Source organism: Watersipora subatra, chromosome 4 (assembly GCF_963576615.1).
Source record: "Watersipora subatra chromosome 4, tzWatSuba1.1, whole genome shotgun sequence".
In the NCBI taxonomy this organism is placed as follows: domain Eukaryota; kingdom Metazoa; phylum Bryozoa; class Gymnolaemata; order Cheilostomatida; family Watersiporidae; genus Watersipora; species Watersipora subatra.
This window is the reverse complement of record NC_088711.1, coordinates 480910-596219: the sequence shown is the minus strand read 5'-3', so window position 1 is coordinate 596219 and position 115310 is coordinate 480910. Positions and strand designations below refer to the sequence as shown.

The following is a 115310-nucleotide window of genomic DNA, read 5'->3' as shown; positions in this document are numbered from 1 at the left end:
GTATGACTTGCTGCTATTTTTTATTGAATATTTACCTCGTTATCATTTTTGTAATGGTTGTAAGTACGAGATTTTTTATTATTATTGCTTTGGCATTATTTTGAGTTGATCACAGATCACTTGTGGTTTTCGCTACAAAAAATCTTATTTTCTGTAATAATGTGTGACAATCATGACTTTTTCTTACCTATGAATGTACTAACGCTAATTAGGAATGATAGCGTTGGGATGCAAAAAATATCATGAAAAATTATCAGGCAGCCAATATGTGAAAATTTTACGGAAAGATACCGTAAGCTCAACTTTCTATAAAAAATTTATGTGAAGTTTTTGCTTCGTATTATGTAAGAATGTCTACATGACTTGTAGCGTCTAATCGGTACAAGTTCTCAAATTCGATTTGCATAATGATAGTCCCATAGTTAGCCTTAAAAATGTTGTTTTCTCTTGCTATTGGGAGATAAAATAATGTATAGAAAACATTCTTTTATATTTCTATTACACATATACCCTTTACTACTACCCTTGCAGTCTGGTGTGCAATGAGAGATGGTCAAGTGTGCTGATAAAGTGCAGAGAGAATAAGTAACTACATAATTATTCAGAAATACCTAAAGGCAGTCGATTGGTACACGATATGTCACGAGTTGGAGTCTCATTGAAAGCAATCTTTTTATTCTAAAATATCTATGACTTTGGACAAACGGACAGACAGATACCACCCTTACTATAGTAAATGTATATTTTTGTTGTACCCTTTTTAGACATGCAGTAGTTTTTCTTTGGAGTCTTTTCTTTGTTGTGGAAAAAAATTGAAAATGAACCTAATGAAAGTAATAATAAGTAAGTAAGTAATAAGAAAAGAGAGGAAAGTTGTCAATACAAACCAATAATAGTGAAGGCGGTTTTGTGATAGCGGCGATTAACTGTTCGTTTTTGAGCTTTTAAGAGCTTTTAATCACATTTTCACATATTTTGTACCTACAACACAACAGAGTAAGACATGGTGAATCTTTTGATACTAAATAACTGTAATGTGAATTTTGTTGCAAGTAAACCTTCAAGTTTTTACCTTTTTGAAAAGTCGAAAGGGGTGAATTTGGGATGATCTTTTAACTAATTAGGCAATTTACATATATTTTATGGTTCATATAACGTAGAATTCCTATAAGTAAATGTTCTCGGAATGGATTATTTACCATTTATTTGCCTATTTACGCATTACTAATATACTTGATCATCATCTCAAAAACATTTTTTAATGAATCGAATTGAAATTGTCTTTACTTTTTTGGTTTCTAGCCTGTCAACGATGATTGCTAGCGCTACCACACCACCCCAGGGTGATAACATGCTTGATCAGGTAACTCCGGATTCTATCTGGCGGACAAGTCAACGTCGTCAAATATTTGACCCTGACTTTCCTCTCGATAGTCCAATACCAGTCATTGAATCTACAAGATAGTGAGTGTTAATGGAGTCAACTAAAGTTCAATTAAAGTTTGTGATAACCATGTAGGATAATCTTTTGAGCGCTTGGAGCATATGTTTGAAGGTTCATTGAAACCAACCAAATGTATGGTATTCCTTTCAGTGAGGTCATCAAACCAGCAGAGTCGGAAGCTACTCACCAGTTTGATCCCGTTTCCTCCAGTGTTCTTGACCTAGATGGTTAGTGATTCACCAGTTAACACAGTTAACATGTCTCAAGTTCTATTCAGCTGAGCGTTTGAATTTTTGTCTGAACAAGTAATTTCTTGTGCATTACAGATGTGAATCTGTCACAGTTTGATTCCAAGTTACGGAGAAAAGAACCCTTGCCTGTGGCTTTATCACCGACTGCATTATTACCCGCTGCCTTGTCGCCAATCTGTCCGGCAAGTTCTATCACCTCGTCTGCAACATCTTCCTGCATATCAACATCCTCTGGGACGCTTACGCATTCCTGTCTTACTCACAGCTCTTCTATTAGAAGTAAGTGCAATAATTTAGCTCCTTGCTAGATGGGAGGTAAGTGTTCGGTAACACTATATGTTGTGGATGTGCAGTAATATCAAATAGGGTAAGTGTTCAATAACATGTGATCTAGATTGTGAGTGTTAAATCTATATTGGCCTATATATTTCTAAGTGTTGGTGTGTGCGTCCAGCTATAGATATAGCTATAGCGCACGCTGATTATTTTACCGATGCGGCCACGCGTTACGACGCCCCTGTTAAGAAATATTTTTTGTAGGGTTCAATTACTATATCTGGGGTCAAGGCCAATTCTTCCCGCGCGGACAATTACATTGGTTCCGCGGGAAGAGTGTCCGTAGAGTAGGAGTGTCTCTGTATTCAAAGTTTTGATGGATAGCTTCTGGTGGCACAGTAACCTTTGTTATACACACACTTCTATGCAAGAATTGTTAATATTGATTCTACATATTCAGGATTTTTATTTTGTTTTTTCAGTTTGTATTAATTGTATCATTATCGTAGCAAAACTGACTTAATTTAACTATTACTTGCTAACTATTTCACATTTACATCTAAACCTTTTTATAGTTGTTTTACTTTTTTAGTTTGTTTGACTTGCAGGAAACATTTTCCTCGTGATAGGAAGAAATATGAGTTCAAAAGTTGTTTTGATAAAGTTTGAAAACCTTTATGGTTGTTTTTATTTTCTATTAAGTTATTTCAACTAACACTTTTCTCATGATATTTAGTTTGTAAGTTAGAATGGCAATAGTTGTTATATGTTAAATACAAATCAATTTTTTGAGCTAAGACTTTTTATTACCCGGGCAACACCGGGTAGTACATCTAGTAATAAATAATGCATGAAATGGAGTGAGTGCTCAATAACACCACATGCTGTGAATGTTTAATTACACCATTAGGGCTAGTGCTCAATAATATCATATCAATGACTCCTTATAGTGTCAATGTTCCGTATGACCATGTGGTGTAAGTTTGGTAACATTATATACCATGTGAAGTGAGTGTTCATTGACACTGTATGGTGTGAATGTTTAATAATAACATGTGGTGTTTGTGCATGTGTTTCTATCTGATCCTACAGGTGATGCTGTGACTAATATCGGTAACACCACACCGAAAGCGGTTGGGACTAATATCGGTAACACCACACCGAGAGCGGCTGTTGATGTTAAACACTCGGAAAAGCCGAGTGGCATTCCTAGGCTTACCAAGCTCTCTAAAAAACAGATTAAGGAGCCTCCAATTGTCAGCTCTTCCAGTGTTGTTTCTTCCGATGTTGTCTCCTCCGATGTTGTCTCCTCTGATGTTACATACTGTGCCAAAACTAATTTTGAAACATCCTCATCAGAAGAGGTATCTGCATCCAATGCCACTTATGTCAAAGACCATATTCATATGGAGGTCGAAGATGCGAATACAGACTCGAGTCTGGCTGAATATTTGAAGCCTGTAGATATATCGCCATTGTCAAATGGATCAATTTCTACTGTCATGTCAGACGGTACAACTCTCAATTTCGATGCTTTCAGCTCAGCTTGCCAACTTAACCTTCAGACAGCTAGTGTGTCTGAGACCTGGTCAAGTGGCCCCAACACAACTCTCACCCCGGCACTCTCTCTCACCCCAACACTTTCTCTCACCCCGACGCTTTCTCCCACCCCGGCACTTTCTCTCACACCCGCACTTTCTCTCACCCCGGCACTTTCTCTCACACCGGCACTTCCTCTCACTCCGACACTTTCTCCAGCTAACACACCGACTCCTGTCTCAAGTATCAACTTGATAGAGTTTAGTGCTTCTCACAGTAAACTTACCCCAGATCCTTTAAAAAACAGCACGCATAGTTCTCTGACTTCAACAACGCAATCTGTTAGCCCATACCAGGTGGCTGTATCAGTTTCAGGTGAATGTAATATTGGTTCACCAACAACGGAGGCGAGTCGTGGCAGTGTGACTCCGATCACAAATGAGCGAATGGCTATACATGTCTTACCACGGCATAGCAGTCTAAAAGCACCAGCAGAAAACTGCGCTGATATGATTTTACCAATTACAAAGAGTGAAAGTGCTCCAACTACAAAATCAAATTTAGGGCAGACAAGATTTGGATCATTGCTTACAGAACCTCCACTAACTGACAAGCCAATCATTGAAGCTCTACAAACTCATCGGCCAATTACAGAACTTCTGCAAATTGATAAACCAATCACAAATCTTCTGCTGACTGACCAACCAGTAAAGATGCTTGCAAAGTGTGAACAGCCAATACATATCAGTACACAAACAACAAAGCCAATTGCAGGTAATGTTAGAGTTGAGAATAAGACGCAAGAAGGTCTAAAGGAACGGACCATCAAAGACGTATGCTGCAAGACAGTATGTGATAATGTTTTAACCTCACATCCATCATCACACCCTACCATGGCCATCAAGAATGTATCGAGATCTGTATCTCCTATTGAACCACTAGACACTGAAAGGACAGGTGAGGAGGCATGATTATAACTGTCTGTTTGTCGACTTTGTGTTTTATCGCGCAAAGTTACCACTTACTATTTAATGAGTGATAGGGCATGGTAACAAGATCCAGTCGTAATGCATTCGGTAGTCATAATATTACATACAGTAGACGCTCCTACAACATAAATAATCCGCTCCAAGAACGCTTCCGTTATACGGAATTGACGTTATAAGAACAGTAAAATACATGTAAATTGCCTAATCTGTTCCAAGATCTTTCCAAACTCACCCCTTTAGCAATGCAAGAAGGAAAAACTTTATAGGGACTGCACATTTTCGACGTTCATTTACAACGATTCGCTTATTTTTTCTGAACAGCAAAGTCTATTCTGCTAAGTATGACTAATAATAAATACTTGGTACGCTACAATAAGACAAAACAACAAAATCTTTTTACTATGAAAAGCAGTTCTACCTGTTCGGCGTCTATTATTATCCAGGAGTCAAGGTTAGGATAAAGTTAAATTCCAACTCGTGACATTTACATTGGTAGACCGACGCTGTAACACCTGAACCAATTGATCGCTTTTGTATTTATCAACAATGCGCAGCTATCTTATTCGCCATTTTGTTGACACATTCAACGATCTACAACGACGAACTAGACTGTCATGTAAGTTATATATAACGGTATACAAAAGGCGTATTTTCTCTTGCGATTGCGGCTAAATAAACTAACAATCAGATCGAATTTGAAGACCCGCCCGACTCGACACTTTACGTTATATGGAATTTTTTACGCTGTAGGAAGCAAAAACGTCACAGAAAGTTTTTACGTTTTCTGGAATTTACGTTATAGGGGGTATACATTATAGGAGCGTCTACCAGGGTTGGAAAAAACCACAGTTTTTATGAAAAAACCAGGTTTTTTTGGTTTAAACGGGTTTTTATGGTTTACACCGGTTTTTATGGTTTAATCCGGTATTTATAATTTTACTAAGGTTTTTGCAATTTCAAGTCTAACTAACATCACTTACTATAGCTGCATGATTGAGTATTGAACATACATATGTAGAATCATCTGTTAAAGATGGTACTGTGGGAGTTGTTATGGGAAAAAAGAGAGCAAACATATGGAAATTTCAGAATGAGTTTTTGATCAAACGTGATCGATGAAATACAAAGCAGAAATCTTATCACATAAAGTGAATATTTTACATACAGCTCTATGTATAAGTAGGAACTTTAATCCCAGTGATTAGTCGTGTGGTAGTGTAGAGTAGAGCATAATGCAGATGCATTGCTAGTGTTTGGAGCCGTGGCAGATGACTCAACTTCTATCACCTGAATACTAGCATCACTGTCTAAATTGGTGTCTTCAGCTTGACATTTTGCTACGTGAGCTTTAAGCCTATCTGCGTGACCTCGCATTACGACAGCACACCTATTACGTTTTACCTTAAAACCTCTGCCTTTCAAAACACAACAAACTTGATAAACTGAATTCTAACAATCCAACTATTTTGGCTTGTGCCCAATAAATGAAATATTAGTTTGCAAAGGTAAAGCTTTTGCCCAAAAGGATTTTATTGTTTTAATTTCTAATTATAAGTAATCCTTTCTCACTGGCCAGACTTGTGAAAGTATTCATTCATTATTAGAGACGATGATTGGATTAGTATATTTCACATGGTTTTTATATTTCATCAGTAAAGAGATCATCATATCACTTGATAAAACCAATTGAAAATGAAATCCACTAATTCATTGTTGTGCTAGGATTTCATGTAGTGTCAACTTGAGCTCTGCCATCAATTTACTACTGTGTCCTAAATAAACTTCCACAGCTGATAATTACATGTAATTGCATTTCTACCGCACATGAACCGCTAGGAGCTTAAAATATTATGTTTTTCACAAAAAATAATGAAAAAACCATAAAAACCAGTTTTTCGAGCTGGTTTAAACCACTCGGTCTAAACCATTGGTTTAAACCAAGCCAACCTGGCGTCTACTGTGTTAATAATTGTCAATACTTGCTTTTAAATAATATGATTGGTTGCTAGAATCACTATTTAAGTTAAATTTTACCTAATATGTGTCAAATTTAGAATTTAACTTTTGAATCGACTAGAAGATTTACATTTGGATAAAAAAAATTGATAATTATAGATGAACCTGAAGGTATTACGATACGCTGTGGCAAATGCAGTGTGTATAAAACTGCTCCAAAAGTAGAACATAGTATAAATGAAATTTATGTACGTTTTTATACATATGGTTTCTCATCATACGGTTGGATTAGAGATTGTAGTAGAGTCGCCGAAGCAATGTCTAACAATCTATATGCAGTATATAATTTAGTTTGTCGTAATAGCCTCTGCTCCCACCATGTAGTCAGCCTCAGCCAGATTTATCATAAATATAGATATTCAGCTTCACACGTTTGCAAGCCTAAATGGGGTTCTGACAATTGTCATCAAATGCTACAGTGCGACTGCAGCACAATGGCAGCCTGCAATGAAAACAGTCCATTTGTATTTGTCTATACGCTAAGTATAATTGTTGAGGCTAATGCTGCTTGATTAGGCGTCATGTTAGCGTCACTTTGGTAGTGCCTAGGGGTGGATGAAGGTTAATCCAAGAGGGCTTGCTTGGCTCATGTCACCTCATAACCTCTTAGTACCATGCAATAAATACAGCAAATCGTAAATTTTTGTTGAACATTTGCTCTAATAACTTGTTTAACCCCGTCTGTCAAGGTTTGTGTTGGATTCATCTGTACCTAGACTTATTCCTCTAAATATTAATTTAAATCCACTCCCAACTGCCCAGTAGCTCTCTGTGGTCTGACACACTGCCCCACTGCACTGTTGAGACCTGTTTCACGATGTTGGGCTTTCTTTCCATTTTAACAGATGAGTTGGACTCGTACAGCGAGTCTGGCTGGTCAGTGACGAGTGAACTCAGTGAAGCGTCTAAGCCAGTTTATTCGGAGTCTGACCTGAAGGTTCTTATATCTGGAGACTCGCGTCGTATACTACAGCATCTCCCTCGGTTGGTATTTCTCTCTACCAGGCAATCGAAAGTAGGATAGCGATAATCTGAAAAATAAAAGTCTTTTTCTGACGCAGTTTTTCTGATCAGATAGTCAAACTTTGATTGACTATCATGTCTGACTCATTTTTTGTCATGAAATGTAAAATTTGTGCAAGTATTTCTCTTGACATAGGGGGAATTTCTGACATGATATCCGTAATTTCTTGAAGATTTCGCCAGTGAAAAAGGTGATGAAATTTATAATAATACATATAAAAATAATACAAAAATATGTGAATTAAATTCTGCCGCACATATCTGTCACTGCTACTATCAAACCTGCGCATTGCAACAATTGCAATTTTGCTCTCGTGTCTCTAAAGGCTAATTCACACTATATCGCTGTATCTTGGCGTTGATGCCACAATACTTCGGTGATCGTCAATGATAACGATGTTCACACTATCACAAACCCATCCCGTTTGCATCAGAAAATACTCCGTGATATATTGTTATCAATTCTCTTTTTAAATTTTCACAAAGAAACCTCTTTGTTTTCGCGTGTTGGAATAAAAAACTAGTCCCGCAGCGACTATCATGGATGGATATGAATGAATCTCCATCCGCGAAATACCATCGCCGAAATGGTTCACATTTGAAAGGCGGTCATCGATGCTCGGCGAAATATCTGGAAAGTTTGACAGCTGCAAACTTTCCCAATGTGTCCGCGATACTTTGTCGATGCCATCGGTTTAAGGGTCACATAATCGACGATACATTATAGTTACAGATATAGCTGCTGTAGCAAACAACTCTTATTTGAGGTTTTGCGAGTTTTGAGTATGTAGTGTTGTTCCTTCATTTCCATATTTAGTTGATCTTCAATCAAGTTGTTTAAAATTCTAGTTACCCGACTGCCAGAATGCAAAATTAGCGATATAAACATCAGTTTCATCTTCTTCCAATTAAAGGTAGTGCATTTCTTTGAACTAATTCAATAGAATTAACTAATATAAGGAATCAATAACAAGGCAACACCTTTGGATGTATGTTGATCAACTGTTATACTTGGAAAGTATTGAGCATATTTTTGAAAGCTATTTGGTAGAGAGCAAATCCATGAATGTCTTCAACCATCATCTTAAGCGGGGTTTTTATATTGGCCGCAAATATCTACACTCTGAGTGCCCTGGCTAACTTCTGGGGGCCGACGCAAGAGTTGAGCACTGACATCCTTTTGCAGACAAAATCTTCCAAAAATGCAGTGTGAAAGGTAAAGACTGGCACTTATTCTGCACGAGGTTGTTATTGTTCAATGTATGCACCGACTTTGACATTGCCCAAACTGCAAACACAACACACGATATTCCTCCCCCAATAGTTTAACTCTACATGGACTGTGGTGTTGCAGCTAAAGTGCTCTACTACATTAAACACACAAACTTACCATTTTTCATAAATTACTTTCCTCTCTGAGACAGGAGGCAACCATTGTCAGCTCGGCTTTAACTATAGAATAGCTGCCTCATATATAACAGCAGCCTTAACATTACGGGCATCTATCTTGTTTCAGTGTGTTCATAAGATTACCACAGGCCCTACAGTCTGTTATTGCAATTATAAATTTACCCGCTAGATGAGTGACAACGACCTGCTAGTACGTGACTTGCTAGTATGTGACTTGCTAGTACGTGACTCGCTAATACGTGACTCGCTAATACGTGACTCGCTAGTACGTGACTCGCTAGTACGTGACTCGCTAGCACGTGACTCGCTAGTACGTGACTCGCTAGCACGTGACTCGCTAGTACGTGACTCGCTAGTACGTGACTCGCTAGTACGTGACTCGCTAGTACGTGACTCGCTAGTACGTGTCTCGCTAGTACGTGACTCGCTAGTACGTGACTCGCTAATACGTGACTCGCTAGTACGTGACTCGCTAGTACGTGACTCGCTAGTACGTGACTCGATAGTACGTGACTCGCTAGTACGTGACTCGCTAGTACGTGACTTACTAGTACGTGACTTACTAGTACGTGACTCGCTAGACAACATCCACAATAGTCATATTTAAAAAATGGCAAGCAAGTTCCATAAATTTATGTTTTAAGATTTCACGCTATATTCATAATTTTACTAAGCCTCCGGAAAGTTAATTTTTTTGCTGGCACTGGCTGCCAGCTTCAAATACATAAAGGTACCTTGCTAAAGTTGATACATTGGACCTAACGCACCCTACAATAGACTCATCCACCCATCAAGTCAGGCAAAATAAGTTTTCAGAGAATCTACGTTTATTAGCCCTCTCCATTCAATGCAATTGGCATGGAATGATGGTAAGCACGAAAGTCTTGATGTTGAGTATTCGGTATAGAGTCTCGTTAGCTGATAATTTGGGTATCTCAAATTGACAGGAAGACTTCTGGACAGCCGTCTGAGTCACCCGCAGAGGTTGTATTTAGAGCTAACATGGATCTGATAAGCTCTAAACACCAAAAGACTTCTGTAACTTCAGGTCTGTCCATATGCTGTCTTCTTTGGTGGGTTCTCTCCTTCTCACCTGGCGTATAGTCTGACACTTCTTTACGAGTGTGGTAACTCTTATCCGTTCATTGTACGCACAATCTAACACCGCGTCACAAGTGTCTCAGCTCTTATTCTACCTATTTTTCATTTTAGCCAGTGATAGCAAGACTGTAAATTCTTCAGTTGACACACCAAATCTTATTGATTCGTTTTTTGGTGGAGACCAGAGCAATCTTCGTAGTTGCTTTATCACCTCTCAGGTAGGTCTTTTATTTTCATTGGGAAGCTCTCTAAGGTCACTAATACTCATACCAAGGTCGTAGCTATATATACCAAGGTTGTAGCTGTATATACTAAGGCCGTAGCTGTATATACTAAGGTCATAGCTGTATGTACCAAGGTCGTAGCTGTATATACCAAGGTCATAGCTGTATATACCAATGTCATAGCTGTATATACCAAGGTCATAGCTGTATATACCAATGTCGTAGCTGTATATACCAAGGTCGTAGCTGTATATACCAAGGTCGTAGCTGTATATACCAAGGTCGTAGCTGTATATACCAAGGTCGTAGCTGTATATACCAAGGTCGTAGCTGTATATACCAAGGTCGTAGCTGTATATACCAAGGTCATAGCTGTATATACCAAGGTCATAGCTGTATATACTAAGGTCATAGCTGTATATACCAAGGCCGTAGCTGTATATACTAAGGTCGTAGCTGTATATATACCAAGGTCGTAGCTGTATATATACCAAGGTCGTAGCTGTATATATACCAAGGTCGTAGCTGTATATACCAAGGTCGTAGCTGTATATACCAATGTCGTAGCTGTATATACTAAGGTCGTAGCTGTATATATACCAAGGTCGTAGCTGTATATATACCAAGGTCGTAGCTGTATATACCAAGGTCATAGCTGTATATACCAAGGTCGTAGCTGTATATACCGAGGTTATAGCTGTATATACCAATGTCGTAGCTGTATATACTAAGGTCGTAGCTGTATATATACCAAGGTCGTAGCTGTATATATACCAAGGTCGTAGCTGTATATATACCAAGGTCGTAGCTGTATATATACCAAGGTCGTAGCTGTATATACCAAGGTCATAGCTGTATATACCAAGGTCGTAGCTGTATATACCAAGGTCATAGCTGTATATACCAATGTCGTAGCTGTATATACTAAGGTCGTAGCTGTATATATACCAAGGTCGTTGCTGTATATACCAAGGTCATAGTGACAACTAATGACAACTTGGTTATCATTCTCACTTCAACTGCTTTTATCACAGACATAGTCTTTTGATGACTAGGTACGATCTCCTAACAAGAGAACCACACAAATTCTCTAACTCAAGCTCATTCATCAGAAATAGGATTTCGAAGAGTACTTTTGACACCCGCGTTAAAGATGTGGTTGCGTCAAGTTTGAGTTAATTTTAAAAGAAAGTATTTTTTTGTCTATCAGTTGATATGTTGTTTGTGGTGTGAGGAAATCTCATTGTCAAAATATTTGAAGCTTAAAATCGAAAAAAAAATTCGCGGTAAAAATGCTCAGGCCAAAAAATCGTGCCCAGAGCCCCAGACTTGCCCAAAATGATGTAATGCGTGATACAACCTGTCTCTATCTCTCGTATTCACATCGGCTAATGCGATTAAAGTCCAGTCCTACGCGGCTCTATTGGCATATATTTTATTTTGTATTTGCTCATGTTGGCTAGAATAAAATTTTAAATCCAGCTACAGATACATTATTATGAATGTTTCAAACGCCTCAAGTAAGGAAAATTATAAACTTGTCATATTAACTTCCTCTAAATGCTGTGTAAACATTTGAGTACCGACTACCAATTCTACCGGTCTACGGTAATTAGGGCGTCGAGTTAGCTTATTTCATCACGGCCTCTGTATCAGCTAAGTTCTCAGTTGCTACACGCACACCGGAAACTAGCTACTAAATAAAATAGGCCGTCGCCATCTTTGGAAATAATATGTTCGAATATATGGCAAAACCAACTGCATCCCAAAAAGTCACGTATAGTCAATGTTATTTAATCATTATTAGTATCAATTTGTTGAAAATTTTACTGGTCCATTCGATTAGTTAATTCAAGTACAAAACCAATGGTATGAGTTGACCGAAATAGTAAACGCAAAGCAACGTCAAGTACGTTGAAATCAATTAACCCACCGATTCTGCCAAAGGATTACTAAAGCCATTTTTGCACTTGGTTGGCGGTTTGTGGACACGGCTGTTTTCACTTATTAGGGTGGAGCATAACACTTTTTGAACTTAATATTTGGTTCGTTGGAATTGAGTCGAGCTATTCAAAAGTACCTGTCAATACAGCTCAATTACACTTCATAAATCCATCTATCAGAGAAGATTTCAGCACAGATGATAACAGGGCTATAATGTATTCAATATGTTCTGCAAATCATGTTTTGCATTGTCTTCAACAATATTATTTTATTATATAATTTTTACAAGCAAAAAAATTTTCATCTCAACATAAAGCGTTTATTAAAAATATCCATCCAAGTCGTGACCACTCACATAGTTTCAACTCGTACAATAAGAAAAATTCATCTACTGCAGCAAACTCAAACAAAACATGGTTTATGCAGCACACATTCAAGTCTCTTTTTCCCATTTATGGCAGTTTTCACACTGACAAAGCTGCTTCGCCAGCGGGACCACATAAACATCCTGTAATCAGTAAAACAAATGCAATAAATATATGTCATTCATAGAAATGTCATTCTAACGCGTATCTACTGATAGCTTTCAAATTGGGAGTTAGATAAATTGCGAGTGTAATTTTAAAAATGAATCAATGTTTAACAAAAGCATAAGTACACCAAGCCAACGATTTGAAGCTTTGGTTCTGGAAATTAAAGATGTGCATTGATCAATCGATTTTCCTCACTTTCTACAAGTGAGAAGTGAACATCTAAATTCTAATCATAAATCTAATTTACTAGCTAAAACTACCAAAGAAACTTTGAAGCAAATATAGCAAAATCATAAAACGATGATTGGTGATCGCAAAAAGTTATTCTACTAATTAGTAAATGTATTCTTGAGTACTAAATCTATTACCTTTAGTATATTCATCAATCTAGGCCATTGTATTGCTAGATGCTTTAGATTAAAAAGAAGCCGTCAAGAGCTCACTGTGCATCCGTATCTCGCACGTGCGCACAGGAAATTACATTGTAGCCTCAAACAGGGAAATATAATCTGAATGTAAACACAACAGTATATCTACAGGAGGCTCAAAGTAAAAGATAAATTTACCTCCATTCTCTTATCTTCCTCTGTAGCATAACGCAGTTGATGCCTGTCAGTTCTAACTATAAGCTGTTTGCCACAAATGTTGAACACTTGATGCTCAGAAAACTCAGAGTCACCTTCGCAGGAACTGGAAGCATTTTTACAATTCTGTTGTTCGTCAATAAAATGTGTCGATCGAGTAATTCATTAAAGTAACGATGTTAATTAATTTAGTAAATGTCGATACGATCTAATAATAGAGTAAAATCCCTAAATTTGAGATCACAGACAACGCGTTTCACGAGTGATAACATTTATTATGACCTATATAAAAATTTCGTGCTGATGATTGGCTAATAAAGCGATCTTATAATTATCACTCGACTCTTTTCAGATGTATCACTCGTTACGTCACGAATGACGCACCGCTGAAGTCTGAGCTTTTTAAAAGATGGTCTCATTCAAACGCATATATCTCTGGACAGGGTTAGTCTACAAAGACAAAAATGACATCAAATTGTAGCTGATGTTTTAGCCTTTTATTGGTCTTAATTTCATTAAATCGACCTTTTTAACGCAACCACATTTTTAAAAGAGTATGTCTGAGACCCGTGTTAAAAGAGTACGTCTGACACACGCTTTAAGCCATCTGATAAAGCAGCAATAAGTTTTTAAACTTGGAAATTGCTGAATTAAATTTCGATTCAACTTTTTATAGGCGAGACTATTTCTGAAAATTTTCACTCGTTAATCTTAAGTACAAAATCGGCTTTAGTTCTGAGCTATATTTCTACAATTGTGCGTCTCCTAGCTGATGTGTTATAATAATCAACCTGCGATTTACAGATATTTGTCAGGCAACCAACAAATATTTCCTTTGTAAATTCTCGAAGTAAAGTTTTAGCGAGTACAGCAAACTGGAATTATGGTAGAAGTTTGTAACAGAAAGAAATAAATGCTACTAATTAGCTAAAAGTTCAAATTTTAATACAAACGTCAAATAACAAGTGGCACTAACGGGGTAACAAATCGCACTTGTGGAAGTTTCCAGCAGTCAATCTATGCTTGGTTGACTAATTACAGATTGTTTGGATTCAACATTATATTTACTATATTAAAACTAGTATAGTAATTCCATGTATTTAATTTATTTACTTTGTTCACCCTTAACTAAATGCCGGTCTACACAAGTATGTGCCACAATTACAGACGGTTCCCTACTTACGAACATTCGAGTTACGAACAACGGTACATACGAACGCATGTAAGTTGTTCGTAACTCGATTAACTTTCGAGTCATTTGTTTGAACTTTGTTTGAACTTTACATACGTATTGTAAAGAGATTTGCCGGCCTTTACTTGGCAAGATCTCTACTAATAAATAAATATAAGAGAGTGCCTGTAGTTTCATTCAGCTTTTAATTAGCGAAGGAAATTTCACCAGCCGAGGAGCATACGGCTATCTGCTCTGCTCAACTAATAAATGAGCGCACTCATTTATATACCTACAATAATATCAACCGTTCCGGCTAACGGCAAATGGTAAGAACACCGGCTAACAAGGTGAATGAATAGGACCGCTAGCGCGTTGGTATGACAACAATCTAAGTGACGATAAGTGATAGTGTTATGACGGTATATCAGATATAACAATAGCATAACGAGTGAAACAACGATATAATAAACGGACAACACATACAAAAAATAAGACAACAACGATAAGTGATAGCATAACGATTAAAACAACAATATAATAGAAAGGACAAGATATACAATAAATAAGAAATGCAGTGTCATGGCCCGGCGTCCACCAAAGTATTATTTCCATTTTATTAAATATTTTTTCAGTACAAACCAATACAGGTTAATTATACAAGCCTTAAACATATTTATATAAACCTTCAATATACTTATATAGGCCTTAAACATAAATTATAATACAAAATATAGCACTGAAGCAACTTACGAACAAATTCACCTTACGAACAATCGTTTGGAACGTAACTCGTTCGTAGGTTGGGAACCGTCTGTATAGGACAATCAAGGGTGAGTGGCTCCCAAAGTTGTAAGGAAATGCAGGTATTATTCTTGCTAAATACTTTTATACTGTTCATTGCTTTAATGACACATGTTTTCACACAAGTCAAAAAGGTCCTTCAAAATTAGTGAATAGATAGACAAGCAAAGTGCTGCATGTAATGTACTGTGGGCTCGAGTTTGACGGATGTGCTGATGTTTATTGATGTTTGATGTGCTGCGTTATTAGGCAGTTCATTGCAATTGCTTGATTCACTATTATTAACATAATGTATTTTGGATGACTTTAGATGATTTCAGATGCAGTTTGCAGTTCCTAAGATAACAGATGAGATATTTTGCAGGTGGAGATGGAAGGACCTGAACTCACATGCCATCCAAGTACCCTGTTCAACGATGCAGCCGGTCAGTCAATTGCATCACTACAGGATCTTTCGAGTGAAGCCTCTGATTATCGTAGAGCAATTGCGGAAACAGTAACAAACCAACTCTTTGGAGCAACATGCGACAATACTACTGAGGTCACCCTGATTGCATCTCCGCAGAGATGCTCACACAATACCTCTGCTCACTCGGATAGGACAAGTGGTAACGAATCTACAGATGTCTCTGCACCAGCAGTTTCTGTTGAAACAATTGACTCCAGTCATGAAACTTCTTGTGGAAGTTCTCTGAGCATCAATAGACTCTCTGGTGTGTTTGACGGAGGGCCAAACCGTCACTTGTCACGTAATTCAAATGAGGCTGTTGCCCTACAAAAGGATTCTCTCATAGACACGTCCCTGAACAGCATGCATACGCTAAAACACCACACCTCTACCTTCAACGATGACAAGTCAACATTCAAGCAAGACGAATCAACGCTAAGGCATGATACATCCACCTTAAAGGCAGATGATGTGACATTAAGGAGTGCTACCTTGACCTTGCAGCAATATGAATCAACACTTGAAGATGGAAAGTCGATCCTCAAGCAAGACGATCTAACGCTAAGGAATGACAAGTTGATATTTGGGCAAGATGATTTGACACTGGGAACTGGCAGGTCTACGTTGAAGCAAGATGATTTGACTCTGGGAACTGGCAGGTCTACGTTGAAGCAAGATGATTTGACACTGGGAACTGGCAGGTCTGCGTTGAAGCAAGATGATTTGACACTGGGAACTGGCAGGACCAAGTTGAAGCAAGATGTTTTGACACGGAGCACTGGCAGGTCGACATTGACGCAAGATGCTTCGACACTGGGAATTGACAGGTCCACATTGAAACAAAATGATTCGACACTGAAAGACAAGTTGACAACGAGGCATGATAGCGTGACAGACTTTACAAAAATGTCAAGGTTTAAGCCCGATGGACTGGCAGTAGAAAGTGGCAAGTTTGAATTTGATGTTGCTTCTCACTCATTAAATGCTAGCAGGTCAGACAGGAGATGTGCTGATGCAGTCTCTCTCTCAGAACCAAGTACTAAATATCTCCCCATCACCAACAAGAGGGAAAAGCCTAGTTTAGCTAAGCATAGGTAAAACCTAAAGACTTCACCTCTAGTTTGGTGTCATTGAAGTCGTTATAATCATTGTGTTCAGTTTTTGTATTATTATTACACGGAGGTGGATAGTTTTATTATTATTGAATTTTTATATAAAAATATTAGGGCCCAGCAAGATAAACAATGGAATGCTTTCATCAATGCAAATTTTCTTGGCTGTGCCAAAATTCTTTGATTTTAATGACAGTAGTTCCTTAAAGTTAAAGCTCCTTGCCAGCTACTTTGTTTCACATTACGAAATTTTAACCAAACAATCAGAACAAATAAAACAATTCAAAATGAACGAAGAACAGCTTCAAAAATGATGAGTTCTGACAATACCCTAGCCAATGTTTACTTTTAACATGAAAATTTAAAATGCTTTAACTTGTTTGATGTTTTTTTTTTCTGAACAGTTTGAGAAGTTCTGAACCACACTAATATTTGTCAGCTTTTGGGTTTAAATGTGGAAAATGTTAGATTGAATATTATTGCAGTGCAAACCAACTGGGGCCAGCTATATGGGAGGCTATAAATGGCAAAGACTTGATAGAAGAAAAAGGGGTGAGGTCATGTCGGGTTCAGGACTGGCTGGCTACTGGATGTGGTAAGTGTTCAGCATTGGTTGGCTACCAAATTTTTCGTCAACATTTTTCTGGCTTAGTTTATGTTGTTTTCGATCATTGTTGGAGTGGCACAGGGTAGTTATGTTCACAGAGAGATATGAGATGACAAATAATGATGATTACACCCTTCACATGTAAGAAAAAGAAATGGCCATGCTTGGATATCAAACCAAATCTTTCATGCTATATGAGCAGTGCTTCAAAAGGTAACATCATACAGGCAGTACTTCAAAGGGTCATGTTACACGAAGCATATTGCTTGGATTATGAGTTGAAGTGATGATAAATATTGAAAATTGGTTGAAGCTCTGATATGATTTATCTAATAGTTGATTACCCGGTAGTTTACGCCTAGCTCAAGTTTCATGGTTGGTTCTTATTTGGTCGCCGGCCGCGTACATCGATGGTTGTGTGATTGTTATTAGTGTGAACACACTGGAATATTGTAGATCCTCAAACTTTGACTGTTGCTGAAGTGACCAGAAACGAAAACCTTGAAGATACAACTAACATGGAGACCATCCTCCCTGTGGATGAGGAAACCACAATGCATGCCGGAGAAACATCCCTGTGCAAGATTTTGGGTAGTCCAGAAAAGAGAAATGTGCAAAGGCAGGCAATTCAAGCACCCAAAACTCTTGTGGTGCCAGGAGTTTGCTGCACCCGTACAAACACTAGTATCCAGCTGCCTTTGACTAACTCATCTGACAGGCTAGTATTTTGGAGCACTCGCTCTTCATATGCTAGATCATATAATAAATTGAATGAGCTGATCAGGCACCCTGTATGGCACCCTGTAACCATTAAAGAATAGAGAAAGCATAATATTATTATGCTTTATTATTTATCTTGAGGTGTTGACTGATGTTCTAAAAAAAGAATCAAGGAGATTGACCCACCAGAAGCTGAGATATAGCCAGCCAAACACAGGTCTACCTAATAACGAATCAGAGGAAATACTCTTCGAAAATTCTGAAAATTGTGACATATGAAATCGACTTATTGGACTTGTGCCGGAGTTGCGCACCTTTACCGCCATTACGTATACTGATTGTTTTAGGCTACGAGATATGAAACGCTTCTCGCGATAGTAAAGAATTTACAGACTAGCTCTGGTTTCTCAGGAAAACCAAGCAAACATTGTGTGGTAAAGGCATTTGCCCACAACCCCTTGCCATGATTTTTCAAAACAGAAGAGCAGATTTTCACTATTGTGCCTCAAATTTTAACTCGATCTTCAAGGATATGCCCCGAAGATCCTCTGTTCAACGAACGGCGCGTGTATAGTCTATATTATGCGATATCCGCGATTTGCAGTTTGTTTAGAATAAGAAATGGGAATGTGATTTTTTGTTTATGCATCATCTTTCTACTGTGTACCTACTGCAGCATTCAGTTGATTTGCATGATTATCGTCACTATTAACAGACTGTAAGTTCACTACAGCCATAATTTTAAAAAAAATAACTTGACCGTGCTGCTCTTGCTGTAAGAATAGAAAACGATAACTTTTGATTTGATTCTTCTATTTATCTATTATCTTATCTATGATTATTTTTTATGATTAATATAATAATCATAATGCATATTATACAAAATAATAATATAACTGTGTATAGAATAAAAGATGTACCTAATATAATTTGTAGAAAATTCCAAATGATAACCGAGATTGATTGATTTAATTGATTCTATTTATTAGCTATAGATGAAAAAAATCTGAACAGCGCTAAAGATGAGCCTGAATAGGGCAGCTAAGTGGGAGAACAACAAAACTGAGCTGAACTAGCAAGATAGCGAAATAATAGATGCGTGTAATTATTTCATGCTAAAACTAATCTACACGTCAGAGGGACTGGTTCGGAATTCTCAGAGCAATGATTGTTAGGCCCAATTTGATTGTTCTATACTTCCAGGGATTAAATCAATTAAAACGCCGTGATTGTTATAGGAGAGCGCATTAGTTGGCTTCATTGACCAATGGCACACAAGTCGATTTCATACATCATATATTGATGCTAATATGAGGATTACCAAAACAATTGTCTTTTGGTAGACCTGTGTTTGGCTGGCTATATCTCAGCTTCTGGTTGGTCAATCTCTTTGATTCTTTTTTTAGAACATCAGTCAACACCTCAAGATAAATAATAAAGCATAATAATATTATGCTTTCTCTATTCTTTAAGGTCCAAACACACTAGACAATTTTATCGCAAGCGTTATGAGGGCGGAAATATCGCTAGCGTGTGCCTAAACACACTTGAGCGATTGACTAGCAAACGATATAATGGCACGCTCACAAACTGCCAATAAATTTCCGTATCATTAGTTTCTTAGAAGTTGTCATTTAGGTAAGTCAATATGGCGCCATCTAGGCAACAACGTAAACAACTTCCGCTTTCGTTATTAAACCTATCTCACTTTCTCGGATTTTACACTGCCTATACTACCTATCTCTCAACAAGTCTTCTATATGAGACAACTCAATATCTCTTTGCAAGTCTTCTATATGAGACAACTCAATATCTCTTTACAAGTCTTTTATATGAGACAACTCAATATCTCTTTACAAGTCTTCTATATGAAACTACTCAATATCTCTTTACGAGTCTTCTATATGAGACTACTCAATATCTCTTTACAAGTCTTCTATATGAGACTACTCAATATCTCTTTACAAGTCTTCTATATGAGACAACTCAATATCTCTTTACAAGTCTTCTATATGAGACTACTCAATATCTCTTTATAAGTCTTCTATATGAGACAACTCAATATCTCTTTACAAGTCTTCTATATGAGACTACTCAATATCTCTTTACAAGTCTTCTATATGAGACAACTCAATATCTCTTTACAAGTCTTCTATATGAGACTACTCAATATCTCTTTACAAGTCTTCTATATGAGACAACTCAATATCTCTTTACAAGTCTTCTATATCAGACTACCCAAGAATGGTACAGTAGAAGCAAACTTTGCTACAGTATATAATCTCTAATGCTATGTTGTAGGTGGCTGCAGGTGCTTGCATCTGTTGATGGGCATAAAATCAATGGCAAGACATCAAAAACTGAGGTTATCTTTTTCAAACAAGCGGATAGTTTGATAAAACCTCTTAGGAGTGACACTATTCCTGTGAGTAGAGCATCTATCTTTTGCCGATAGCGTATCTTTTCATCTATTGCAAACTTATAACTTACCTTTTATAACATACTGCTTCTTTTGTCTTTCTCTCTCTGTAACACACCTCATCCCCTTGTGGTTTTTCTTCTCTCAACTCCTTTACTATAGGACTAAACTCATGTTAGCTCGTAGTTGACTTTTACACGCTCTAGATACTGGTACATACGAGCTGCTCGTAGAGTCAAGGTTTGTTTTTTTATCTTTTCAAGGTTTGGATATGTACAGCCATTGCAGGTACTCATGAGCTCTCACTCACTCTCCATGTTAAAGGAGATGAATTTGAATCTGTGCGCATGCTCATCTCTGTCGATTTTGCTGAGCCAGTTATAGAGGTATGTTTGGAATCCCTTATTTCTCTGCATAGTGACCTGATGACCAAGGAAATGTTAATTTGCTTCCTTGAGTAACTAACCCTGCATAGGGACTAATGACTAAGGAACTGTGACCTTGTCTCCTTGAATAACCAATTCTGCATAGGGACTAATGAACAAGGAACTGTGAACTTGTTTCTCTGAATAACTAACTCTGCATAATCACTAGTGACCAAGAGATTGTGAACTTGTTACCTTGAATAACTAACTCTGCATAGGGACTATGGACCAAGGAAATGCTAACTTGTTTTGATGCTTCTTTCTTGTATTATTTTTAGACTTGGCCTGGTAAACTGCTTTTACTAATTATTTTTTGCAGAGCACTTTTTGTTTTTAAAATCTAATAAAAATGCTCAGTCTATGAAAGGTTCTAATAAGTTTCATAATGCTTCAAGTCCCATAATTTTGTGTTTTTAATAGGCTAACAGTTTCATGAAACAGCCGCGAGTGAGTCAATTGAATGAGTGAGTGAATCGAGTGAGTGAATCGAGTGAGTGAATCGAGTGAGTGAATCGAGTGAGTGAATCGAGTGAGTGAATCGAGTGAGTGAATGAAGAACCTATTTTAGACACATTCTTTGGTTGAAGCTGATTTAAGTCCTTGAAGCTTGACATTTGATCACCTGATCACCTTGATATCCTGTGCCATACAGTGATCACCTTGATACCCTGTGCCATACAGTGATCCTTGATACCCTGTGCCATACAGTGATCACCTTGATACCCTGTGCCATACAGTGATCCTTGATACCCTGTGCCATACAGTGATCACCTTGATACCCTGTGCCATACAGTGATCACCTTGATATCCTGTGCCATACAGTGATTGTCTGTCAAAACCACGCTGACAGATGTGTGCCTTTGTGTACACACACAGTTGCATGCCTTGTCCATGCCGATGACTGTGTACTTTGGCCTGTGTGGATGATTGTATACCCTGCCTTATGCTGATGATTGTATACCCCAGACAACACAGCTATTGTATGCCCTGATTCATGCTGATGGTTTTATGCCGCAGCTCATGTGGAGGTTTTTCAGGGCAGGTAACACTAAAATAGGATATTTTTTATAATCAGACAGTTTCTACTCAACGAAAAAGAACATGATTTATAAATAGAGTTAGTCAAAGGCTATCATGAATATACTAGCAACCATTGCTAAGTTCACAGATATATTATGATATTACCACGGATATATTTCTTCTTTAGATTCTAGACAATGTGGATAACGTCCTTGACTTTGGAGTCGTACCCTATGGATCTACTTATAACATGACATTCAGCCTGATTAACAGATCCCCAGTCACTGCGTCTCTGCTGCTGAAAGTCACACAGGTATACCTTCAGTTAACTTGCTTTTCCTGCCTTTTGAACTTTGAACTTCCTGCCTATCACTTCCACTCCTGAATTGTTACTATTCTACACTCTAACCCTGTACCCTACTTACTATTATACACTCTAACTCTGTACTCTCTTTACTATTATACACTCTAACCCTGTACGCTACTTACTACTATACACTCTAACCCTGTACTCTACTTACTATTATACACTCTAACTCTCTACTCTACTTACTATTATACACTCTAACTCTGTACTCTACTTACTACTATACACTCTAACTCTGTACTCTACTTACTATTATACACTCTAACTCCGTACTCTACTTATTATTATACACTCTAACCCTGTACTCTCCTTACTATTATACACTCTAACCCTGTACTCTACTTACTATTATACACTCTAACCCTGTACTCTCCTTACTACTATACACTCTAACCCTGTACTCTACTTACTATTATACACTCTAACCCTGTACTCTACTTACTATTATACACTCTAACTCTGTACTCTACTTACTACTATACACTCTAACCCTGTACTCTACTTACTATTATACACTCTAACCCTGTACTCTACTTACTATTATACACTCTAACTCTGTACTCTACTTGCTATTATACACTCTAACCCTGTACTCTACTTACTATTATACACTCTAACCCTGTACTCTACTTACTATTATACACTCTAACCCTGTACTCTACTTACTATTATACACTCTAACCTTGTACTCTCCTTACTACTATACACTCTAACCCTGTACTCTACTTACTATTATACACTCTAACCCTGTACTCTACTTACTATTATACACTCTAACCTTGTACTCTCCTTACTATTATACACTCTAACCCTGTACTCTCCTTACTACTATACACTCTAACCCTGTACTCCACTTACTATTATACACTCTAACCCTGTACTCTACTTACTACTATACACTCTAACCCTGTACTCTACTTACTATTATACATTCTCACCCTGTACTCTACTTACTATTATACACTGTAACTCCGTACTCTACTTATTATTATACACTCTAACTCTGTACTCTACTTACTATTATACACTCTAACTCTGTACTCTACTTACTACTATACACTCTAACCCTGTACTCTACTTACTATTATACATTCTAACTCTGTACTCTACTTACTATTATACACTCTAACTCTGTACTCTACTTATTATTATACACTCTAACTCTGTACTCTACTTACTATTATACACTCTAACCCTGTACTCTACTTACTATTATACACTCTAACCCTGTACTCTACTTACTATTATACACTCTAACTCTGTACTCTTCTTACTATTATACACTCTAACTCTGTACTCTACTTACTATTATACACTCTAACTCTGTACTCTACTTGCTATTATACACTCTAACCCTGCACTCTACTTACTATTATACACTCTAACCCTGTACTCTACTTACTATTATACACTCTAACCCTGTACTCTACTTACTACTATACACTGTAACCCTGTACTCTACTTACTATTATACACTCTAACCCTGTACTCTACTTACTATTATACACTCTAACCCTGTACTCTACTTACTATTATACACTCTAACCTTGTACTCTCCTTACTACTATACACTCTAACCCTGTACTCTACTTACTATTATACACTCTAACCATGTACTCTACTTACTATTATACACCCTAACCTTGTACTCTCCTTACTATTATACACTCTAACCCTGTACTCTCCTTACTACTATACACTCTAACCCTGTACTCTACTTACTATTATACACTCTAACTCTGTACTATCCTTACTACTGTCCACTCTAACTCTGTACTTTACTTACTACTATACAATTTACTTCTGTACTCCCATTACTACTATACACTCTGTGATACACATATAATGTCCTTATATTCAGGATAGTGATGGACGAGCTGATCTTACGCTTGATACGGAGCGACTGTCTGACCATGCAACTGTTGCACAGGCACCGAGTAACCCAAGTAGCCTGCGGGTGTCATTGTCTAGTTCTGGATCATTGGATCACCGTGACAGTCAGACTCTGTTTTTATCTTTTAAGGCTCCAACCCGACATGGTCAAGGTTAGTCTAGAGACATATATCTTATTAGTGGTCTTTAAGGTTTGCCTATATACATATCTCTTATCAATGGTCTTCAATTCTTGCTCTATCGCTTCTTAAACCTACTTGCTCACCTTTTTCCTCCACTCACCCACCGTTTATTCACCTTCCACCGAACTTTGCTCAGGTTTAGTCATATATAGTCATGATGGCAGAGAGGCAAGCTCTTGGCACTTATATAGCTAGGATGCGTATGCGCTGTACTCTAACTTTTATCATCTCTTGCAATTGGAGTCAATCAATAAAACTGAATAATATCGAGGATTTCATCGTTAAACCTTTAAATAAATCTAGATTGATTCTATGTACTCCTTCACGCGCAGTTTCAAGCACATGAAGCTATATTGCTTTAAAGTCTAATGAAAGTTGCTATGAGTTGGTGAACTACATTCTTCTAGAAGCATTCAAAGCTATAAAAAGCTTTGTTTAATTCATCTACTGGCACAAATGATCCTTGAACCTAACTCTGCTGGAGTATTCTATAAACAACTTAACTCTGCTGAATTATCCTATAAACAACCTAACTCTGCTGAAGTATCCTATAACCAACCTAACTCTGCTGGAGTATTCTATAAACAACCTAACTCTGCTGGAGTATTCTATAAACAACCTAACTCTGCTGGAGTATTCTATGAACAACCTAACTCTACTGAAGTATTCTATAAACAACCTAACTCTGCTGGAGTATTCTATAAACAACCTAACTCTGCTGAGGTATCCTATAAACAACCTAACTGCTGGAGTATTCTATAAACTACCTAACTCTACTGGAGTATTCTATAAACAACCTAACTCTGCTGGAGTATTCTATAAACAACTTAACTCTGCTGGAGTATTCTATCAACAACTTAACTCTGCTGCATTATCCTATAAACAACCTACTGTAACTCTGCTGGAGTATTCTATAAACAACCTAACTCTGTTGGAGTATTCTATAAACAACCTAACTCTGCAGAAGTATCCTATAAACAACCTAACTCTGCTGGAGTATTCTATAAACAACCTAACTCTGCTGATTTATCCTATAAACAACCTAACTCTGCTGGAGTATTCTATAAACTACCTAACTCTGCTGAAGTGTTCTATAAACAGAACCATTAGTTATTTACTTTCTTTTGTTAAAGTGGAGTGAACTCTTTGAAGCCTGATACCTGATCACCTTGATACCCTGTACCTTTCGTTGATTGTCTGCTCAGAATCATGCTACCAGATGCGTGCCCTGGCGGTTGCATACTTTGTCCTTGTTGATGACTGTGCACTCGGGGCTGTGGAGATGATTGTATACCCTGCCTTATGCTGGTGGTTGTGTACCCCAGGCAATGCAGCTATTGTATGCCCTGATTCAATGCTGACGTTAACAGTGCATTTGTTAACCTGGTCCACAAAAGACGATTCTATACTTTGGTTCAGGGGACCATAGTAGTTTAAAAAGTGCCACCAAATGTTGCACTTTTTAAAACTACGTTTTCATTGTGTAAATATTCCATCTCTGTCATCTTCCTTGATTTTATCCGCTGCATTTAAAATTGGCTAATTTTACATAACTTCCAAATTTTATTACACTCTTACACAATTGCAAATGTAAGCAGACCCTGGAGTCTTGACCCCTGACCCTGACTGCTGGCTGCTTTAGAACAGCAATGCTTCAAGCCTGGTTCCCATATACGTCGCAAAGCACCGGCGACAGCACCGCAGGCTATTAGCGGTGAAATGGAACCTACGCGCTGAGGACCGCCGGTAGTTGCCGGCGGCAACGCTATAATTTTGCGCTGTTCAAATTTCGTGAAAGGCCGCAGGCAAAATCTTCTCGAAATGCACTGTACAAGTGAAAGTCACCATTATAGAAACGGCATGGCGAGTAGAGGTGGAACGAGACACGAGACGTCTCGAGTATCGACCTGTCTCGTATCGGTCTCGTCTCGACTTAACTATTGCCAAACTCGAGACAGGAAATAGAACTAAAGTGCCTGCGCACGGTTGTTAAAACATGGCTTCTTGCGGTAGCAACAACTCCATATATTGTAATGGATTGCGGGCAACTGCCTTTAAAGTTATACCCGGTCCGTTACTACCTGTTGCTACTTATTATGTTGGCCACTGAGTCTAATCATGTAGTCCGGACAACGGCCCTGTTATTTTTTAGTTCGGTTCTGTGTCCTTAAAACAGATACCGGGTCGTATCTAATTACTCTTCGGATAATCCAATTTAATAAATAACACTTTTGCGGGTAAATTGTCTGTATTTTATCGTATCGTGTCTAAACACCAACTGCCATTCATAAAATTCGGGCCTCTTTTACGTATATACTACCAATCGCGGGTAAAACTTGCCCGGACACGGAGAAACGAACGAAAGGCCGTGTCGACCATAGTCCGTGTTCGGTTAACAATGACGTTTTGTTAGCTCAATATAAGAATATACATGTGCATGTATACAGTAATTAATATAATTTATGAGTAAAATTTAAATATAATTCACATACTACAGCTAATACACAAACAAAACTTAACATTAATGAAACGATAAGAATGAAAGTGTTATCGTGTGTTCTTTTAGTTGCGGTATTTCTTTGTAGAGCGACGGCTATCGGTTTCATTACACATTACATTAAAAAGTAAGAACTATTCAATAGATGGTAAAATATACATGTACAAAGCAATATGTTTATAATAATTATGATCAATCAAGCTCAAAATTCTTAGAATATATAACTTCGGTATTTTAGAGCTGTTTGTGTCACTTTTGTTTACAAAAACTACATGCATATCACTATTAAAATGTTGTATTTAAATCGTTTACACCAGGTGAAAATTCAATTTAAAAAGAGTTTTATTAATTTTATATATACCAAGTAGCTAGTACTTGTGTTGTGAAATCATCACCAAATGCTCATTATTTTACTGTCTCGTGTCTCGAGTCTCGAATTTTTACAAGACAGTGTCTCGAGTCTCGTCTCGAGCTTAAAAAACCTGTCTCGTTCCACCTCTAATGGCGAGCGAGAATTTTATTTGATTACGCGATTATGTTTAGCGATGCAGCTTTATATGTGAACAAATGCCGCCGAGCGTCGTAAGCATTTTGCTGCGCAAGCTACCGCCGGAGTCTCGCAATCGATATGGAAACCAGGCTTTAGTTGCTATGAGCAGATCACGTGTGTCGATGTCTATATTGACATCATCTTTCGAGAAACAAACTGCGCAATACAATTATACATTCAAGGTCACTCACTATCATTCAAGGTCACTCACTATCATTCAAGGTCACTCACTATCATTCAAGGTCACTCACTATCATTCAAGGTCACACACTATCATTCAAGGTCACTCACTATCATTTAGACTTTTCTGCATTTATGGCTCTCAAAATAATCCAAATGATGGATGCATCATTTTTAGTAACGTAAATAGACTATTTAAATGCATTACCATAAGTCTAAACATGTGTCAATTCTCCCTCTGTTAAACGACATGACATGTAGTTGCTTGCAGCTAAATTGTATCCTACAGTGATCTGGAATGTCTTACCTGTTCACAACTGTTTGGTGTAGGTCTTTTGGTGTGACAATTGACACGTGCCTTCCACTTTTTTACACATATTTTACACCCGTCTTGCATCCGTCTAACACTGGTGATGACCAACGTGCCAGATACAAAAAGATTCAAAAACCTTAGTAAGCAAAAATACTCAAGTTTTTATTCCTGATCGACTTATAAGTTCTTCATAAATCTCTTGATAAATCTTCTAATAGCCAAAGGAAGAACTTGCGAGCTAAAGGAAGTGAGCACAACTGGCTCTGGGCTAACAGAGGGCGCATTCTGATCGAGTGATTTTATTTATAACCGTTAAAGTTTATTTAGATGTAGTGATGAAATTTGTTTGGTTGAATTATAGTTTTTCGCAAGTAAAATGTTGATTCAACTTCCTTTGGTATTCTGTCAAATAGATGTGTCAGACTTGAAACAAGCGTTTTTGTGGGATGTAAGAATAGTTCTGTTTTCCGACGCAAGTTTGTGTTTGATGTCTCTGATGAAGACGCTCAAACTCTGATTGGTAGACGGATCTCCAGAGATGGTGAAAGGAAAAATTTCTGTTTACCAATCGTCTGCCATGACTGGAGATGCTTTGTTGTCAATAGACACTGTGTGCAGGTGTGGATATGGCAGTGTTCAGATTCCTTCAAAATACCATGTACGTATGTAACAAACATTGCTTTGGTTTAGATGCTGTTCTAGCGAGTTGACAAACGGTACGATATTGCTGTAAAACATCCTCTTAAACCACAAGGTGTGTTGCAGGCCTTCTCCATGCGTTGTGGCCTTCACAGTGAAGCTAGCACACAGATCCCTGTGCGTAATGGAGGTGACGTGCCTATCCAGGTTAGCCTGTCACTCAGTAACCCGGAGCATTTCAGTGTCTCTTCTAACCTCCTCTTTCTCAAGCCTGGCCAGCTTTCCACTTGTCAACTAACCTTCGCCTCTCACAAAGTCAAGGACTTCACTGCAAGCTCCACCTGGTCAGTATCACACGCCTTTACCTGAAATAAAGAACCATATTTGGCATGCAATTATTCGCACTGATGAACATTTCATTAGGCCTTGGTATAGCCTATAGCCTTCGGTATAGCCCTGACTCGGACATGCTCACAGTCTTTTCAAAAATGGTCAAAAAAGTGTTCGTTCTCATTCTGCAACATATTTGGGGTATTTTTCATGGTATCAGCCATAGAACTATTAACTATACTATTAACTATTATACTATTAACTATTAAAGTATAGTTAATAGGTCTATGGTATCATGGTATCAGGTTTTCATGGTATCAGCTAATGTAAAATCTTTTGATGATTAATTTGTAGTCAAAATATTTTTTATTGACTGGTTCAAAAGTTATGATAATTTATATGCGCCCCAGACAAATATTAAGTTTTATTGTATACGTAATTGTGTCTCAGTAAAGAAATTAATTTGGTAGCGAAAGAGGTAATTAAATGCATATTGGTAACTCATGACGATCTCTCACATTGCCAAGGGACTGCGCCGAGGGTGCTAGTCAATATATCGTATTTCCTTGTCATAACTCATGACGATCTCTCACATTGCCATGGGACTGTGCCGAATGTGCTAGTCAATAATATGGTAATTCCTTGTCATAACTCATGACGATCTCTCACGGTGCCAAGGGACTGTGCCGAGGGTGCTAGTCAATAATATGGTAATTCCTTGTCATAATTCATGATGATCTCTCACGGTGCCAAGGGACTGTGTCGAGAGTCAATAATAAGGTAATTCCTTGTTATAACTCATGATGATCTCACGGTGCCAAGGGACTGTGTCGAGAGTCAATAATAAGGTACTTCCTTGTCATAACTCGTGTTGTCAACTTCCTTGTCATGGCCTCATGTTCGCGATACCTTTTGTAAAAATGAGATTTTCAGCTGTTGTTGCAGCAAGGTCGAGACTATCATTAAACCGGATGGAAAGCGGTTTTCTATAGACGTTGAAGGAATTGTTGATGCTCCTTCTGCCCTTCCACCGCACATGGCCACAACATCAAACAGCACTCGCACCCCTCCATTTGTTGAAGATGGTAAGATGAAGCTTAAGTCTTCGCTGCAGGTTATCAAGTTTGCAGCGGTGGAGCTCAATGAGACGAGGTTGGTGTTTAGCTCATGACCATCAGTTGGATAAATTCTATCTTCTCCTTTTTATACATTTTAACATTTCTCTGCTTCCTCGCAGTGTTATAGAGTCCGGCAGATAAGTTCCAGTGTTATAGAGTTCAGATAAGTCAAAATGCAAAATAATAATTATTAGTACCGCAACAGCATTTAAGGTTGACTTGCAACAAAATTCACATTACAATTATTTAGTATCAAAAGGTTCAGCATGTCTTATTCTGCTGTGTTGTAGGTTCAAAATATGTGAAAATGTGATTACAAGCTCTTAAAAGCTCAAAAACGAACAGTTAATCTTAGCCATCACGAAAACGCCGTAAATTGGAATCCCTTTCCAAAACGGCTCAAATGGGATGTAGCTGAACAGAATGGCTTCCGTTTACACTTTCATGCAACCTCATTCGTCTACATATTTTCACAAATATACTTCGCGCATTCAATAAAACCATGTCTATTGTTCTTACGCGTTTATTTCATCATCATTGTAATGCTGTCACTTTGAGCCCTGATATCTCAAAATCTACTGTGAAAATTCATTTAATTTTTTAACCTCAACTCGAAGGAGTGCATATCATCCTCTGATAAACATGACGAGCCTGTTGGTCACATGTGATAGTCACAAAATGCTGCAGAAGTAGTTTGCGCTATTTGGCAGGAAGCATGGGTCACATAATCAGATTACGACTAGATGATTAGACCAAGCCGAAACAAAACTGTAACGTAGTGAGCATCTATATTTGATACGGGATTTTCGGTAGAACCTGAAGTGTTTGTCATAAACTAGTACTATGAGACGTTTTAAATTGAGCCTTTTATTGGCCTTTAATTTCACGTGATCAAAAACAATAACCGCCATATTTGAGTACGTCGTCGAAATAAAGAAATTCCGATCTACGGCGTTTTTGTGATGGCTGCGATTAACTGTTAGTTTCTGAGCTTTTAAGAGCTTGTAATCACATTTCCACATATTTTAAACCTACAACACAGCAGAATAAGACATGGTGAATCTTTTGATACCAAATAACTGTAATGTAAATTTTGTTGCAAGTCAACGTTTAAAACTGATCAAATACAATATTAGTCATACTAGTATTTCTACTCACACATGTGTAAAGACTGCTATGTTTTTATCATTATTATGTTCTTATCATTATTATGTTCTCATCATTATTATGTTTTTATTACTATTATGTTCCCATGCCTCTACTTGAAACTCTGTACTCTCTTCACTCCAATGTACCTTTCTCTTCGCGCAGCTTGGCCGAGACGGAGAAATAAAAAGCTTTTACTCCCACTATATTAACTCAAATACAATACAAGTACAATACAAGTACAATACAAGTACAATACAAGTACAATACAAGTACAATACAAGTACAATACAAGTACAATACAAGTACAATACCTGTACAATACAAGTACAATACAAGTACAATACCTATCTACTCTGTCTGGTATTTTCATAGCATTGGTCATCACTAAATTTTGCTTGATAACCATTTGCAAGTTGAACTTGTACGACTGAAATAAAAATTCTACCAAAACACTTCACTTTTTATTTTTCATGAAAATTACTTATAATTATCGTTTCATACTTTTAAAATGCCACTTAATGAATTTAAATCTTTTAACAGCAATAATTTACACATTCAATTTAATAATATAACACAAGTGCCAGATGTTACCAAAAATGATTACACTTTAGGTGCTGTTTGATTCGATGCCAGAAAGGTTAATAATACATGTTCTTTCTATTGTTTGCACTTACGTGTACAGTAACTCAGACACATTTCTCAGTATTTTATTGGTTTCCCCTTATCTTAGGCTGTTGCTGACACAAGATTATAAACTTATAACGAGCTTGCGGTTTATTTTTTCCTTTGCCATTCTAATTGTAAGAGAACTTAAACAGCCTTTTCTGCCTATTACTCACCGGTTTTATTGTCCCTCGTTAATTAAAACATCATTGTGTCTGGGGTCGAAGGAGCCACGAGAGTCATTTCGATGTGTGGTGCATTCAGTTGACTGGTGGTGGTTCAGCCAAGGAGGATCGGACTGTCTTTGGTGCCATGAATAATGCGTGTCAACATGTTTTTACTTTTGGTATTTATACATCCAAGCTTGGCAGGACGGCTTTTGAATTCCAACGGGCAACACACAGCTGAGGATTAATAGACAATTTCTCTGATCAGAATATTTTGACATTTATCCTGTTAATTGGTTTGGTTGGAATATTTGACTAAGCTCTGAGTGTTTTTAAACACGGTCAAAATATCTGCTGTGTCAGTAATTTTTCATAAAATAGTTATTTTTTGTATTGCAGTGGAAGCAATTGTTATGAATCAGCTGGTCAATTGTAGATTCTACGGGTTCGGTGTAGATGCTACGAGGCTTTCCAGACTACCGTCTAATGCTGTAGGTAGATCCCTATACTTCTGTCACTTCTGCTATTGATCTTCATGTGCATTATCACTCTTTTTAGCTATGTAACTATGAAGATGCTCAACTACTATGAGACACCTGTGAAACTCGAGATGAACATTGACAAAGCGGAATTTCAAATAGCCACCCTTATAGATGGTGTTGAGCGGAGACACTCGACAAAAGAAGTTATCATGCCTGTTAGCGAGTCTGAAAGAGACAGATTTCATATTCGGATTGCTTTTGAGCCACGAAAAGTTGGCCTTGTGCGGGCTAGGCTCAAGATGAAATGCTCAGCCAAGGGCATCACATTCAGAGTGAGTTTATTATTGATAGTAGTTACTATAGAGTAGGTCTATTGATAGTAGTTACTATAGAGTAGATCTATTGATAGTAGTTACTATAGAGTAGGTCTATTGATAGTAGTTACTATAGAGTAGATCTATTGATAGTAGTTACTATAGAGTAGGTCTATTAATAGTAGTTATTATAGAGTAGGTCTATTGATAGTAGTTACTATAGAGTAGGTCTATTGATAGTAGTTACTATAGAGTAGGTCTATTGATATTAGTTACTATAGAGTAGGTCTATTGATAGTAGTTACTATAGAGTAGGTCTATTAATAGTAGTTATTATAGAGTAGATCTATTGATAGTAGTTACTATAGAGTAGATCTATTGATAGTAGTTACTATAAAGTAGATCTATTGATAGTAGTTACTATAGAGTAGGTCTATTGATAGTAGTTATTATAGAGTAGGTCTATTGATAGTAGTTATTATAGAGTAGGTCTATTGATAGTAGTTACTATAGAGTATGTCTATTGATAGTATATATTATAGAGTAGGTCTATTGATAGTAGTTACTATAAAGTAGATCTATTGATAGTAGTTACTATAGAGTAAATCTATTGATAGTAGTTACTATAGAGTAGGTCTATTGATAGTAGTTACTATAGAGTAGGTCTATTGATAGTAGTTATTATAGAGTAGGTCTATTGATAGTAGTTACTATAGAGTAGGTCTATTGATAGTAGTTACTATAGAGTAGGTCTATTGATAGTAGTTACTATAGAGTAGGTCTATTGATAGTAGTTACTATAGAGTAGATCTATTGATAGTAGTTACTATAGAGTAGGTCTATTAATAGTAGTTATTATAGAGTAGATCTATTGATAGTAGTTACTATAGAGTAGATCTATTGATAGTAGTTACTATAGAGTAGATCTATTGATAGTAGTTACTATAGAGTAGGTCTATTAATAGTAGTTATTATAGAGTAGGTCTATTGATAGTAGTTACTATAAAGTAGATCTATTGATAGTAGTTACTATAGAGTAAATCTATTGATAGTAGTTACTATAGAGTAGGTCTATTGATAGTAGTTACTATAGAGTAGATCTATTGATAGTAGTTATTATAGAGTAGGTCTATTGATAGTAGTTATTATAGAGTAGATCTATTGATAGTAGTTATTATAGAGTATGTCTATTGATAGTAGTTATTATAGAGTAGGTCTATTGATAGTAGTTACTATAGAGTAGATCTATTGATAGTAGTTATTATAGAGTATGTCTATTGATAGTAGTTATTATAGAGTAGGTCTATTGATAGTAGTTACTATAGAGTAGGTCTATTGATAGTAGTTACTATAGAGTAGGTCTATTGATAGTAGTTACTATAGAGTAGATCTATTGATAGTAGTTACTATAGAGTAGGTCTATTAATAGTAGTTATTATAGAGTAGATCTATTGATAGTAGTTACTATAGAGTAGATCTATTGATAGTAGTTATTATAGAGTAGGTCTATTGATAGTAGTTATTATAGAGTAGGTCTATTGATAGTATATATTATAGAGTAGGTCTATTGATAGTAGTTACTATAAAGTAGATCTATTGATAGTAGTTACTATAGAGTAAATCTATTGATAGTAGTTACTATAGAGTAGGTCTATTGATAGTAGTTACTATAGAGTAGATCTATTGATAGTAGTTATTATAGAGTAGGTCTATTGATAGTAGTTATTATAGAGTAGATCTATTGATAGTAGTTATTATAGAGTATGTCTATTGATAGTAGTTATTATAGAGTAGGTCTATTGATAGTAGTTACTATAGAGTAGATCTATTGATAGTAGTTATTATAGAGTATGTCTATTGATAGTAGTTATTATAGAGTAGATCTATTGATAGTAGTTATTATAGAGTATGTCTATTGATAGTAGTTATTATAGAGTAGGTCTATTGATAGTAGTTACTATAGAGTAGATCTATTGATAGTAGTTATTATAGAGTATGTCTATTGATAGTAGTTATTATAGAGTAGATCTATTGATAGTAGTTATTATAGAGTAGGTCTATTGATAGTAGTTACTATAGAGTAGATCTATTGATAGTAGTTATTATAGAGTATGTCTATTGATAGTAGTTATTATAGAGTAGGTCTATTGATAGTAGTTACTATAGAGTAGATCTATTGATAGTAGTTACTATAGAGTAGGTCTATTGATAGTAGTTACTATAGAGTAGATCTATTGATAGTAGTTATTATAGAGTATGTCTATTGATAGTAGTTATTATAGAGTAGGTCTATTGATAGTAGTTATTATAGAGTAGGTCTATTGATAGTAGTTACTATAGAGTAGATCTATTGATAGTAGTTACTATAGAGTAGATCTATTGATAGTAGTTACTATAGAGTAGGTCTATTGATAGTAGTTATTATAGAGTAGGTCTATTGATAGTAGTTATTATAGAGTAGGTCTATTGATAGTAGTTACTATAGAGTAGATCTATTGATAGTAGTTACTATAGAGTAGGTCTATTGATAGTAGTTACTATAGAGTAGGTCTATTGATAGTAGTTACTATAGAGTAGATCTATTGATAGTAGTTATTATAGAGTAGGTCTATTGATAGTAGTTACTATAGAGTAGGTCTATTGATAGTAGTTACTATAGAGTAGATCTATTGATAGTAGTTACTATAGAGTAGGTCTATTGATAGTAGTTACTATAGAGTAGGTCTATTGATAGTAGTTATTATAGAGTAGGTCTATTGATAGTAGTTACTATAGAGTAGGTCTATTGATAGTAGTTACTATAGAGTAGGTCTATTGATAGTAGTTATTATAGAGTAGGTCTATTGATAGTAGTTACTATAGAGTAGATCTATTGATAGTAGTTACTATAGAGTAGGTCTATTGATAGTAGTTACTATAGAGTAGGTCTATTGATAGTAGTTATTATAGAGTAGGTCTATTGATAGTAGTTACTATAGAGTAGGTCTATTGATAGTAGTTACTATAAAGCAGGTCTGTTCATTTAGATTCCTATATATGGCTACGGGGGCCCGTGCTTGATTGAGCCTTCTCTCGACGGTTCAAGCACACCAGGCATCTACTCTATTTCTGCTCCTGATATACACACTGGTCACTCTTGCCAGATGAATTTTTTTTTAAGGAACATTGGCTATAGGACAGGATGTGTTGTCGCTCAGTGCTACAGTGGTGAGTCCTTCATTTGCCAATTTTGCTTGTGAAAGCAACCAAGTTAAAATTGACCTGTAGTGCTTTGAGAGCCGCATGCAGAAATTTTAGGATGTTTATTTTGTGAATACAGTTGAAGTAGCCATTTTTCTAGTGTAGTCTATATCATTATACACAGTAATAGTTGATAAGCTGGCAATATTAAAGCAGTGTGAGTCCAGTGTGAGTCGACTCCAGTACTATTACTCCAGATGTTCTAACCCAGCCCCATCAACACAATCAGGTGATGGTGATTGTAATATGCAGGATATGCCTAAGACAAAGCCTGTTGAGCTTACACCAGAATTCAAAAGCTTAAACAGTTAATGAGAACATTACTTTATCAGTGAACATCTCATGATTCAAATGTGACTGTTACCCTATTGATTGGTTGCCCTTAGATACTCAACCTGTTCATCTCTTACTATGCCATACTCCAGCATACCTTTTGCTTGTGAGTTTATTGTGGAATATATACATAATAATAGGAACTTCTGTAGTCTCTTTAGAATCGTTAAATTATTGCAAAATACTCGGTTCACCTTACAAAGTAATTTAATTTTTAGTGGTTATCAGTGAGTGGCAAACTCAAAGAAACACATGCTTCGGTATTTTGTTGTAGATTTTTATAAACCGTAGAACACATTTTACTGAAGTCGTGTTAACCTTTCTCCTAAGATGTATCCATAGCAGCTGCATTTCGTCTCACTCGCTGCAGCTGCTAGTAGGTTTATCGCCGATCTTTGCTCCATAAATATCATGACATGGCATTGCTATTGCATTTGCTGAATTGTTTTTCCCTGGCATGCTTTAGGGCCTTCTTGTACTGAGCTGTTGGAAACATCTCGGATACAAGTGCTTCCTTCAACTCTTTTAATTGCTGCTGCAGACGCCCAGGTTAGTTATACTTGCCTATTTCTGTGCACAAGTTGACTCGCTGCACAATAAAACTGTGTACTGTGCTCTCTGGTCTAAGTACATATTTGTTATGTTGTCTCTCTCTCTCCCCCTCTCTCCCTCCCTCTCTCTCCCTCTCTCCATTAGGTATGTAGTGTAACATTAATAAATGCATAGGTGAATTTGAACACTCCAAATAGAACCTTTTTTAACTAGTCGAGTAAATTCAGCACCTGACATAGTTCTAAAATGCTTTGAATTGGGTGGAAACGAATATTGACAGAACTTGTCTTCTGTGTTTTCTCATTTAGAAACTAACGGTACAGATGCAGATAACTGAGCGGGAGAAAGTACTTTGTGAAGAAGGCAGACAGATCATTGCTTCCCTTAAGATCTCATACGTAGATCATATACTCAACCAGCTTCTACAAAGGTACACATTATTCCTGCGCTACCACTACTAATAGTACTACCAGTGGTGGTAGTACTATCAGTAGTGGTAGTACTATAAATAGTTGGTAGTACTATCAGTAGTAGTAGTACTCTAATTAGTTGGTAGTACTACCAGTAGTGGTAGTACTACCAATAGTGGTAGTACACCAATAGTGGTAGTACTCTAAATAGTTGGTAGTACTACCAATAGTGTGGCATGAACTATCAGCGCTATCTGTTCTTTGTAGACAACTTGCTTTAAAGCCAGCATTGGCTGACAGCGTACTCAACCCTTTCCTTGTCCCTTCCCTAGAAGGCACTGCAGAGTTGGGTATGTCATCTATATGATAGTCATGGGTGCATTACAAATGGTTAGCAGCTGTTTCTTCCCTTCATTACTCTAGGATATGAAAGGGGGAATTTTACAGCGATGGAATTTAAAACAGGGAGGTTTCTTGTTGCAAGACATCTGAATGATACTGATAGCCTTTCTGTCTCAGACTGGGTCTTTTTCATCAGTAGCTTCACGGATGTATAGTTGATGCTCTCCAAAAAATAAACTCTGCAATGCGATCGTGCTATATTTTTGTTTGCATTGTTTACAGAGATGGATATTCCCATGGATGCTGGCAACGTAACTTTATTCAAGCGCAACCTCAAGTCACTTCTTATCAATATTTACGCCGACCCTAAGAAACCCTCAGCAGTCATTTCCACTACGCAATTGCATACTCCTGTGAGAGGAGTATCTCATGCCCTTCCTGGACCTACTGCCAGGTTTGTCCTTGTTCTCGAGCTAGTCAAGAAGCAAAACGTCTTCAGGAGTGCTTGTGCGAGACAATTCAGAGAAGTAATTGCTTTTCGCTAGATCACCGAAAATTGCTATGCAAATGGTCACGCAATTCATTAATGTAATGAGATGTTTGTTTCACCTTTGGACTTGATTATCGAAATTCATTACATAACAGCCAATAAGAATAATTGATGCTTTGAACATAAATGGAAATGGAAATGATTGAAAAAATATTTGCTGCTGACCTTTTTACTGTGTCAAATCACTTCAATCCTGAATAGATAGATTGCTAGTACATTGCACTATTCACTGTTCCAAGTTTTAGTAGCGCATTTGAGATACCTTAAAGGGCGCATTAGTCATTTGTTGAGAAACTGCATTTGTTTGGACGGTTGCTATAAGTTTATCAAGTAAAACCAATCTATTGCTTCACTCTCTGATCTTCAACGTCTAATATAAGTTCTATGTTTTACTTCATGTACAGGTTTATGGTGACTGATTGGTTTTTATTGTTTACATGTGTCACGCTGATACAGACACACTGATGTGTTAAAACATGCCATTGATGGCATGGGCTTTATGCTCATCATTTTGTCGTGCGTTTAGGTTGATTTGTATCTCATTGGCTAATTATATTAGTACAGACACAGTTTTTGCAATCGGGAAAGTTACATGTACCAAAATCAGTAAAGCTGCCATCGCGAACATTCCTTTCACTTCAAGCAGATACGAAATGAAAAAGGATCGTCGAAAATGGCCATCGGTATTATACCATGTGTATCGGTATTAGCCGATACACAATCACTTAATTATTGCAAAATGGTGACATCGTCCCAATGATTGTAAAATAATGTCGATGGGAGAATTTGTAGTAGTCAGTCACTCGTGATGACGTTACTAGCCTTGGTGTGAGTACCAGCATAATGAAACATGCCATTGTTACTAGCCTTGGTGTGAACACCAGCAAAATGAAACAAGCCATTGTAACTAGTCTTGGTGTGAGCACCAGCAGAATGAAACATGCCATTGTAACTAGTCTTGGTGTGAGCACCAGCATAATGAAACAGGCCATTGTTACTAGCCTTGGTGTGAACACCAACAGAATGAAACAGGCCATTGTTACTAGCCTTGGTGTGAGCACCAGCAGAATGAAACAAGCCATGGTTACTAGTCTTGGTGTGAGCACCAGCAGAATGAAACAAGCCATTGTAACTAGTCTTGGTGTGAGCACCAGCATAATGAAACAGGCCAATGTTACTAGCTTTGGTGTGAACACCAACAGAATGAAACAAGCCATGGTTACTAGCCTCGGTGTCAGCACCAGCAGAATGAAACAAGCCATTGTAACTAGTCTTGGTGTGAGCACCAGCATAATGAAACAGGCCATTGTTACTAGCCTTGGTGTGAACACCAACAGAATGAAACAGGCCATTGTTACTAGCCTTGGTGTGAGCACCAGCAGAATGAAACAAGCCATGGTTACTAGTCTTGGTGTGAGCACCAGCAGAATGAAACAAGCCATTGTAACTAGTCTTGGTGTGAGCACCAACAGAATGAAACAGGCCATTGTTACTAGCCTCGGTGTGAGCATCCGCAGAATGAAACAGGCCATTGTTACTTGCCTTGGTGTGAGCACCAGCAGAATGAAACAAGCCATTGTAACTAGCCTGATGTGAACACCAGCAGAATGAAACAGGCCATTGTTACTAGTCTTGGTGTGGGCACCAACAGAATGAAACAGGCCATTGTTACTTGCCTTGGTGTGAGCACCAGCAGAATGAAACAGGCCATTGTTACTAGTCTTGGTGTGAGCACCAGCAGAATGAAACAAGCCATTGTTACTAGTCTTGGTGTGAGCACCAACAGAATGAAACAAGCCATTGTAACTAGCCTGATGTGAGCACCAGCAAAATGAAACAGGCCATTGTTACTAGCCTGATGTGAGCACCAGCAGAATGAAACAAGCCATTGTTACTAGTCTTGGTGTGAGCTAAAAGCGTATAATTGCCAACTATAAGCTTGTTCTTTTCGATGCAAAAAATAGAGGCATCAGTAATTTGAGAAATCTTTTTGATCTTGTAGTGATGTCAACATTTCAGTGTATTTGTTTTTCCCTAGATGATTCGTTTATTTATATAAATGCATGATTAATTATGTAGGTGGCTTTAATATCGTGGTTTGCCTGCACATTTTCAATACAACTTTATCAGCCAAACAAGTGTTTAACATTTTGCTGGCTTGTAGGTACCTGCTTAGTTTTCACACTTATTGAGTAATACAGAGAGTTTTACACTATTCAAATAGTTACTGCTAACTGACAGATAAAATAAGCTTTCTGACACAGTTTGATGGTTTCCTGATATAGTTGTCCATTAAAATGTTAAATGAGCGGAGAGCTGTGTTTCGTACTACTAGTAAATTTAATTTATAACTACAAACGGATGATTTGGGGGGTTATGTTAATGGCAGTAGCTAAAGCTTGTGGTGCAAGGCTCACCAAAATGATTGGTTTACTATTTTAAAGCCAAAACTAGTTTTAGCTTTAAATGCTATTATGGTATGTAAAGTCCAAAATGGCAAATCGTGGTCGTCAAATAGAAGTGGCGTTCAAATAGAAGAGGCGTTCATTTAAAGGGTGGCCCTCTATTTTTCAACCCTTGTCCCATAGTGGCGCTCAAATGAAGGTGACGTTCAAACACAGGTTTTACGGTAGCGTTATTTTATGCGTCATAGTTTGAATAAGTCCAATTCAGATCTACTGTTATTATCAGATCCTTGACTCTTCTAATTTTCTTTCAATTCTTCTTGAGGATCTCTAAAAATTCTAGTTTAGAAATACATCATTTCTAAGTTCCCGAAAGTTTTCTGCTTGGTTTGTGATCATTTTGAATTCTTGAATCATAAGCCAGAGATGTGAAAGTCGCATTTTTTAGCAATTTTACCCAACCCTGAGGTTTACAATCTTTGCATGATTTCCCAGACTGATTATTCTGCATCATGTAGTTATTTCTATTTCAGCCTCATTGTCTCTACCCGATCTCTCACATTTCTAACCAGTACACCAGGTGAGGTCCAGGAACTGACCATTAGTCTCAGAAATGTCTCATCGACTGATATAGAGGTTGGTGCTAAAATGTTTTGTCAAGAACTAGGTCTCTATTTCACAAAGCCCGGTTCACTTTTAAAAAAGCAAATTTTAAAATCGCGAATGACCGCGGTTGTGTGCAGAGAGCTAGCTTCCTTTATGCGACTAGTAATGTTACATTCAAGTAATTTTATAATTAATCAACAGTCCCACATGGACACCAAGTTGCAGTGTTGTCGATATCCGATGCTTTTATAGACTGTTTTTAGATTTCTAAACATCAGTTAAATAGTTGCCTTCTTATTCTAGTACAATTTTAGGTGCTTTAATATTAAACAATAAAGCCTCACACTCAAGAACTCTATTGGTCTTTATGTCATTATTGCGGGTTGCGCAACTTTCAACATTTCGTCACTAAGGTTATTTTTGATTTGAACTCAAACTAGTCAATGCGCTTTCGTTACTCCTATAAATGCTTTCAACAAAAGCTTAGCTTACGTAGACCCGTCTTTATGTGAATTTTATTTTGTAGGTGAAATTTCCTCGACTTCACACTCCATTTAGATGTAAATCAAGGAATACTTTGTTAAGGTAGGGGTATATAGCTATTGAAACATACAGTCAATAGTTGTTGCAGTCACTGTCATCTCTGACTAACCATCTGACAAGAACCCTTTGCTTTACAGGTCTAAGCATAGAGGTATGGTAAAGGTGCAATTCCGAGGAGATTGCTGGGGTCATTGGGAAGAAACTCTGGTTATAACATCTCCAGATAGTGTAGTCTCTGTTATACTTATCGGAAAGTGTGTAGCTGGTTAACTGTTTCTGTGCAGATAAATATTTTTTTCTCGTAGTCTTTCCCCAAATTTATAGTAATTTATTTTCAAGCTTTTTTTATTTAATGCTATACTTTGTTGGCAATATATCCAGTGCCTAAAGGGCTTGCACTTCTTCCTGCCTGTGTTTTATTTTGTCCTTAATCTTTGTGCGTGTCGCATTTGAAAGTTTATAGGAATCGAACAGCACAACCTCTTCCTTGCGGAATGGTATTGGTAAGAGCAGATCTAAACCTGATTACATTTAATGAAATGAACAACAGACAACAAATAGTACAACAAAACAAATACAAAAATAGAAACTACCGATTAAATTAAATTCATAGTAAGTTGTGATAATTGGGACCTATTCATAAATAAGGTAGGCATGTGAGGATATCACAGGGGATATCTTTAGTAGCTTCGTGGAGTTCTGGATTTCTCTTCTTGAATGCAAGACACATCTTGTCCATCTAGAAGGTGACAAATACAATTTACAAATATGTGTGTGTGGATAGTGAAGTCAAGATGCGTGTAGTGATTCAGATAAGCCTACATTTTGCAAGTATTCCAATAAATAGAAATTATTTTGTAAAAACAGCGTAATAGTTGTGTTAAACATTAGGATTGACAATGATAGCTGCCTGTAATTAATTTTACTTCCTACATTATACAAATATACGTATATTGAAAGCTTTGCCACTTGCGGCTACATGCAAAACTTACTTGGCGCTGTATATGCTCTGGGTATTTCAGAGGTTTTATTTTCGCCTTGTTCCTGTTCTAAAACAAAAAGTTAGAGACAATTGAAAGGATGAAGTCTAACGCTATCTGCGCGGTAACTTTGACTAGCAGCTCACTACAGATTTTTTCATAAATAGTTATTATAACCAACAATATCTCACTGCCAAATCAACTCCGTCGTCTCACTGCTACCAATCATAACAAGGATCACAACTAACGTTATCACACTATTACCGTTACAGTGACAATGATCCAGAACTCACTTGGTTGATGGAATAACTGTGAGAAGCGAAACTGTTAGGATGGTCAGTTGGTAAAACACAATCGGTTAAGGGTACTGGTAAGGGGATATCTGTAAGGCTGTCCTGCTCGGTGACAGAGTCACTGCTGATATCGTCCTCAAGTTTATCATTAACGTCAAGTAGAATAGGTGATCTAGATGAAAATGAAGTCCTTGGCTCCAACCCTCGAATACTGATAGGTTTGGTATAAACCCGGTGAGGAGAAATTGGTGAGTTGGGAGGCAGCAACAAAGCTGGAGAGCTTGTTGTATATCTTCTCCGACTTCCTATCGATTTAAGTCATGCTCATTTATACCAGAGACTATAATACACTCAGTAGTAATAGTCATAGCATTTGATTACTCAAGTTAGCATTAGCTGAAAAAGCACTTTGTTCACATTTAGTAACTGGTGGTGGGTGTACTGGTACAGTGATGTAACACCTTTCTGAAAGTGTAGCTTCTTTTAAATGATTCAAACTGTTTTTAATGGTGCTAGTTTAGCCACTTGTACCTACATGAGGCTTAGCTTAGTGCTAGCTTAGCCACTTGTACCTACATGCAGCATAGCTTAGTGCTAGCTTAGCCACTTGTACCTACATTCAGCATAGCTTAGTGCTAGCTTAGCCACTTGTACCTACATGCAGCTTAGCTTAGTGCTAGCTTAGCCACTTGTACCTACATGCAGCTTAGCTTAGTGCTAGCTTAGCCACTTGTACCTACATGCAGCTTAGCTTAGTGCTAGCTTAGCCACTTGTACCCACATGCAGCATAGCTTAGTGCTAGCTTAGCCACTTGTACCTACATGCAGCATAGCTTAGCTTAGTGCTAGCTTAGCCACTTGTACCTACATGCAGCTTAGCTTAGTGCTAGCTTAGCCACTTGTACCTACATGCAGCATAGCTTAGTGCTAGCTTAGCCACTTGTACCTACATGCAGCTTAGCTTAGTGCTAGCTTAGCCACTTGTACCTACATGCAGCATAGCTTAGTGCTAGCTTAGCCACTTGTACCTACATGCAGCATAGCTTAGCGCTAGCTTAGCCACTTGTGCCTACATGCAGCATAGCTTAGTGCTAGCTTAGCCACTTGTACCTACATGCAGCATAGCATCGATTTGAATGGTGTTAAAATGAGGATGTATTTTCTGTGTAGGCATTGTAAAACAAAAACTATCAGTATGCCACTTATGATTTTTCACCCAGCTGCAATAGCTAAAAGCCTCATACGTACTTCCGCCTATAAAAGAGTAATATATGCGACTTACCAAATGTCCGTAGAGGTTTAGAAGAATGTGGCGGAGAGGCTCGTTCAGGGGTGGGCAGCCTGTAAAGTAAAAAGTTCAGCTGCTCTAATGGTTTCCTTCCTCACAGAAGTAACTGAGGATAAAAAGATTTGATAAGCAACTACAAAGAATTCATCTAGCATCTAATAGCCATATATAGCCCTATTGACCTTTTATGAGTGCCTGCTGAGTCAGCAGAATAGAGGAGTTTCTTCTGCCTTACCACTCGGTCATTTACTGGCCTCTGTTGGGTACTTGGCGATCTTTGTTCGTGTTCTCCAGTCTGAATGAACATAAAATGACGTGAGCTCTTCACACAGCTAGACATGGTCCATAGATGTACATGTAATGAGAGAAAAAGTAATTGGTGAGCTAAGAATTCAATGGCCTCAAACCCATTTGGAACAGAGAAGAATATGTTATTATACAATAGATGAGAAAGATTACTGTTTTGAACGAATTGTTAGATAGGAAGCATGCAAAGGTAGAGGCCGGTGGAGGTGTGACATCAACAAAGTCTACACATTGCGTAAAAATGATTCTGAGTTTCACATCTATCTGTAAATCAGGAGTAATTATTTAGTGGAACAACTTATCATCAGGTGAGTGAGAAACGTGAATTAATATTAATATAGCCGTGTAGCCAACTACTATAAAAAACCTTTATTTGAATGTCACCTTTATTAGAATGTCACCTCTAATAGAACGCCATTATAGGACAAGGGTTGAAAAATAGACACTACGTTTTAATTGAGCGTCACATATATTTGACATTCTCTGATCTTTACAAACCCATAATAAAAAGTGATGAAGTAGAAAAGTGTCTACAAAATAGTGCTAATAATGACTCGGTTACATCAATAACAATTAATTCTTTTGTTGTTTCTGTTCGTACCAAAGTCCGTTTTCTAACTCCAAAGCTTTATGGTTTTGTCATTATAACATTGAAATAATTAATATTTGTATCAGGCCAATTACAGTGCCTTGTTTACCATGGTCTTGATACTTCGACTTACAGTATGTGATAATCGGTTTAGCAATTACAATGGAATCTGTACTACTAAAACTTCTGCTTAGCATGCATGTGCAATATAATAACTAGCAACATGTAAAAGTTTTGCTCTGCTAAAGAAATGTTTGGACGCTGATACCCACTAGTTCAGCAGTGCAGAAGCAGAGTTGAGGTGTGGACATGCAGAGAAGAGTGTAAGGTATTGAACAAACAGAAAAAAATGAAATAGTTCCAAACAAAAGCAACAATCGGAACGCAACTGGCCGAGCAAATGATGCAAATATTTTTGTTTAAAAAATGGTAATTTTTTTGTTTCTACATGTCTTATAAATATGATTTGTTTATGTCACTTGTTTTTTAATATATACTTGCATCATTCAATAGATTGTTATTATATAACTTATAAAGTTGACAGCATCACTGCAGTTATCTAAACTCGGCTTACGATAGCTTAAAAATCCTCATCTATTGCACATCAAAAGCCAGTTTCAGCTGCAAACTGGAGCAAACATATCACTGAATGCAATGAGCTTTTATGCAACACTGCTAAATATAGTAATAAAATCAAAATATGCCTTCAACTTTGGAATAAAATAAAAAAATTGAAAGCTCCAACAAATTGCAACGCAGGCTATAAGATCATCGCAGGTTACTGGCAAAGCAATAGATATCAATTGGTAGAGATTTCTCAGCTTCCCAATGCATATTTATTTAGAAATCTGTCAAGCTGGAGGTAAGTTACAGCAGATTTCTTGCATTCAAAATGGTTAATGTCGCTCCGCCCAAAAGAGACTGCAAAATATATGTGACATTAGCTTACCCATGTGAAAGATTTAAATTTACCTAATCTTCTAAAATTCTGACAAGCTATTTGAACAATACAACACCGCCCTTTATTTTAATGTCACCTCTAATAAAGCGCCACTATAAGGAAAGGGTTGAACGATAGAGCACCAAGCATTCAAATACAGGTTAAGGCAATTACCAATTTGGTTAAGGAAAATTGATGGTTATGATGGTTTTAGGGTTGTTTTGAAGCATTACTTGCTTTACTCTCTGGGATAGATTCGTTTTGATCTATTTTGCTGAACAATCCATGTTTGTTTTTTTATTAACAACCTCGTCTGATAACTCGGGCTCTGCGCCTCAAATAGCCATCCAATTGCGCATATGGGCCCTCATTACACCTTACTTTTTTCTTTTTTTGTGTGATGTGATTTAATGTAAAATAAAACAAACAAACAGGTTATATGGTATCTATTAAACTAATAGCGAACTCTATGATAAGAGTAATGCATTATTGCTTACTGTTTATTTTTACAAGTGCATGTAGCTTTTGTAAAACTCCGTTTAGGATATTCGTAATGTAAACAAACTATTTTACTAATATAATAATGTGCATTTTATATTGAGCCCAATGTTTAAAGTATATATTGCTGAGAAACATTACGTGTCCCTGTTGATCATTATGAGCAATCTTAAATTGTTGTTATAACATTTTGAAAACAAAAAAGTTTTTTGCAATATTATATTTATGAAACTTGTGTAATTATTATAAGATTTGCACATGTTAAATCTCTCGAATTTAACTGCACTAGGAGTATTTGCGCTGTATGTGCTTACAGGAATGAATTTTGTATGCAACAGTAAGAATGTTTAGTAGGAAGCAACTGAACATACCCTTATGAAAGGGACAAGCCGGGGAAGGCATGTCAAAATTATTCTTGTAAAGAGTTCGTAAAATTTTATGTCAAACTTCCACTAAAAGTTGGCAAAAGCAAATAATTTTTGTCTTTGTGAAGTAGCCAATAAGAGAGAAAGTCAATGCGTTATACGAGACAATTTAAAAAAGCCTACTTTAAGAAGCATTGATGGTGTTGCCGTATTCGGAGCCTTAAATTGTTCTGGTATTGTTATTAGCTCAGTCTCAACGTTCTCTTCATGATGACTACCAGTGTGATGTGAACTCACCGAGGCTCCCTCTGAACTGAAAAACGGATAAATATAGACTTGCTATTCAAATCCAGATATTTTACTAGCCAACAGATTATTCTGCTCAAAAGTACAGAGACATAAATTTTCATGAAAGAATTGATGACGTGCTCAGTAACACAAGGAACTCTTCACATGTATTACTGCGGTAATTACACCATAAATAAGATAATCAGTACCATTGACTAAACATTGTTCAAGCTTTTTAAATGCACGGATTTATCACAAGACTAGTACATAGTGCCAATTAACAGCTTCTGCGGATACTTGAATAAATATGTCACATGATCAGATTACGACTAGCCGATTAGACCAGGGTGAAACGAAACTGTAATGTAGCGAGCATCTATATTTGATACGGATGTTCCGGTAGAACCCGAAGCGTTTGCCATAAACTAGTGCTACGAGACGTCTTATATTCAGCCTTTTATTGGTTTTTAATTTCAAACCAATAACCACAATGTTCGAGTACGCCATCGAAATAAAGAGATTCCAAACTACATGTACAGTGTTTTCGTGATGGCTGTGATTAACTGTTCATTTTTGAGCTGTTAAGAGCTTTTAATCACATTTCCACATATTTTGCACCTACAACACAGCAGAGTGAGACATTGGTGAACCTTTTTATACCAAATAAATGTGATGTGAATTTTGTTGCAAGTAAACCGTTAAAGGATGTTTGGACTTGCCCGCCCGACCCGCACTTCTATACAATCGGTATGAAAAAGTTGATTAGTACTGCTATTTACCCAAAAAATATTATTACAAAATACCTTGCATTACATGCCTCAGTTTTTTTTGTTTTTTCATCTGGCACCTCACGATCTCCATGGCTGCCGGTCGCTTCGAAAGGCATAGATGCTGAGTCACCTATCTCATCAAACATGCTCAGTGTATACTGCGTTAAACTTCGTGGTGCCAGCTCTACACTGTTTTCAACTCTTTCAATGCATTCAGGAGGTGTCTGAAAAGAATGTCAGTGCCATAAGCTAGTCCCTGCGACCTTAATAGCTTTTGTGTAAAGAGAGCAGCATGAAAGAGAGAGATTTCAGGGAGAAAGGGAGAGGGAGAGTGAGATAGAGAGAAAGAGAGATAGATTAAGATAGAAAGAGGGATGGAGAAAGAGATAGATAAATAGTGAGATAGACAGAGAGATTGACAGAGAGATAAAAAGAGATAAATAGAAAGATATATAGAGATAGATAGAAAAAGCAAAAGATAGAGATACATAGAGAGAACCATAGAGAAATAGATAGAGGGTGAGAGAAAAGAGCAAGAGAAGAGAGCGAAGGAAAAGAGCGAGAGAAAAGAGCGCGAGAAGAAAGCGAGAGCAAAGAGCGAGAGAAAAGAACGAGGGAAGAGAACAATAGAAGGGAATGAAGGAAGAGAGCGAGAGAAGAGAGTGGAGAGAAGAGAGCGAGAAGAGAGAGAGCGAGGGAAGAGAGCGAGAGAAGAGAGCGAGAGAGAAGAGAGCAAGGGAAGAGAGCGAGAGAAGAGAGAGAAGAGAGCGAGGGAAGAGAGTGAGGGAAGAGCGAGAGAAGAGAGAGAGAAAAGAGAGCGAGGGACGAGAGCGAGAGAGAGAAGAGAGCGAGGGAAGAGAGCGAGAGAAGAGCGAGAGAAGAGAGAGAGAGAAGAGAGCGAGAGAGAAGAGAGCGAGACGAGAGAGTGAGAGAAAAGAGTGAGAGTAGACTGTGGCTCTGTTAGCCATAGTGAAACCCAAACAATAGTACAATATAGCTGTATATATGTGTACAGAAAAGACAAATGCATATGAAGTATCTGTATAGGTTTTGGGGTATGCTTATGGGGTATTCTCATGGGGAATGCTTATGGGGTATGCGTTTGAGTATGCATGTGGGACATACCTACAGCGTATGAGCATATAGCCTAGAGTATTCTCATGGGGTATCCTTATCGGGTTCATATATGATACATGCATATAGGGTATTGGTTTGGGGCATGTTTACTGCGTGTGTATGGAGTATTCTTAAAGTATTCGTCGGTACACATAAAAGGTGTGCCTATGGGGTATGCACATGGCGTATACATACAGGGTTCGGGGTATGCATATGGGGGTGTGTGTCGTGGGTATGTGTACAGGGTGCACGTGACAAGTAGACCAACGGGTTTTACGTACAATCTTTGGAGTTGAACACTCAAATAACTGTAGAGTTATGACAACTTTCACAATATTTGAAGGACATGAAAGAGTGCAAGCGCTGGATGACAATAGCTGTGTGTACATCTCTACAATGTAATATTAAAACTTTCATAAAATCTTTCTTTGTAGAATAAAATTTAGGATCACTCATCTGTATATAAAATACACAAACTGACCTGGATGTAGGATACACTAACTGACATGTATATAAGATGTACTAACTGACCTGTATATAAGATACACTAACTGACATGTATATAAGATGTACTAACTGACCTGTATATAAGATACACTAACTGACATGTATATAAGATGTACTAACTGACCTGTATATAAGATACACTAATTGACATGTATATAAGATATACTAACTGACCTGTATATAAGATACACTCACTGACATGTATATAGGATACACTAACTGACATGTATATAAGATACACTAACTGACCTGTATATAAGATACACTAACTGACATGTATATAAGATACACTAACTGACCTGTATATAAGATACACTCACTGACATGTATATAGGATACACTAACTGACATGTATATAAGATACACTAACTGACCTGTATATAAGATACACTAACTGACATGTATAAAAGATACACTAACTGACCTGTATATAAGATACACTAACTGACATGTATATAAGATACACTAACTGACATGTATATAAGATACACTAACTGACATGTATATAAGATACACTCACTGACCTGTATATAAGATACACTCACTGACATGTATATAAGATACACTGACTTGTAAGATACACTAACTGACCTGTATATAGGATACACTAACTGACATGTACATAGGATACACTCACTCGTCTATTTTCGTTGTTGATGTAAAACCTCAATGCAGAGGATAATGCCAAAGCTACGGGGATGCATTGGCTACTTGTCATTGCATACCTCCAAACATTGAAAATATTTTCCATGAGTAGCCAAGATGGATGTCAGGAAAAAATCTGCATTCTTGAGATTTCTTTTAAATGTTTTACACGCTTTGATAACATTCAATTATTATCTGCACATGCAAAATATTTAATCTTTATTGTTAGTCATAAACATAAATTCTGTAATAAATGGCTTTATCAAGGACATATATGAAGGACATATATGAAGGACATATGTACAATGCAACTGACCAGGCATTTACACTGGCCCACATAAACAATCATTAGAGGAGAGAATTGAATAAAAAATAATAAATTTAAAAAGAAAGCGGTATTACCTGAAAATTCTGAACAGCATCTTTGTGAAGAGGGGTGCTATACGCAATTGGTACCTAGAGTGTATGAAAACAAACTGTTTAAACAAAATGTCCAAATGATGCAATTAAAACAACTTATTTACAAGCTATTGGTTACTCACACTATTCAATCCTGTGCTGTATAGAAACCTTGGTAATTGTTCTTTAGCATAACATACTGATACCCTGGAGTATGCAAAACATACTGACACCCTGGAGTATGCAGAACATACTGACACCCTGGAGTATGCAGAACATACTGACACTTTGGAATATGCTAAACATATTGACACCCTGGAGTATGCAAAACATGCTGACACCCTGAAGTATGCAAAAGGTACTGACACCTTGTAGTATGCAAAACATACTGACACCCTGGAGTATGCAAAACATGCTGACACCCTGGAGTATGCAAAACATACTGACGCCATGGAGTATGCTAAACATATTGACACCCTGGAGTATGCAAAACATACTGACACCCTGGAGTATGCAAAACATATTGACACCCTGGAGTATGCAAAACATACTGACACCCTGGAGTATGCAAAACATATTGACACCCTAGAGTATAAAAAACATACTGACACCCTGGAGTATGCAAAACATAATGACACCATGGAGTATGCTAAACATAATGACACCCTGGAGTATGCAAAACATGCTGACACCATGGAGTATGCAAAACAAACTGACACCCTGGAGTATGCAAAACATACTGACACCCTGGAGTATGCAAAACATATTGACACCCTGGAGTATGCAAAATATACTGCCACTCATTGTATGTAAAATTCATTAACATCCAGGTTTACATTGCAACGGTAAAAAGTGCAACACTGCTTGGCAAAAGCATTCCGTGACACAGTATTAAGGAAGAAGCATGAAACATCCTGAAACTAGGTAAGAAGAAAAACAAAGCATACCTGACCAACATTTGCTGGGGAATTGTCATTCCTTACTTGCGTTTCATTTGTGCTATGATTTAGTAAAAGCTCACTCTTGTCTTCCACGTCTTTAGCTACACTCGAAAGTGCAACACATGTATTGCGTAAGATTGTTCCGAGGCAGTCTAAAGAGTTATGCAGATCTAAAGAAGATACCTCTCTGGCCGTTAAAACCTACATAAGAATGACTACAAAAGTAATAAATGTGCATTGCGGAAATAGGAGTCTATGATTGGAAGACAAGAATTTAAGCATTAAACACACAAGATACAGGTTGAAACTCACGTCTTCTTGTACTCGCTCGAGAGGCACTATATGATGCTTGTATCTGGCTATCTGTGGTAGAGGTGGTGTCCCAATATATCTTTTGGATACCTGCTCATATGTTTGCATGCGAGTCAGAAATGGTAACAAATGGTAAATAAGACTCTCTATGAAAATGGATTAAATAAGGTTTCGATACCATTTCATTTCCTCGATGGTTAAATAAAAAATGAAAAGAGCAACCACACTAATATTTGTCATATTAAACTAAAAGTGTTTTTGCTTAAAATGAGCAGGAACTAACTAGGTGGCATGTTCAAAGATGGCTATGAGTAAAGATGAACTCTTCATAAAGTGTGATAACTCTAACCTCATCATCGGCAGACTTGCTTTATTGGCAATGGTACAATAAACCATTGCCAATAAAGCATAAGTGTTCATAATATCTTACATGGAATATATATATACTGTAAATTCCGACATACAAGTCGACGCGAGGTATAATTCAAGGTCTACTAGTTTGATTTTAAAATCCTGGTTTTGACATTAACATGCCTGCCATACAAGGCGACACGACTTCTTTGGCTAAAATAGCTTGACCGAAAGTCTATTGGGCATCGGAGGAAGGTGATGCGTAGCTGAGGAATTGTCATTCAAAAGCGCCATCAGCAAAAACAACCATGTTTTTTTCTTGTGCTGACGACAATCCATACAGCAATTTACAAAAGAACGAGAGATGACAGTTCTAGCAAAAACCACTAGGCATGAAAAACAATACCTCACTATCGTATTGGCCCACCTCACCAATAGAATGAAACTACCACCTTTGATAATACATACGGTTTTAACATAAAAGCAATGGCAGAAGACAGATTTCTGCCAGATATCGGGATTCATGTGCAAGAAAAAGGTTGGACGATAGTGAATGTGTCAAATGGATTACCAAGGTGCGAGTTCATGGACATATACTACGAAAAAAATTAAATTTGAAAAAAACATTAATCCAAGAGAGAATCCTAGCGAAGACAATTTGAATGGTGAAGAATAAGACTTTGTGTTTGAACCATCTTATGTTGAGTAGGATTACTAGCATTTTACTATTTTATAAACAAATCTCTATGTCATATCATATCATTTTGATTTGTGATGGACTTTAATTTTGCTAAAGTTCTTGTCATAAAAGATGTGACCGCCGTATAAGTCGAGGATGGATTGTTAAGTTAGAAATTTGATGTCAAATTTTTAACTGATACGCGGGAATTTACAGTATATACATACACTGTATATACTCTAAAATTTATATATAAATATATATATATATATATCTGGACTATTATCCAACAATTAGTAAAACACCTGCTTTGCCATGACAAAGTCATACCTGAGCAGGAGGGAACGAGTCTTCTACGGTAACCCAAGTGTCTGCTGATGAAACTTGAGACACGTTGGCATCTGCTATAGATACCTTAGCTGTGTTAAACTCTGCAAAAGAACTTGTAAGCTAGCCAGCATTTACAAACATCATCAGACAATTTAACTCCGATAATGAATCTTTAAACGCATTGAGATTGGCAAAATGTTACAACTGACAAAAAAACATGTGAGTACATGTACAGGTAGTCCTCATTTAACGAAGCAATCATTTAATGACAACTCGAAACAATGATTTACCTTAAACTGTCCACGATTTGTTGAACCGAAATCCCTTGTAATTACAGCGGCGCAGTGGCAGCGCAGTTGTGAACGTAACTGTTTGTCATCACATAAGTACAAGTTGGCTAAGGCAAGGTAGTCACTCTCTACCCATCTCTCACTCAATATCTTTCGCCGTCAGTCGCACGCTTTCGAGAGTTTTATGTGTACGTAGTGTTCGTTTTTACACTCAATACTCTTATATTCCTCAGAATGTCGAAAAAAAAATGTACTACTCCTCAAGGGTCGATATATTTATAACTAGTTGACTACCTGGCATTGCATGGGTAATAAACAGGTTTTTGCATAGAAAAGTCATTGTTAATCAACGTACAACATTTACCATTCTAACTTCTAAATAAAGGTGTTTGTCTATTTCTGTGTGTGCGACAAGTTATATTAAGTTTATGCTATATATACATATGTTTATAGCATTTTGGGGAAGTATGGGCATGTATTTTTCTTCTAGTAGTTCAAGTGTGGTAGCTGAAGCATGCCTGGGCACACATTTTTTGCGCAATTATAGATAGGCAAGTGTAATAAGTATGACCACAATTATTTGACACTGTAGCCAGGTGGCCGCATGGTGAAGTGGATAACACTGACAGTCTGCAAAACTGGTTTCTGAGTTCAATATCATTGCCTGAAGCAGTTTTATTCGTTCCTAGATTTTAATCGCTATAACTGGACATACGATAGATAAACACTTAGACCCATGGATATGCTATAACTGGACATACGATAGATAAACACTTAGACCCATGGATATGCTATAACTGGACATACGATAGATAAACACTTAGACCCATGGATATCCTATAACTGGACATACGATAGATAAACACTTAGACCCATGGAAATCCTATAACTGGACATACGATAGATAAACACTTAGACCCATGGATATGTTATAACTGGACATACGATAGATAAACACTTAGACCCATGGATATGCTATAACTGAACATACGATAGATAAACACTTAGACCCATGGATATGTTATAACTGGACATACGATAGATAAACACTTAGACCCATGGATATGTTATAACTGGAGAGACGATAGATAAACACTTAGACCCATGGATATCCTATAACTGGACATACGATAGATAAACACTTAGACCCATGGATATGCTATAACTGGACATACGATAGATAAACACTTAGACCCATGGATATCCTATAACTGGACATACGATAGATAAACACTTAGACCCATGGATATGTTATAACTGGACATACGATGGATAAACACTTAGACCCATGGATATCCTATAACTGGACATACGATAGATAAACACTTAGACCCATGGATATGCTATAACTGGACATACGATAGATAAACACTTAGACCCATGGATATGTTATAACTGGACATACGATAGATAAACACTTAGACCCATGGATATGTTATAACTGGACATACGATAGATAAACACTTAGACCCATGGATATGTTATAACTGGAGAGACGATAGATAAACACTTAGACCCATGGATATCCTATAACTGGACATACGATAGATAAACACTTAGACCCATGGATATGCTATAACTGGACATACGATAGATAAACACTTAGACCCATGGATATCCTATAACTGGACATACGATAGATAAACACTTAGACCCATGGATATGTTATAACTGGACATACGATAGATAAACACTTACACCCATGGATATGCTATAACTGGACATACGATAGATAAACACTTACACCCATGGATATGCTATAACTGAACATACGATAGATAAACACTTAGACCCATGGATATGTTATAACTGGACATACGATAGATAAACACTTAGACCCATGGATATGTTATAACTGGAGATACGATAGATAAACACTTAGACCCATGGATATGTTATAACTGGACATACGATAGATAAACACTTAGACCCATGGATATCCTATAACTGGACATACGATAGATAAACACTTAGACCCATGGATATGCTATAACTGGACATATGATAGATAAAGATTGAGTTACATAAATTGTTAAGACATTTGCAACGTGCTGTCACACTACTCTGGTGAGCAAATCACTCTTTTATTCTTTCCTTCATTGACAGCAATCACATTTATTATTTTATCATATATTCTATGACCTTATTGGTTTTATACACTGTTCAGAAATGAAGTTTATATTCATTCAAGAATGACAAAAAATAGAAAAGATTCTGTACGCATGGTTGCGTAGTATACTACAATATATACTGCCAATAATGACAAAATGCCAAGGAATGTTCACTTCCTATATTCTAGTGTAGCCTAAATTTTGAAATTTATGACTAGAAAATTAAAAATACTGCAATATTGCCAAAACAATAAATAAGGCTTGAATGTTTAAAAGATAAGGTAAAAGATCCTATAATGCCGAATAATAATAAAAGTGGCTAACCTGTAAGTTTTTACAATCTTGAAATTTGTTTTACGACGAATTCATTAATCGACGGGGCTTATAGAACGAATTACCATCACTAAACAAGGACGACCTGTATTAAAAATCTTAGCGAATTTGTTGACAAACTTACTAGCAGGTGATACATTGGAAACATTATAACTAGGTGACGTATCTTGAACAGAAAGTTTAGAAATCTCAGTTGGACTACCAAAGGTTTTGATTGTCCTTCTTTGATTTTTGTCCTTCATAGGAATTGGAGAGCCTGCAGGACTCTGTAATATAAGAGAGAACTAGTGAGACTCTGTAATATAATAGAGAACTAGTAAGACTCTGTAGTATAATAGAGAACTAGTAAGACTCTGTAATATAATAGAGAACGAGTAAGACTCTGTAATATAATAGAGAACAAGTGAGACTCTGTAATATAATAGAGAACAAGTGAGACTGTGTAATATAATAGAGAACTAGTGAGACTCTGTAATATAATAGAGAACTAGTAAGACTCTGTAATATAATAAAGAACTAGTGAGACTCTGTAATATAATAGAGAGCTAGTGAGACTCTGTAATATAAGAGAGAACTAGTGAGACTCTGAATTGTAAGAGAGAACTAGTGAGACTCTGTAATATAATAGAGAACTAGTGAGACTCTGAATTATAATAGAGAACTAGTGAGACTCTGTAATATAATAGAGAACTAGTGAGACTCTGAATTATAAGAGAGAACTAGTGAGACTCTGTAATATAATAAAGAACTAGTAAGACTCTGTAATATAATAGAGAACAAGTGAGACACTGTAATATAATAGAGAACAAGTGAGACTCTGTAATATAATAGAGAACTAGTAAGACTCTGTAATATAATAGAGAACTAGTGAGACTCTGTAATATAATAGAGAACTAGTAAGACTCTGAATTATAAGAGAGAACTAGTGAGACTCTGTAATATAATAAAGAAGTAGTGAGAACGTCACTTTACACTTTAGTCTGTAACGCAACAGACTAAAGTACGGTTCATACTTCTGTCATATCCAGGACATTTTTGGCATATCTGGCTCCAATCAGGGTAGAGTTAACTGGCCGTTTAGGTTTAGATATTAACTTTTTGTGAGCATTTGTTACTTGTGGAGATGTTTCTAAATCTAAAATAAAACTAGAACTTTACAAACATTGAAATGAATATTTTGTCAGTAAGCTAATGTGAGCTTTTAATTAACCAATGACTCCGGGGCAGTTTTACTCGTTTTCAACATGAAGTTTATTGATTTATGTAGTTACTGCATTAGAACTCATTACTATGCATTCAATTATTGCTGTACAAGCTAGTGTTACGCTTTATATATAATGGCTAAACAAAACAGTATCTCGTTATGTCTTGACTTTACCTGTTTGTTGCTAAGATATAACATGTGCTTTTAGAAAAGCAAGTTCAAAATTTTTACACTCAAAATTATCTTAATAATTATAATATAATCCTTACTCAAGGTCACTTTTACACAACATTTACTTTTAGTAGACACTTGAAGTGCTTGATCAGTCAACATAGCAGCCTACCAGACCCAGTTCATTTTATAGGCTGTGGAGGTGCTATTATACATGACAATCTTCCATCATACGTAGTTGCATCAAATGCCCAATAAAAAGTTACAGTGATCAGTAGAACAAGCGACTACCATCCTACACTTGGCTTATTGTCAATGCTAGTTGAAATTTACTAGCAGTTGAGAAACGCGCAATAACACTATATACAAGCAGACTACAGAAGAGTGTACGATTTGATGATGTGCAAACATATGATTTGCAAACATATCCAGTAGTTGAACTATGTACATTGTTCGTCTCTACATCTGCAAAAATATTCCCACCAAAGTAGACAATACATATACTAGCTGAGTCATAAATTGGTTGTTCATTATTTAAACTGCACCGGTTAAAGCTCTCGATTCCAGAGTATTAGGCACAAAAACATTAAGCCAAGAGTTGTCTTCCCTAAAAACTATGTTTGGCTACAACTGTTCGTGAAAAATTCCGGGATTTGCGCAATCATGAAAAGAAGTCCTGACCTAAATCAGAATGCCAAGTACTGACAGCAGGGGAAGCACACCCTGAGGAAGAACGAACCCCAGTAGAGCATGGTGACAGGAAACATGGCAATGATGCAGCAGATAGACTTTTCGAGTCTTAATGAGAATTCGCAAAAGGGAATGACCAAATGTTGTTATTTTTGCATCATCTTTTTACTAGAGCCATGGAAACTCTATAACAGATCCTCATTCATGTCATGGGAACCAGTGCACTATTCCATATCTCAATATCCAAACATGTCTGCACAGGAATTAAAGTTCATAACACCATATCCTACAGATTGAACGCTATTGTAAGCACTCCTTCATACAACATCATGACTGCACACCGATAGTGTGTATGTAACTTATTAGAACAGTGTCTATATGCATATATATTTACCAAAATGTGCGCATAAAAGTTATTTTGCGACATATTGGCAGAGAATGCTTGTGCAGGTCGAGCCTGCCATAGCCTGTGCTCTAGTGAACTGCCTCCTAGTCTTCATGCAAGCAAAGTAAGCAAGACTATTGAAATTTTATAATATACAAGTGCAGTGGGGATGTAGGAATCGACACCCACTATCATTGAAAATTGGAAAGTCATTCACAACATGTGATTTCTCTGCCAAATGTTACAAACCTATCAGATTTAGTTTTTTAAACTATTAATACATAAAACTCTAACAGCAATAGTATTAATAAAACTGTAATACTAATAATATTAATAAATCTATTAATACTAATTAATTGATTAGATTGTTAATCTTAGAGACTTGCTACCTGATCATAGAGACTTGCGATCTTATCATAAAGACTTGCTACCCTATCTTAGAGACGCTTGTTAACATATCTTAGAAGCTTTTGGTACCTGATCTTAGAGACCTTTATTATAATTTTATTACCTTATCTTGGAGACTCTCAAACAGAAGTATAAGCTTTGCAATGCGTAGGTTTAGTGTCTTAGCGAGTACTAGCAGTGCTTTGCAATGCGTAGGTTTAGTGTCTTAGCGAGTAATAGCAATGCATGGGGTAACTTACTCTAATTGACATTACATTCAATTTTTATTAACTTTTTATTTTCACTTACAAAACCGTAAAGTTTTGAGACATTGTGGATGTTGTTTGTTAGAAACTAGTTCATATTCAGAGACGAACATCCGCTCAAACAGTACGTCGTAGGTCCAAAAGTTCATATGTACAAGTGGCTGTAAAATGCTGTTTGGCTGTATTAGCTTTATTGCTATGATTGAGTTGCATGTTTAAAGGAAACTTTTGGTAACATTTAACATAGCTTATGCATATGTTTTAGAGACATAGCTTATGTATATGTTTGAGAGACATAGCTTATGCATATGTTTGAGAGACATAGCTTATGTATATGTTTGAGAGACATAGCTTATGTATATGTTTGAGAGACATAGCTTATGCATATGTTAGAGAGACATAGCTTATGCATATGTTTGAGAGACATAGCTTATGCATATGTTTGAGAGACATAGCTTATGCATATGTTTGAGAGGCATAGCTTATGCATATGTTTGAGAGACACAGCTTATGCATATGTTTGAGAGACATAGCTTATGTATATGTTTGAGAGAGATAGCTTATGTATATGTTTGAGAGACATAGCTTATGCATATGTTTGAGAGACATAGCTTATGCATATGTTTGAGAGACATAGCTTATGCATATGTTTGAGAGACATAGCTTATGCATACTTTTGAGAGACATAGCTTATGCATATGTTTGAGAGACATAGCTTATGCATATGTTTGAGAGACATAGCTTATGCATATGTTTGAGAGACATAGCTTATGCATATGTTTGAGAGACATAGCTTATGCATATGTTTGAGAGACATAGCTTATGCATATGTTTGAGAGACATAGCTTATGCATATGTTTGAGAGACATAGCTTATGCATATGTTTGAGAGACATAGCTTATGCATATGTTTGAGAGACATAGCTTATGTATATGTTTGAGAGAGATAGCTTATGTATATGTTTGAGAGACATAGCTTATGCATATGTTTGAGAGACATAGCTTATGCATATGTTTGAGAGACATAGCTTATGTACATGCATATGTTTGAGAGACATAGCTTATGCATATGTTTGAGAGACATAGCTTATGCACATGCATATGTTTGAGAGACATAGCTTACGCATATGTTTGAGAGAGAGAATTATCCCCACCATGAATTGATGCTATTACTAAATACATGCTACATGTGTATCAAACTATGGCATAGAGGTACAAAATTGCTAGATTTCATAACTTTAATACCACAAACAAAATAACAAGTATAGTAGCAAAAGAATTACAATGAAACATCTAACACAATTTTTCTTATTTCAGAAACACATATCGACATTAAACTTGCCTCTGGCTGACTTGATAGTCGAGTATCCTGCAGCATAGCTATAATCAGCAATATCTTTCCCGTACAGTCCAATTGTCGAATTTCCCTTTCCTGGCTTCATCAGAGAGATGTCAGCAATATTTTCGACTAGAACAAATGAATTTGCTAAAAGCATTGTCAGATTTCTAATTGACTACAATAGTAAGATTAAATTGTCCAATTTAGCTTAAAATAACATATTTTAATGTGCCATAACCGTACAAAAAGCATCATCACACTTTTCAGCCCGTCTCTCTATTTCTGGCTCACTGTCCGATGAGGTGAATCCTGTGTGTAAAGGATCCATAATTCTAAAAAATATGTAAAACAGTATTAATGCAACACCAACTACACATGTTATGACTAACAATTTGTTAAATAGAAAAGATAAGGAAAAAATCAGAGAAAGAAGGCTATTAGTGTCTAGTGCTATTGCTTTATCTCCTTTTTCAGTTAGCTGTTTATATTTATACTCGCCACTTGGCTGCTTTAGCTATGCTTGTCAGTTGGCTATTTTAATCTGTCACTTGGCTATTTTTTGATCTGTAGTATAATTATCGTAATGTTAAGTTCTCTCCGGCATACCATACTTAAACTTCTCTTATAGTACACAAATTGTTGATCGAGAACCGAAGTCAGATGATGTCGAAAGCGATGGTGCAGATCCTCGGAAACAATAGAACATGAAGTGAAATGAAATACTTACAAAACTCCAAAAGATAAATGATCATGACATGAGCTACTTGGAGATATCTATGATTATTCACATCATATGATAGTACCAGATCCTTTTAGAAAATACTATTAGAGCAATCATATGCACAAATGTCAACCATTTGACAAAAAATGCTAAAAATTGATGCATAACTGCTCGAATGTTAAACTCTGAGTGAATAGTTTGTAATGCACAACAAGAACAAAGAATGCAGATTCAATATTTTTCAGCTTTTTGTTGTGATACAAATGTGTTTGCGATCTCGTTTAATAAACTCAGTGTGCTATCTTGAAAGTGAGTCAATCTTCTTTCCAAATGATAAGTTGCATCCATAAGGGTAACCATGACAGCCTAGCATGGAAAATAATGCATGCTTGAAATGGTAATAAGCTGATCATTTAGCAGAAAATTTGAAAAGTTTACCTTGTTTTATTTAGACCAAATACTTCAGGATAGAATGTTATGCTTAACTGCAGACTTGTATTTAAAGACAGTCAAACAACATACGCTGTCTTCTCTGCTCAGTCAAATAGACTGAACGTAAAAAATCAAAAACATCTGTTGCCAATAAAAAATAAACTCAGTGTCTACTTTGCAGTAATACATTTTGTCTTACAAATTTATTTAGAGAACCCACAAAACTCGTTTGTGATAACATAGACATCTTCCTTCCTTTTCTGTAGTAATGATATCTGCATACATTCTGTAGATGATATCTCCCATTATAATGACATTGCCAATATAATATCAAAGTGAAGTAATGATCATCTTATCCGATTGGGCATGAACAAACCTCAGCTATTTCAATACTTTTTTTTAAAACTTTTCTTTTAAACCTCGTGCCTATTTTCCAAGGCCTTTTACAAACTCTTTACGCTCCATGACTCATCATAAGGTGTGTCCTCACTCAGCGATATGCTTCCCAATACACTCCCATTCTTGTGTTATTTACCACTAGAGTAGAACATGATTATCTACCGTGTTCTCTTAGCTGGAGATTCCTAAGTCATAGCTCTTCTTTGATGCAATAGATAGCAGATGTGGTATTCACTCATCATGTCAACTAAGAAGTATTAATGGCAAAAGCCAACTTTGTTTCACGTTTAATCTTTTTACGTGTTTAATCTTTTTACGTTTCTCAACCCTATTTCCACCAGAAATTTTAGCAGCCAAAGCTGCCATTTTGTTGCAGTCTCAAGTGAGCTAAATTGCCCCAATAACTTTGGCGAGATCCTCTAAATAAGCAGCTCGTCATGACTTCACTTTGGTTATGTAAGATAGCAGACTTCACTGCTCCAAAGCAAGCTATTTTGCCTTCAAGGACTGCTAACTTTTTTTCCTTTTAATTGAGGTTTTCTAACTTTCCATTACAGTCACAAAATCAATGCTCTTAAAGAATTGCCATATTTTTCCTCTAGTTGCTCTAATTAAGAGTGCACATTGGTCAAGTTCACATTGGTCAATACGTTTCATCCTTCATCAACTAAACCCTCTAGTCAATCACAGCCAAGTGGATGTTGCTGAACTAATGTGTACAGTGGTACCTTTCTTAGTCCAATTGCTGCACTAATCATTAATTGTGGCACTATCCCTAGCATTGCTCCTTGATGACCAGCCCTAGACAAATTGCCATATTTCACAGATCACACAAAAAATGCATTGAAAAGTGATATCAGTCCCTCTCTCTATATGGGCTCTATCATTACATTTTCAGGAACTCATCACCAAAAGCTTAATCCTAAAGCGGGCCAATTGGAGCCACCTGATAAAGTGTAGTCAGCTAAGACATTTTATTGATCTCAATACACATGGGTGTAATACTATGGAGTAAGCCAGCTGAGCTAAGCACTGAGCCAGCACAACCAAGAACGACCTGTCCTGGCAATCTAGATCAGTGAGAGGAGCTAACCACAACCCTACATATATATAAAGGGCAGTTGCATTTTTAAGCATGAGGGAGAGGGGGATAGAAAAAAAAGGAAGAGGGTGCGACAGAGACATACTACTCGTGCTATATTTCTGAAACCAATGATTTATTTGTAACTCGTTTAAATGGATTTCACTGCTTGAAACTGCTTTTATGTCTACGACATAAAAATAAAAATGTCCATAAAAATCCTCCCTCTGGTACTCATCATCGGGCTTCTGCAAAGTTTCCAAGGTAATGAATTCATCATACGTTTACTGATCCTCAAAATGGAGATCTTCAAAATAGAGTAACAACTTTTTCCTAGCAGTTGAGGTCAATTCAAAGTGGCCTGAACTATATCAATAGTGCCAATAACAACATTTAGAAACATATCTGCTTGTCTATGCTTATGTAATGTAACTATCACCGAGTATGGACTACAGTCTACCTCTGGAGAAAAACTAATTGTATATTAAAAATCACATCATGACTCACAGGTATGGACAAGCTGAGAGACCAGCCAAAAAAAAAATTGCATCTACAAGCCAAATAATTTGCCACACGGACAAATAGTGACTCAATTTTTGTTACGGTACTGAATAACTGTCTACAGCACTTTGAAAACGATACCATCTGATCTTAAGAAGACTATATAGCGGGAACATATAGGCTAAGCCAAATATCGCAAGATGTCTACTTTAAATAAAAATGGATGATCACCAGATGTCCTTTTTAAACCATTCTAAGCAGGCTGGCTAGCATGATACCTAAACTATAGGTTACAGAACAAAAAAGGCTCAGAAAAATAGTGTGATTACAGACCATATTAGAAGTTGCATGTATTGAGTAAAATTGGTAACATTTTTAGTCGATGGCAATAAGACAAAGTGATCACTTACACACTACCGTAAAGCAGGGCTTTATGATAATACAACTTGAAATTTTAAGCTAACAGGCTGCGAACTTACATGACCTAAAATATGAATGTAGTTATGCGTTATACAAAGATCATAAATGAACAGAAATAAAGTCAAATAATTAACAGAATGACGTGGTATGCTTTGTACTGAAAAGTAATTTTGCCAGCAACCACTAATTTGTGGGATCGATTACTAGTTGTTTGACCCTTACTTGGACTTAGTTCTCATATTGTAAATGAAACTGCCGCTTCCTTTACTTTCTACAATACAGTCGAGCAATAATACCGAGTGTTAAACTTCAATGATATATATATTTATGTAAATAAACACACAGCAGCATACATGTAAAATAGGGAATAAACCATTTGCAAACATGCAGAGAGTGTGCTCATAATTCTGCTCAAACGATAGTTTTGTAAAGAATTTCGCCGTCCTTTACTCAGGCGCGATCTAGATTGCAATGAATGTTGCATAAATTGTAAGAAAAGTGAGTATGGTTTTTCTTTCGTTTTATTCCGAAGGAATTCCCATTAATCGTGGAGCTGCGACTACTCTGCTCTCCTAGTGAGAACGTTCCCTATATATACATATATTTTTCCCGGATCGTATAATGGAACCGGTATAGGAAACCATATATAAACAATGATTAATAGAGTCGCTAACACCTTGGCTTAGTTACAGCCAAACTAACAAAGGATTAGTGATAAGACAGGTAATAAAGACAGACACAATATGCAAAATATATATAAGACTAATTATGTGCGAGTATATGAAATATCAGAAATAAATTCGTGGCCTGGCGTTCGCCACAGCTTCATGCACCTTTTATATCTTTTCTCCTTTGTAGGCTCCGCCCACTTTTCTCTTTGTTTTACGTTTGGTCTTTTAGTACGGTCTCCTCGATCATACGAGTGTTCTCAACGGTGACCGAGCCTTCTCCGGTTAGCGGAAGACTCGGCTCTGTAACCATAGTGACCAGGAGGTAAATCGCTACGGCCCTGGTCACGACGCTCTGCCCCAACATTATACAAATGGTCTTCAGTGGTCACGCTGGGTGGCCACTTCTATAGCACACTTCTGCTCATGTTCAAGGCACGACAACTAATCTATAGTTCATACAGAGGGAACACAGCAACCACAGAAGTACGCAAGCGAATAAAGGTTGTATACACGATTAAACTGATGCAGTTATTTGTATGGCATAATCTGTTCTTTGTTTCAAAATCGCTAGCAAACGCTACACTAATGAATTACTGTTAACAGCAATTCTGCCCATGCTTTAGCTAATAAGTGCATGTAATATGCAATAATTACACACAAAAAGAAACAAGCTAAAAAATAGCAATATTTGGCCAATACGAACTGTGATTACCCAAATTATATCTATTTATCAAAAACAATGAATCGTAGAAATGGCATGTTTTTCTCCTTGAGTGGTTTGTTTTCCAAAGAAATGAGCTTGTCCATGTTTTTTTATGAGTATTACTAATCTTCAACAAGGTAAAGGATAATAGACTTAGAACTACGCTTAATATCTTTCAGTTTTATTATTGACCACCTGTGCAGCTAAGCCGCGCAGGCCATCTGTACGAATCCTGTAGAAGAGTGGCCTTGACGTTCAGTGACCTTGACCTGCAAAGGATATCAGAAAAGCTACGGCAGAATCGAGTTCGTTTTTATCCTGGATGCGAGTTGATCAAGATGTTTTTCGGGAGACTTCTAAGCTTATTAACACACGGGTATAGATCTACGTTGCGATCATACTACATGGTGTCAGAAGAAAGTTTGTATTGTCATATTGAATTTGCAGAAATTTGTGATAGTTATAGGGAGTTTGTAGGAACTTTAAATAATAATAATTAAACCATAACTGTCACGAACAACTTTTATTGGATTTACTAGGTAAATCAGACACGCTGATTCCGATTTTGTACTCAAAATAAAGATTAGTCCACTAACCTTCAAAGTCATTTAGGCTTTTTTAAAGCGTTTCAATATCCGTTTCGAAAACAACACAATCGGCATTACAAGCTCCGCCCATAAATATGTGACGAAACCTAGCTTTTTCAGAAACGGAAGTTAGGAAAGTTTAGTCCGATTTAGAATAATAGAGATGGGTGTCTTAAAACCTATTATTATCGAAATCCAGCCTGTAAAATAATTTCAGTTTTTTATGAAAGGGATATAAACTATTTAAAATTGCTCGCAGCTTGTTACATGACGTTTAAATGGGCTGGACGCCGAGAAAAATGAGCTCAAAAAGCGCGGTTTTATCACGAGCTAGTGTTGTTATCGCGCTTTTTAAATATGCAATGCTAAATAGCTTATCTACCTTTCAGAAAAGACTGATATTATTTTTAAAGCTGGATTTAGATATTAATATATTTTAAAACACCCATCTCTATTATTCTAAATCGGTCTAAACATCTCTACGTAACTTCTGTTCCTAAAAAGCTAGGTTACGTCAAGTATTTATGGGCGGAGCTTGTTATGCCGATCGTGTTGTTTTCGAGACCGATATTAGAACGCTATAAAAAATCCTTTATTACTCTGAAAGTTAGTGGCCTAATCTTTATTTTGATTACAAAATCGGAATCAGCATGTCTGATTTACCTAGTAAATACGATAAAAGTTGTTCGTGGCAGTTATGGTTTAAAAGAAATGGCGAATGGTAAAGATGACCGCTCTGTACAGAGATTAGACTTTAAGAGTGAAAGCTTGGCTTTACGTTGGAAAACCTTCATGTTTCAGTTCTCAATTGTGAAAATAGCAAAGAAATATTCTGATATGGGAGAAGACGAACAAATCGCAAATCTATTATTACTGATGGGATCAGATAGTGTTCCAATTTTTGATCAGTTCACCTTTCATAATACAGAGGCTGGTCAAACTAGGACTTTAGACAATGTTATAGCAATGTTTGATAGACATTTCGAGCCGGTCAGGAATGTGATATTCGAACGGGTAAAATTAAATAGTATGAGACAAGGGTTACAGTCAATACATCAATTCATCACTCAGTTACAATCACAAGCTGATAGTTGTGACTATGGAACTATGCGTGACGAAATGATTCGTGACAGGATGGAAGTGGGAGTCAGTGATGACAAGAGAATATCTCATAGATGTTGAAGACCTAGATCTAGCCAGATGCATAACAAAAGCGAAGCAATATGTCAGTCATCATGCTCAGGCATCAAAATTAGCTAATCATGATACTGATAGTGAAAATTTAGATGAGCTGAGACAGCAGCGAGCAAGAAATACCTACTATAGGTCAAATGACGAACAAAAACAAGACAGCCTTAGAAGCATGAGGAGGCAAGGACCTAGCGCGATGAAGGAGGGTCAGAAATGTGATTCCTGTAATAAGCCATTCCATCCCAAAAGATAGATGCCCAGCGAGAAACTCAACTTGTTATATGTGCAAAGGACGAGGGCATTAAGCCAAAAGCAAAGCATGTAAGGCAGGAAATAGATCGAGAACTGATGAGGTGGCCTGTGAAGAAGACCTTGAACGTTTGTTTCTAGGTTCCTTAGAGTCAGATTGACTTGACGGCGTGACTGAATCGACCACTGAAACATCAAAAGCGTGGATGGTTGACTTGGAAGTCAATTCACGCACTATAACATTCAAAGTAGACGCTAAAGCGGCAGTCACTGCAACTCCGTCTAGATTAATGAAGAGTGTGGACAAAGCCCAACACTCACAAAAAATTTATGGGGAGCTGGCAATCATGAGTTGAAAGTAGCGGGCCAGGCAGTAGTAAAATTATCTACTGGAACCAGACATACGAGAGACTGTATATTTTGTGGACAATTTATTATCACCTTTGTTGGGTAAGCCAGCAATTTCAAAGTTGGGTTTGATACAGTTTGTAGGAACTGTGGATGTGCAGAGGAAGCACAACTGGAGAAAACAATTCTCAGAATTGTTTCAAGGACTAGGATCAATGAACTCTCAAGTCAATGTTTCTATAGCCAAGGAAATAACTCTATTTGTTCAAAGTACTCCCAGGAGAATAGCGGCTGCTAGAAAAGGCCAATTGGAGAAAGAGTTGCGACGAATGGAGAAACTTGGAGTTATAGAAAAGATTGAGGAGCCTACGCAGTGGTGCTCTCCATGCATAGTGGTCCCTAAGAAGGATGGAACGCTCAGAGTTTGCATTGATTTCACAAACCTTAATAAGGCTGTTAGAACAGAGTATCATTCGTTGCCAACATCTGATGAAACCTTAGCTGAATTAGGAAATTCAAGAGTATTAACCAAGTTAGATGCAAACTGTGGATATTGGCAGATGAGGTTACAACCGGAACCACAGAGACTAACAACATTCATAACTCCATTTGTGAGGTACTTCTGTAAGAGGCTACCGTTTGATATTAGTTCAGCGCCTGAAATCTTTCAGAGGGAAATGAATAAAGTTTTAATAGATCTTGAGGGAGTAATTTGTCAGATGGATATTTTAGTTCATAGAGCTTCAAAAGAAGAACATGACAAAAGGTTGGAAGCAGTTTTAAACAGGCTAGTACAAACGGGAATTACTCTAAACGCAGAGAAGTGCGAGTTTGAGGTGACAGAAACTAAATTCATAGGACACATAACAGACGGTAATGGAATCAGGGCAGACCCGGAAAAAAACTAGGGCTATTATGGAGTTTCCAGTACCCACCAATAGCAAAAAACTAAAACGTTGTTTTGGAATTGTAAACTATCTAGGTAAATTCACACCTTTGCTGGCTGACAGAACACATCATCTAAGACAGTTGCTTGAAAAAGATAGTGATTGGATGTGGAGTAAACAGCACGATAGTCAGTTTAAGCTGGTAAAAAGAATCTTGTCAGATACACCGGTATTGTCACCATATTCCCTAACTGCGAACATTATGATAAGTGCTGATTTGTCATCTTATGGGTTAGGAGCAGTCATACTACAGAAAGTACATGATAAATGGAAGCCGGTGGCATATGCATCACGGTCTTTGACATCTGCAGAGAAACATTACGCTCAGATAGAGAAGGAAGCGTTGGCTATAGCATGGGCTTGCGATAAATTCAACTACTACATAGCTGGCAGGCACTTCACAGTGGAGACTGATCATAAGCCACTATTAGCTGTGTTGGATACTAAGGAGTTAGCTAAATTGCCTATCAGGGTACAAAGATTTAGACTTAAAATAATGGCATACAGATATTCCATTGTCTATACTCCCGGAAAAGATTTGGTGCTGGCAGATGCTCTGTCGCGAGCTCCGGTAGGAGGCAAGCTGGTAACCATTAACGAGTTGAAGAACTCGAAGATGATATCTGAGATGGTAGCATCATTACCAATTGCTACTAACAGACTTCCCAGAATTAGAGCAGCACTCCAAAAAGATGAACTGGGGCTGCTGCTGTACAAGTTCATTACACAGGGTTGGCCAGAAATGAAGGATGTACCAAATATAGCAAAGTCATGTTATTCGTTCAAAGACTATCTAACCTATGTTGATGGAGTTATTTGGTTTCACAGCAGAGTCTTTATTCCGCAGTTAGAAAGGGGACGAGTGTTACAAGACATTCATCAAGGTCATCAGGGAAAAACCAAGTGTATTCATCGAGCTATGGAAATAGTATGATGGCCTGAGATGACAGCAGATATACGGAACATGGTACAACAGTGTGAGCAATGTGAACAGTTTCGAAGTAAACCAAGGGAGCCTTTGGTTGTAACACCAATACCAGAAAAACCTTGGTGGAGACTGGCTATGGATATGTTCAAAAAGGATCAAAGGACTTATCTGATTATTGTGGATTATTTCAGCCGCTTCATTATGGTGCATGAGTTGCAGGGCTCATCCAATACTTTGGCTGTAATAAAAATATTAGAAGAATTGTTTGTACACTGGGAGTTCCGAATACTATGATTAGTGATAATGGCCCTCAGTTTGTATCAGAAGAGATGAAAAAATTCTTTTGAAAATGGGATATAAAGCACATAACGAGTGCCCCGCGCTTTCCTAAAAGCAATAGTGAAGCTGAAAAAGCAGTTAGGACAGTCAAAGGACTCATGAATAAAAATGTCAATCTACAGTCTGCATTATGCATGTATAGGTATACCCCGTTGACAAATGGGTATTCTCCGGCAGAGTTATTGTTTGGAAGACCCATGAACTCGATGGGAGTTATGCCAGAAGGAAGAATTGACTTAAATAAAGTTAAAGCTAAAGAAGAGATGGTTAAGGAAAAACAAAGAACATGGTATAATCGACGATATGCTACAAAGAATAGAAGGGAATTGACAGTTAATCAACCAGTAGTTATAAATAACTCGGACGGTCACTAGATTCCTGGCACAGTGGTAGCTACTAGTGGCCGCGAAGTAGTAGCAAGAAGTGAAAGTGATAGGTTGTTCAGAAGGAACAGAGCTCAAGAGCGGGGCAGGGGAAATATCAGTACAGAGTCAAGAGAAGTGCAGGCATCTTCAGGTGAGAAAGGTGCAGAATCGGGAGGAGTGCAGGCTTCTCCAAGTGACAAAGGCGCAGCATTGGAAAGAATGCAAGCATCTCCGAGAGCGTCTGAAAACCAGGGTACAAAAAATCTATCACTGCAAATAGTAACAACCAGAGAGAAGGAAGAACCAATACCTGAGGCAGAGAGCCAGGTTAGAAACGACAGACAAGAAATGGACACTAGGAGTCTGATAGCTAGACAGAGAAGGAAATCACCTACACAGCTTTCAGTACCTAAACCAATATGTGTTACAAGGACGGGGAGACAATCAAAACCCCTTAGGAAATTTGATTTGTATTATCTATATAATGACTATTTATCATCTATGAGTGGGATTAGCAATAATAATGCTGAATACGATAGCGAAGGAGAAACCAGAAAAATTCGGAGTATGGTAGTAGTAGAAAATAGGCATATTGTGGATTATAATATGGCAAATAACATGGCTACGTCATATATGCACAGACGTATATACACCAGAAGAAACTATACTTACCGGTTTAGGGTTCAGCTATTAAGAGATGGACTCCACCCAACTAGAGCCATCGTACGAGATTGGGCTCGTGAAATAAGACAAGTTCAAGTAATTAATTCGGGGCATTTGAGAAGAAAATTTGTTGAATAAAAAAAATCTTTTTTATTTTTTGTGTGTTATATTATTGCCACTAACATTTTCACTAGTGTATTAACATTTTGTATCGAGAGACGCTTGATACATCAGGATTATTTTCATTGTCATATTAACACATTAGAGTCAGGTTAGAGAGATGGATATTGCTGGCTGTTTTGTTGTGTGTTGTAGAAGGGTGTGATGGCACCCAGGTAAATAGGGGCTTGAGGGGAAGATGTAGGAGAGTGGCCTTGACGTTCGGTGACCTTGACCTGCAAAGGATATCAGAAAAGCTACGGAAGATTCGAGTTCATTCTTATATTGGATGCGAGTTGATCAAGAGGTTCTTCAGGAGACTTCTGAGCTTATTAACACACAGGTATAGATCTACGTTGAGATTATACTACAAATCCGTTACAGTACGTAAACAAACTTACGAGAGTCGTAGAAAACGTTTCTGATGAAAAATAATTACAGTATAGTTGTTAGCGACAGATATTGTAATATTTACTCTCAGATGTTGATTTGTTCTTGGTAGTTAATTAACCAAGCTAATTTGTGTCAACACTATAAAGTTAATTCAGTTCAACGAATTTTTTCATTACTCTTAGTTTTGGTTCCTTTTTTCTAAAAAAAACTACAAACCTAATAGTTTCTAGATCCATAAAACAAGTTACATCGCAACAACAATAATAGTATGTTTTGTTTGTAATGTGCGTTTAAAAACTACAAAATACCCAGAAACGAAAATGACTTTCAACGATCCGATACGTCTTTCAAAACTATCTAGTAGTCCAACAAAGCTAAACTGCAGACTTTGGAAATGCAGACCGAACAGCTCAATAATACAGCTATTTTATAAAGGCTTCCGAAACAAAGCAACGAAACTGTATCAATTTTGTTATAAAAGTAAAAGGACTGTCCAAAAGCTGCTAGTGTAACATGACGTTGCGCATCAAATTGTAGCAGCAGATGATAGCGTTACAGCTGCTGGTATTACACAGCACACACTCGCAATGATAGAATAACCACAACCGTTTTCATTGTAATGGGCCAAGGCTATATTGACACATTTTCAGCGATTCTCTCCGAGTTGTTTACAATATTGGAATTTCCAATGACATCTCACTTCACAAAGCCGTGTAGCTTCACTGTCTCGCGACCAAAACCCGAAACAAAAACGCTGGTTTCCAAATATGTAAACCCTATCGTCATTCTGAATACTGATCTCTAATGGAGTATTCTTACCTCGGTCTCAACATCTCACTTTTTTGCATTTACTTTTTTACAAAAAAATTATTTGTAGCTTCGTGTAGAAAATTTTGTCCTCTTTCAAATGGTGTATAATACAACAATCAATTTCAGAGCAACGGCCAATGGGATAATTTCTGTTGGTTCGTGTGGCGGTTTCTCCATTATAACTTATACTGGTAACTAAAAAGAGTGGGCGTGGCTTGTTCTTTTGGAGCCGTGTGAGCTCCGATATACGCTTCCGTTAGTCGCAAAACTCTGTGAAGTTATACAGCTATGTACTGCCAGAGTCGTATAGCTCTACAAAGTTTCGCCACAAAAAAACGGAAACAAAAACACTAGTTTCGAAGGAAACCGCCCGTTTTATATAATCTCTAATGGAGAGACCACAACATAAATAAAAATAACTATCATTTCTAGCAGCTTTAAAACTGATTGCTGCACTATAAACCATTTGAAAAAGGACCAAAGCCTCTACAAGATAATGCCAATGAGTTTTAATAGCAAAATAACCCTTTTTAAGCTCAAGTCAAAGAACAAATCTTACCTGAATTAGCCAACAACAAATTTTAATAGGTTTTGTATCTGCAATCAGTTTCTGGTTTGTGTTTCTAAAGAAACTACATGTTTGATAATAAAATTAACAATTGGTTCATAACCAAATCAAATTATGCATTAAATTACCAAATAAATTTGTCAAATATATACATGAGCTTCGTACAACCGGAAAAGTAAACAAAATCTACAGAATTTAGCAAATAAATAAGGAATTTGAAAGACAAAAAACACTTTGAGATAACTTGGAAAATAAAAGGGCACCCCAAACTCTACAACAACAGAACAAAACGCTGCAACCTATGCTTACTAAAAAAACATTAGGCCTATTTCGTATTCAAACCAGAACTAGCAACACTAAACAAAAAATTTCAGGTAAAAAAAGATTCAAATGGTGAGATAAAAACCATCATGTTCCACTTCGTAAAGGCAAAAAATCGTATATTAGAATAATCGATGCCCTGAGGGTGCACTGTAGAGCCGGCTCAACACACAGAGTTTAAAGTTCTCTTTTACACTTAATTTCTTTGAAGCAACATAATTTGTAAATAAATGTATAAATAAATATAAATATATATTTATATATATATTTATTTATACATTATATTAGTCTCTAACATATAATATATTATTATATATATATAAATTATTACCACATGTGGTAATGCTATCACTGCTTATCAGCTGATTTTTAATATCCGTGCAACGCCGGGCATCCTACTAGGATAAATATATATTATGTTATATATATAATATGTATATGATATAGATAATATATATGATTCTGTATATATAACACATCTGTGTATATCTATATATATTATATGTATAATATATAATTATAGGTTGTTCCTATATATAGATATATCCATATATATATATGTATAAATTTGTTTCCTCACCCTGGTTAACCCATATGGGTGGTAATTTCTGTTCTAACTCGAGTCTCCTACCGGAGACCTAAAAGTTTGAGCACTCGCCTCAAGATCTTAGCTGTTCCCAATAGCGCAGTATATATATACATATATCTATAGATACATATATCTATGTATCTATAGATATCCCTATATATATATATATATACATATATATATGTATATATATTCCCATATATATGTATATATATTCCCATATATATGTATATATATTCCCATATATATGTATATATATTCCCATATATATGTATATATATTCCCATATATATATATATATATTCCCATATATATATATTCCCATATATATGTATATATATTCCCATATATATATATATATATTCTCATATATATATATATTCTCATATATATATTCTCATATATATATTCTTATATATATATATTCTCATATATATATATTCTCATATATATATATTCCCATATATATATATATTCCCATATATATATATATATTCCCATATATATATATATTCCCATATATATATATTCCCATATATATATATATTCCCATATATATATATATTCCCATATATATATATATTCCCATATATATATATATTCCCATATATATATATATTCCCATATATATATATATATATATATATATATATATATATATATATATATATATATATATATATATATATATATATATATATATATTCCCATATATACATGTATATTCCCAACTTTTTAGGAACTTTCCGCGGCTAAGTACAGTCAAACTCGGATAACTTGCCCTCGGATAAAATGTAACATTTCATCTCAAACACAAGGTTAACTCAAATGGATTTGTTTGGTCTGTTCCCACGCAATGATAAATTGCTTCAGATAACTCGACCTCAACATCATTTGTTCGAAAAGTTATTTGCCCAACGGCTATGGAGATGGTTTTTATCGCTGTAGAATATCACTTTATTCGAAGCCATAGAGACAAACATCAACTTTTAGAAGTTCTTAGACGCTATTATTATCATCATCAGTGGCAAAATATTCTTGTTAACGACCTTTATAAAGGTTTGCAAAATATCAAGTTTTACCAAACATCCGCTTGGCCATGTCCCATCGAAAGCGTGGAAACCTCCGTATGAACTTAAAATAAAATCGGCAAAATTGATCTTTGTTAAAACGCTCAAAAGAAAAAGATATTTTTTTCTGAGCGTTTTAACTGCGGTCAAGCTTTGCCTATATTAATTTAAAAACATCTCGTCAGTCACATCACCTAAAACAAAACAAATCTCAAAAAATAGAAAAATGTTGATACTTTCCGATAAAACTTTTTAAAACTTCACACGAGAGGCCTGGCTGAGGCCCTACATGAGAGAAACTTGTTGGGGGCTTACACCGCCCCCACACCCTAGGTGTTCATAACTAGTCGCCTAACATTAGCCGCCCCAACTTGCAACCAGTGAATACAGGCCTGCGGAGAACTGAACTTGAGGAATCTAATTATATATGTTCCACTGCATTTATTTTCACATCACTATATTTTCGCACTCATCAGAGCTGCGAAATTAAGTTACAGTGAAATTTTACTCTGTATGCTACTCATGAAACTAAATACTAGCGAAATATAAGTGCCCTAGGGTATTACGTATTAGAACAACTGAGCTGGACAACAATACAGACTCAAAGTCATGGCTTACCGTCATTGGAAGCCTAACCTTATTAACTAGCTTAGTGGAGTTTTCCATTGGCAATATGCCAGGTTACTAGCTTGAAAGGTACAGTTGTTTGACAAAGTTTTAAAACTTTTACAGTTGTTTTTATTTTTCTCTTAATTTACGTATTTCAACTACATGACACACTTGTCTCATGGTATGCACTTTGAAAGTTATAATGGCAAATGTTGTTATATGTTAAATACAAATCAGTTTTCTGTCCAAAGACTCTTCTATTACACGGGCAACACCGGGTGGCTCTGCTAGTTTATATATATATTTCTCAGTCTGTCCTGTCGTCGTCGGAAATCCAGCTATAGATCTTAAAATCTTGGAATAAATATTCCGCACCGAAGAGCATTCGATCTCGGACCAAGCCATTCACCAGTCTTACGCCTTGACCACTAAACTACGGAAGTCGAACTGCTAGCCTGCCAATATAAGTCATTATATCAGAGCAAAACCTAACTGTTTTGCGTGTGAAGCGGGTCATAGCATAACGTCGCGAGAAGCTGTTCGCTAACATTATTAAACTGGCTAATAGCAAAACTCTCACTACTTTTCATTGTTTATAAGACAAATGTAGTCTAGGTATATGTAGTAACCTATGCGTGCATGTATTATTTTATAAGCCTACATCATTTACTCTTGCTACTGCATGTAATACTATTACTCATTTCTGTGTACAAGTAATTGCTGTCTCATGGATTGCTGTGTCTGTGTTTCTTACCTAGTGGTTACGCCATTCGTTACGTCCTTGGTTATGTTATACCTATTATTGTGTCATTCGAATACAAGCGGTCTTGGTGTCAAGTTAGCTGGTGCACTATACAAGGATAAAAGTACTTATTACAAGCTATTTCGGCTATAAGAAACAATGGCAGTAAAACTATCTGATTTAATCAAATCTTATGAGGACAATAATATCAGTGGAGAGTTCGGCACTTGGATCAGCAAACTAGAACTGGTGGCTAAACTACAAAAAGTAGAGGATCTTAAAACATTTGTACCGCTATTCTTAAATGGCTCAGCATTTGCTTTGTATGAGCAGCTGTCTGAGGATGTGAAAGGTGACTATGTTAAGTTGAAGAAAGAACTACTGATGACATTCAGCATAAATATATAGAGTGCCTACAGTCAACTACGTGAGCGAGCCTTGCAAGATAACGAAACAGTAGACGTTTACCTATCAGATCTGAGAAGGCTTGTAGAATCTATGGGACAGACTAATCTAGAACCGCTTCTCAAATGCGCTTTTATGTCAGGGCTGCCATCAGAGGTAGCATGCCAGCTTAAAGCTACGGCTGCCATAGAAGAGATGGGGTTAAGGGAAATTATAACTAGAGCTCGAGCAATTCTTTCTTCAAATTCAGGTGCATCATCTTATGTATGCGGTGCTGCTACACATGACACACGTAATCAACCAGCAAAGGGTGTTCAATGTTATGCTTGCTCAGGTTTTGGACATATTTCAAGACATTGTCCTACAGGAAGAAAAACGACAAGTTTTTCTAATAAGACAACTTGTGGTTACAACCGCAATAACATTGGTCATATAAGCAGAAACTGGACAGCTAAGGAGCAGCAGAGAAATGAGAATGGGGGAGCCTCAGCGTCGCATGCTCTTCCCAACAACCAACACTAAAAGCGACGCTGCCAGTTATATCTGTGAGGCTTCATAGACTGTCCATAAAAACTCTAATTGATAGTGGATGTGAGCAGTCGATAATCTCAGTAAGTGTTGTTCGTAAATTAGGTCTTGGCATAAGAGGGCAACAAAGGACAGTAAAGATGTTAAATGGAAACAGCACGCAATGCTGTGGAGAAGCTGACATCAATGTAGCTATAGACCATTGTGACACTATTCAGTTACGTTGCTTGGTAGTACCTGAGTTAGTATGTGGGTGCGGGTTGATTCTGGGTGTAGACGGAATCTACAAACTTAAAGGTGTGACAATACGTGCAAGAGACAGGGTAACAATTGGATGTGCATCACAACCTGTGGTTGCTATGTTATATGAAGATAACTCCAAGTTGAAAAAGCCTGAGACAGACTGTTTGACTATCGAAGATACTGACTTTAAAGCTGTATTTGATGGAACTAAGTGGACGGTAGTATGGAAATGGAACATCCACAAACCAGAGTTGAAAAATCAATGCGCTGAGTATGCTATAAACACAGATTATAAAGAACAATACAGCTGTGAAATTGAGCAGTGGATCTCTAATGGCTGGCTGGAGCCACATGATGTGAAAATTCATGGCAATGTAAGTGGCATAATTCCACTGATGGCAGTCTTTCAGTCAAACAAAGGTAGAAAGGTGAGACCAGTGATGGACTATAGCAGGGAGTTAAACAAACATGTGAACAGCAACCCTGAAAATGACGTAACTATATGTCAAGAAAAACTGAGGCAGTGGAGAACATTAGGGGACAATGTGTGTATGTTAGATCTGAAAAAGGTATACCTACAACTTCATATGGACAGTTCACTACAACGGTTTCAAGCTGTTCGATTCAATGGTCAGTTGTATGTGATGACAAGGTTAGGGTTTGGCTTGAATGTGGCACCTAAGATAATGTCTTGTATCTTAGCAAAGGTTCTGTTAATGGATGAGAAGATAGCCAAAAGCACAGATCATTACATAGATGATATTGTGGTAAATGAAGATGTTGTGTCAGCGTTGAAAGTGAAGGATCATCTGCAGAAGTACGGCTTACTCTCAAAAGAACCAGAAAGTCTGTCAAGCGCACAAGTACTGGGTTTGAGAGTAGAGGCTTCCAATAGCGGTACTCTCAAGTGGAGTAGAGACTCTGAGCTGCCAGAAGTGCATTCCACTGTGACCAAACAAGAACTTTACTCAATATGTGGAAAGTATATTGGTCACTATCCAGTAGCAAGGTGGTTGCGAGTAGCATGTAGCTATCAAAAGAGAAATTAACGCTTATGGGTGGGACGATGAGGTACCCAGTAATGTCAAGAAAAAATTAGATGAGATTGATAGCAGCATACACCGCCATGACCCTGTAACTGGCCAATGGAAAGTACCTGCATCTGATAGTGGTAAAGTGTGGTGTGATGCTAGCAGCTTGGCAATAGGAGCATTTGTCGAGATTGATAATCAGATAGTAGAGGATGCAAGTTGGTTGAGAGGTGTCAATGATGGAGCCCATATCAATATGGCAGAGTTAGAAGGAGTTATTAAAGCAATCAATATGGCTATGAAATAGAATCTCAAAAATGTGACAATTTTGACAGACTCTGCCACAGTATTTGGATGAGTGAAATCTGTATTACAGGACTGTAAAAGACCAAAGGTGAGCGGCCTCAGTGAAATGCTGGTGAAACGACGTCTCAATCTACCAAATGATCTAATCAGTGAGTATCAGTTGGTCTTACATATAACTCTCGTAAAGCCTGAAGACAATAAAGCTGATGAACTGACTAGAGTTCCCCGCAAATGGTTGGAGAAACGAGTATGTGCTGTCAATGTGACAACTTCTGACAGTATAGAAGGGAAACTGCATGATCTACATGAAGCTCATCACCTAGGCGTTGATTGTACATGGTTTCTAGCCACAGAAAAGTGGGGCCTACTGTAAAAAAGAAAGACATTGAAGAAGTAGGGAAGCACTGTCATGTGTGCAAACGAGTCGATCCTGCACCAGCTCATTGGGAAACTGGTCAAGTAAACGTGGAAAGTGATTGGTATCGTTTAGCAACTGACATAACACACTACCAGGGAATCCCGTACTTGACTGTCATTGACTGTGGACCGAGCAGGTTTGCGATTTAGAGAAAGTTAAGAAACAAAACTTCTCCCGCTGTCATGGAACAGCTAGACCACATATTTTGTGAGCGCGGGTCTCCAGTGGAAATATTGTCGGATAATGGACCTTACCATACATCGTTCAAGCCTCTTCTGGATAAATGGGGTGTAAATCATATCTACAGCTGTGCTTGTAGAGCTTCTGGCAATGGAGTGATAGAACGCAATCGTCGTACTATTAAGCGCATGCTTGCCCGCTCCGGTGGCACTGTCAATGACATGCTATATTGGTACAACAATTTTCCTAATGCCGATGGTGTTGTGCCATTTAGGAGATTGTTTAATTACAATCCTCAGAAACAAGAAACTACTAGAATATTGGCTAAACGGGACATTAGTTTAAACCCTTACAAAGTGGGTGACCAGGTATATGTAAAACCAGGTAACGCCAAGTGCACAGCGCCAGTGTGGAAAACTGGCAAGGTAACTTTCTTGGTCTCCAACACAGCAGCTAAAGTGGATGACATGACTCGCCATATAGGAGACATAAGATTTTGTTGGAGAGTTGATAAACAGCCAGCTACTTTAGACTGAGTTAGACATAGCTAATACTAACGAGTCAACTGAGGGTTTAATAAACATTGAAACTCCACCTGTAACTAAAGACAGTCACAATTATTCAACTGCAGCTAATAACGCCACTAGACCAGCTAGGGCTAGGAAACCCCCAGATTTTTATATAGCTAGTTTTAATTGATCTCGAAAATCAGGGGGAGGTGTAGTCTATGTATATATAGTAACCTATGCGTGCATGTATTATTTTATAAGCCTACATCATTTACTCTTGCTACTGCATGTAATACTATTACTCATTTCCGTGTACAAGTATTGCTATCTCATGGATTGCTGTCTCTGTGTTTCTTACCTAGTGGTTACGCCATTCGTTATGTCATTGGTTATGTTATACCTATTATTGTGTCATTCAAATACAAGCGGTCTTGGTGTCAAGTTAGCTGGTGCACTATACAAGGATAAAAGTACTTATTACAACAAAAAACTTTTCTCATGATATGTAGTTCGAAAGTTAGAATGGCAAATGTTGTTATATGTTAAATACAAATCAATTTTCTGTCCAAAGACGCTTCTATTACCCGAGCAATGCTAGGTGGCACAGCTAGTTTATATATATATATACTAGCTGCATTACCCGTCTACAGGAGCAGATTCACGGGCAGCGTAAGGTTTATTAAGAGTTGGCTTTCATACCGTAAAACAACTCCAAATATGCAGTTACATCTCCCTCTCTCCATCTCTCCCTCTTTCCTCTCTCTCCCTCTCTCCCTCCCTCTTCTCCCTCTTTCTCTCCCTCTCTCTCCCTCTCTCCTCCTCGCTATCCCTCTCTCTCTCCTTCTCTCCCTCTTTCCCCTCTCTCCGTCTCTCCCCTCTCTCTCCTCTCCCTCTCTCCCCTCTCTCTCTCCCTCTTTCTCTCCCTCTCTCTCCCCCCTCTCCTCCTCGCTCTCCCTCTCTCTCTCCCTCTTTCCCCTCTCTCCCTCTCTCCGTCTTTCCCCTCTCTCTTCCTCCCTTTTCTCCCTCTCTCTCCCTCCCTCTTTCTCTCTCCTTCTCCCCTTCTCTCCCTCTTTCCCCTCTCTCCCTCTCTCCCCTCTCTCCCCTCTCTCTCTCCCTCCCTCTTCCCCCTCTCTCCCCTTCTCTCCCCCTCTCTCTCTCCCCTCTCTCCCTCCCTCTTCCCCCTGTCTCTCTCTCCCTCTTTCTCTCCCTCTCTCTCTCTCCCCTTTTCTCCCTCTCTCTCTCCCTTTCTCCCCTCTCTCTTCTCCCTCTTTCTCTCCCTCTCTCTCCCCCCTCTCCTCCTCGCTCTCCCTCTCTCTCCCCCCTTCTCTCCCTCTCTCTCCCCCCCCCTCTTCTCCTCGCTCTCTCTCTCTCCCTTTCACTCTCTCTCCCTCTCTCTCTCCCTTAGTTCAACGCAACACATGTGGATAGACAACATTTTTGGTTTTTCTGTTGGGCGTATGAAGAAACAGTTTTTGGCGTGTGCCTACTTTTGAGCAGGCGACGTATAGCTGGTCATGGCTGATGCAGGGTGACAGTAAGTCGATAGCAGCTGCTCTCTTTCTTTTCACAATAGCGTATCGCAACCCTCGGAGTACTCGTGAAAGTTCTGTAATAGTAAGTTACAGTAGGCCTACTCGTAGCTGGAAAAAAATTAGTAACTCGGCTGCTGAAGGAAATGAACATGACCCACTATCACGAACAGCGGCAAATCCAACGTTATTAAGTAGTGGAGATATCAATCAATTTATCTTTGTATAAGCTATCCTGCATTACTTATTAGAAGTCATCCTCTCATGTAAATTTTCTTTTAACTTTTACACAAATAATCTCAAACTAAATATGAATTGTTCACTACTATCTTGCATTCAGGATTCTTCTACAGTTTCCGTTTTATTGGATAATATGCCTGCAAATAGAGGCTTTTTGTTATTTTGTTATCAGCAAAATAAAAGATTACTAACTAACGATCGAATCGAAAAAAAAGACCGCCATATACGGTAATTTATTTATACTGCTCATATTTGGGAGTTATCGGTGACTCAATATATCGAGATGACAACTCATACTATTAGCATATCAGTATTTATCGTCCATCCCTACGATGAATAGCAGGTTACGTATTATAATAGAGGCGTGTACTAACCGGAGATTCTCGTTAATGCGCCCTAACGGTGAAAAAAACCGCAGAATAGACACGCCCTTATATAAAAGTAGCGGCTAATAGTCGGAAAAGTACGGTACTCTATAAAGCGGACAGACACACAGATAGATGGATAGATAGATAGACAGACAACGATTGCCGTTTATATAGTAGACTAGCTGCATTACCAGTCTACAGGAGCAGATTCACGGGCAGCATAAGGTTTATTGAGAGTTGGCTTTCATACCGTAAAACAACTCCAAATATGCAGTTACATCTCCCTCTCTCCATCTCTCCCTCTTTCCTCTCTCTCCCCTCTCTCTCCCTCCCTCTTCTCCCTCTTTCTCTCCCTCTCTCTCCCTCTCTCCTCCTCGCTCTCCCTCTCTCTCTCCTTCTCTCCCTCTTTCCCCTCTCTCCATCTCTCTCCTCTCCCTCTCTCCCCTCTTTCTCTCCCCTCTCTCTCTCCCTCTTTTTCTCCCTCTCTCTCCCCTCTCCTCCTCGCTCTCCCTCTCTCTCTCCTTCTCTCCCTCTTTCCCCTCTCTCCCTCTCTCCGTCTCTCCCCCCTCTCTCCCTCCCTCTTCCCCCTCTCTCTCCCTCCCTCTCTCTCTCTCCTTCTCCCCTTCTCTCCCTCTTTCCCCTCTCTCCATCTCTCCCCTCTCTCTCCCTCCCTCTTCCCCCTCTCCCTCTCTCTCCCCTTCTCTCCCCCTCTCTCTCTCTCCCCTCTCTCCCTCCCTCTTCCCCCTTTCTCCCTCTTTCTCTCCCTCTCTCTCTCCCCCCTCTCCTCCTCGCTCTCCCTCTCTTTCCCCTTCTCTCCCTCTCTCTCTCTCCCTTTCTCCCCTCTCTCTCCCTTTCTCCCCTCTCTTCTCCCTCTTTCTCTCCCTTTCTATCCCTCTCTCTCCTCCCTCTCCTCCTCACTCCCTCTTTCCCCTCTCTCCCTCTCCCTCTTCCCCCTCTCTCTCCCTCTTTCTCTGATGGGCAGATACTGCGTGCTCCATCCTTTGGCCTACCCTCTGATTTAACTTTGGGATCGTATACTGTCATAGGAGCGGTCTGTCTGGCACCTTTCTTATCTCTGTCACCTGGCAGCTGTTTATCTGAATCCTTAGGTTAGGGAGGCCTGCCTTCCTTTCCTTGGCTGTTTCTTGGCCGTAGCTCACTGCCCTTTCCGGCTGGCTGGGCCTCGCCGTTTTTTGCCCCGCCTTTCTGTCCTTCACCCATCCAGCCCCATCATTCACAGGCAAGTTCCAAAAGGGGGCCATTTCTCCCATTTCATATATTCGCAGAAGTCCGGAAATGATTTCTGATCCACCTGGTACACGATACAGGAGTGGAGCTCTGTGTTCCCTGTCTTCTTCTGATGCTTATATATTGTGAAGAACGATGAGGAGTTCTGGCATCTGCACCAGAAACGCCAGTAGTGTTGCCGGATATGTCGTCTGACTATTCGGCTCTCTTTATTCTGGAACCGGCAGAGGCGGCATTCTCCCTTTATTCGGTCTTCAACGGCATCCATCTTCAGGTAGGATGCGGGGGTGTACTAGACATCCCTGGCTACCCTGCTCACTGTCTCTTTTACTGCCTGTTTCCTTTTGGTAGAAATTGGTTGTATCACGACCGAGCAGGCCTTCATCTGTATCCGCTTTTCTTTGTCTTTGGTCTCCTCTACTGGTTTAGTCTTCAGGGAGGGCCCCAAGTGGCGCACACCCCTAGTCTTTAGTGGAGGCCTGCCCAAAGGTAATACACCCCCACTCCCGACCTGAGAACTCTGGCCCGTGGGATCAAGCCTGCCCATGTTTAGGCCGACCTTACCCTAGGGCGCCCTGTTCTCTTTCCCTGCTTCTCCGGCTGATCCTTTCTGCCTTACTATTTTATTTGATTCCCCGAAAGCCTGATCCAGTGGGTGCTCCTTTTTACCGTGCTCCTTCTCCCTGGTTGTCTGGCTACACATCTTTTGGGAGCTCAGGTCTCCATTAGATCCTTTGCGTACGCTCTCGGTTAATTGTATTACCCTCATGTTTGTTGAAGCACGTTCCTCAGGCCTTGTCCCCTTATATGCTATAGGTACAACGCCTTCACATGTTTTCGTACCTTTATATATTTTTTCTTGATCCGGCTCAGTGAATACTGTTGAGATCTCCGTCTCTTCTAATATGGTATCCAATTCTGCTAATTACTGCTGCAGTTCTCTATTCTCGGTAGCTTCTTTATTCAGTTGTTCTTTTTCCATGTGGATCCAGTCAATGCAGGTCTTTAATGGCAGAGCAAGCTAATTTTTTATTAGTATATTGCGAATGGACTGGCCAGAAGTAGCGCTAAATTTAAATGAATTAAATGGCAGCCAGTTTCCGGTGGCATATCGTCCTTTGTCCCCGTCAACTCCGTTGCCGGGGGTTTTCTGCTGAAATTGTTCATTGCCGGAATTTTCTTTTTCCTCGTTTATTTTCACGGCCTCTTCGACCCTTGCCCCTTTTCCGCGATATTTTGATCTTTTTCTGTTGTCCCCAGTCATGTCTCCATGTGCTGGTTCATAGCGACTAGCGTTCTTTCTAACTCTGCAATCAATTTTTTAGTGCCCGGTATTGTGCCATTAATTCTTGACTGGTGCTAAGATCTTTCTTCTCTAGCAGCTTCTCTAGCTCTCTGACCATGGTTTTTGCTGACTGGTATCTCTCTATGAGTTTGAAATGGTCCTCTATTTCCTCGGACTCCTGTGGTCCGGCTGGAGTTCCGGCCTCGGGGTCAACCTGGTGACATATCGCCTGTCCGTAGTTTATGGGTAGTCCTGTCTTCCTACTGGGCCTTCCGTCCCGCCTTACTCCAATGTCTCCTTCTGTCCTCGTTAGTTCTAGTTTCACCTGAATCTCCCCTCTGGCCTGAGCCAGTCTAGAGTTATCGGGGTGTGACCGATCTATTAGCTCGGACACTCTCGGTGTTTGTGACTCGCGTGCCGATGTACCGCCTCCCTCTTCCCTGTCGAACCTGGCTTGGGCGGCTCAACCGGGGGTATAGGGCATGGCTCGAGATCTTGTTTGTCAGGCTCTGTGCGCATGACGCCTGGCTGGTCCGCGACGTCCTCGGTTCCTCCCATAGAGCCGTGGTCTACTGGGGCAGGTCTTTCTTCTTCAGACAGAGCCTCCAGAAGCCATCTCATGAACATGTCAGTGTCTGCTTCTGCAGGGGGAAGGCTCGTCTCCCCTTGTTGTGTGGGTGGTAGTGCAGGGGGCTCCTTCCTGGTAAATTCTAAGGTGGGCAGTAATTCTACCAGTTCCTCCCGTCTTCTTCTTTTCCGAGTGGCACCTCTCACTTCTAGTCTCCTAGAGGGTTCCTTGGTGGCCGGAGCCCTCCCATCAGCTTCCGGGAATGCAAATTATGGCTTCGGACGTTTCTCGTTTTGCACTGACACCTGGCCCTGCCTTTCCACTTGATAGGTGTTGTTGGCATTGCACTTGGTGACTGTATACAGTTCCACATACTTAGGCTGTAGCTTGGGGTTTTCTCTTCTCCTATGCCTCTTGTTTACTAGTAACACCAGGTCCTCTACCTCAAACAGCGGGGGATTTACTTTTAGGATTGGGGTATCCCATTACGGGTGCAGTGATCAGGCCTTGCCGGAGAGTCTCGAACGCTAGTTGTCCTGCTTCGCCCCACTTCTACGGCTTTCCTCTTTCGGTCAGGAGAGTGAGAAGTTTGGCGTTGGTGGCATAGTCTTTCAGGTATTGTCTGTAATACCCCGTAGTCCCCAGGAAGGCTTGTAGTTCTTTTACATTCTGGGGTATTTGCCATTCTGCCACTGCCTTTACTTTATCCAGGTTTGTGGATACCCTCTCTAGGCTCACTACATGAACGAGGTATCTCACTTTTTCTTGGAAGAGCTTGCATTTAGAGGGTTTCAATTTCAGTCGGGCGGCTTCTAGCCCCTGAAAGACTTCCTCCAAATGGGCCAGGTGAGTCTCGAAGTCGGGGGCTATGACTATGATGTCATCTAAATACAGTAAAAGGGTTTTCTAATAGAGCCCCTGTAGCACCGATTCAATCAGTCTCTGGAAAGTGGCAGGGGCCGAAGTCAGGCTGAAAGGCAGCACCCTCCACTTCCATAGCCCGCTCCGCGTTGCAAAAGCAGATTTTTCCTGCGCCTCTTGATCCAATGGTACTTGCCAGTACCCACTGGTCAGATCCAGCGTGCTGAAGAACCGACTTCCCGCCAGGGCATCCAGGCTCTCATCGATCCTTGGAATCGGGTAAACATATTGTTGGGTTATGGCATTCAGTTGTCTATAGTCGACGCAGAATCTCCATCCGCCATCCTTTTTCCTTACCATGAGGACTGGATAGCTCCACGCTCCATTGGCAGGCTTGATCAGGCTCTTTTCTAGTAGCTCCTTGACCTGCTTGTCTGCTTCTGCCTCTTTGAGGGGCCCCAACCTGTGAGGAGGTTGTCTAACCGGTCTGGCTTCTTCTATTAGTGGTATGCTATGTTCCACTAGATTGGTCCTTCCTATGTCACCATCGTATTTGCTAAACACATTCTGCTATTTGGTCAACAGGCCCGCCAAACTCCGCTTCTCCTGGTCATGCAAGCAACCCTGAACAGCCTGATCATACAATTCGACCAGATGTTCCAGGACTTCCCTTCCCGTTTGTACGGCCGCACATCCAATCCCTGGTGCCGTGGTGTCTCTGTCCTGACCAGAGTTCTTTCTGCACATTTTCTTCCTCGATGGCTGTGTATGAGCCTATTACGTGCCCGGCGGCCAGCTCTATAGAGTGGTTTCCCGAATTTAGGCATTGTACGGCGACATCACCCTTGTCCCCGGGTTGATTCAGACTATATGCCTCGGGTATGTGTGGGTCAGAGCCTTCTATCATACCCACAGGTGCGTATTTCCTAGCCGAGATTCTCCCCGCCATCCTTGTTTATGACAAGGGTGGGATGGTGACTTTCTTCCAAGCATGTACTTTAGACACCATCAGTCTGCCATACTTGTCTGTGCAAGTGAGCTTCTTATCCCCTAAGGAGATGACTGGTTAGCCAAATTCAATGTTGCAGTTGTGAGCGATCAGGAAGGGCATTCCCAGGATGGCATGACCGGGTGTCACCCGGTCAAACAAGGTCTGCGCTGCTTGTAGCTGAACCAGGACAAGGCAGTGAAACATGGGCTACTAGTTCAAAAACAGATGAATGCTCAAATTCCCAGGTCTCTGGTAGGAGACCGGGGTTAGAGCAGAAATTACCACCCATATGGGTTAACCGGGGTAAGAAAACAATTTTATATTTATGTATATAAATGTGTAAATACATAAATTTGCACATTATATTGTTTAAATTATATTTATATTTGTACATACAATATATATAATGTAATGATGTATATAATATATACTGTATATATATCAGTGTAAATCCTATGAGATTTGACACATCAGTTATTTAATTGGATGTCTGATTTTGGTTCAAAGTTCCAAAATGTACTTGGAACAAAACAAAATAAGGAAAGCGCAGGCGAGTGCTACTCTAGTCATATTTGACACTCGTTATAAGCTGCTTCTGATGAAGTTCGGAAGGTTCTTCTTTGCACCAGTCTCTGTTGTATCCTTGAAAAAATGTCACCGGCATACCTAGACTCGTGAGACGGATTCGGAAATATCGGGCGAGTTTGATGAGCATGTCTTTTGGTGTCTAAAAGTGAATAGATTCAAATTAATCAATGTAACAAGTCAGTAGCTACTACCTAGGGAGTTAATGTAGAATTCAATAAACAAGATAAGGAGTCATTGTGATCTAGAATAGCACAGTCAATAAACAATCACTCCTTACGTGGCAAGGCACATCACAAATACTACACATCATAAAGTCAGTTCACATTAATTCAGAAGTTTTGCTCCTTGTTTTCTCTAGCTCATTTATGAAACTTGCCTCCAACAGATTTAAATCTTACCTTCATATGGATGGTATCTGTTATCTCTCCCTTGCCTTCTGGAATGTATTCTAATTGGGCTGTGCCGGGAAAAATGAGTATACGTACTTCCCACAGGATCATCATGAGATGGTCTCCACCTTTCATCATCCCTCCTTTGTGTACTCTTGTGTTGGTATCTTGTTTCTCCCTGAATTCGACTTGAAGGCTTTGAGGTTCTCTCATATTTCTCTGTTACTTGACGCTCTTCCTTATCAAAGCTCTTGGGGCAATGCTGTTTTCTTGGTATGTGGGGATGTGTAGACCTGCTCAGAGCATCACGCTCCATCTTGGGTTTTCGTGTGATTCGAATGTATCTTCCAGTGTTGAGAACCGGTTTCTTGCACTTCTCATATGGACAGAGAATAGGAAGGCTAACTTCTGGTGCATAAATCTTTTTGTCCATATAAGAAACCTGTGTACAAGCTGAGCAGATGAACATAAATCCTGTATCAGCTACATACAGCGTGCTTTGCTGCCGCAGCAGATGAAACACAAAGCAGGCAAAGTAAAACCCTGTAGATTAAATGAATCAATTTGCAGAATAAAATCAATAGAAGACTGTATACGTATTAGAATATGATAGATCAAACAGCTTGATTGAACCAAGGTATAGTAGGATACCACATAAAAACAATGGAAAATAATGAAGCAACTGTAGTTAAAAAAGCACTACCAACCATCACAGTGTGTCCACTGCCTTCTAAAACACTACTCACCATCACAGTGTGTCCACTGCCTTCTAAAACACTACTAACCATCACAGTGTATCCACTGCCTTCTAAAACACTACTCATCATCGCAGTGTTTCCACTGCCTTTCAAAGTAATACCACTATTGCACTCTGTCCACTGCCTTCTAAAAATCTAGCTATCATCAAAGTGTGTTAATAGTATTTCAAAGCACTACTCACCGGCACAGTGTGTCCACAGTCTTCCAAAATTATCCATCTATTTCCGAAATCATTTCCTATGCCAGGTAAACGTTTGGCTTTTTCCTTAGCATTTGGAAGTTTGCACTTTTTGCAAAGGTCGGGGCACTTCTGGCCACAGAGCCCACGGCACTGTTCATTCTGCCCATTCAGATAAATATGCAATGTCATTGAAGTCATTTTATAGCTAGCAAGAATCCCGGTAAAAGAAGGTGGCATTAATTATGACAAACTCAAACAATTTTACATCATATTGAGAGAGGGCAAGTGTAACTGCTAATATTTTTTATTGACTAAGTTTGGCAGATATTAATAAAACTGAACAGAAGCAATTAAAGTATTTAAAAGCACATTTTATTCTCTCCACATCTGATTGTTTGCAACAGTTTGATATCTTCGCGTAAAGAGTTTTAGTAAATAATTACTGATCAGTGCAATGTTTGTTGTAACATATTATGTAAATAACACACAGACTAGTGAGATATTAAATGATGTGGTGACATGTTCAATCAGGTGACATACTCAGTCAGGTGACATGCTCAGTCAGGTGACATGCTCAGTCAGGTAACATGCTGAGTTGGGCAACAAATTCTAATTACTGAGAGCCATTTTATATTATGTAGCAAAAATTTGTTGTCAACAATAATCAGAGGCTGTACAGAGTATGATGATCTGCTAGCAACTTTCAGGATAACCAAATTACCTGAAAGAGCCCTCAATATATGAGATGAGATAAAAAACGTATCAATTTATGAAATATAAAGAATAATAATATTTCCCTTATCTTTCTACGCACGCTTTTAATAAGTTAATTTTCTATGATAAGCTTTACAGCAATGCATTTACCTTGTTTGATTACATTCACACAATACTTCCTAAACATGCCTTACAATAACTTTGAAGCTATAATATCTCGACATTCTTGTCATGTACACATACATGTATCACGCAGTTCGACCATGCATACTGACCAAACATACTGATAATCTATTATGATCACCTACCTGGGCACCCTAGTCCTAATCAGATATGGTACTTGTTATGCAAGCAAAAACTACAGAAGACTTTGTAGGCATATGAGTAAATACATGTATGTAAAAAGTAAGTATATACCAATAACTTACTTCACCACATCTGTCACATCGTACATCTTTCCTACAGCTCCTATCACATGAGGGAAGCATGCAATCGTATTCACAGCTCTGTCCGCATCGTCCATGCTTGCTGCAGCACCAGCAGCATTTCCTAAGTGATTCCTTGAAAATGCAGACCTGGTCACATCTGTTGGAACACTCTGTACCATGACTACACCTGTAAAAACAAATGTATGCGTTGGTTAAGTTATTTACTAAATTAAAATCAAGTTTTCGCCCCATCAAGGTGTGGACAGGATAAAAGGTTTCTTATGCTGGCTAATGGAAGGCACCGGTAATCACTAAGATATATTATTGTGTAGGGGTTTAGGTAACTAAAGTTAAGTACTTTTGAAAAAATAACTCAAATTGATTTTTGAAAATAAAAGATGTTACACTGTCTAGTTGGAACAGCTGAAAGGTCCAACAAGTTGTCGTAGGGGCACCGAAACTATCTGTCCTTGATGACAATGTATACAATTTTATGCAATCACCTTGTCAATTAAAAATTATATGATTTGGGGGACGTACCCAGTGTATAAAGGTGTACACTATGTTTAGCTACGGTGAAGTATATAAAAATGTACACGATGTTAGGCCGTGACCAGGTGTATAAAAGTGTATACGATGTTGAACACATAAAAAATGTAGAAAAGTGAAGACTGTTATGTTGGGCAGCTTCTGAGGGTATAAAAGTGTACTCTATGTTAGGCTGCTACTAAGTGTATGAAACTGTACACTATGTTGGGCTGCTACTGAGTGTATGAAAGTGTACACTATACTAAGCAGTTACCAATTGTATGAAAGCTTACTTGGCCATTTTAGTATTTGACACAAGTCATTGCTAGGAGCACTTACACCAAAGGACATGGCTGGCTGCATACTGATTTGCAGTGACCTTTTGCTGTACAGACTGAACATCTCTCTTTACATGAGTGTCCACAAGGAAGGAGATTGCCGCAGAAAGAAGAACAGGGTCTGTGCACAACTTTATCATTCGCACGACTGCAATGCAAGAGTCAATCAACCTGTATATGGTTATGGATAATTCACTTGAGCATAAAGTATGATTAAATGGCAAAATAAAATGGGCTGACAAAACATTACACAGGGCAACTCGTTACCATATAATACTACTCGTTACAGTATAATTATTATATTGTAACAAGTAGTATTATACTACTTGTTACAATATAATACTACTCGTTATCATCTACTCATTACCATATAATACTACTTGTTACCATATAATACTACTCATTACCATATAATACTACTCATTACCATATAATACTACTCACTACCATATAATACTACTCATTACCATATAATACTACTCGTTACCATATAATACTACTCATTACCATATATTACTACTCATTACCATATCATAGTACTCATTACCATATAATACTACTCACTACCATATAATATTACTCATTACCATATATTACTATTCACTACCATATAATACTACTCATTACCATATATTACTACTCATTACCATATCATAGTACTCATTACCATATAATACTACTCACTACCATATAATATTACTCATTACCATATATTACTACTCACTACCATATAATACTACTCACTACCGTATAATAATACCCATTACTATATATATATCACTACAACCTGTGTATTATGTCGAATGTGCATACAACGTACATTAATCCGCACAATGATGGTCTAGTAAACCAAGTAAAGATTTTGCAAATGCGCCAAGGTTACATAAACATCTCCATAAATGACTTTATACTCTCCCTAAGCACATTTCCACAAGTGATTATGGACCTCTATCATACTCACTTTTGTACTTTGTATTTCTCTAAAACATATTTCTATAAATCGCTTTATATTTTTTCCAAAAACATTGTTACCAAATTGTTTAACTGTAAGTGACTTGAAGCTGTGCGCAGTTTTTGAATGTTGCAAGTCTGGCTATGAGACACGAAAAAAAGCTCTTACCAATTAGCACACGCTCCCTCACACACGTGTCCACAAGGCAGTGTCTCTCCACATGTTTTGTTGCATTGAAAAGTAGTTGCAAAGCAATAGACCTTTTGTATTTTCTCACACTTGCTGCAAGCCTTTTCCACTTTTTCTTTGCATTTCGTTTGACACGGCTCACCACAACTGTAAAATTTCATTATTGTAGATCATCTGTTCAAATGATGGTCACAAGAGTTTTATTGGTTAGAAAGAAGACAGTAGCATCTGTCTTCCTGGGTGAAATGTAACGGGTTTCCTACAGCTTACAGGTTGTGACAGGCGTGTCCACAAGGCAGCGTCTCTCCACATGTTTTGTTGCATTGAAAAGTAGTTGCAAAGCAATAGACCTTTTGTAATTTCTCACACTTGCTGCATGCCTTATCCACTTTCTCTTTGCAGATAGTTTGACACGGAGCGCCACAACTGTAACATTTCATTACTGTAAATCATCTGTTCAAATGATGGCCATAAGAGGATTATTGGCTAAGAAAAAGCAGTAACATCTGTCTACTTGAGTGGAAGGTAATGAATGGGTTTTTCACAGCTTACAGGTTGTGACAGGCGTGTCTGCAGGGCAGTTTTTCTCCACATGTTGCCATGCATTGAAAGGTTGCTGCCGAGCAATCAACGTTTTGTAATTTCTCACACGTGCTGCAAGCCTTATCCACTTTCTCTTTGCACAACGTTTGACACGGAGCACCACAACTGTAACATATCATAATTGTAGATCATAGGGTTTTATGATGGCATTAGGCATTTTGGTGGTTAGAAAGAAGATGGTAATTTCTGCCTTTTTGTTCAGAAGATAATGGGTTTCCAACAGCTTACAGGTTGTGACAGGCGTGTCCACAAGGCAGTGTCTCTCCACATGTTTTGTTGCATCGAAAGGTAGTTGCAGAGCAATAGACCTTTTGTAATTTCTCACACTTGCTGCAAGCCTTATCCACTTTCTTTTTGCAAAACACTTGACACGGCTCACCACAACTGTAAAATTTCATTATTGTAGATCATCTGTTTAAATAATGACCATAAGAAGTTTAGTGGTTATGAAGAAGACAGTAACATCTGTTTTCCTGGGTGAAAAATAACGGATTTCCTACAGCTTACAGGTTGTGACAGGCGTGTCCACAAGGCAGTGTCTCTCTACATGGTTCGCTGCATCGAAAGGTAGTTGCAGAGCAATCGACCTTTCGTAATTTCTTACATTTGCTGCAAGCCTTCTCAACTACCTCATGGCAGATAGATTGGCACGGCTCACCACAACTGCAATATTTCATTACAGTAAACATATGTTTAAATGATAATCATACAAAGTTTAATAATTAGGAATTAAACAGTAACATCTATCTTCTTGGGTGGTAGGTAATGAATGGGTTTCCTACAGCTTACAGGTTGTGACAGGCATGTCCACAGGGTAGTTTTTCTCTACATGTTGCCCTGCATTGAAAGGTTATTGATGAGCAATCGACCTTCTGTAACTCTTCACATTTGCTACAAGCTTTCTCTACTTTCTCCTTGCAGAGCGTTTGACACGGAGCACCACAACTGCAACATATCATAATTGTAGATCATGGGTCTTATGATTGCACTAGGCATTTTCCTGGTTAGAAAGAAAACAGTAATGTCTTACGTGTTCTGACAGATGTGTCCACAAGGCAACTCTTTCTCACAAGATCTCTTACAAAAAAGCAGTCCAGGTTTTAACCACTTGCAACAACTGGTGGACAGAGTGTGAGAACAACTATCAAGCTTCTTCTCGACAGTTACAGAACAAGATGAGCATGGTTCTGTGCCACAGAGGTCTGCAAAGCATAAGTTATTATTATAAATTATATATACTAGTCAAATACTATCACTATTATACAATGTAAGTTATATATACTAGTCAAATACTATTACTATTATAAGTTATAGATACTAGTCAAATACTATCACTATTATAAGTTATATATACTAGACAAATACTATCACTATTATAAGTTATAGATACTAGTCAAATACTATCACTATTATAAGTTATATATACTAGACAAATACTATCACTATTATAAGTTATATATACTAGTCAAATACTATCACTATTATAAGTTATATATACTAGTTAAATACTATCACTATTATAAGTTATAGATACTAGTCAAATACTATCACTATTATAAGTTATATATACTAGACAAATACTATCACTATTATAAGTTATATATACTAGTCAAATACTATCATTATTATAAGTTACAGATACTAGTCAAATACTATCACTATTTTAAGTTATATTTACTAGTCAAATACTATCACTATTATAAGTTATATATACTAGTCAAATACTATCACTATTATAAGTTATATATACTAGTCAAATACTATCACTATTATAAGTTATATATACTAGTCAAATACTATCACTATTATAAGTTATATATACTAGACAAATACTATCACTATTATAAGTTATATATACTAGTCAAATACTATCACTATTATAAGTTATATATACTAGTCAAATACTATCACTATTATAAGTTATATATACTAGTCAAATACTATCACTATTATAAGTTATATATACTAGTCAAATACTATCACTATTATAAGTTATATATACTAGTCAAATACTATCACTATTATAAGTTATAGATACTAGTCAAATACTATCACTATTTTAAGTTATATTTACTAGTTAAATACTATCACTATTATAAGTTATATATACTAGTCAAATACTATCACTATTATAAGTTATATATACTAGTCAAATACTATCACTATTATAAGTTATATATACTAGTCAAATACTATCACTATTATAAGTTATATATACTAGTCAAATACTATCACTATTATAAGTTATATATACTAGTCAAATACTATCACTATTATAAGTTATATATACTAGTCAAATACTATCACTGCTATAGTTTATAGTTACTAGTTAAATAGCACTACTAGCTGAAATGAATTTAATGAAGCATTGAAAACCTTGCCTTCACATTGATGTCCTTGAGGGCACTGTCTCATGCACTTCTCCCTACAGCTAAATGTTGTTTCATGCTGTGAATCGTATGAGTGACATATTTGCTGACACTTGTGTCCACATTTGAGCTCCTTGTTACACAGCTGGGTGCAGCCACCTAATCATTTGCAAGACTAAATAAAACAGATAATAGCATAGCTTGCGCAAGAAGACAACTCCATATTTTACTGAGAGCTGTTACAGGCTAGCCCTGAACCATTAACTAAAGTTAAGGAAGAAATGTCAGTGCCAGACCTTGAGGTGCCTGTCTGTCAAAGTCGTCTGGTTTTTGCACCAATGTTGATGTATTGTGTTGAGCACAGCCAAGATTTAATTTATCACCAAATTCACCATTCTTTCTCGCTTCAGCCATCATCTTAGCCCAGATATCTAAATGTAAGTAAAGTTTGCGTATAAGCAACATATTCAAGGGCAATGTGTCAGACCAATTAGCTCACAAATCACAGTGTTAGTAGATTTCATTTGTAAGTTCCTGAAACTAAACGAATGCTGAGTGCGATACATTAATATAGGTAACTATAACTGAATGTCTCATATGACAGTTCAAATTGGTTCAAAACATTTTAAAACTAAAAATTTATCCCACGACCAAACACGAGCGAAGCGATTGTTTAGAAGCTTTATGTTAAATGCATGTGCACACAACTCACGAAAATTATTCACCAACACCATCGCAAACCCTTGTACCGAAATCTCATCAACAAATTTAACCATTTTTCTCTGGAGTCGTTAAGTATAATAACGATACAAAACACACATAAACCTATTTAAATATGTTACCAAATCTGTGAAACTTGTAGACAATATCCTAAACCTTACCCATCTGATCGGACTATACATAACTAGACAGATTAATTTGACCTAAAATTGCAATTAAAGCCCGACAAGCTTTGTTTAATCAAAATTAAGACTGGCCAACGAAACGCCGATAAAGCTGTGCGACCGAAAGTAGAACCATTAAGTCGTGTGCATTTCACTAGTCGTTGCATTTCACTAGTCATTGCCGGAGGTCATTGTCCGATTGCCGGAGGTTTATATTATCTTTACGCTTTTAATATCTACCAAAAATATTTAATTATAAGAATAATCATTCACATTTATTTATCCAAAAGTTTCTGTAATAAACGTAGACCGTTTGAGGCGTAGACCGATTTACAAGTACAGAATTCTGGTACACAGTTTATCAGCCTATGTTTTTTTTTGTCCAAATACCGAAGGTTTCATTAAATTATTTAGAACGTTAGCCAAAATTTTTTACATCTTATGTACAAACTGTACATAAGATAATTTGTACATCTTAAGTACAAATCTTTCAAACTGTGTATATTACACAGCAGCTTGCCATTTTACTTGTAATATTGCATTTCTCCTATTGAAGGAGAGATATAAACATATAATCTTTTCCTTTCATTATTGCTGTTTTTTGTACATAATAACACCCACACCCAGTACATTACAGCTACCATTGCAGCTACCATTGCAGCTACCATTGCAGTTATCCTATTACACTGCAGTGCCATTTGATTGCTAATATTGCATTTCTCAACCAGCAGTAACCCTTTCTTTTTTCCAATATCACTTTGGTCGTGGGCTGTATGACAGGAGAGTTTCTAGTTTTATTTAATTTTAAAAATTATTTTTAAAACTTTTCACACACACACACGCACACACGCACACACACACAGCTCAGATGTTAACAAAACAAATGCTGAGTGCGATACATTAATATAGGTAACTACAATAGAATGTCTCATATGACAGTTCAAACTGGTTCAAAACATTTTTAAAACAAAAATTTTATTTTATTTATTTTATTTAATTTAAAAACTATTTTTGAAACTTTTCACATACACACAGCTCAGATGCTAACTCTCACCTGCTTGTCTATACCAACCTGAATGACTGCCAATCATGTCAAAGTTTCCAAAGATGTACATTCCAAGTTTTGCTCTTGACATTGTGACACAAATTCTGTTCTCCACCCCTATGAAACCCAGCCTGTTCTCATCATTACTTCGCACAAGTGAGATAAGTATTATGTCATTCTCTTCTCCTGCATAGAGAAGACAGGCTATTGTAACAGCAAAAAACAGAAACCGAGCTGGTTGAGAATGCTGACTCATGTGTAAAATCTTGGGATGAATATAAACTAGTATATTAGAGAATACTAACCTGTGTGTAAGTACAACAGACCTGTGCATAGCATTTAACATTTGTTACTCATTCATGGGGAGGAGTGGGCTATTTAATATTTTATAAGCCAGTATAAGTACGTAGGTTGTGTAGCACCTGTCAAAACTGGTTGTCACCTGCTCAGGGTGTCGCACTACATACAACGTACCTTGGAAATTATCAACTGATGAAACACGGAGACCTTTAAACTCTACATAGGCTCTCATCTTTTTCTTGATGAGGATTTCCTGTCCCTTGTACATGGTGATAACAGTGAGCTGGTCTGCTTTATATCCTTGTCTCGACAAGTACCTGTTTATTAATGTCGGCTAGTGATCAACTACTTAACATGCTTGACAGGGAGTAATAAACATGTAAGGAGCTCAACATTGTAACTATAACTCCAAAAGCTAAGCTCCGATCTTCTAAAATGTAACCTGCAAAGCTTACAACGATTGAATTTTAAATAATCTCTTGAAACTATTACCCTTTTATGCTACTTGGCAATTTTCTGCACACTCCTAAGACAACTTTAAATCACTCATATATAAACTTGATATGAATTTGAAACTGTTCATATACTTAACTATAATTGGTAGAATATTTGAACTTATGTATGTCAACTTCAAGCAGATGATTTGGTTAGATTATAACATTTTCTAGAAGTATAATAAGAACACGATCTACACAAAATCAAGAGATTTGAGGTAGAATTGAAAATGTAAGGGTACTTGTACTGATTATGTAGTTTTTGGAATGCAGAGTGCATATAAGTTGTTTAATAGCTATTGTGAGTAACAAATAACATAGTGTAAACTGTAAACTATGCTCAAGTTTAGGGTCTTGTAAACAAGAACCTAAACTTGAGCATAGGGTCTCTTTTAAAAGAGGTATGACAGTGGATAACTCCAAGCACTTAGTAAAGGGTTAGAGGACAGATAACCTTAGTATAATCATGACTAATTCTCTCTTGTCAGAATTAACAGCGATTTTGCACTCCTGGGTACCAAAAGTAGGGCAGGTCTACACGTACAACAAGTGTTGTCATTATATTCATGTAACTGACTCTCTACTCAACCAACTAAAACTTTGAAGGCATTATAGAAATATATAACAGACATATTATAGAACAGACATACCTTGCAAACTGAACTACCATGTTTGCTTCAAACTCATTGCTTTGGCTCATTAGAGCCGAGTTGCTCGTCTCAGGAGCAGAATGGTTGAAGAAAAAGACAGAGCTGGATACTCCTGAAATGGTTAGATTGGCACTCAGAGTATATAGAGTATACTCGGTTAGATATACTCGGTTAGATATACTCGGTTAGATATACTCAAGTAGATATACTCGGTTAGATATACTCGGTTAGGTATACTCGGTTAGATATACTCGGTTAGATATACTCGGTTAGATATACTCGGTTAGATATACTCGGTTAGATATACTCAAGTAGATATACTCAGTTAGATATACTCGGTTAGGTATACTCGGTTAGATATACTCGGTTAGATATACTCGGTTAGATATACTCGGTTAGATATACTCGGTTAGATATACTCGGTTAGATATACTCGGTTAGATATACTCGGTTAGATATACTCGGTTATATATACTCGGTTGGATATACTCGGTTAGATATACTCGGTTAGATATACTCGATTAGATATACTCGGTTAGATATACTCGGTTGGATATACTCGGTTAGATATACTCGGTTAGATATACTCGGTTAATTATACTCGGTTAGATATACTCGGTTAGATATACTCGGTTAAATATACTCGGTTAGATATACTCGGTTAGATATACTCGGTTAGATATACTCGGTTAGATATACTCGGTTTGATATACTCGGTTTGATATACTCGGTTTGATATACTCGGTTAGATATACTCGGTTAGATATACTCGGTTAGATATACTCGGTTAGATATACTCGGTTAGATATACTCGGTTAGATATACTCAGTTAATAACAGCTAGCCTCTGCCTATTCACCAGTACATTTCTCTTCTGCTTATCTATAAACAACGAAGAACTCTGCAAACCAGAGATTGTTTTCCCATGATTCCTTACCTCTGACCTGCTGCCGGGCCATGACTGACTCGTGGTCCTGTAGGTCATCGTAGATATATTCTCGTATGTACTTGCTCACCTCTGGTCGCATCCTATGCTGGACATTCAGGCTGTTTAATGGGATGCCGCTGCTGACCATTCGCTCAAAAAGTGACATATCAAGGTGGTAGTGTTTGGCTAATTCATAGACGGCTGTGCTTGGTCTCAGCTGTTTGTGATCACCTGATTCAAAGTTTTATCTCAAGTTCATCACAAGCATCAAAGACAATTTTGAGGAATGTTATCATCCTAACACAGGAGTAGATCGAACTACTGAACACCTTTTAGCTGAAATAGATTTAATGTTAGGCACTTTGCAAGATCGTAAGGTCGTGTTACCATGAATTATGTAATTATTATATTTATAAAAGAATAGGTCATCCAGCAGCTGTATGACACTGTGTATAAATGTGTATAATACTTTTTTTAATAGTTTAAGCTCTACCCACCAATGAGAATAGGTTTGTAATACTTTAAGCTCTACTAACTCAGGAAAATAAGTTTCTAATACTATAAGCTCTACTGACCAATAAAAATAAGTTTCTGATACTTTGAGCTCTACTACTGACCAATGAGAATAAGGTGCTCGCAGTCAGCACTAAGAGCTGTGATGATGTGAGCTTCGAGCACTTCTGCAGCTTCTTCTGCTATAACAATCTTTGGTTTGATCTCTTGGAGCACACTCTGCAGCCGCGCAGCCGCCGTTGTTGTCATGCCAACTATTTTGGCATTTTTCAACACATTTGAGTCTGTTTGATGTCTAAACCAATAAAAATATGATATCAGTGTAGCACGCATGGAAACAACGAAAAAGGCATACAAACTGCCAAAATAGCATAGGCTTACTTTATCTCTTTCTCCGTTTTAATGTACTCAGCCAACTTTTGCTGAAGATCAAGCAGCTCGAGTCTAGTCCTAATTTTATAGTGGTAAAGCCAATACCTGTATAGCCTCCACCTAAAACAGACCAACCTTTATGATGCTACTCTCTGCATTCAAAAGTATCTATATGCTGGTAGAGTGTGTAAGCTGTTTCTTGTGCTTGTAAGTTTGACCCACTATACCTACTAGTGTATAGGTAGATCACCATCTTCATCAACACGTCAACTCAGCTTCATCTTCACATACCCATGTTACATCTTTAGCTTACCCGCCTTCAGTCATGGTATCATGAATGACTAAATTTAGTTTAGAAATGTTACAACACACGAAATGTAAACTATAGCATTGGAACAGCTGGCCTGTAATCAACAGATTTTAGTCTCACAGAACGTTGTTGTTTGTGTCAAAGGCAAATCTTTAATTAAACATGACTATATGACATTAGAGCCATGACATGCTGCCAGTGTGGTAGAGGCAGCCTCTTCACTAATGCTCATCGATAGCAGGAAGGAGAAAAAGGGGGACAATTACAGGGTGAAACTTTAGGCTAAGTTTGAGTAGTTAGTAACAAAGCTTATTTCTTATAAAGTTTATCCATTGGCCTCCTCCCATTTATATTTGTGATATTAGAGTCCAACTATATTCAATGAAACACACGGGAAGACTGGCATTCTAGACACGCAGACATACATACCTCACAGACTTCACTCTATGCAACCAACACAAAGTTCTATCGTCACATGGCACAAGATGGCACAACACACAGATAGCGAGTCCCTTTAAACATGGAATTAAGAAAGTCCTTGGTTTAAGCTTTTACTCAGAACTTTATAGCACTCTAGCCAGTGCTCTATAAGATGTGTGTAGCATAGTACAATGCATCGCTGCATTTATTACACATGTACATATCTGGATGTATGTAGCTACATATCGCCTGCAATATGGTTTCGTCTAGAATGGCTATAACGCAGAGCCATGGCAGAACCTAAGAAAGCTTTATTACCTATCACAAGGTGGGAGGCTCTACAGAGACCTGTTGCATACACAGGGCCATGGCAGAACCTACGCAAGCCTTATTACCTATCACGAGGTGGAAGGCTCCACAGAGAGCTGTTGCCTTGTTTGAGTTGCCAAACTTCCTGCTCTGACATCATCTGCTTGTCTACAGGCTGGTCTACTTGTTGAAAGACTTCCATGCTAAGAGTCAAATCTGCCAGGAAAGGAAAGAGACTAACGGTCTCATCTAACTACAGTTTATTCATGAAAATTCCCTACTTAAACAACTCATCTCACTACGACTGGGCTAGATTGTTATTTACTGAAAGTTACATATGTAAAGGTCATTTACAAGAATTGTTTCCATTACAACATCTTGTAGCATTTTATTTGCCATTGAAAACATGATCAAGTAAACGAGTTTAAGTCTTTCTTTTCAGGTAAACCATCATAGTAAATCAAATATTTTAAATAAATGGCACATTTGTCTATCACAGAAACTGTGTGTACACAATGGAACATTGATTGAGACTCAAGGGGTACCCTTTGACTTTAATAAATGAGGAATAACTTTGTACTATTTATTCCCGTTATTATTACCTGTCTGTTGAATATTTTCTAATATCACGTGAATAATATTATTATTGTCCTTCTAAGGACCTTAGAGAGCTCATGTTGCTATCTATTCATGCTAACATAGGTTGCATAACTGAGTCTGTCTTGTCTGTGATTGTCTTACCTTGATTAGACTCATTATCTATTCCAACTATTCTCCTTTCATCATCACTAGAGTCTCCATCATCAAGTTCTTCACTTGGTTCAGTACCAGCTTTACCCTCTGTAATATGATCATGGTGCTATCTTCATGGCACATGCTAGTGTCGTTCATGATATTGTCATGGTACATCTCAGATTTTTAAAAGAGTCTTATAATAATGACAAAAAGTGACTAACCAGAAATGTTTCTCGTCTCTTTTGAACACATCCACTTTTTAAGCTTTGTGTGCTCATGACGCCAGAAAGACCCTAAAGAAGACCACAAATAGCATGACCCGCCACAAATTATATATTTGAAATTTTCTGCTGTACTATGTACATATTGAGACAATATTGCAGACATTCTCAACTTTGCTTTGCCTCACAATATGACACTCTCTTGATGTAATATACACAGTTCCTGTACCTACTTATGCTGATATTTAACCTACTCACCAACACATAACCAGTCTTGAAACTTTTTCACGAGAAAAAACTTCATGAACTGTGTATCGTCAATTAGCTCAATTGGATGGATGTCTAAACTTCCAGATAAAACTGTCTTGAAAATACAAGCAATTTCTCTGCATCTTTGCTGCAAAAAATTGGCATAATTACAATGAGAAATCTATGATAAGAGCAAGGGTTTTGCCAATTGCAAATATCTCATACATGTATTTACTTTGCTAATGGCATGTAATAACCCTGAACACTAATGCCACTGTATAGATCACATGCCAATGCATACATTAGCAGTCTCTGTATGATTCATTTCTCATGTCACAAGACATCTTCTATGCTTGAGACTCAATTCCATCAATCCACTATCCTAATGTAACAGCAGAAGACAGCCGGGCTCAGGACCAAAGAAAACTGTCATGACCGGCCGGTTGTGCTGAGAACATGAGGGCGGCTCAGCCCTTCCCAGCTGATAGAAACTCGGATCGGCTCTCCCAAACTGAGGTCAATGGAGACTGGGCTAGCCCTCAACTTGGCCAAAAGTACAGCTGGCCAACTACTGGCAGGTAAGGACAGCCAGGCCGACCACCAAGCCGGCAGACAAGAGACCGACCTGCTACGGAGTCAGCCATCCTGGCAAATAGACGGAGTCTGTCAGCAATGATGATATATAAGAAGCCCAGCGCGCATAGGTTGGCAGAGCAAGGGAAAGCCTTACTATATGCAGTTGTTTGTTGCACACATATTGACTGTTAATTTAAATACTCGCATAAATATTTAAATTTATGCAAATATATAATTATATTGCCTTTTATACTCCAAACGGTTTGATTATTTGTGGAGCAGTCAATGGTCGCAGTAGATCCTTCACACTTGCATCTACCTTTCTCACATTACCCAGAATGCCTTAAATATCCCTAAACCATTCATATAGTAACATCTGTTAGTTTTCATAGGCAGCATTCATCACTGCTTCAAAATGTTTCTACAGTTCATAAGTTATACATCTATGTAGATTGTTAATTATACGAGTATATAGACAGGCTATTAAGAATATTTGATATTACTTGAGAATCAGAAAAGAATTGTAGCTATGAAATAGGTTGTTTGTTAAATACGAATTTCTACTGGCCGAAATAGATATACATGTTTATATTTAAATCATGACATGCCTAAATATTGCAAAGGTAGAGAGAGTGAGATAATGAGTCTAGTACAATCTGAACATAGTCAGGTGACAGCACCAGACCTATGCTGGAAATAGTCAGGTAACAGAGAATGAGACCTATTAGAAAGAGTCAGCTCACAGAGCTAGTACATACTGGATTTGTCAAGTGACAGCACATTACATATTGTTGTGGAATGGGATCCACTGAGGGCTTAGCTTAGGGCTGAACTAAGCCGAGTCGTGCTGTGCTCAGTCAGGCAGAACAACGACGTGAAATTTAAGCCAGTCAGAGCCAAGCCGAGTAGAGCCACGCCGAGTTGAGTAGAGCCAAGCCAAAGCCGAGCCGGGTCAAGCCCAGCCAAGCAGTAAAAAAAGCAGGGCCTACCTGCTATATAAGCCTGAACATTTGTGAACTGAATTAAGCAGAAAATATATGTATAAGCTCATGCACCGAGTCTTGTACTAGTGGAAGAAAGTGAACGTCGCACAAAACCTTTACACTGGTAGCAGCAGTGGGATCTCTGACGATCCCAAAAACTTCACCACAAGACGCATCAGAATCACTGAACTCTGGATGAACTGGGCTGCCTGGAAAATGGCGACACTGCTCCTACTGGAAGAACTTCTTGGCAACTGGAAGAAACCCAGAGAGAGCTGTGGAAAGCCCTGCAGCATCAGACCCAGTAGATGCACTGCTCCAGGAGCAGAAACCTACTGAAGGCTCCGACAAGACTTGCCTGAGGAGGCAGTGTTTCTCCTACTGAAAGAACTTTCTGGCAACAAGAAGAAACCCAGAAAGGAGCCGATGACCACCGACTCAGTAGAGGCACTGCCCTGGAAAGGGAGCAGAAACCTACTGAAAGCTAAACATGGCCAATAGGAGAGTGCGAAGCGCTGATCCGGGACCCGACCGACTAGTCGAAGCACTAGAATGGGTATTACTGCTGCCAAGGGCGCAGAAACTGGCACCGCACTTCAGGACTGCCCAGTACACTGGAAAGGGAGATGTGGAATACTTCATTGCTTGCTTCATGGAGGCAGCCGACACCAACCAGTGGACGGAAGGCGCAACCCTGTTGCACCTCCAAGAAGCACTGGGCAAACAGGCTGACTGCGGGCGGGCCGAGGACCAGGAGGCCATTTTCAATGCCCTCCAGGCAAGATTCGGGCTATCCCCTAGGCAGGCAGTAAGCCGGCTTAACACCCTTAGGCGAGAGGAAAGAACGACGCTTCAGGAGCATGCCATGGAGGTCGAGAGACTGGTGCGCATTGCGTATGGGGACCTGCTGAATTGACCTCGGAATAGCAAGGCCATGAAGACCTTTTGCAGCTCACTAAGGAACCCTGCCCTGCAGCGACATCTGTTGGCCGTACATACACCCACACTAGCTGACGCTGTACGGGCCAGAAATGATTACCTCCAGATCCAGGGAGGCGAGCGCAAACCGACCGGATCTTCGGTACGGGCCTTGGAGGGAGGATCCTTTGACCAGGTGAACTTGGCCAAAACCGATGTCATTGGACGACTAGCCTGGCTAGTCCAATCTCTCACAGACAAAGTGGAATGGCTCCAGGAGCAGGTCCACACTCCAACCGTGTGAAGTAATCAGCCAGCTGCCCTTTGCTGGGGTTGTGGCCAACCAGGGCATGTACGGAAGAATTGCCCCCGCTACTCAAAACCGGCTTCAGGAAACGAAGAGGGGCCACAGCAGTAGCTCCAACTACTGGCTGTGCCAAGGCCAAACAACCTCGGAAACACAGTAGGACTACATGGGATTTGGTGACAGCCGACCGTTGGTCTCAACCAGCAAGGACTAGGCCGAGGAAAATTCGTGCACAGGAAAGGCCTGTAGAAACACGAAACTACTACCAGCCTTTGAGTGAGGCCAGTCTGGACATTCCCTCTGTCCCGGATACCACCTACGCTCCTCCGTGTGAACAGCAGGGACGTAGCCCAAAACAAAGGAGGGTGACCCCCAAACCCCCTCCACCCAAGACATTGAGAACCACCTCCACTGGACCGGAGGGTCGGAACCCTGCCTTAAAAGCGGCAGGACCAACTCCTTCTCTGCCTTGGGGATGGCAATCACAGGAGCCGCGGGTCTACCCTGGACATGGGACGGCCTGAGGGACCGGCCTGAGGGACCGGCCTCACCATGGAAAGGAAATCGCCCAGGCCTCACGGAAGATGTCTTGGAAGACACGACTAGGGCGCAAGCCCTCAGCCGACCTCACTCCACCAGCTATTTCCTCCCAGGAAGAGTGGAGGGGCGGCCTATCAAGTTTCTTTTTGACACAAGATGCACCCCAAACCTGATCAATAAGCAGGTCTTTGACCAATTGCCAAGAGCCGTACGAGACCAACTTGAGGAGAGTGACAGCCACGGGTTATTGACTGATGGAGCACGGCTCCCCTTCTACGAAATAATCCGTTTGACCATCCGCCTGAGGAACGTAAGGATGGAGGAAGTCTTTGTGGTCAGCCGTCTAGACGAGGATGCCATACTCAAAATTCCATTCTTCGTGGCCCATCAGTGCTCTCTCGAATTCGAGCAACCGGTGGTCCGAGTGGATGGCAGGCAGCTAGTCTGCTTATATCGGCATGGACGGCTGCTACAAAGCAAAGTACAGGTGATCAGGAGGGTGGTGGTTCTCGCCGGACGAAGATGGCGATACACTGTGGCATCACTACACGGAATTACTGCCCCATGGGACTGATTGAAGGATTTTCCGATAGACCCTTGGTAGCAAGCAGCCTGAACCAGCTGGGAAAGAAGAGGTCATCACCCGTTGCATGAATGCTATGGACCGGCCATTGACCTTCCGGTCCGGAGCCACTATCGGCACCTACACGGGGGTAGAGACCCCGCAGGTCAAAGAGGACAAACCCTTATTGTATGAATCCAGTTCAACTTCAATCAATGAAGTGCCGGCTCACCTTAAAGAGTTGTTCCAGGCGGCCCGGCCAAACTGTGAGGGGACAGGCCAAATGGCAAGGTTGGCTTCCTTGCTGAGTCGATATGCCACCGTGTTCAGCACGAGTGACGGCGACGTAGGGAGGACATTCGAGAGTAGGGAGGACGATATAGGGAGGACTCCGAGGTACATTCCATTCCGCTTAAGGAGAGCACTCGGCCAATCTGGCAACCACCCCGACAAACTCAGACCGGAGAAGGTGGCAGAGGCCGAGAGGCAGGTCCAGGATCAACTTAAGAGGGGGCTTATCGAATAAGCTGGAGGAGCTTAGAGCTCCCCATAGTGTTGGTCCGAAAAAAGGATGGGAAGTAGCGCTTCTGCATAGACTACCGGCGTTTGAACGCCGTCACCGAGCAGGACGCCAACCCTCTACTCAGGATCGACGACATCCTGGACGCCCTGTCTGGCAACCGCTACTTCAGCACACTCAACCTGGTGAGCGGGTATTGGTAGGTACCCCTAGATGCAGAAGCGCAGGAGAAGTCAGCCTTCTCAACACGGGCCGGATTGTGGAAGTGGAAGGTGTTGCCGTTTGGACTGATGTCTGCCCAAGCCACCTTCCAAAGCCTCATGGAATGCATTCTACATGACCTCCACTGGAGAACGCTGCTACTGTATCTTGATGATATTATAGTCTTTGCCCCGGACTTCAATACGCACTTGCATTGGCTGGAAGAGGTCTCCCAGAGACTCCACAGGGCGGGACTGAAACTAAAACCGTCCAAATTCGAACTGTTGCAACCCCAGGTCTGCTACCTGGGTCACATAGTAAGCCAGGACGAAGTCTTTACAGGCCCCGACAGGGTAAAAGCAGTTACGGAGTAGCCAAGCCCGCACGGAGTGAATGAACTCTAAGGATTCCTCAGGACCATCCGCTACTACCGACAGTATATCCCGGAGTTTGCCACTATAGCACATCTCTTGCACCAGCTGACTGCGAAAGAAGAGCCCTGGAAATGGAAGGAAGGGGAACAGGTTGCCTTGAAGGTCACCTTCAGGTTGCTGAAGGACAGTATCAGCACCACCCCGATCTTGGGCTACCCGGACCCCCAGAGGCAGTACATCCTGGACACGGACGCCAGCGGATGTGGAGTGGAGCCGTGCTGTCCCAAGTACAGGAGGGCTGCGAGAGGGTCATTGCCTACTACAGCACAACTCTCACCCCCTCAGAACGCAATTACTGCGTCACTCGACAAGAATTGCTTGCGGTAGTCAAGGCAGTTAAGCACTTTCAGCCTTATCTGTATGGTCAGGAGTTCCTCCTACGGACGACCATGCTTCATTCCGATGGCTATGTAGGAGGAGGGAACCTTCGAACCAGGTAGCCGGGTGGCTCGAGATCCTGGCGGAGTTCCGCTACATCCTAAAACATCGTTCAGGGACTCGCCACAGGAACGCAGATGGGCTGAGCAGGCAAACCTGTGTGGACTGCCGACAATGCGCAAGCATTGAGCAGAGGGACGGGGGCCCCTCACAGAAGGAGTTGGCAAGGGAACAAGGTCCGTTAGCCACGTGGGTACCAAGCAGTTGTCTGGATAGGACTCCCGCTCTCAACAGGGTGGGATCGACTCTGGGCAACGTCGCATACCCCAGGGGCCAACCATCAACTCGTATGGGACTCTCGCCCCAACAGTGGCGGGATTGAACCTGGGTGCTAGAGGTTCCTCCAAGGGGCTACCGGCCACACCAGGGTCAACAGGACCGAATGGTGAGCTGGCAAGGACACAGGCCACCGGACAAGGACCAGTGGCCATCATGTACCGTGCCATCGCCACAGGAGAAGAGGTGCTAGCGGAACACCTGGAAGTCGGAAGCAGAGAGCTGGATATCCTGCATCACATGTGAGGCTCTCTGCGTATACGACAGGACGGCGTGCTGAAAGCACGCGTAGCCCTGTAGGGCACGCCAGATGGTGCGCCATCTGCCCCCGGCTATGCGGAAGACCATGGTGTGGCAAACGCACGCCCTGGCTCACTCTGGGGTGGGAAGAACGATAAGCCGCCTCCAACTGACTTGGTACTGGCCTAGAGTGACGTCCACAGTCAGACAGCTCATCAAGCGTTGTGAGGTGTGCCAGGCCACAAAGCATGGAGGGACAAAGGCGGCCATAGGGAAAAGAAGGCTCTACACCAGACGACCCTGGCAGAAGGTGGCCGTGGACCTGGTGGGGCCATTTTCGGTCACGCCAAAGGGGAACAAGTGAGTGCTGGTCCTCACCGACCACTTCACCCGATGGCAGGACACACTGGCACTACCTGACGCCACGGCCCCGGTGGTCGCAAACGCACTGGATGAGCGGGTCTTCTGCTACCTGGGGTTATCCGAGAATATCCACACGGACCAGGGGGCGCAGTTTGAGAGCCAACTGATGACCGAACTGTGTCAACTCTGGAATGTGGGGAAAACCCATACGACTCCTTATCACCCCCAGGCCAACGGAATCGTTGAACGGAACAACCGGGAACTCGGAGACTTTTTGAGGGCACTACTTCTGGCCCGGAGACAGGACGAGTGGAACCTGCTGCTTCCCCAGCTGATGAGGGCATACTGAGGCACCCCCTTCCGCAACTGGAGAGACAGCCAACATGTTGATGTTGGGACGGGAGTTGAGGTTGCCGGACCAGCTGGAAAGCCACCGCCCGAGTTCTTTCCAGCCCACGAACATGCCCTTAAGGCGCAGCAGAGGCTGCAGGCGGCGCATGAGGCGCTACAACAAAGTCAGATGGAGGTGAGACAGAAGGACCAGGAGGAGCCACCTCTGTATGCCACAGGCGACTGGGTGTGGCTCACGAATAAACGCCGGAGACGGGGAAAAAACCCCAAGCTGCAGGAGAAGTTTGTGGGATTATACCAGGTCCTGAAGGCCTGGGGGAACTGCACGTATCTAGTGGAATGACAGAGCCAGTCTTCCATCCAGAGCGAGGGAAGGCTGAAGCCTTACCATGCTTGCCTGGAGAAGTTGGGAGAAGCCCCGGCTACTCTGGAAACAAGGAAGGGCCCCAACATATAAGGAGCTCGACCCAGTAAGCCGGAGAGAAAACCGGAGGAGGTCAGAAGCGATCCAGTGCCAATGATGCCGCCCCCCCAACTGGGAAAAATTGTTGATGGAAGCTGCAGAAAAACGAAGACAGGAGACAAATTCCAAGGAAAACCTGGCTGGACTGGAGGAAGGAGAGCGCCAAAGACCGAGTTCAGTAAAAAACAATCCGGTCCCACTAAGAGAAGAAGTTTCGGGAGAACCGGAATCAAACTCGGAGAAACCGCTACTGCAGAAATCCCATCAACTCCAGAAATCCCATCTGCTGCAATCCGGCACAATCCGAGACCGGCCTGGACCACTAGGAAGCCGGAACGGTACGGAGATGGGGTATGATATTCCCTGGAATTGTCGGAAAACGGTCCGGAGGTCAAACAAGAAGGCAGTAAAACGGTCCTCACGGACGCGACCAAAGCTTTTCTTTTAAAACACTCGTTTTCTCTGGGCGACGTTAGAGCACTCGAGAAGATGGACAGCGAAGGTAACACTTCACTACAGGTTTTATTGACTTCGGTCACAACTAGCTTGAAAGAAGCTGAGGAAGCACTGGGTGCACTGGAGCCAGTAGGTGTGGCAGCACCCAAAAGAGATCAGGAGTGGGAGGAGGCGACCGCCAAAGCCAGCACGAGCTGCCCCGAAAAAGCTGCCCAAGCCAAAGCCGAGCCGGGTCAAGCCCAGCCAAGCAGAACAAAAGACGGGGCCTACCTGCTATATAAGCCTGAACATTTGTGCTAGAGAGCAGAGCTGTTATGGGCCTGTTCATTGCCTGTTACTTGAGCATTATTGTACAACTTATGAACTAAGCAGAAAATATATGTATACACTCATGCACCGTGTCTTCTACTAGTGGAGGAAAGTGAAGGTCGCACAAAACCTTTACAATGTGTTGGAGAGAGTTATGTAGGTCACAGAGCTAGTACATGCTGGATATGTCAAGTGACAGCACATTACATATGTTAGAGAGAGTTAGGTCACAGAGCTAGTACATGCTTTATACATCAGGTGACAGCAATTTACATATGTTAGAGAGAGTCAGGTCACAGAGCTAGTACATGCTTTATATATCAGGTGACAGCAATTTACATATGTTGGAGAGAGTCAGATCACAGAGCTAGTACATACTGGATGTGTCAGGTGACAGCATATTACATATGTTGGAGAGAGTCAGATCACAGAGCTAGTACATACTGGATATGTCAAGTGACAGCATGTTACATATGTTGGAGAGAGTCAGATCACAGAGCTAGTACATACTGGATATGTCAAGTGACAGCAATTTACATATGTTGGAGAGAGTCAGATCACAGAGCTAGTACATACTGGATGTGTCTGATGACAGCACATCACATATGTTTAAAAGAGTCAGATCACAAAGCTAGTACTTACTGGATGTGTCAGGTGACAGCACATTATGTCACATTCTTGAGCTGAGCTCGCAAGAATCATCTCAGAGAATGAAACATTCACTGACAAAACCTCAAGTAATAAAGGCAAACCATAGCTAAAACAACTTACAATGATAGCACTCTTTTCCTTTCTTCTGCCTGGCAATAATCCTTTTCTACACTCAGCGGAGATATTCCGCAAATTGTATGTTTCAAGGCGCTCACTTTTGCTTCTTGATCCGACTCGGACAAGTTCACCTTCAGTGCAAAAGCAAATGGCCATGTATGCGCCAGAATGGTCCAACAATTATTGAGGGCTCAAGAGTAGTTTAGAACCTTGCTGGGGAAGAAATAATAATAGTGACATCTACTGTAAAACCTGTGTTTGACTGCCACCTTTATTTGAGAGTCACTATGAGATAAGGGTTGACGAATAGAGCGCGACCCCACACTTTAATTGAACGCCACTGCTATTTGACCACCACTATTTTACAGTTTTAATATTCACAAACCTATAATGGCAAGTGATCAATAGAAAAGTGTCCACAAAAAATGTGCTAATAATGACACGATTATATCAATAAAAATTAATTCATTTGTTGTTTCTGTTCGTATCAGGATATTTGTTTCAAATTCAAGCTTTGACGCTTTTTCATTAAAAACTGATCGTAACACCATAGAAATAATTTGTAACTGTATCAGGTTAATAGTAGTTCCTTGTTTTTAAGATGGTCTTGATACTTCAACAAATTTGTGAAAAATGTTTTAGCAAATACGATGTTTTGGATGACTTGTGACAGCATGCATCCTGCTAAAAGTTTACCACTATTTTCGCGAAAGGTTTTTCAGATAGCGATGCGTAAAAGTTTGCCTCTGCTAAAAAAATTATTTAGACGCTTATATCGACTAGCTCAGCAGTGCAGAAGCAGAGTTCAGGTCAGCAGAAGCTGTGGAAAGTATTGAACAGGTAGAAGATGATGAAATGGTTCCATACAAAAACAACAATCATAATGCAACATGCGGAGCAAACGATGCAAAGATCTTTGTTTCAAAAATGTTAGATTTTGCTTCTGCATGTATTATAGTTATGGTTTGTTCATGCGACTTCTTCTTGAATATCTTTTTAGCATTTGATAGATTATTATTATTATGAAAGTTATTTGCAGATTTATAGCATACTATTTGATAGTTTGATTGCGGTAGTTTTAATTCAGCTTACAATGGATTGATGCTCATAACTCCTCTTTTATTGCATATAAAAAGCCAGTTTTGGCTGTAAATTATAGCAAACTGTAGCAACCATATCAATGAGTGCAATGAGATTTTATGCAACCTTGTTAAGTGTAGTTATAAAATAAAAATATGCCTTCATATTGAAAATGAAATATTTAAAGCTCCAACAAATTACAATGCAGGCTATAAGATCATCAAAGGTTAATTGCAAGCATATGGAGATTGCAGGACATTAACTGGTAGAAACATGTACATGTATCAGCTTCCTCGAGCATATTTATTTAGAGAGTCGAAGTACAACAAGTTGGAAGTAAGTTAGAAAATTTCTTGTACATGTATACAAAAGGGTTAATGTCGCACCGCCTGAAGGAGAGTGCAAAATATGAGCGACATTTGATTTGCTCGTAAAAGGGTAAAGTCTTCTCAACATTCTGACAAGGTGTTTAAAAAATACAATGCCACCCTTTATATTAACGTCACCTCAAATAAAGCGCCACTCTAAGGAAGGGTTGAAAAATAAAGCGCCATGGCATTCATATAGAGGTTCTACGGAAAGTACATTACCTTGATAAGATTCAATTAATGTGGAGAATGAACAGCTTGTTGTTAGGAGTGAAAGGATAAGGTAACTTTTATAGTTACTACATGTATTTATAAATTATTTACTTGCTGCCTCTCCTTCTAACAACTTCACCTGACCATACTAGCTTGCAATTACTCATAACATGCAGCTGATTGGACAGATCAATGGTTCTATTCGTTTGCTTTTAACATGGCCAGGTGTTGATAGAGAAGTTCTATTATGTTTACATGGCAAGGTGTTGTTAGAGAAATTTTATTATGTTAATATGGCAAGGTGTTGATAGAGAAGTTCTATTATGTTAACATGACAAGGTGTTGATAAAGATGTTCTATTATGTTAACATGGCAAGGTGTTGATAGAGAAGTTCTGATATGTTAATATGGCGAGGTGTTGATAGAGAAGTTATATTATGTTAACATAACAAGGTGTTGATAGAGAAGTTTTATTATGTTAACATGGCAAGGTGTTGATAGAGAAGTTCTATTATGTTAACATGACAAGATGTTGATAGAGAAGTTCTATTATGTTTACATGGCAAGGTGTTGATAGAGAAGTTCTATTATGTTAATATGGCAAGGTGTTGATAGAGAAGTTCTATTATGTTAACATGACAAGATGTTGATAGAGAAGTTCTATTATGTTTACATGGCAAGGTGTTGATAGAGAAGTTCTATTATGTTAATATGGCAAGGTGTTGATAGAGAAGTTCTATTATGTTAACATGACAAGATGTTGATAGAGAAGTTCTATTATGTTAACATGGCAAGGGATTGATGGAGAAGTTCTATTATGTTAACTTGGCCAGGTGTTGATAGAGAAGTTCTATTATGTTAATATAATAAAACATTGATAAAGTAATTCCATTATGTTAACATGTTAATATGTTAACATAAAGAAGCTATATTATAGGGATGAAGATGTTGAAACCCAAACTCAAAGTAAAAAATAAGCTAAAAAATTCTCTTTTATGCTTTTAGGATATAAATATCTTTTTATGTAAATCTACTGAACATTATGAATGTGGTTTTTGTTTTATATTATGTAAGAAAATCTATTTAGTGTCAAGTCTAAGTGTCAAGTGATGCATTGGCAATGGTGTTAGCTCAAAGCCCAAGCAATTATTTTAAAAATGTTTTGGAACTCAACTACGTTTAGTATTTATATTAAAAACTAGCCTAGCAGCTAGTTTTTAATTTGATGCAGTAGTTATTCTCCCTTATGATTAAAAATAGAACTAATTATTCACGGAATTTAATAATTCGCGGAATTGACTGCTCGCAAAATCGTGAATTTTTATAACCAACGAATAATTTCATCCTATAGGGTAATATGTAAACCACACTTGAGCGCATTGAATAAAAGAAATGAACTGTCTTCTCATTGCAGACATGCTAGGAGTTATATTCTCGGTTAAACTTAGCTTTAAATCATATGATTAATACAGCGAGCCCATTTTTAGCATTTCGGTACAACTTTTTATTTTAGTCTAACCGCGTCTGATGAGTGCATCGCATGAAAATTTTTTTTAGCGCAATTACTAAAAGTTTACTTTCTTCTTAATATTTTTTCCGCTAATTATCTTTATTTTATCTTAGGTTTTTAGTGTAGAGTTCTCTTTTTATATGCTTTTGAACCTTCTTTTAGTTACTATATATATATACATGTATATAAATGGTTTCCTCACCCCGGTTAACCTGTATGGGTGGTAATTTCTGCTCTAACTCGGGTCTCCTACCAGAGACCTGGGAGTTTGAGCATTCGCCTCAAGATCTTAGCTGTTCCCAATAGTACACTTTTCTGCAACTCACTTGAGTTGATTGCTGTTGGTATTTGAGCAAGCCACATTTTATGCGCCAGTGCTATTGCGCCCAATGCTCCAATGACTACTGGGATTACAGTTGTTCTTACATCCCAGCATTTCTCAATCTCTTCTCCAAGAGGGAGATATTTCTCTACCTTTTCTTTTTCTATATTTTAGTCATTGGGTACTGCTATATCTATTATAGTAGCCCTCTTGTTCTCATTGTCCACCACCACTATATCTGGTTGGTTTGCTAGGACATGCTTGTCAGTCCGGATGTAGAAATCCCAGAGGATCTTAATGCGGTCATTTTCATTGACCTTACCAGGAGCTTCCCACCAGTGTTGTGGTTTATTAAGGCCATACTCATCACATAGACTTCTATACACAACACCTGCGACATGATTATGCCGCTCAGTGTATGCATTTCCTGTTAGCTGCTTGCATCCACTGATGATGTGTTGGATGGTCTCAG

The 115310-nt window shown here is 38.6% G+C and overlaps 4 protein-coding genes across 4 annotated transcripts; 3 read left to right on the top strand and 1 right to left on the bottom strand.

Moving 5' to 3' along the window:
* Positions 1 to 1312: 1312 nt before the first annotated feature.
* LOC137393111 (uncharacterized) lies at positions 1313 to 18297 on the top strand. Its single transcript, XM_068079528.1, has 10 exons — positions 1313 to 1464; positions 1595 to 1671; positions 1771 to 1974; positions 3064 to 4467; positions 7361 to 7499; positions 9896 to 9996; positions 10161 to 10267; positions 15674 to 16851; positions 17355 to 17464; positions 17933 to 18297. The coding sequence occupies exons 1-10, from the start codon at positions 1313 to 1315 to the stop codon at positions 18295 to 18297; spliced, it is 3837 nt and encodes a 1278-aa protein (XP_067935629.1).
* A 2204-nt stretch (positions 18298 to 20501) lies between these two features.
* On the top strand, positions 20502 to 42283 carry LOC137394584 (centrosomal protein of 192 kDa-like). Its single transcript, XM_068081316.1, has 16 exons — positions 20502 to 20621; positions 20879 to 21001; positions 22248 to 22373; positions 24289 to 24472; positions 28567 to 28700; positions 28808 to 29025; positions 29957 to 30163; positions 32667 to 32922; positions 35931 to 36111; positions 36944 to 37026; positions 37338 to 37459; positions 37707 to 37789; positions 38064 to 38235; positions 41270 to 41372; positions 41869 to 41927; positions 42023 to 42283. Exons 2-16 carry the CDS (start codon positions 20963 to 20965, stop codon positions 42153 to 42155), a joined length of 2100 nt encoding a protein of 699 aa, XP_067937417.1. The 5' UTR covers positions 20502 to 20621; positions 20879 to 20962; the 3' UTR covers positions 42156 to 42283.
* A 217-nt stretch (positions 42284 to 42500) lies between these two features.
* LOC137393108 (uncharacterized) lies at positions 42501 to 65192 on the bottom strand. Its single transcript, XM_068079526.1, has 16 exons — positions 65098 to 65192; positions 60901 to 60989; positions 60661 to 60804; positions 57230 to 57351; positions 56341 to 56482; positions 53483 to 53583; positions 52123 to 52212; positions 51817 to 52011; positions 50873 to 50926; positions 48236 to 48426; positions 47328 to 47457; positions 44629 to 44741; positions 44441 to 44499; positions 43159 to 43463; positions 42878 to 42934; positions 42501 to 42624 (listed from the first exon to the last, which is right to left on the bottom strand). The coding sequence occupies exons 1-16, from the start codon at positions 65190 to 65192 to the stop codon at positions 42523 to 42525; spliced, it is 1989 nt and encodes a 662-aa protein (XP_067935627.1). The 3' UTR covers positions 42501 to 42522.
* Positions 65193 to 77536: 12344 nt separating this feature from the next.
* Positions 77537 to 80110, top strand: LOC137393104 (uncharacterized). Its single transcript, XM_068079520.1, has 4 exons — positions 77537 to 78658; positions 79047 to 79210; positions 79324 to 79530; positions 79714 to 80110. The coding sequence occupies exons 1-4, from the start codon at positions 77537 to 77539 to the stop codon at positions 80108 to 80110; spliced, it is 1890 nt and encodes a 629-aa protein (XP_067935621.1).
* The last annotated feature ends 35200 nt before the right edge of the window (positions 80111 to 115310 follow it).

What these genes read in the sequence shown, in the direction of transcription:
- LOC137393111 (XM_068079528.1), top strand. Translation starts at nt 1,313, where the DNA reads ATGATTGCTAGCGCTACCACACCACCCCAGGGTGATAACATGCTTGAT. An exon ending in GTTGCTTTATCACCTCTCAG is followed by an intron (nt 10,268 to 15,673) that starts GTAGGTCTTTTA and finishes GATATTTTGCAG; the next exon opens with GTGGAGATGGAAGGACCTGA. An exon ending in CTGGCTGGCTACTGGATGTG is followed by an intron (nt 17,465 to 17,932) that starts GTAAGTGTTCAG and finishes GGAATATTGTAG; the next exon opens with ATCCTCAAACTTTGACTGTT.
- LOC137394584 (XM_068081316.1), top strand. Translation starts at nt 20,963, where the DNA reads ATGCTCATCTCTGTCGATTTTGCTGAGCCAGTTATAGAG. An exon ending in GTGGAGCTCAATGAGACGAG is followed by an intron (nt 30,164 to 32,666) that starts GTTGGTGTTTAG and finishes CACTCTTTTTAG; the next exon opens with CTATGTAACTATGAAGATGC. An exon ending in TCAAGGAATACTTTGTTAAG is followed by an intron (nt 41,928 to 42,022) that starts GTAGGGGTATAT and finishes TTTGCTTTACAG; the next exon opens with GTCTAAGCATAGAGGTATGG.
- LOC137393108 (XM_068079526.1), bottom strand. Translation starts at nt 65,192, where the DNA reads ATGGTTACAGAGCCGAGTCTTCCGCTAACCGGAGAAGGCTCGGTCACC. An exon ending in ACAGTTATTCCATCAACCAA is followed by an intron (nt 42,935 to 43,158) that starts GTGAGTTCTGGA and finishes TTTTTGTTTTAG; the next exon opens with AACAGGAACAAGGCGAAAAT. An exon ending in CAGAGCATATACAGCGCCAA is followed by an intron (nt 42,625 to 42,877) that starts GTAAGTTTTGCA and finishes GTCACCTTCTAG; the next exon opens with ATGGACAAGATGTGTCTTGC.
- LOC137393104 (XM_068079520.1), top strand. Translation starts at nt 77,537, where the DNA reads ATGTTAAATGGAAACAGCACGCAATGCTGTGGAGAAGCTGACATCAAT. An exon ending in ACTAGAGTTCCCCGCAAATG is followed by an intron (nt 79,211 to 79,323) that starts GTTGGAGAAACG and finishes CATGGTTTCTAG; the next exon opens with CCACAGAAAAGTGGGGCCTA. An exon ending in ATTGACTGTGGACCGAGCAG is followed by an intron (nt 79,531 to 79,713) that starts GTTTGCGATTTA and finishes CTGTGCTTGTAG; the next exon opens with AGCTTCTGGCAATGGAGTGA.